This window comes from Eretmochelys imbricata, chromosome 9 (genome assembly GCF_965152235.1).
Source record: "Eretmochelys imbricata isolate rEreImb1 chromosome 9, rEreImb1.hap1, whole genome shotgun sequence".
NCBI lineage: Eukaryota > Metazoa > Chordata > Testudines > Cheloniidae > Eretmochelys > Eretmochelys imbricata.
The window spans coordinates 91,886,101-92,030,279 of NC_135580.1; the positions used below are offsets into that span (position 1 = coordinate 91,886,101).

The 144,179-nt window shown below is 42.1% G+C and overlaps 1 protein-coding gene across 1 annotated transcript; it reads right to left on the minus strand.

Moving 5' to 3' along the window:
- Nucleotides 1–638: 638 nt before the first annotated feature.
- On the minus strand, nucleotides 639–96,413 carry MAMLD1 (mastermind like domain containing 1). The gene is made up of 5 exons (XM_077826957.1): nucleotides 96,204–96,413; nucleotides 39,411–41,093; nucleotides 5,037–5,183; nucleotides 3,254–3,335; nucleotides 639–2,986 (listed from the first exon to the last, which is right to left on the minus strand). Exons 1-5 carry the CDS (start codon nucleotides 96,243–96,245, stop codon nucleotides 1,968–1,970), a joined length of 2,973 nt encoding a protein of 990 aa, XP_077683083.1. The 5' UTR covers nucleotides 96,246–96,413; the 3' UTR covers nucleotides 639–1,967.
- Nucleotides 96,414–144,179: the final 47,766 nt, after the last annotated feature.

Genomic DNA, 144,179 nt, shown 5'->3' on the forward strand with positions numbered 1-144,179 from the left:
CCCTACACTGAGAGGTTGCAAAATTCTTCCTGAACAGCATGATTTTATTTTCCCAAAAGGTTTGCAGCCTTTTCGGATTCAGCTTATATGGAGTTGATTTAACTATAGCTTCACTTGTATATTTTTAAGACCCAGATATCCTGCCCCCCAGAGCAGGCAGTAGCTTTTTATATCTAGAGCTCTCCTGTAAAGGGCTTACATCTCTATCTAAAATGAATGGAGTGACTCAACTCTGTCCCCCACACACGCACAAATATATAATATTTACCATATATATTACGAGATGATATGGCATGTCTCTAGCAACACAGCATCCGCACAATTGCCCTGAACCACTTTACACTGGGCATGGTTTTTCCTTGCAGTGGAACAGTTGCATTTTCCAGATAGGCCAACAGATATTTAGAGGTAAAAATAAAGAGTTGTCAAAGCAATAGTTCCAAAATCTAGATTAATTTATATTTCTGGATAATAAGAAGTGTCGCCTAAATAACTATGGTGATAGGTGCTATATAAAAAACAGATAGAGTTGTCTGGATTCATTTATAATTGCATTTGAAAGGATGGGTAAAGCTGGCATAGGAAATCCCATCCAAAATTGAAATTCTAGCCTGCTTAATTCAATTCTTCCTCTCCCTCATTTCTTCTAGTAATAGCACATATACATTTATACAAGGTATTCGAATGATGTTCTAACATCCTGGAAAACAGTGAAATAATTCAAATCAAATGTTTGCAGCTACAAAATGTTGCTTCTATGAAATGAAAACATAAAATATATGCAGTTTTCCCCTGGCAGTTTATTATGGTATGAAGAAAAAACATTCTGTGCTTGAAGCTGACGTTATATTACAAATGTATTGCAAAGTATGATGTGACTATTAAAATATGATTACACAAAGTATGAACATTTTAAGAAGTTTACAGTACAGTGGATCTTTTATAAACAGACTTAAATATACATATGACAATAGTAGCTGACAAAAACATCAAAAAATTAACTATTAATGTTGATAGACTTTTCCCCGTGGAAAAAAAACAAGTCTCACGTTAAAAACAGAAAATTATGAAAAGCTTGAAACCAGGAACAAATCACCTGTACACTACAAATATACATGGCAGAGGTGTGCAAACCAGAACTATTGTGTCATTGGATAATACCTCCATACAGAGGCTTTACAATGTTTGGCTGATGTTTGCTCTTCAGGTGTCACTCATTTCACACCATAATTCTTCAATTGGTTGCAATCTATAGTCACGTAGTCTGTGTTAACAGTTGTACTATGATGAGTATATACTCAGTACTAGACAGTTAATGCATTCAACGCTCTCATCAACATATGGAGGAAGTGTATCCTGACTGAAAACTTTGCTGCAATCGGGTATCTGCGGGTGGATCCCTCCACCTGCATGAAGCCCTGATGGGATCCACTCACAAGGATCGGTTTGCAGGATGGGTGCTCTGAATAGGTTGACAGTTTAAAAAAAAAAACGCAACTCCTCAATCTTCCTTCTTGACAAGGGAGATAAATTACCACATTTGCTTCCTGTTTAGCCAGTTTGCACGGATACCCCTAGATCATGTGTTAAGTTATGTCAAAAACATAAGTATTTTATGCTGTAATACACAGTATTACTGAAACTAACAATATTATTTGCATATTTATAACAAGGTATAATGAATTTCCTATAATAAAACAAAAAATGTATGCTATAGATCTATTTACAAGCAGTCCAGAAAAGAAGTATAAATACTTCTATATTTAATGTTTAGGAAAACATAATTTATAAAATATTCAAATATATACAGTCATCTGAAAAACTGCCAATATTAAACTTTGATGCAGACAAAGAATTGGCCGTGTCCGTTCATTCGGTATTGAAAGAGGAGGCAATTTTTGTTGGTTTGTTTTTACTTTGAAAAGTCATACTTAAGTTATTTACAAGTCAGTCTGCTTCCCTATGAGCTAAACATGTCCGGAGCTTTGAGCGTGCTGTCCCAAAATGTCGTCTATCATTGTCAAATTGTTCAACCAGTCTTCATCATTATTGCTACTGTTCTTCATAAGGGAGTCTATGAAGTCAGTCTCGCTGCAGTTTCCAGGCAAGATCGAATTGCTCTGTTGTGGCACAAAGTCATACTGCGGCAGCTCGGAAGCAGTATTCATTCTGTTGAATGTTCCTGACAGCTGGCCTGCGGAGGGGTAACTTGGCGGGCAGAGTCCTTGAGCAGGATTGAGCTGGTTAAAACTGGACATGCCTTGTGGCATGGATTTCATAACATTCATAGCTGGCAATGGTCCTCTGGTTAAACCGTGTCTCAAGTTCTGATTATTCAGCGTGCTCAGGCTCTGGCCGGACTGTCCCAGGTTTAGTTTTTGTATCTGTCTGACCTGGACTCCAGGCGCAATCTGATTAGGCGGTGCTACAGCCTGGTGGGAAAACTGCTGACCTGGAATATTTGGTCTCACGTTCTGTTTGGAGACGAGGGGGTTACTGGAGAATTGCTGCATGCTGGTATCCATTTGGCTTTGATTTGGCATTCTTGAAACCCCAGTCGGTGTCCACATCTGAGCAGATGCATTGGGGTAGACAGTAGAAATTCTTGGCATACTAGGCTGTCTTAAGTGTTGCTGAGTTGCTGAGTGATTTGTTAAGGAACTGGAACTAAAGCTAGACAATGTCATTCCTGGCCGGACAGTAGGATGGCTGTGAACCGTTTGGCATCCTGAGTGCATGCCCAGAGAGGTTTGGTTTGGTCGCAGAGGGATGTTAAAATCGGAATTAGGTGGGAAAATCCCTTGCTGTTTCCCAGGATTATGCGGAATCATTACCATTGTCCCACTGTTCTGGGTAACAGAGGTTGGAGTCAGTCCGGAGCCCAAGGTGTTCTGAAGTATTCCCGGGTTGGATGGCATCATGCGGTGATTCAGTGGAGGAGCTGGCATGGACTGACCGCAGTCAGTAGGAATAGGTTGTGGTACTGCTGTATACAAAAAGAGGTAATATGTTAAACATTAAGGGCGCATTTATCCCTGAAACATGGCAGATTTTTAATAGGATGCTTTGCTTTAATTCCCCTCTTTCATTAAACAGGCCTCGCCACAGCATTCCTTGTCACAGAGTTACTACTTGAGTGATAAGAAAAGAGGAGAATGCCATGTTATGTGACAAAATGTAGAATGGTTTTCTTTCAGTGCAAAGTATCATTAAGAACCCTGCATTTTTAGTAGCACACACTTTCACTCCTTACCCTGAAACTGATTCATCTGTTGGGGCACAAATGAACTCCTCTGCTCAGACGCTACGCCCAGCATGGTTTGTTTCTGCTTCTCCTGGAAAACAAGAGAAAGAGTTGTCACGTTGCAGCCTCGCAAGGAACAAAAATAACAGCAGACATCTGAAGTGTGGCCAGTTGGACACTAACAACTACACACATAAGCTCTTCAGATGTGCATCCCAGACAGTTCATTTCAGTCAGGAACTTAATTGTTCACAAGCCCCTTCTTGCAAAGGTGTCCTCTAAATAGCACAGTCCAAGCAGGGGCTGCCTTAGGCAAAAATTGTGTAAGCAGGTCCACCTCTACAGGGGAACTGGAATGACATTGGGACCACTTTGTTCACCCACATGGGGGCTAGGGGGTTCTACCCCCAGCTCTCCTTGTTTCTGCTCAACTGGTGCCTGATTCAAAGCCCACTGGAGTCACTGGGAGTCTTTCCATTGTCCTCAGTGGATCAGGTTCTGTGTGCTGCAGGAATCTTTGGGTCTTCCCAGAATCCACTGGGCCAACTGTCTGGGCACATCCTTTGAAGCACCAGATTCTTGGGGGTGGAACTGAAAGGTGCTCACAGCATGTGAACGAACAGAAATGGGGCAGCCTTCAGGGGGCAGATTGACGCAGGAGACTGCTGGCGGCTGCGAGTGTGTTGGGAAGATGGCTCTACTCTCGTGTGTAGGCCAGATCTCCGTTTTAAACCAAAACCTACTGTGGGCCCACAGGGAGAACCCATGGGGAACTCCCTCCTTACCAAGATATTGCTGGCTCTGCCTAAAGTGAGCTGACTTGTATGCCGTGCACTTTTCCTTCTGTTTCAGAGGCACCTTCTCCAGCACAGCCTGCCCTGTGCTACTGGGAGCTCTGGCCACGTCCTTCCAAATGGTGCTGTGCTGTCTGCTCTGTGACAGCACATACAGTGCAGAGAGCACAGTGTGGACTGGAATGAGTGCCCCACAACACCAGCACAGACAGGCATGGGGCAGGTCAGGAGGGGGGCCATTTTGGTAGTGAGAAGGAGGCAAAAGCAGAGAGAGGAGGCAGACAGCCAGTAACTCCAGCTACCAAGTGCAGGACAGGCCTGGTGGGGAAATCTCAGCAAGGTTCCCTCATGGAGCTCCCGCTGCACTGTCCTCTTGGGGAGAGGGGTCTGATCGCCCCAAACCTGGCAGTTTCCTCAGGATCCATGGGAAGCCAGGGCCATGCACACAGAGGTTCTGTGCCTCCTCACTGCCTCTGATCCCTGGCAGCCCCTCCCACCCTGGCTCCCTGACAGCAAGGCTCCAACACAGCCTCTGCTGCCAGGGCTTCCCCGGCTCCTGGGAGGAGTGGCAAGCTCAGTGCAAAGGGGACTACAACCTGGGACTGGACCATCTACTGGGAGGAATCCCTATGGTGCTGGAGGGGGTGGGAATGAAGAGCATCCCCCTAACCCTGCCTCACTCACTCCTTAAGCCAGACCCCTCAGCATCTACCTTCTCTCCTAGCACAGACCCTGGACTGCAGGGGATGGAAACAGCAGCGTGGAGGTGGCCATGTTCCTCTTCCACAAAAACGTATTCTTATGTGTGTACACCCACACCCCCGTCCCCCACTGCAACTGGCGCTGGCCTCTCTCAGAGACAGAAGGCTGGACTCTCTGGACCGATAGTCAGACCCAGCCTGCAACGCTCTGCAACAGCCATTTCTTACGCAGCACTTCTCACTTTAACAGTGGCCACGTATACATTACAGGAGTCACGTAGGCACAGCAAGCCGAACCTGCATTAGCTGCCGTCTTATGATTTGCTGCTTCAGCAAATGGTTCCTCATCGTGTATCCGTTCACTGTAGTTGGTGCAGGCACCGAGCCGCCGCTTGGTACGGTGCCTGGCTCCTGAAGTCTGGTAACAATTCCAGGATTTTGATCCTGCCAAGAAAGATAAAAAAGAGAAAAAAAATCAGTCTCACCAGGGAGACACAACAGAAGCCATTGTCCCATCCACTGATGCCCCCCTGCAGACCAGTTGCTGTTCCATCCTGAATTGCATCTTCTGGATTTTTACAGAGACTGCACCATTGAATGGCGCACATTGTGGCTGTTGTAATGAGTAGCAGTGGACTGCTCTGACTTCAGAGTATCAACACAGGAAGAAACTGAGGGATCAAAGGTTAATCCAAAGTTCTTTGTTCCTGGCCCACAGCTAGGGGACTGATTCACTGGGATCAATGGAGTCACATGGGTGTATAACTGGCAGAAGGGATGTGAATCAAGCCCTACATTCTCCACTAATTCCCCAATGTGATGCTAACAGACAAAGGAAGAAGAGCTGGAGTAAAGCAGGAGCTAGTAGATATCGGACAGAAAGGAGACACACACTGCGGAAAACTTAGGAAAAGGAGAGCCAAGGTGATGCAGAGAACTGGGAGTGGGGGAGACCAGCATCAGGGGGGAAAGCTCCTGGTTAGGATGATCTGGAAACAAGGCAAGAACCTGAATATGCAGAGGAGGGAAGAGCAAGATTCCCAACTGGCATCAATCAGCGTTTACTCCACTGGAATCAATGAGCCAGATACCCAGCTGGTGGGAACTGGAATCGCTCCATTGTGGTCAATAATGGATCAGTGTCAATTTATGCCACCTGAGAAACTGACCCAAGACGAACAGAGGGGAAAATTCTAAAGCCCATCATAACAGCACCCCAAAGATTCTGGGAGCAGAACCTGAAAGGAAGAGGAAGTCAGAAACATTTAAGCCAAAACATCTTACAGAGGTAGCATGTAATTAGGGGAAGAAAAATAAGTGATAAAGCCACGTCTTCAGTGAAGAAGAGGAAGAGCAGGGAAATACTCCAGCAAACTCTATACCCAGGCACAGTAGCTACCAGTATAGTCCCCATTTTAACATCCAGCTTTTACATTATTTATGATGCTTTGTTATTATTGGCAGAAAGAATTATGTACATTATATCCAGCATTCTTAACCAGGCCATGTTTCCTTTGTTTTCAGAATGGAAGCCCACATCCTTTGTCTGAGAATCAATGCTATCAGAAGATAAGCAAGAAGAAAATGGTTGTTGCCTTTTGACATCTGACAATGAGAATCATGCTAAAATGGAGCAAACAGGATACCAGCAATGGTTTGGAGTGACCAGAAGGAGACGTTGGAGGGTGTTTGTCAAAAGCCAGGCTGTCAGAGCAGGAACGCCTTTCGCGATGGTTTCACTATAAGAGATTGCCCCGGTCATTCGGAGATGTATACTTTTTTAAAAATAGGAGCGATTACCAAGAAGGTCACTGAAATTACTCACTTTTATGGTGCCTCCTTTTGTTGCAGCACTTAGGTCTATTATGCAAAACCACAATTGATGAAATGTAAATGCCTGTGAGATAATTCACCAAAAGACACAAACCTGCAACTCATCACTGAACTCATTATCATTCCTATTCATGGGCAGTCTCACAAGACCAGACATTATTACCACTGCTCTGCTTACAATCCTACTGGACACTATTCCTTTTCTCTCCTCCCTCCCACAGAAGGAGAAGGAGGGGAAGAGAAGTAAATATGATTTACTTCTGATGTAAATACAAAAGTTCATGTAAAGCTAGTGTTTTGCTTTCATGTCAGATATTATTCTGCAGCCATAGTTAAGCTTTGAATAATATGGATTGCCTCTAGGGTAATATTTGAAAGAGCAGGCATTCAGTTTGTGTACTCTGCACATGAAAGACACTGAAATGTTCATATCACTAAAATCCCTGCCATCTACCCAATTTCCTCCCAACTTGTCTTGTTGCGTGCAGAGGGTCTGTGCTTACTGAAGCAAACGAGTTTAGTGCAAGGACAATCATTCTGTTTCGCTCAGGGCTATTGCATTAACAAGTCATAACATTAAAGTCGTCTTCTTCTTCTTCTTTTGTTTTTTTTAACTAATCGTGTCCACCTCATTCTAATTTATCCAAAACCTAATTAAGAAAATAATGTTGTTTTTTTCCATATTATTAATGGTAAAGAAGGGGAAATCACATTACTAATTGCAGCTCTTCGGCTGCAGCAGAATGGCCTAACAATATGGGATTTTGCTGGAAGAAGGACAATCAGCCAAGTTCATTTGCAAATACCCAGAATAGGTTCCTACATTTGGGAGAAGTGTTGCATAACATTTAATTAGCCACTAAAGAAAAATAATATATATGCACATTTTTGCTTGGGGGAAAATTAGGCCAAAAAAAAAAGGTGGGGGGGGGGTGGAAACAAGGAAGGAATTCAAAGTCTTTCATTTTATAGTTCATGTTTAGGATGAGCAAAAAAACAAAAACAAAACACCTCTTATTTTCACCACTAGTGGGAACTACTGCATTCCCTTACAGTAGAAAATAACCATGTAAGTGTCATGACTAAGAATAGCTCTTGCATGTGGTCTAAAGGATGCTGCTATCTGTATCAAAGGTTAATGAACTTTAAACATTTTTCCTTTTCATCACTCCCCAAGAAAAATCACTTCCCATGCTAAGGCCAAGCCAAACAAGCCACAGCCTGAACTGGTCCATGCTTTGGGCTATCCCATTTTAAATTTCAGGAAGATAGCATCTCGGGTAGGATTTGAATTTCAAAGCCAGAGACCACAGCTCTGGGTGTTCACACATCTAGGGGTGCGTTTAGTTACTTGTGGGCTACATCCAAAGATATGAATGCCTGGTGTGCAGTCATTGAATTCCTCTTGTGTTTTTCGTAATACATCACAGCTTCTCTCTCTCACTCCAAAACTCAAATTAAAACATCGAATCAACAGAATTTTTAACCAAATAGCACATTATAAGGAGCCTGGAAATGTTGAAAGCATGTGGTTCTGTTGCTAGGCAAACTGTCACACAGCAGTTTCAGAGCTCTACAGTACTCAGTGGGCTTTCCAATTTGGCCATTTATGTTGGAGATGGGATTGGTGCTCTGAGTGGGTGGATAGAGACCCAGCATCAGGTGCTTGTGTTGGGAGTTAGGCAGCAAGAGTCAGAGCAGTTTTCAGGAGTGTGTATGCTTAGTATCCATGCTCAGGTTCAACCATTACACCTGTGGGAGAAAACCCTGCTCTTTGTGTACACCAGTGATGGGTCAGATGCATCACTGGCCATTCACAAGCATAAACAGCATATGCAGTGACTCACTGTTAGAAATGTACATATGCACACACAGCACAGGTGATTCCTGGGACTGAGTGTGCAGTCACAGCAATTATGGCTCTGATCCAGCAAAGCATTTACCCGTGTGCTTAACTCAAAGGCCATGAATAGTCCCACTAGAGATGACTTTCAGAGTAGCAGCCGTGTTAGTCTGTATCCGCAAAAAGAAAAGGAGGACTTGTGGCACCTTAGAGACTAACATCCGATGAAGTGAGCTGTAGCTCACGAAAGCTTCTGCTCAAATAAATTTATTAGTCTCTAAGGTGCCACAAGTCCGCCTTTTCTTTTTACTAGACACTACGCGCGTGCTGAAAGTTAAGCACATGCTTAAGTACTTGGCTGGATTTGGGCCCACGTTTACAAGCCATGCACATTCACACTTCTAAAAACCTGGCTTCCAGTTGCAGTAAGTGCACACGCAAATTCGTTGTGTCAACAACATGACCGCATTTCTGAAACTCCAGCTCTTTGTTGTTCATCCAGTAATCACACACGTGTTCACTTAGGTGAGAATCTGGAAAGTTACAGTCCTTAATTCTTCATGAGTCTTCATTAACAAACAGGACTTCCCCAATGTCATCTTGAGGGGGTTAGTCACCCTGGATGGGCAGGCAAGAATCCCATTAACCTTAATCTAAAGTAATCACTGTTTTTTTAAAAAACAGTTGAAAAGCACCAGTCTCATTCATCATTCCTATATTTTCCCATCTGCTCTTAAGGTGGAACTCTAAGGAATAGAGCATAAAGCAACTTCAATTTTAAAATGCACTAAGTTAAGACCAGAGCTATTGAAGATTTACAATATATTTTAGAAGGGGACTGCAAACTGCCGGACAAAGTCATTGAAAACATCAAGAAGACAGTGACCTGCAGAAGAGTGGCTCTCGGAAAGGCACATTTACTTTACAAGACATAAGCTGCCAGTGGAGACCACTAAGCATTATATTACAGACCCTCACAATAAAGCTAAGTCATGTGAATTTGAGCAGTTAACAGATGGACTAATCAGAACGGAATTCTTTGTGGTTAACAGATAACCAGGTCAAAGCAGGGTTATTGTGAGAAATAGACTCAGCTTTGCAAAGAACAGTGGGTATTTGCTAGTGAAAACTGTGCATCTCAAACGAAAGTAACAAGCAGTAGAAGAACTGAAGTGCATCTGATTAAAAATGCATACAGTGACTGAGCTTTAAAAGTATCTTCCTTTTTGAAAGACACTGCCAGTTTGAGAAATAGTCCCTTTACTTTAAATGGGGCTCACAGCTGAATCCAGTAATTACAGGTCTCAAAACAGAAGTAAATGTTTAAGTGCAACCACTGTACCAAAGAATAAGGACAAAATGCAAAGGTAAACAGGCAGCACACATCAGACTTCTTCACTCTTAATATGGGGGGGGAGATAAAAATGTTAGTGCCAACATCTAACAAGCTTTCTGAGCCAAGACAATTAATGCTGAAGTAGTTACAAACAAGCTATATTCTAACAAACTAGGATAGAAGAGATACTGCAACAAAACTCCTCAACAGTTCTATTTCTGGCTCTGCTACTGACTCACTGCAAAGCCTGGGCTAATCAGACAACCTCTACGGGTATGTCTACATTGCAATTATACACCCACGGCTGGCCCATGCCAGCTGACTTGGGCTCCTGGGTCTTGGGCTAAGGGGGTGTTTAACTGCAGGGTCCTAGAGCCCAGGCTCCAGCCTAAGCCTGAATGTCTACACCGCAATGAAACAGCCCCTGAGCCCAAGCCCTGCGAGCCTGAGTCAGCTGGCATGGGCCAGCAGTGGGTGTTTAACTGCAGTGTAGACATACCCTATGTGCCCAGTTCACATGTCTGTAAAATGGGAAGAATGAGGCTTTCCTACCTTGCAGGGTATCGTGAAGCTTCATTAAGTCATTTATGGACAGCATTTGGAGGGGTGAGCTCACAGACTTTAAGATCAGAAGGGACCATCATGGCATCTAGCCTGACCTACACAGGTAAGAGTTTTCTTCTGTACAGGGAACATGTAGATGTGTGCTGGCCTCAGACAGCAGCCTCACTGTATCCTTGTGCTCCCACATCTGTCTGTCTGTCTGTCTTGTAAGTTCTCTGAGGCAGTGACTGTCTTTTTGTTCTGTGGCTGTACAGCTCCTACAAAGGGCCCAGATCTGTGACTTGGGCTCCTAGGCACTCTGGCAATATTACTATATTAGAAAGATCCCGCTGTTCCATGCATCAAACTATACTGCAATGAGAGTTGCCTGTTCGGCTCAGTTGCAGGATCCAGAAAGAATCCACACATGGTGTTCCCTCCGCCTGGCATTCTTGAGAGGCTGCATAACAGGAGGAGGGTGGAGACATGCACATGGTTAAAAAAGGAAAATCCCTGGTGCAAGCCTTTACTAAGCAGCTGCTATCAATGCATCCGTAAGTTTTAATCTAAATGGATATTAAAAGGTGAAAATATTTGGGTTGAGATGTGGCTACCTTAGTACAAACAACCTCCTTTCTCCCCCCGCCTCCCCAAAGCCCCCCATGCATTGACAGAATTTTCATGTTACATGACTTAAAGCTGATGTTATAACAGGCCATGACTGTTTACATTAAATCAGCATGCACAGATTATAGACCCTATTTGTTGTCTTTAATATGACTTTACATTTGCTCTTTGGGGAAAGATTTCTTCCTTTCCTTCCCCTTCTTCTTCTCCACCCCCACTCCCACCCTGATTCTACCTCCACTTCTAAGATGCACTTCAAGATAAAACTGATCCTTTTAGTTCAGACCTCTTCTGAAGCTCCCCCCCCCCATCCTCTTTCTGGTTTGTTTGTTTTAACACAATATACAAGCATTGATAAAACAAACTGTGTAGCTCAGTGGGTCTTTTCTTTTTTCATCTTCCAGCCGTTTAGTTGATATACAACCATGTGAAATACTATCAGACTCAAGTTTCTAGGCTTATCTCAGGGGCTGTCAGTCAGGAATAAGCTTTGTTTGAAGACTGTAAGTGATCCACTGGTATACAGTTTTGTAAAAAAAGAGGGGGAAATTTTCTTTTAAGGTCTTTCTTCTGTTCTTATGGCACTGGCATGCTCAGCATCACACAAAGTTAACCCTCCTTGTTTGATGGAAGCAATGACAAGATCACTAAACCTGGTTGGCAACTACACCCGGGACTGTTTTGGCCAAGTAAAATAGAAAATACGCTCATCTCCTTATAGCTGCTCTTACGTTGCATGCTGCTCAAAAGAGAAATATCCATAATTCTGTTTCTAAATGCATCCAGGCTTTTAACAGGATGGAAATTCAGCCCAACTCCCACTTCCAAAAACAATTAATCAAATGAGTGAAAACTTTAATGCAAGGATTTTGCCACATTTTTTTCCCCAGCTGGTTTTATTCAGCTGAACAAAGCAAAAAAGATATCTAAAACCTACGGTAAGTTACTGCATTGGTTGTTTTACTTCATACAAAGCAAAATGCATGCTTTATCAGGCCTACCTTAGAACATGCTAATAGGGGTTTTTAATGAACATGATATTGGTAGTAGGAAGGAGCACAGGAGACTGGTTCAGGAGTACGATCAGCTTTCCACTTACTAGACAGGTGGAATACGCAATGTAAGTGGGGATGCATAAACCCCAGGACAGTGCAGTGCACTACAGTGTAAGCAAGCCTTAGAGTAGGAGTGGCCCCGGTACCATCAAAAGTGACTCCCTGCCTTCCAGGAGGGGCTGGAGTAGACTGCAAATCACACCCTTGGTACAGGCATCCCCTACTGGCAGACTGCAAGAGCATCATTAATGGCAACCATGGAAGAGGATCTTCTGCACTCCACCTCCCCAAGTGAAGGGCAGCAGCAGGATCGGAGATGCACTCTTATGGAAGCACCCAGGAAATCAGAATGGTAGGAAAGGCTCTGCCGCAGTCCCGATCCCAGGGCGTCCTTAGCACACGAACATTGTTCCACGCTGGCTGCTCCATTCAAGGCCAGAATTCTAAGAGTCTTACTCATTTTGAGCAGGGTCTTTTGGTCACTACACTTTCTAATACATTCACCTGCCTTAGTTACACACATACACTTCCTGCACGTCTCTATTCCATACAGGCAAAGTCCAAAACGGAATTCTCTGCAAAGAATAAAATATTTATATTTGGCTTGTTTCAGCTGTCATGAGTCTCCAACCCTTGACAATGCACTCTGTTTCCCACTGCGGGCAGCTTGCCTAGCAATTCAGTGAGATAATCTAAAACTGTATTTATCTCGCCCAATTTTGGCTAGTAGTCCCTTTCTGACCGCCTCTACAAGCTTGCGCTAGCCCCAATGACAAACTGCAATGGCTCGCGTCTATAAAATACAGTCTGAGTCAAGGAATCTGTGTGTGATGTCAAGGCGCTCTCTCTAACAGAGGTGTTGATGAGGTTCACAGGAGTCAGTGTAGGTGAATGCACAAGAGGAGCAGCCACAGAAGAAAGCGGCAGCTAGATGCTGAATATATATATTAAATAGTTGGGGGAGGGGGTGGGAAGGATCAGATGAAATAACCATGCGAGGTTTGGCTCAAACATGGCAAAAGTCAGGAAATTCAGTGTTAAGGGGGCAATTTAGCCCTTTACCTGCCCAATTCTGGAGATCTCTGCCATTTTTATATACTTGGACCAAATCAAGATGGAGTGGGTTAAAACAGGGGTTCTTTTTCTTTCTGAGGCCCCCCCACCACCAACATGCTATAAAAACTCCACGGCCCACCTGTGTCACAAAAACTGTTTTTTGCATATAAAAGCCAGGGCCGACATTAGGGGGTAGCAAGCAGGGCAATTGCCCAAGGCCCCACACTACAGGGGCCCCTGGGAAGCTACATTGCTCAGGCTTCAGCTTCAGCCCCAGGTGGGTTTTCTGCCCTGGGCCCCAGTGAGTCTAATGCTGGTCCTGATTCGTAGACCCCCTGAAACCTGCTCGTGGCCCCCCAAGGGGCCCCGATCCCTAGTTGAGAACCACTGGGTTAGAAGAAAGAGTTTTTGAATTGCTCCATTTTTTAAGTTAATGTTTTTTTAAATATATAATATAGATTATGCACATGAGCAGCAATCACTTTTTCACTGTTAAATCTCTTACGTGCTTTCATCCCTTCCTGCCAAACCAGAGTACCTAAAACTCCCAGATCAAGTCATCGGTCCAATCAAGTTCCAAATGCTCCTCAACTTAAAAAAACCACAACAATAAATGTTGGGCTAAAACAATTGATAATGCAAAGTCACAGCCAAGGTGCTAACATCTAAAAATAGAAAAAAATATGTTAAGGCACCCTTGACTATTAGTGTACACAGTGCCACTAATTAAAAAAAATCAAGAGAAATATGTATTTAGACACCCAGAGCTGAAATGCTATAACCAAGTCAACGCAATCTCCCCTTCAAAATTCCTTTCCCCCTTCCGTTCAGATTGTATTTGCAAACTGGAGAGGGCTCATTTTTTTCTTGTGTCATTTCATTATTACAGAGTTGAGATCACTAGCCATCTGCAGCTTCATTTCATCAAGCTCTGATTTGTCCTTGGAGCAAGGTCATTTGGGACAAGAACATAAAATGCCGCTTTCCACTACTGACAGTTCTTTATGCCTTCCTGTAAATATCCCCACTAATTTTAAATAATTTCACCACTTCAGACTTTTCCCCCACCTCCAAACAGGCTGATGTACAAATACATGAACAAGGATCTCATTATTTAACCACTGCATGACACACTCTAAAAGCAATTAATGGTGTTTATTTGTAGATAACTGAAGCATTTCAAGCTATAGCTCAGGAATCCTTGGTAGCTTCACGTGACTTGTAGGATATTATCTATGGGTCAGGAATTGGGACCCCCCATTCAGCATTAGCATATGCTTGGAGCACCTCCATATTCCATCAAGTAGACCCTCCCATTCCACAAATACACAACTCCCCTTCTCCCCCCCAGTCAATGCACAAAAATTACCAGATGCATAATATATCCCTATGGTGGGTGCAGTGCTAACAAAGCATCACTGGGTGAATATAGGTTAGTTTATTGAAATAAAGAGACTGAGAAGGAAGATTTTCAGATTCATAACAGAAAATTCCAAGCTAAAAATTAATAGGAAATTAACATGGATTTTTTTCTCAAATCAGATCTGATTTGCCACCAGTTCTGGGGCACCTTCTCATGAACAGAGACCACAGCTCTAAATCGCAAAACCACACAGGGCAAATTAATGTAACAGTCCTGATCAGTACAAGTCATAAAGCAACAGAGAGTAATTAAATAATGGGGGAATCAGCACTAGCTCTTGGGGTCTTAATTCCTAGCTCCCGATAGCATACACTGGCATCAGCACACCGACGGGTGCAGATTGTGATCTCACACTCGCAGTGAGTATCGCTGTGTATCTGGGAATTTCTGCCATCGGGCCTGTGTACTGGATTCTGAGATATGTTCTGATGTGCATGACAATCTGGCTCAAAAAGACTATTTTGATCCCTTACCTGTCTGGCTTTCTGTAACCAGTAAGTCTGCCAGTAAATACATGCATACTATGCAGGCTTGGTTTGAAACTTTGGCCTGCAATTACACATGTGTGCAAATACCACGATTATGTGCACAAGTGTCTAACTGCTTTATTTGCATATGCAAATACCTTCTGGATCTACAAGTGGAGGATCTGCTCATGCAAATATATGCATGCATAATGTCAGAGGCAAGGTTTGAAAATCTGTTCAACTACACACTGGCTGCAATTTTTCAGCAATACCTAAGGGAATTAGACACTCAGTTGCCATTATAATTCAATGGGTGTCAGATCCTTGACTGCTTTACTTAACTTTGAAAATTCTACCCCAAACCATTTTTTCCTTTATTTTACAAGTCTAAACAAAGCTTCTCCTTATGCAAAGCCCCCCTTCACACTGTCCCTGTGGTGGAGTCCCGAGTTGTTGTAGCTGGCACACAGAGGGCATGGCAGCGGGCATGCTAGGTGTGTGGCCCGGACACGCTGCACTCCAGTGATCTGCTGGAGCTGGCATAAAGGCTACTAGGCCATTACAAGTTGGAAGACAATTATCCTATTTGGGGACACTGAAGAATGGACAGATTAAGTGATTTGTCCAAGGTCACACAAGGAATCTGTGCCATAGTTGGGAACTCCTGAGTCCTGGTCCAGTTACTTAACCACGAGGCCAGCCTGGCTACAGAAAAGAATGTGCCATGGACCAGACACTGAGCAAACCAGCCTTTGAAGATGCTTTATGGCGGAGCAAACCTGCCTAAGTTGAGACATTTGGCCTGAAACTCAAGCTTCCGTTGGTCTACGCCCCTTCCTGCTCAACCTCCAAAGTCTCAGGTCTTATGGCAGTGCTGCTGTCATGGCTTCCAACCACCAATGAAAATTGGACTTGAGGGCTTAAGAGACGTAGGTGTCTTTATATATTTAAAAAACCCAAAGGGTCAAATTTTCCAAGTGATACAGAAAACTCAAGGGTCTTGGGAAGGCTGTTGAGATTTCCATCTTCCATTTGAGGCATGGACATTGCTGAGCCACTGCAAGTGCTTTTTTCACAAAAGGACCTCGCACTCAACAGTTAACTTTCCTTTGTTCGCATACAAATGATTAAGGTTAGACGCTTGCCTGGTGACATCACCATAGCTTAAACATGCTGGATATGGTCCAGGGAACCAAAGTTATTGCTGACCCCATAGTTACTGATCCGCTTTGCAAGTATCTGATGTCTGCTCTCACTTTATGAATTATTTAATGGGTTAAAGATTGATCAGATCTTCTTTATGCAATGTACGGCTATGCAGTGGGCAGAAGGACGTAAACATGCATTAACAAGGTTAAAGTCATATACTGTAACTACCCTGTCTGTTTTCAGCTTGCAGCTTTATTGACTTAATCGTACTGCCACTGCAGCCAACAAATCATTAAATCCATTCCATTCTTTTGCTGGTTACCAGCCACAAAAACAGAGGCAGGCAAAGGCTAAGCAAATCTCGAGAGGGGGTGGAAGGGAGAGGTGGGTGGAGGCCGAGTGGGAAAGAGAGAGAGAGAGAGAACAGTGGGATCACTATGGAATTCTGGCCTGTCCCTGGAAGCACAAAGAAGCCAAATCTGTCTTTATGGACTAAGTGGTCTCATGGTTTAAAGTGACACACTCATTTGTTCCTGTTTTGCAATGATTAAAAAAAAAAAAAAAGCAAACTGAGCTTCCGTGCCGCTGTAACGTTTTAGCTGTGCATGCATATGTGACAGAGAGCGAGCGAGCACGCACACGCAGTATACACTTCTGTAAACAAATGAAAGGGTCAGAAAAGATCATATCTGTGCACATGCCGTACCTCAAGAGGTCTCAGAGTCCTGCGTCACACATACTGCTAATCTGCAGTGAAATGCAGGCCTGATTAAGAGTTCAGCATGCAAGAAAAATATCATGTGCATTTAAATAAGTCCCAAGCTCCCCCTGTCCCCCAGCTGCCTTCTGTGAGTAACGATGACCACTGCGGGAAAAGAAGAAATATCTTGATTTCAGGCTTTAGTAAGAACTGTAACCCTTAAATCTGCAGTCAAAAGCCTGAATTTTCAAATCAGTGTTTCTAATGGTAAACTAGATAAGCCAAACCCACATTTAGGTGCCTAAATGTAAGTGCCTTGATTTTCATGAGTGCTAAACACCACAGAAGCCAATGGGAGGAGCAGGTGCTCAGCACCTGTGCAAAATCAGGCCACTTTTTAGGAACTTAATGGTAGGTACCCAGAAGTAAAAATATAGGCCTTACACTCTAACTTGTGTTTTTAAGTCCCAAGACATTTATTTGCTATTACTGCCTTCCCATTCACCTCTGGGTAATGGCAAGTGTTTTCTCCATCAGCCCAAGGGACAGGTGTCTGTTCTGAAAAATAGGAAGTTTGTGCCCGCTGTAGATTATAGATTCTTCCCAATGTCTTCCAAACATTACAGGGAGGCTATGTCTGATGGAGTTCAGTGTGAAACTCCTGTGGGCCTTAGGGCAGCAGGATGAGTTTGTGTCTTCTCTCTTTTAGAGAAGGCTACTTCTCTTTTTTTGTGGGCTTTCCCCTCACTGAAAGAGCCTACAAAGGAGATTCCCCTAAAGTAGAATGACTCACCCACAAGATTATATCCAAATAGATTCTGACTGTCCCTGTTCAGCTGCATGAGGAGGGAGAGGCCAATGAGTTTCCCTCTCTTACGCCCTGCATACAGGCTGGCCATCATCTCCCTAGAAGAATAAACCTGTTCCTATTAAGTGCCATTCCCTCCTCCTGCCCCACCTCACTCATGTATACTGACTGCACTGTTCTGACGTGTGCACCCTGTCAGGAGATATAGAATCACAGAACTTTTTAAAGAGCAGTCCCTTTTTAAAGACCAAAGGTAGTTAAAGTTATTTTCTTTAGACACAAACAGGCTTCATCACAGTTTGCGTTCCAGCTTCGTTTCCTTGTTTACCATGGCATGTGTGGAATCCTATAATGTGCAAAGAGACATCTAGTGGCTAAACTGTATACTGCAAATAAACAGATTATTACACTACCCACCAGTCAGCCAGCATTCCTTCTGGGAACACCAGCTATATGATGGTCCCAACCTGTGCCCCAGTAACTAGTCTGTGGGTATCTAGGGAAGAATTTTGCCCTGAGAGAGAAGCAGAATATGATGCATATAATCAGTGAGACAGGATACTCCTTTGATTCTTGACTATGACACCTAGACACTACAATGATGCATGCACTAGAAATATGGACATAATCTCCTTATTCCTCACAACAACACTGTGTGGTCGATACTGGGTCTATGTTGCTGAGGGAGAGAGGTGAAGTGACTTTCCCAAGGCTATGAAAGAAGGCAGGAGAGCCACAGCTGTCTATCTATCTAAGATACTTATGTGCCCGCCCCCATCACCACAGTATCTGAACGCCTCACTATCTTTAATGCGTTTGACCTCACATCACTCCTGTGAGGTAGGAAAGTGCTATCCATCCCCATTTTACAGATGGGGAACTGAGGCACAGAAAAGCTAAATGACTCACCCAAGAAGTCTGTGGCAGAACAGGGAATTGAACTCAGGTTGCTAAAGTCCTAGCCTAGTGCCCTAACCACAGAACCATCCTGCCCCTGAAATGGAACTCAGCAGTCCCTGGCTCCCAGTCTAGTAATCAGTGCTGTAGATCACGCTACTCTCTAAAATTTACTTTGGGTTTATCTTGCATACGAGAGTCCGGGTTTGTGGCTATGGTTTCGTGACTACAGACTCCACAGCTTCGACATGACTGTTTTTGCTAGCTGACGGCAGGATTTCAGCTCTCTTGGTCCAGCGTGTACTGTTACTCAAACAGTGGACGCTTGTGGGTCGGAGCGCTCAAAGTAAGTGCAACTGTGCTGAATGCTTGTATCTTCGGGCACCTTTTCACTCAACTGCAAACATCATCACAAGATACAAATGCAGGCGACGCTTCTGTTTGCCACATTCATTAAGCAGACAGACTGTTCCAAGGGTAAATGATGAACACGGTGATGTCTTAGGAACACACAGCCAGGAGTAACACACCAGGAGGGCTATTTATAATCCCCAATTCCAAAGCACTAAAATTTTATTTTTAAAATTTAGGCAGACTCGTGTTTGTAGATTTAAGCAACTCAGCTGGTGGGCTTAACCTGGTGCAGGCTTTTCATTCCACTGGGGTGGTCATTGGTGTGGGCTGGGAAGTTCATAGAAAGGGCTCAGCACACAGGGTCTTTTATCCAGCATGTTCCTGTGACCACAGTTACACTACTTAGTCAAGCTCCTGGGATGAAGTGAGGGATGGGGGTGGGGGACACACTGATCCCCCTCTTCTCTGCAATGAGCAGAGAGGAGATCCCCTTCTTCCCCACGGCTCCTCCCAGACTGCTGTGGTCAGTGCTCTCCTATCTGTTTCCCTTTACTTTAACCAATGGACAAGCTATTCCAAGGAATGCTAGTTGCCCTGAAATAGAATACAAGGGACAAACTCTGCCTGCGGATGCACACATGCTGAAATGCAGTGGAAGATGTGGGGTGGGGGAGGTGAGAGAGACACAGAAGGGGCAGAGTAGTTGAATTCCTTAAAATTACTCTGTCTTAGTCTCTCAACAACTAAGAACGCCCATACTGGGTCAGACCACAGGTCCATCTAGCCCAGTATCCACAGTGGCCAATGCCAGGTGCCCCAGAGGGAATGAACAGAACAAGGAATCATCAAGTGATTTATTCCCTGTCGCCCATTCCCAGCTCCTGGCAAACAGAGGCTAGGGACACTAGAGAGAAGGGGAGAGAGAGAGATGGCACAGGCATCAGAAGGAGTTAAAATGGGCCGTACAGTAAAGAGATCCTTTTTGTTTGTATATATCTTTAAGCAATGCACAGAAGTAGTCATTATACAGAAGGAGTCAAACTAGTTTAGAACTCCTGAAGTAAGGGCTTTTCCCAGCCTCAAAGGGCTAACCCTTTGCACAACTCTTTTGTCACTATCTGCATTTCATTCGGCTGCTCCCGTCAGTTATACCTCTTGTAAAGCAATTAGGAAACATTCAGAGCAGGAGTGACCCAACGCCAAGGAAGACTGGTTGTGCTGCAGTGTCACATCCTAAATCGTTAGGCATTTTGTTTTAATTGCAGGGTTGTTTTTAAACGAGGAACTGGTTATTAACTCAGGACAAAACAGAACCTACCACTCCCCATCATTAAAAGGGCTATGATGGGATTCAAGAAACTCCTCATAGCTGGCCAAATTCAGGCTCCCTTCATTCTGGTTGTGCAGACTGGCATGCAAAGGCAGCACTGATGTGGGGCCCTATGCTAGCTTCACACAGCTAGGGGCTGGAGGAATCTCACAAGATGCTGGAGGTCAGGTCTGGGAGTATCTATGCTAGATTGTCCTGAGGCCAAACACTGACCTGGATTCCTGCCTCCTCCCACTGAGGATATGGGAGAGCAAGAACTCAGTGGTTTTTGGAGATGCCATTGCGGGGATGCAGTGATAGCCTCTCTTCTCACAAAGAGGTGACAGCTCCTGGATCTGGCCTGCAGGTACGTAACCCGCTCTCATTAAAATTCAGGTTATACTTTCATTCACAAGATTTTTATCTGTACTGAAAAAGATTTCTGATTTCACCAGATTTCACCACAACAGTTTTCCCCTCTGAGACACGAGGCTCAGCGCCTTTGTAGGGCTCACGTGGAGCAGGTTTTCGTTCCCCTCTCTCCCTGCCAGAGCCACTACAAAGGTACATGTTGAACAGATTAAAAAAAAAAAATCCCAGATCCACCTTACTTCTTAATAAACGTTCCCACAGACACAAATCCTCCCACCCACCACAGTACTTGCTCCCAGAACCGCCCGACCCTACGAAGGCCTCCCTTGCCCCACTACACTCTTGTGGAGTAAGAGAAATGTGTCAAAACACAGAACTGGTGCCCACTTCAAGCTCTGGTTTATATTAATGCAGACATCATAAAAATAAACTCCAAGCAAGTATTTCCTATATAAACAGATTAGCATACCTTAAACTCTTGATTGCTCCCACATCACATGGCCATAGATTCACTGCATGCTGGTTCAATTCACTAGGGTGTTTTCACTCCCTTACGCTGTCACTAAGGCACTGAAGATCCAGTGACCTGAAGGAAGATATCTAGGACACCCTAGGGAACATACCTGTGGATACCATAATAAGTTGGGAGGCCCAATATGCTACTGGGACAAAAGATCTGGGCTGAGAGGGGGAAAAAGCACATCCACAACTGGCTTTACCAGAGGAATGAACCAGCCCTGGGTTATAGCCTCCTTTCTCTTCTCCCACTTCCACCCCCAAGGACCATGTGAATCACTGGAATGGAGGAAAAATATATACTAAATTCTACGAGCACAGGAATTAAAGAGACATCCAGAAAAGTTCCCTCTGGCACTTGACACAAGCTGCAAAACTGGGTTAGCTTGACATTGCTGCTGGAGATGAACGGACCCAGAAAAGCAGACTGCCACTTGGATACCAGCAGAGCTAAAACCCTATCTGCAAGGCAGGATCCATCCATCTGGGTGAATTGATAGATAACTCGAGTCCCACCAGCAGGGCTGAGTGGCAGGCCCTTAAAACCAGAAGCACCAAGGAAGTAAGGAAACAAAAAAAGTGCTTCCTCACCAAAACAAGATGTTTTGGCACCTTAGTGTGATGAGGCAAATGCCATTTCAGAGGCTTTGTCCAAGCAGATCATGATGGCTTGGTCCTACAGGAATTCTCTAATGGATCAGACAGTTTTTCTGATGATCCTCAACTCAAGAATAGTGAGGTGATAAACATTTTTCAGGAAAAAGAAACCCAAGAACTTTTGGACTGTGTACCCCCCAATCCTGAAGACATTGCAAACCATGTTGGTTCTGGAAGAGGAATCCCTCAAGGTCTCTCCCAGATACTAGTTCAGGTAGCACGTCACTGCAGTGCAAATAATTTAGAGATTGTCTAAACTACAGCATCCAGCATATGAGCTCTTGAGTAAAGAACAGTCAGAGATGCCCAGATCCGGAGTAGAACTGGGCCGCTTCACAAGACGAATAATTACGCTGGAGTTGACAAATGCTCTGCTGCATCTTCCAGAGTCTTTCCTCTGGTATGTATCAAATTGTTGTTTTTTCCAACGGGCCAGCTTCTGTGACATGAGCGATTTTGGCATGGTAACCTCAAACCCTGACTCAGAGGATACTGTAAGAAGCCATGGGGCTTGTAGATGGACTTACAGAAGTGAAGGTGCATGGATCAAAAAGAAAGGGGGATTGATACTCATCTCCTCTTTCTGAAGAAGCCACCATGACAGTCAGAATTCTAAAGAAGAGCTGGCACCCAACTTCTAAGATCATTAGAGAAGAGCATCATATTAAAGTGAAGTTTCCTCTTGGGTGAACCTCAGTCCCACGTGGGTGCAGTTTGTAAAGGTAGACCCCAGGAAGTCAGAGAATGCAATGGGATCGAGAGAATATGAGGCAAACAGTGCCTGTCATTTCTGCCTGGGAAAGATCACAATCCCATCATCTTCAATACAGCTTGGAGAATGTAAACTGTGCAAAAATTAAACTAAACCAGGGATGTGTAAAATTTCCATTGCATCCTCCCATCCTGAACATACACAACCTGAGAATTAGGATTGAAGGCCAAGATTTTCAGAACTGACCAGTGATTTTAGGGGCCCAACTTGAGACACTCTAACTTGGCCTATTTTCCAGAGGGCTGTTGTTTCGCACTTTCTGAAAGTGAAACCCTTTTAAAAGGTCTCTGTCAACAGCACCCAAAAATCACTGGTCACTTGGCCGCAGCTTGCAACAGCTAAAGGACAGTGAGGAAAGACTGGCCTTCAGCCACTCAGCAACAACAAAACACCGCAACATCATCACCTGCACCAAATACACACCAAAAAAATAAATAAAAATACAGTGCAACTAAAATTACTTGGTTTTGCTGAAGGGTTTGTTTGTTTGTTTGTTGCTTAAAAGGCTTTACTTTCCTTCCTCTTTGCCGCTGCTCTTTAGGGAAGGGTATAAAAGCTGCTAAAAATTAGTCAGACAATTCAGATACTTCTTCCCAGCTTGGCGAGGTTTCCGTTCTGCTAGAGTGATGGTGGGTGTGGGGGTCAGATAGGAGGAGGGGGAAAGGACACAGGGGAGAGGGGGAAGGGAAAAATGAACAGCTGCAAACCAATTAAGCCTGACTCTCTGACTGCCTGCTTTGGACAGTGAGGCAATCTAATTCAGCCTGGTGCCTCTCTTCCTTCAGCCGCCTGGTGCCTGCCTGCCTGGGATTCAGGAAAGGGGCTGTCTGCCCGCCCGCTTCGTCTTGCAAGCCAAAGGGGCCCTGCTCAGCCGCAGGTTCCAAAGGAAAGAGCCCTTGGCTGGCGGCGCCTCTTCTTTTCTGAGAAAAACACGCACTGGATGCAGGGGCAGCAGCTTTCTAACCCTCTCCTGCCCTTCCTCAGCAACTAAACCAAAGTGGAGTTTGAGTAAGAAGACAACCCGCCTGGCTCCTCCGCCTCACAGCACAATGAATCAGTTAGCATTCAATCATTATGGTGGTAACCGTATCTTTCACGAGCAAGATTTCAGAGAGAGATAGAATATGATGTTTCCTGCTCATTTCCTTCCCGTCATCCCAATCATGAATTGCTGTTACAAATACGCGTTCAAGCCTGTAACGTATTCGCAAACATGCGTGCCAGTTTCCCAGACGAGTAGCTGTTTGTTTTCTGAGCAGCAAAGGCGTGGAGGAACAGTGTTACAGGAGAGGAAATAGTGTCACTGGGGTAGAAATGCACACAGAGAATTTACAGAAGGTCACTTGAGTTTTCATGCCTCTGTTACTATGAATTACTTTAATTCCTTCTTATTTGCTAAAGCTCTTAGGTTACACCATGGGCACGCAAAGGCACTCTATATTTCCCTCGGAGTCCAGATTTTCAGACACAAAGGTCTGGTTTGGAAAGGGTTATTATAGTGGTCACGGTTTTAAAAATATCTGCTCCCAGTTAGAATGCGAAAAACAACTTTGTGAGAGGGTACAAAACAACTTGACCGTTTCGTTACACTTTGCAGTAATCTAGAAAGCAATTATGTAACTGCCCCTAAAACGTTTAATTAAGAGAGAGATGGGGCAAGGATTAGTACTCTAGAGAAAAGATCTTCTTTACAGTGGCATCTGGACATCATCATTCTTTCAGAAGCCCCTAGGTAACCCTCAGTATTGTTCACACTTGTACATAAACAAAACAAGACGTCCTGGAGAGAGCTAAATTACTGCCCCATAGTGTAACAACATTTCTTGCTTAAAGAGAGTCCATGCAGAATCTGGGAAGACTCCAGCATGTTAAAACTGACACAGTTCCACACCATGGAAAGCTAGAATGGGTAAAGCAGGTACAATCTGGACCTTCCCTCTGACTTCATTTCACACAGGAACTCTAATTCAGGACAGTTGCTCATTTTTAAATTAAAACCCCAGCCTGTCCGCGTGTGCATCAGAAGAAAGCTCACACGCAGAGCTGGTTGTGCAAAGAATTTACCCTGTTCCACCCCTCCACAAATAATTTTGATGAAAACAAAATTCAAGTTTTTCTTGCAATAGCTGGGATTTTCCAGAAAAACCAAAAGTGGAAAATTTTCAGGTTTTGGGGGGAAAAAAAAAAAAGACAACTTTAAATGAAAGCAGAAATTTCCCTTTTTTAAAAAACAAAACAAAATGAAAATTAAACAAACAAACAAAACATGTACAGAAAATTGTTGACTGGCTCTACTCACATCTTTTCAGAACGGCCAGTCAGTACATAATGATAACATCACTCTCTCTCTCTGCTCATGCTAATCTTAAGTACTCTTAAACCATTCAATACACAATATTCTCCGATAACGGAGTGCCATTCACATTTCAGCAACAATAGGTCAGTTCAATGATATGTGAGTCTCTGTTGAGGGCAGGGAATGTATCTATCTCTGTTGTCTGTGAAGCATCTAGCACACTTTTGGGAGCAGTTTAATCATAAAACAATTATCACATCAAGGGCCCCACACCGCATTCCTTGTGCACTCAGAACTCACAGTGACATCAGTGGAAATTTGGGGTGCATGAAGAAGACAAGATCAGGTACCAAACTGCCAAGGACATTATATATTTTACACACACACACACACTTCAGAAATCCAGAAGCACTTCATGGTACCAAGACCTGATCTTAGAATACGGAGACATTAAAGTCAATTGCATCTTTTAACTAAGCCATTATATGGTAAAGTAAGACTTTCACCAGAGACTTCAAGAGGTTTGCAATTTTTTTCCTTACGTATTTTAAAATGATGTCTTCTTCACTTGAAGCATAGGTAATGATCCAGGTATAGCTGAAGAAGATGAAAACACGGTGCTTAAATAAAACACACAAACTTAATTACAGACGCTCCCTGGGTTACGCAAGACCCAACTTACGCAAATTTGAACTTACAGAAAAAGTTCCATAAACCAGAAATAGGATTTTCGAGTTGAGGAAATTTTTGCATAACGTAAGGGAATACGTTTCCGACTTACGCAAAATTCGAGTTACGCAAGGCTTTCCGGAATGGAATGATTACATAAGGCGGGGGAGGGGGGTGTCCTGTATTTACTTCAGTTTCTCCTGAGGTTCTGTTCAGTTAGCAGGTTCTATACTGAAATACATAATCAGATCAAAAGACAGACACTGAAAATTCACAAGCAGATTATATAGCCTCACTAGTACCGTGGCAGGACTTTGGTTCTACAGATCCTAGAGAAATTCTGTTCTGAATCTCAGTCAAAGTAATCTGAATGGTCAGTCAGCCCATGGTTATTGCTCTTCCTTCAGCGCTGTGCCCCCCATGAGGACGGGGCTGGAAAGAGTACTATTGTCAATAAACTGAAGAGCAAAAATACAGCAGGAAAAATACAGCAGGAACAGCTTAATTCCAGATGTAAATGAGCTCAGCAGGGAATCTAAACAGTCAAGTCAATTGCCAGAATCTGCACTTTTCAACCTCATTCTGCTCCTTTGATCAGAATGAATTTTGAGCTATAGCGATTAATGGAGTAATAGAGGAAGTAACGGGACATCTCTTGGGAAAAGGGGGCAAAAAAAGTAACTCATCCTTGTTATGCAATTTTTCTGTTAAACACCACATTTCCCAACAGAAAACTGAATAAAGCTATTTAAAAAAGGAACGTATGCTGATTTAACAAAGAAAGGATCACAAAAACAGCCGTGTGAAATAAAAAGAATAGATTTAAGATCATTCACTGTTTAAAACAAACCCCACTATAGTCATGGTAGGGGAAAATAACCTATCCAAATGTAAGTGCCTTGTAAATCAGAGAGCAAGAGCATATACTTAATATTGTGTTAGCCAACAGGAAATATTAGAATTCAACACACTCAGTATTCAAGGCGAGGCTCCCAAAAGTCCTCAGTCTTTAAGTACCAACTAAAATTGATTTGTTTATGTTGGGGATATTAATGCTGTCCCCCGATAGTACATCCTAACCTTTCTGGAAATGGAAGAAAAGTATTAACATTAGGGGGCTGCGATTCCAAAAAGAGCCTTTTAAGGGTTTCTTCTCATTTGCTGTTGTCACTGTTGTAGATGAAATGGCAGATGAGGGTCAGCCCCCCTGCCACCCTTCGCCACCTTTGCAAAGGGAAGGTTTTATCTCCTTTATGCCTGATTCTCCCTGAAACCCAACCCCCTATGGAATGAAATTAATCAGTGAAACAAACTACACTGTGAACGTGCTCAAAGTCACAGAAATTTAAAGAATAATTATTAAACTTGCATAAAAAAGGCTATTAAAAGCCACGTTAGAACTGATGTGAAACACTACATCAAAGTTCATACCATTAAAAAAAAATCATTGGACTAATATGACATTTGCCAATCATCACTCTGCTGCATCCCTTTTCTCTACCCTTTCGTCAGTTTAGACCTTGATCCTGTGAAGACTTACACATGTAATTAACTTTACACATCTGAGTAGTCCTGTCGAAGTCATGGGACTACTCCCAGTATGTGAAGTTAAGCATGTTCTCAAGTCTTTGCAGGATCACGGCCTTCAACAGTAAAGCCTTCAGGCAGGGACCATCTCAGATACATTTGTACAAGTGGGGGGCTCCTGATCCTGACTAGGACCTCTCAGTGAATACTGCAATGTAAACAGTAAAAATAACTACCTACCCTCTATTCATCAGGTTTTTTTCTGTCTTTAGTGTCTCTTTTCATCCCTGGTAATCATTGGCATCAGAAATGTTAACGCATGGCACTGGATTTTATAGATAATACTAGCTATGCTAAAGAAATTCAACCCACTTTTTTTTTTTTAATGTTCTGCACTTGGACCTCAAACAGTTAAATGGTAGGACAGGCCTAATATTTTTTAAATGGCCAAGAGACATTGTTAGAATGACATAGCAATATGGTCATATGTTCCCCCTGAATACAGCATAAAAAATTAAACTTCAGCATGTACATGTCCTAGAGTGATTAGCCTTCAGAGTCCTAAGAGGCTGCTACATTTTGATTGTGAATTTCTATCAGTGATTAGTGTATGATACTTGAAACAGACCTAAGTACTTGAAACAGAAATATTGCAAAGCCACTAAGAGAGCAGGCTGATTTGCTTCCTAAATGGGCAGAATTATTGAAGGCAGCTCGTAATAGTGTCTCGCTTTCTCACATTAACGTTAACAGCTTTGAAGCGACTGCGCCTAATTTGTATTTAAGACCCTTTACCTTTTTCTCTAAGCCATTTTCATAGAGGAGCATTTGTTCCAGGGGCATATTTGCCACACAGAGCAGATCTGTAATGGCAGTTAATTCGCACCATTTTGCTTGCTCCTGTATTAATCAGCAAACTCTGAATCATCCCAGTGTTTCCAGATACACAGATGTACGACAGAAACCAATGAAGCCAGTTCAGTTCTCTTCCCATTCAGAAGCAGAGACAATATCAGTTCCTGTTTACAGCCACTTGTCTGTTTTCCCCCACCCACGCACTGAAATTTCTCCAAAATGCCCAGAGAAAAAGAGAAAGAAAGAAACTGAGTTCATTTTACCAGGAAAGTTATTTCTAGGTATTGCATCTGAAACAGAACAGGTTTGCACTTTTGTTGTTGTTGTTGTTCAGTACTTCTTTCACCGAGGCCAAAAACTACCGAAGTGGCATAACCAGATTGACCAAGTAGCTGATTGTATTTCCCCCACCCTCCAAACCTGCCTTCATATTTCAGTCACACAGTTTACCAACCCTCAAAATGATTTTTTTCCCCCCTGTTTATGTGACATCAGCTTTTGGTTCTTTCTTTAAATATTTTTGCCTTGTAAAACAGACACATAGCAGAGGGTGGGGTCTGAGTAATCACTATGACCATATAAATCATGTTTTCAAAATACTTTGGCAAAGGATTTTCAAAAGTGACTCATGATTTTGGGTGCCTAAGGTGAGACACATTGAAGTTTTCTGACAATCAGGCCCCTTTAGGGCTCCCCAAAAATTACTAGTCACTTTTGGAAATCCTTTACCTGTATTTAAAAAAAAAAATCTTCCTCAAATATGGCAAGAATCGGAGGTTAGAGGTAGTGAAGTCAATGAGAGTTTTCAGTATGGGAGGAAAATGGGATCAGGCCCACATTAGGGTAATGGAAAATACTTCTTGGCATTCATGAGTACAACACACACATACGCACCTTTTTAATATGGGAGTTATGGTTGTATGAACTTACAAGTGAAAACACAAGTAGCATCCCTTGGCCATCAGCTAAATCACTATTCATGGTCTTTTTATAAATGAGACGCAGGCAGACTGCATTCAGATAACTTCATTGTGATGCCCTCTAGGCACTAACTAATAAGAAAGGGTCCCTCTGTATTCCCATTTGAAACTCCAATGTTCAGAGTGTTTAAGTCCCTTTGAAGATAAGGGCACAGTCAAGAAAAAGTTACCAACCTTTGTTCAGTTGTTTATAAATTAAACTGGTCTCAAAATGTAATTGTAAGATGAGAAATTATTATTGAACAGGCATGTTTCTAGTGGGAGCCCATACAGATCTGTCTCTGGCTGTATGCTAGTTAACATTTTTATCAATGACCCAGAAGAATAAAATGTAAAGTTTGCAGATGACAAAAATTGTGAGAGCGGTAAATAATGAAGGGGACAGGTCATTGATACAGAATGACCTGGATCACTTGGTAAGCTGGATGCAAGCGAAAAATGTGTGTTTTAATATAGCAAAATAGAAATGTATACATCTAGGAACAATTCAGGTCATACTTACAGGTGCGGGGGACTCTACCCTGGGAATCAGGGACTTTGAAAAAGATTTGGGGGTCATGGTGGAAAATCAGCTGAATGTGAGTTCCCAGTGTGATGCTGCAGCCAAAAGAGCTAATGTGATGCTAGGATGCATAAACAGGGGAATCTTTCTTGAGTACAAGCAGAGACCTTTTTTACCTCTGTATTTGGCACTGGTGCAACTGTTGAAGGAATACTGTGTCCAGTTTTGGTGTCCACAATTCAAGAAGGGTGTTGTAAAATTGGAGAGGGTTCAGGGAAGAGCCATAAGTATGATTAAAGGATTAGAAAACCTGTCTTGGAGTGATAGACTCAATCTATTTAGCTTAACAAAGGGAAGGTTTAAAGGGTGACTAGATGGCAGTTTATAAGTACCTACATGGGGAACAAATATTCAAACATGGGCTTTTAAATTTAGCAGAGAAAGGTATAAAAGACAATTCAATGGCTGGAAGTAGAAAACAAATTCATACCGGAAATAAGGTGTACATTTTTATCAGAAAGGGCAATTAACCATTGGAACAATTTACAAGGGTCGTAGTACATGCTCCATCACTGGCAATTTTAAAATGAAGATTGGATGTTTTTCTTAAAGATCCGTTCTAGGAATTATTGTGGGGAAGTTCTCCTGTAGAGCACAGGCCATAGGTCAGACTAGACCACCACAATGGTCCCTTCTGGCTTGGGAATCTATGAACCTATGAAAGGTTTCTATGGTCAGATGCTTTTTGTGCCAATAAAGGCTTAAAAATGTTTTCAGTGAAAATCTGTAGTTCGGGCCCAGTCCTGTAACTGCACTTGCAAGTACTGCTGTTTTACTCAATGGGGTTCATGGAAGGAAAAGTTACTCATCAAGGTTTACAGGATGGGCTCTTGCTCCGAAAGTCTTTTTGGTAAGAAACTAAAAAATACAACAACCCACCCACATGCACACTCCGTGGGCAAGAGTCTGATACCGTTACTGGAGGTGCATCCCCACTGAAGTCAATGGGGAGTCCTGGAAAGTAGGGTATTACTACGTGCGAGAAAGGGTGGCAGAATCTGGCTCCACTTAAAGCTAATGAGACACTTTTTAACATGATCATGTCACTTTCCTTACACATTTGAGGGAGGGTTTCCCCCCGCTTCCCCTTCGACTACTGTTAAACAAAGAGAAACAACAGTGCATTTGTTGCTTAAAGCAACACGAAGGGACTGACTTAAAACCACAAAAGCAAGCTTTATTTCAGTGCTAAGGCAGAGAACTTTGCATGATGTGCAATGTCCTCTGCTCACCATGCAAGTACTGTAGTATTGCGGGGTCTATGAACATTTGTGATACAAAGCTGTAGCACATCCCATGTGCTTCAATTCCTAGGTACAAGGAAGTTAATTAAAGACAGAGTGTTAGGGTAAAATTCCAGGCTTGTTTCTGAATCTCTTTCAATTACTGGCTTACGCTCCCCCTCGGACAGATGCAGCCCACACCTCCAACAGCAATTTTAAAATACTACGTGTATGAATGTGCACACATTTTATACATCCTCATCTTGTCATGTGGGGAAGAGGCAAGAAAGATATTTTGCGTAATATCCCCCCAGGCACCCCTCTTTACTATAAACCCTAAGATTCTTTTCTATTTCTGCAGCTTGAGTGAACACACTCATTTATTTTTGCAGGATTGCTCATGCCATAAGTGCTGAACGAACTGTGCTGCTGGCATGGACTTGTTCTGTATTGTTAAGGGGAAAATAAATTTAGGAAGGTGAGAGCGTGATGGATCAAGGAAAGAGTTTCCGCTTTGACAGAGTTTCCTAGCAATTTTCAGAAAAAAATAAGGGGGTGATGACGGGATGGGGTGGTAAAGTTAATTTAGTTTCTGGTCTTCCATTTACAGCAGGAGACGGTTTATTGGTAACTACTGTCCTGCATGGATTGTTCCTCTGAGGCTGATGCACTATGAAGAGTTTTTAAGATATTGTCAGATCCACAAACCAAAGAAGTTTAAAGATTTGACTACAAAGGCTCATTTTACAATGCAGACATACCCCGAAATCCAGAAAACTCTGGTACAAGAGAAGGGTGCCCACAATTTAAACACATAAAGGAAAATAATTATATAAAAATAAATCTGATTTAAATTAAAACTAGTCTTTGCAATTAAATTTCTAACTCTTGCATTTCGAATTGTTGCATTAACTGCGGGACCCTCTCCCTGGACATTAAGTGGCCAAGTCCACCACAGGTTTTGAAGAGTTTATCTCTGAGTTTCTAAAATGTTTTTAACATTTGCCTTGGGGGAAATTAAAGACCAATCTATAACAGTTTCGTGAGGGCTCCTTTGAGACTGCTGAAAGGAGGGGAAAAAAGCACCCTACAAGATTGAGAAAAACAATTCCAATTGCACAAATAAATGTAAAAGCAGAAATGACCATTCAAGCAGATATTTTCACATCTGTGAGGAAAGTATGTGGCGAGGTCAAACTCCAGGCTCAGACTTATTGCTTTCTGTAATCCTGATTCATCACCGGCATCCTTTATTCACCATTCAAAGGCACTTAATTAGCTGAAGGGCTTGTTGCTTTGCCTTTAGAAGCTCTCCACACCCTCAAAGGCCTGGGCTCCGCATTGTACCATCACTAGTAATACCCTTTGAAATCAAATCCGTTCTTCTTCTCCACCGTACTAGTAAAGAAGTAACATGAAAAAACAGAAACACTTTTCTAACCATCAAAAAAAAAAAAACAACCCCCCAAACAAACCCAAAACAAAACCCAATTGGAATTTCTTTCTAAGTGGCACTGAAGAAACTAAATCTGACACTTTTCAAAAATGTTCCCAGAAGACACAGATGAAATCTGGCCAGCAGTTTTTGGTCTGATCAACTAAAGGTTTATTCATGCAGGACAGCTTGGATGCTAGACACGTCTCCATGCAACATCTGGGCGTTTAAAACACTGGGTATTTTCCCCTAAAGTCACAACAAGATTTGGACGTACTTAGATTCAAGGAGCCTGATTCTCCATTGCTTTTCAGAATGCTTGTCCATTTACATCAGAGCAGCTACCCAGCCAGCATATTAGCATTTTGTACCCACTATAGGCTGACTTTCCACTGGTGTAAATGACCACCATGGTGCATGGCACTGGGAGACTCAGTCCCAGGGTATTCAAATGTTTATGCCTATATAGATAAAAGGTAAATGAATATAATGCGATGGAGAATATAACAGGGCACCTTTAACACCAAAGCACTGGGTTAGTGTACTCTTAGAACTGCAAATTTCTTCTTCAGGTTTGTTTCTAAATGCAAGAGCTTAGGCTCAGAAACAAAACATTAGCTCAAATGCAAAAAGGAAAAACACCTTAAATAATCTAGTTGACGGGTTTTCATTCTGCTTTGCTACCTATAATTTATGCTGCCAACTCAGACACCGTATTACTAGCTTTCCCCTCAGCTAAAGAAATACAGTCAAGCCCCTTTAGTATTTTCGCACTCTTCATTTCAGTCTGCTTCATCACTTTCTTACTCTTCTCCATGCACCACTCAATAGCAAGATGTAAGTCTGACCATTCATCCTATAAATAGAATTGTTTTCCGGCTGATTTTTGCTCCTCTCCATTCTTCCCTCCCATGGTTTTGGCAACAGAGCTGAAGCCAACATACCTTTTGTTGACTCCTCTCTGTACAGATATCCCACATGTCAGCAGGAATGCACAGAGCTCTAGGAATAGCATGTTTGGCTGCCGCAGAGCAAGGGGAGCTCAGGAATGTGCAGTGTGTCACACCCAAAGGATGGCGATTTATTATTTATATCCTCTGCAAAACAATCAGTAAAATGGTATTTTGTTTTTAAGATACTTACACAGTCTAGATGCCAGTCTCTTACCATGTTCTACACAGTTTTACTACATGTCAAATTTGGGCCCAAGAAGACTGGAAGTGTCCCAACCTGCTCCTTTCAAAGCAACCTGAACTCAGCCACTAACATTGCAGTGTGCTCATTTGCCCACCTTTAACCTTCTGGGGACCTTCATTTCCTCATTCAAGGACGCAGTTCTCTTCTCACGCCAATAGGAATCAAGAGTAATTCCACTGAAGGCAATATTACATCAGAGGAGAATCAGGCACTACATTTTTGACATGCAAGAATGCAGATCTGCAAGTGCAAACTGCACTGCATGCAAATCAGAGCGATGCACAGCTATCCGGTCTATCTGGGCAAATGCAGTTTGTGCTCTCCTTTCCAACCTGCCACGTGTCCAAAACCTGACAAACCTTTGAGACCACAGAATCTCCTAAGTGTGGAAAAGTGTGCATGATATTTTTGGAGATCACTTTTGACAATTTGGCCTTTCATGTCCTTCTCTGTAGTGTAAATTTATGAATCCAAATTGGTGTGCGTAATTTCACTCTGCATGGATCTATACTACATGAGCAAAATGAAAACTTGAATATAATCTACACGACCAATGCTAGCAGTACCAGGCTTTCCAATATCACAAAATGCAAACTGTCAGTGACTAAATCAATATCTGTCAATGCTCAACAATGAAGACACAGCACTTCAGATGAGAGAAGATTAGACATTATCAGATTTACCAATTGTCCAGGCACTATGCGATTTTGAAAACAGTCTGACTAAGCTACATGATATATTTTAATCTCTGAAGTACAAAAAAAACCATATAGCTGCGAAACATCAGTAGGTTACTCCAGCTTTTGGAATGCAGAGTCTTCTCTTTAACGTGTAACAACAACAACAACGCAGCTCACACTTTGAGTCTATGTCACAGCAGCTGCTCCATTCCCCATGCTGCTCTGCCCGCTGCAAAGATCCAGTTTCATGCTTTATTGTTCTTCCTCCAACTGGCCACCAGCCATTCTCTCCTCCTTTTTCTGTACAAAGCCGCATCTCTTGCTCAAAAGAAGAAAGCACTATGCCTTCTCTTTATAAATTTTAGTCACATATACAAACACACGCATGCACAGAGTAGGGGGATGATTTCAAAACACCAAACAACATTCCAGGGTACTATGTTAATTTCCTCTTAACATATTTCTCCATATTGTTCTCCATTAACAGTTACTACTTTTAAAGATGGAGAAGCTATTTGCCTCCCCTTCCTGATCTTTTACTTGTTGTCCTTTAATGCAATGATCGATTTGTGTTTGAATAGTTCTATTCGTTTCTGGTTGTGATGGAGAGGTGGTGGTAATAAACTATAAAGGGCCCGATTCTGCTCTCAGGTACATCGGTGTATTGGAATAACTCCACTGAAATCCACTGAATTACACAGGCATAAACCTAGTGTGAAATCGGGATTGTGAATAAAAGCTCAACGTCAGTGCTTTTGACCCAATTGAAAAAATAACTGTATACAAAACAGCAAAAGTTAAGTACTAATAGTCAAAGAAATTTAAGTATACTGGAATTCTGATGTTTCATGTGTCTAGAATATGCTCTCTCTATGGTATTTTTTATAATTTTGCATACAGGGCCATTTTTTTTATTACAAATTGTCAAAGTTATTAAAACCTAGGGCAAATATCCTGATCTTCAACACTCACCATTGATCACAAGCAGCTTAACAAGCTATAAAACCTGGAGAAGCAGTGTAGTTTAGAAATAATTAATGTAATAAGTCTTACCTTATAAAATCAGTAAGGCACTGTGACCTTCCCTAACTGACGTGGACATGTGAAATAATCACCACCTGTAATCACTGTCTCAACTGTCCTTGATCTTTACTAATAGCCCCCAAATTATACGCTCACCCGCTGTAGGTGGGCAGGGGCTAGAAATGCAGCACAGGCCAAGCATGAAGAAAGATGCCTGACGAGGAGCCACTGACCAGTTAAAGACAATCTCCAAAGCACATCTTTTCCAGGTTTTTTTGGCTAAAAAGCATAAATCAGTGATTCATAGATTCATAGATATTAAGGTCAGAAGGGACGATTATGATCATCTAGTCTGATCTCCTGCACAACGCAGGCCATAGAATCTCACCCACCCACTCCTGAAAAACCTCACCTATGTCTGAGCTATTGAAGTCCTCAACTCGTGGTTTAAAGACTTCAAGGAGCAGAGAATCCTCCAGCAAGTGACCCATGCCCCATGCTACAGAGGAAGGTGAAAAGCCTCCAGGGCCTCTTCCAATTTGCCCCGGAGGAAAATTCCTTCCCAACCCCAAATATGGCGATCAGCTATACCCTGAGCATATGGGCAAGATTCACCAGCCAGATACTGCAGAAAATTCTTTCCTGGGTAACTCAGATCCCACCCCATCTAACATCCCATCACAGGCCATTAGGCCTATTTACCATGAATATTTAAAGCTCAATTAATTACCAAAATCATGTTATTCCATCATACCATCTCCTCCATAAACTTATCGAGTTTAATCTTAAAGCCAGATAGATCTTTTGCCCCCACTGCTTCCCTTGGAAGGCTATTCCAAAACTTCACCCCTCTGATGGTTAGAAACCTTTATCTAATTTCAAGTCTAAACTTCCTGATGATGAGTTTATATCCATTTGTTCTTGTGTCCACATTGGTATTGAGCTTAAATAATTCCTCTCACTCTCGGGTATTTATCCCTTTGATATATTTATAGAGAGTAATCATATCTCCCCTCAACCTTCTTTTAGTTAGGCTAAACAAGCCAAGCTCCTTGAGTCTCCTTTCATAAGACATGTTTTCCATTCCTCGGATCACCCTAGTAGCCCTTCTCTGTACCTGTTCCAATTTGAATTCATCCTTCTTAAAAATGGGAGACCAGAACTGCACACAGTATTCCAGGTGAGGTCTCACCAGTGCCTTGTATAACGGTACTAAAACTTCCTTATCCCTACTGGAAATACCTCTCCTGATGCATCCCAAGACCACATTAGCTTTTTGCAAAAAGAAAAGGAGTACTTGTGGCACCTTAGAGACTAACCAATTTATTTGAGCATGAGCTTTCGTGAGCTACAGCTCACTTCATCAGATGCATACCGTGGAAACTGCAGCAGACTTTATATATACACAGAGAATATGAAACAATACCTCCTCCCACCCCACTGTCCTGCTGGTAATAGCTTATCTAAAGTAATCTTCAGGTTAGGCCATTTCCAGCACAAATCCAGGTTTTCTCACCCTCCACCCCCCCACACAAATTCACTCTCCTGCTGGTGATAGCCCATCCAAAGTGACAACTCTTTACACAATGTGCATGATAATCAAGTTAGGCCATTTCCTGCACAAATCCAGGTTCTCTCACTCCCTCACCCCCCTCCAAAAACCCACCCCCATACACACACAAACTCACTCTCCTGCTGGTAATAGCTCATCCAAACTGACCACTCTCCAAGTTTAAATCCAAGTTAAACCAGAACATCTGGGGGGAGGGGGGGAGGAAAAAACAAGAGGAAATAGGCTACCTTGCATAATGACTTAGCCACTCCCAGTCTCTATTTAAGCCTAAATTAATAGTATCCAATTTGCAAATGAATTCCAATTCAGCAGTTTCTCGCTGGAGTCTGGATTTGAAGTTTTTTTGTTTTAAGATAGCGACCTTCATGTCTGTGATTGCGTGACCAGAGAGATTGAAGTGTTCTCCGACTGGTTTATGAATGTTATAATTCTTGACATCTGATTTGTGTCCATTTATTCTTTTACGTAGAGACTGTCCAGTTTGACCAATGTACATGGCAGAGGGGCATTACTGGCACATGATGGCATAAATCACATTGGTGGATGTGCAGGTGAACGAGCCTCTGATAGTGTGGCTGATGTTATTAGGCCCTGTGATGGTGTGATTTGTGCAGGAAATGGCCTAACTTGATTATCATGCACATTGTGTAAAGAGTTGTCACTTTGGATGGGCTATCACCAGCAGGAGAGTGAATTTGTGTGGGGGGTGGAGGGTGAGAAAACCTGGATTTGTGCTGGAAATGGCCTAACCTGAAGATTACTTTAGATAAGCTATTACCAGCAGGACAGTGGGGTGGGAGGAGGTATTGTTTCATATTCTCTGTGTATATATAAAGTCTGCTGCAGTTTCCACGGTATGCATCTGATGAAGTGAGCTGTAGCTCACGAAAGCTCATGCTCAAATAAATTGGTTAGTCTCTAAGGTGCCACAAGTACTCCTTTTCTTTTTGCGAATACAGACTAACACGGCTGTTACTCTGAAACCTGTCATTAGCTTTTTGCACAGCCATATCACATCGGAGGCTCACAGTCATCCTGTGATCAACCAATACTCCAAGGTCCCTCTCCTCCTCTGTTACTTCTAATTGATGCGTACCCAACGAAAATTCTTATTAATCCCTAAATGCATAACCTTACACTTCTCACTATTAAATTTCATCCTATTACTATTACTCCAGTGATGTCGGAGCTCAAAACGTGTGTGACAGAATGCAAAGCAGGGAAAATTGGGGCACCAGGGTCCTCAGGAGCAGGGGAAAAAACACACTTAGCCCATGATACAGCAAACAACTTCACTGTATGCTTAACTTTTAAGAGGACGACTCGTCTCACTGAAGACGACGGGATTTAGACGTGGGGTGAACAGACAGCAAATGTGAAAAATCGGGACGGGGGTGGAGGGTAATAGGTGCCTACATAAGACAAAGCCCCAAATAACGGGACTGTCCCTATAAAACCGGGACATCTGGTCACCCTACTCACATTCTTAAATTATGCATGTGCCTAAGTGCTTTGCTGGATCAGGGCCTTACATCTGTAGCCTGTTTTTTTTGTTTTAATGCCTAATCAATCCCTGAAGTGCCCGGTGGTATATGATACATATGTTTGGATAAGCAGCATCAGTGAGTTTCAGTCCTTCCCACCAGCCTGTTTGAAGCAGATTCATCATAATAAGGGGCTATCAAGAGCACACTTATTTGGAAAAGGGTGAGTCAGTCCTAGAATGGCCACTGTGGAAAGGAGCTACATTTAGTTACCATTAAGAAGCTGACATTTACCAACAGCTACCTTATTTCTTATTCTTAGTACAGGAAAAAGCTATGGTAGCTAAGATACTATTGTGTGGGAACTGCTGGCACATGCTGGATGTTTGAAAGCTGACCATGGTAGAGTGAAGAACAAAGAAACCCTCAATTTTGTCTGTCATTCCTCAGCTAAACTCAACAGCACCTCAGAGACCATCCTCCGCTCTTCTGAGTGCAGGTCAATGATAAGTGATTAGATTCCAAGCCAGTTGGTGTCTGGTCAGAGTCCACTGTGCTCAATAACGCAGCCCGACAGATTCTACTGCCAGAGTTTTGCTTCTGGTTAGCAACATAGTTAATTGTGGCTGTGAGGTTGCATTTTTATTTTAACCACTTTGTTTCCCTTGAGCCTGCACCCACAGAACGAACCCCATTCCTTTAGCTCTCCCTTTGTCAAAGGCTCTTGGTCACAACGAACATCTCTCAGGTCACGTAGGATATGGACAGACGTCACTCAGCAGCAAGGGTTACTCGAGAGGAATGAATGGCGTTTCTTACCCCTAACAGCTGCTGTCCTTTGTCCACTCAACACATAGTCCAGATCTACCTAGGGAAGGGTAGGCCTCACCAAAAGGAGGTCATTTTTTGGTGAGTTTTGGTAACAGGTATTTCAAGTCTCTCCCGGATACTCAAGTGCTGCATTGTTAAACATACAAGGGCCATATTCTGGCACCACTTTCCATCCCACCTGAGCCTACCTGGCTTCAGAGGTGTAACTTGGGGTGGAATCTGGTTCAGAGTATTAAAAATTCTTTTAACAAAGAGTGAAAGATGATGGCAAATCCATCATGTGAATATCTTCACAGTTACCAAAATAAGCTAACTAGAAGAGCAAAACTATTCTCTTAAAAAGTGATGTAAATGGTCTGAGACATTCGTTGTACAATAGTGTGGAACTATCCACTCAGCTAGGGGAAACAGCTAGGATGTGCGTGATGGAACTACAGAGTGAAGAAATAAATACAATTACTCCCAAGAACCCCAGAATGTTGTTACCATTATGTCTATGCACATAGCCAAAGGGCTTAGTGATGCTATATTTGAAGCAGAGAGGTAGGGGGGAAAAAACCTCAACAAAAACATCAGTGTTTTAATGTAACCTGTTTAATATAGAAGAAAATGTTCTAACCTGTCTGGGTTGAGATGGCAAAGCAGCAGGCTGCATATGTCTCTGCATCCGAGGTGGCTGCATCAGTTGTCGAAGATGTTGCTCGATAAACGGGGAATTATTAGTCTGTGGAGACTGTTGTGTGGCTGGAGCTTGCTGCTGTTGCTGGAGATAGTGAATAAGGGATTGCTGCCCTGGAGTGGCAGTCATGGGTGACATCTTTGGAGTAGTTGACTCTGATGCAAAATGAGACAGTGGTTTGGTGTTATTGAAAGAAAACTGGTCTTGGGGAACAGGACTCTCATTCTGCAAGCCATTAGATGGCTGCTGCATAATTATGTTCATGTTTTTGGACTGGTTTGTAGTCATCAATTTAAAAAGAGAGCTTTGCATACTGGTGGGATTGCTGGTGGGAGTGATGTTAGGAATTAATGTATTTTGAGGACTAAATGGCTGCTGGTGCAGAGCTGGGCTTGACAGTTTTTCTGGCCTGTAAGGTGGGGAGGGTCCAGTATTCGTGGAGGCCATGCTGGAAACCAAATTGTTCTGTGGACTTTTAATATTGTTGGTTGGGAGGCTGGTTGAAGTCATATTGGATAGTATGGAATTCTGGGGGCTGAAAGGCTGCTGGTTAAGCGCTGGACTGGAAAGCTTCTCTGACCCATATGGTGGGGAGGGCCCGCTGGACGGGTTGTTACTGGAAGCCATGCTTGAAAGCAGAGCGTTTTGAGGACTTTGAATATTGTTTCCTGGTAAACTATTAGAAGCCATGCCAGACACCATGACATTTTGAGGGCTGAAAGGTTGATGGAGGGGGGATGATCCCGGCCTGTAAGGCGGAGAAAGACCTGGAGTGGACATGGTTGGCCAGTTGGGAGCCTGTACTTGCTGTTTAGTAGTAGACACTTGTTTGCTTGCTGCCAGCTGCTTTAGTTGCTGTGCATGCCAGTTAGATGTAGGCATGTTGGGCAAGGGTACTGGCAGAATAGACTGTGCCTGGTTCTTATTCTGTGCTGCCGAAGAGATGGGTGATACAACAGCTTTGTTTGGGGGAGGAACCGGATAATTAGCCCCAGCAGATGAAGGCCTCATTTGGGGTGATCCTCCACTTGTTGGATTGCAACCTGGAGAAAAATCTTTGTTTGCAATGTGGTTCTCCAAGTGAGATGTCTGCGGAGAGGACTTTGGTGTGGTGCTTATGCTTGACTGTGGGTGGCTCAGACCAAGTGGCTCTTCGGTCTTGCTTCCCAAGATCTTCTCAAGATCCAGCTCATTAGGAGAAGGATCAGGCATTTTTGTCAGCTCTTCTAACAGATCTTGCAATTCCTGGTCCACAGACTGCATGTTGTTTCCTTTCTCATCATAGTGAGCAACATTATTCTGTCCACCTATTGTCCCTTTCTGTCCTATTTCTGTGTTGGGTGGTACCGAAAATGGAGAACCAATGCCACTGCCATTCATGTGATTGTTTTCAAGCAGCACTGAATGACCAGCTACTCCCATGGAAGAAGTGCTGTGATTGGTAGAGAATGGCGAGTTCTGCATATCTGGACATGACACATTGGGATTGGTCTCTTGGCCCATAGATAGAGTTACATCATCAAGACAGAGTCTCTTATTGTCGCTTGGGAAAATGACATCGGGCATGCCACTGGAAGCAGGGGAGCTGTCATCTTCCAGTTTTCTCTTAATGGATCCCTGTAACTGCAAGAAAAGGACATGTTATTGGCCTTATACCACATTCGAAAGTTGCAAGGTGAAATACTGAGACAGAGCAATATTGAAAATTAAAAACTTACAATGGAAAAACAGACCTACTGGGACAAAGTCAGCCAGGATTTAAGTGGACGCAACTGTACTGAAGTCAACAGAGTTGCATCCAGTCAGACAAGTGCTAAATTTGACATGTTAGTCTTAAACTGGATGTTAAAAGTGTAAAATATTGTCTGTCTTGTGAATAATAGAATTTTAAAAAATACTTTCTGGTACCATTTCAATGAAGACATTATGCTCCCTGCATAACACACATGCCAACATTTTTATGGAAACTATTTTTTTGTCTAAACAATGGTAGAGTTGAATAGAATCATGGATTAAAGTTGGTGACCCACTGCCAACAATGGGTATTAAGTTCAGACCTGAGACAGCTAAACTATTTTACATTCTTTAAAGACACGACATGTGACTTTTCTAAACAAAGCAAAACAACCCTCAAATATCTAAACAAATTTTGATCTTTCAAGCTCCCCAGCCACAGATGTTTCAGACTTCAAACACCAAACAGCAGCTAAAATCTTAATTTCGGTTTCTTATAAATGCACTCTAGCCCCAACTTTGCTTAAGATCAGGCTTGACAAAGCCCTAGCTGGGATGATTTAGTTGTGGATTGGTCCTGCTTTGAACAGGGGGTTGGACTAGATGACCTCCTGAGGTCCCTTCCAACCCTGATATTCAATGATTCTATGATATGAAGGACTGCCGCTCCTTCACAAAACCTACAGGATTTGTAAAATACAAAAAGGCACATGAAAAACTCGATACTCACTAAATGTTGAATTAAAAATCCAGTAACCTTGACAAATATGATCACACTTCATACTTTATGTAAAGAAAGTGAAGCTGAAAACAATAGCTCTTTAATGCTCCATTGACATGACACGCCAGTCTTTTCTAAATGTAATTATCTGTGGTCCTCACTTTAATATCCAGGGCCTGTGGGTCATAAGATTAATCAGTCATTAACACTGCTGCTTCAATTTAAAGGCATTACAAGTACGTTATTTATCAAGAGAGAGATACTGCATTTCGAAGTTACCTAAATACCAACAGGTAAATAATAAAAAAGCCATAGTTTCCTCTTAAATTTTTTAAAGATAATACAAAAATTGCAAGCCTCTTCCAGGCCTGGTCTACACGTGAATGTATGTCAACACTGTGCTGCAGTGTGGACTACAGGGTCGGGCACTGCAGAGCGCAGCAAAGTGTTGCAATGGCTGCTGCTTGCGCAAACTAAAAGGTAGCTAGTTGGCGCCATCGTTGACCACACAGGGCAGTGAGATCGCAACACTCTGATGCGCTCTGCAGTTCCCACCCACATATTCCACAATGCAGCACACTTTGCCGGCCTAGCTATGCTGGTTAGGGGCGTAGGGGGGAAATAAATAGATACATAAATAAAATAAAAATCAAACCACTAACCAATGTAGCTATGCCAGCAAAAGCCCTACTGTAGACACAGTTATACGAGGCAAAGAGTCCTCTTGCCTGGTTAGTTTGTTTGTTTGGAGAACTGATATAAGCTATGCTGGCAAGAACTTCCATGTTTCAGCTATGTCTCCACTTGGAGGGTTTGCTAATAGAGCGATTTGCAGATTTTTCTAGTGCAGACAAGGTCGTAGAAGCATGCAGTGGTGTAGTGTTAGAAGCGAATGTAACTGTACAGTTTCTACAGCTCTGTTATTCAGTTGGTAACGTGTGCAGGGCACTCAGACAGAAATAAAACAAATCTTTCAAACAGGCATCTCTTCTTCTGAGGGAGCTCTAAAACAATCAGGTCCTCTCAATCATTCATGGTTATTAAAGCAACCTCACAGCACTTTTGCAAGAATATAAGCATTAACCCCAATCTCATGACCAAACTGCACCCAGGTTTATCAACAAAAACTCCCACTCTAGTTTACTTTATTGTTATGTCTTATTTATATTATGGTGGCACCTAAAGGCCCCAGCCAACCCCACTATGGTGGGCACTGTACCTCCATCTAGTAAAAGACAATCACTCCCCAAAGAGCTTAAAATCCAAAAGGACAAACAAAAGTGAGTCTTCTCTTCCCCACTGGTGCAGATCCCTGCATGTCAGCAGTAGACGAATATTCCCCATTATGCAGTATTAAGCACACACATCAGTGCTCTACAAATGTAGACGGTCATCCACTGCAGCATGCCATGGCCCCTTTCAGAAGCATGGCCCCAATTAAAGAGTTGGTCCTGCTTCCTGAGAATTATATTTTCTCCCCTTAGAAGCCATGTCAAGGAGACTGCCAACTTTGAAATGACCCTTGTAAGCATATCCCCAATTTTAACCTCAGCACTGAGTCCTAACATAGAGAAGCAACAGACAAAGTTCAGGTCTCCCTGAAGAATCTCTTAAATCCTTCAGCACCTTTTGCTCACTCTGACCATAATGCATGTTAACATGCATTGGGTCCCAGGTTAAGTGAATAGCTTTACATTGGCTGTTTTTTTCTCTCAGGGAGGAGCTAGAGGGTAGGTTTTGTGCAAGTCCACATCTGCTCCCAAGCGATTGCTCATGCTGGGTTCCAGAGACTTTATTTTGTCATCTCTCCATTTCAATGGCTGGGGAGGAAGGTGCTTGTTAATGGGGCCTGTAGTATCGTTCATTTGTGAACAAGGCTTATGATTATCATCAAATATAGATGGTGCGATACCTCCACTTTCTCAGTGTGCAGCTCAGAGAGATTTGGAGGAAAGTGAGATGGCAGAGGATCAATCAGGTGGTGATGCTCCAGGGTTTGGGGGTAAAGGGGAATATCAGGGAGTATGGTAGGGGTAGTTCCTGCCCATGTTTTGGATGGAGTTGGTCTACCCTTTGCCTATAAAAGCAACATTTGGGGCCTAGGGCCAAGAAAGCCTTTTTCATTCTCTCAGATATGGGCCTTATTACAGTGATCCATGACTTTGTGACCTCCCAACTGCATTACTTCAATGGGCTCTACATGGGCTTCACCTGAAAACCACTTGGAAGTTAGAGTTGGTGCAGAATATGAGCACCTGCTTGTTAAACGTGTTAATTAAAAGGAACACACACCAGTTATTCGACAACTATACTGGATTCCTGTTGTCTTCTGACTTTGGTCTATAGAAACCTATGAAGTTTGATTCCTGACTGTGAGAGAGACAACTTCTCTCCTTGCCACACCCAGTGACAGCTATAGCACTTTAAAGTGTATAGATGCAAGCATCTGGGGGTTTCTGGCAGAGCATGCGCAACGAAGGATTATAGATTGTCATTTGCTTATTCCACTGACCTGACACAGCCTAAGTCTGGTGATCATTAGAAAACGGCACAAGCCCTAGGTCTGATGATGGATGGGCTGCTGGGTGAGAAATCAGGTGTTTGTTTTTTGTTTATCTGAAGCGCCCCCTTTCTTGCTCTGATAAAAATGGGCTGAAGTAGTATGTTTGAATAGACGTTGCCCAAGCTCTCCGAGACATGTCAGTAAGGCACAGCTATGTAAATCTAAAGACACACATTTAGAGAACTTTCCATTACTTCCTTCCCAGCCTCCAAAATAAACACATTGTGATCCCAAGCAGCACCCCAGGAAACCTTGGGCAGGAAAACTGAGGGGTGTCTCCCATACATGGCCAACTGAATTACTGGCATGTCTGTCCCGGCTCTTGAGTTTACTGCGCAGAATTTTGGCTTTCAGAACACTTAGAAAAGCCACTTAATTGTTGCACTGGGGAGCAAGTGTGAAGAGAATAGGAAAACCCCATTACCCCCTTGAATTACTAGAAACAGGACTCCATAGACTAAGGCCAGAATTTTCAGAAGGGCTCAGCATCCACAGGGAATTTTTAAAACCTTTCAGCATGCTGGGTGCTGAACTCTTGTGGCAAATCCAGCCATAAGTGTCCCAACGGAATTTGCTGGGTGCAGAGTTCTGTTGATAAGCAAGACCTTATATAGATTCCTAAATCAGAGCTAAGATCATTTGAAAATCCACCCCCAACTGAGTTCTGACCCCTTGCAAATCTGCCTCTAAGTCTCAAGGTACCCAGTATTACTTAAGCTTTTAAAAACTGCTTTTTAGTATAATAAAATGTCTACAGGATTTTTTTTTTAATATGCAAAAGATCTTGGCATTTCACTTTCATGGTGAGTATTTGCAGCTAGTGCCCATAAAACACACAGGGCCAAATTCACTACTGGTGTAAGTGGGTGTAATTCCACTGAATTCAGCAGAGTTGTATTCGCTTATGACAGGTCTGAATACTGCCCCATATCTGCAAGGTTAAAATACCACCTTTGAAGCATCCCAAGCAAATAAAAGATGGCAATATTATACCGGGCACTTCTTTATTCGTTATCAGCAAGGTGTGGAAATCGCTCATTGGATTTGATATTATATTATATAAAGGTATGCTTAAGTATTCCATGCTCAAGCACACATGATTCATTACTCATTTACAGTACACACTATGCCGCCTTGGTATCTCTGCTATGAGCCTGCTAGATTTTTCTCCCCAACTCCCTAAATCCCATTTGAATGCTTTCACAGGAAAATACAGTACAATAACATGCTGCTGTGGCAGTTCTGACAAGTACAGGGGAGAGAAATTCAGTTTCACGTTACAGAGACACTTGCTAGTTTAGCTAATCTGATTGCAGTGGCAGCAGATCATCACGGCTGTGCTAGGACGTCCATATCCAGGAGCCCCTGGGTGAACCAATTCAATCAGCTGCTCATTGCAGGCCCTTATCAATCAAGTTATGATGGGGCATCTCCAGACCAAGACTTCTTGGGGGTGCATACATGTCCTTCTCATACTCTTTCTTCCCTTGCCTTACTGCCAGCTTCCCTTGCCTGGTATTGGCTCCTCCTAGGGGAAAGGGTTGTTTTACTACAACTCGCTCCCCGTTTCCTTTGAGATCATTTTGAGATTGCTTTTCATTATCTGGCAACAAATAAATCAGAATAGCAATCAAAACGTGTTCTGCCCCATTCTGTGCTGGCTATTATGCAGGCAAGCTCTATTTGGCAATGAATGCATGTATATAAATAATTGCGCTGATTGACTACTGTACACGGCTAATTCTGTAAAAGCTTCATTCATACACACAAACGAGGACTAAACAGACAAGCGACCAATGTGCTCTCATGTGACCTTGTGAAAATTCATTAAAATGCATTAGAGTGGACATGATGGCCTCTTAAGAAACATTTGGGAAGCAAAGGCAGCCCTTCTGATTTTTGCCAAATTAAACCATGAAGCCTCCATTATCTCTGGCCTGCTTTTAAAAACGAGACTATGACACTGTCCCAGTTTTACTTTTATCTCAGAATGAGAAGGCTGCATTTCTGGGAAAGGCTGAAAGTTACAAACAAGTAGCACTGCTAGCTCATAATGGTAGTATAACGAGAATAAATAACTGTTTACACTGCTCCTTCCAAGTAAGCTTTTCAGCTGTGGTTATAAGTATCTAATCTGCCACACACAACCTGCGAGTAGAGAAACAATCCTCTGTCTGTGTGTCCGGGTGCACGCACACGCTTCAGTCTCAGTGGCGCAAGGAATGAAAGGCAGATTCAGTGAGACACGGCCAGACTTTCCCTGCACCAGCCCAAGATCAGGGCACCCATCTTAAACCAACTGAGGGCTGCACTGGCCTTTTATCGGGAGCCCGGTGGGCTACACCTAGTTTAAATGGATGTGGGGCAGATCGAAGCGATGGATAATGGAGGCCGCTCACACCAAGGTGGAGTGTCACCATAGTGGGATCTGCAGTCTCTTTGCACGGCACTTTCATATATTTAGTGATGCCAACCCTCCAGGTTTGTCCTGGAGTTTCCAGGAATTAAAGATTAATCTTTAATTAAATATTATGTCACGTGATGAAACCTCCAGGAATATGTCTGACCAGAATTGGCAACCTTACATAGTTCATTAGTATTTTGATTATGGTAATTCCCACCCTGTGCCAGACACTTTCCAAAACACAGAGAGGAAGGCCCTGAAGAGCTTTGTCTAAAGCAGAGAGAGCTGAAAGGTGCAAGCGGTAAACACTGAAGCAGAGAAATCAGATTGAGAAGAGAGACAGGTAGCATGATTCCATTTGTTAAAATGTCTAATTGAATAAGCCTCCCTGCCTGTCTGCCTAGTCATTCAGCTTCATTTCTTTCTTTAAAAATAGGAGCTATCCATGTAAGCCAACCTTCCCCGCCCCTACTGCAGCCTACATTAATTCCCTACCACTTGTTCCTCTGCACCCCCAGACCCTGAAAGAAAAGCGCCAACTGGGTTGAAATGCAGGACTCCGTGGGGCTTCATTTCTTCCAACCTGGCTGCCATCAGACCCCTCCTTCCATTAGAAACACACTGAAGCTATAGCAACGACGGAGACATTCTTAATTTAGGTCAACGCTATGCAGAGATAATCATTAGGGAGGAAAAAATGGAACTACTAAACCTACTGTTGAGTAAGACAGTTCTGACTGGCTTTTACAGCACATTGCAGATTCAGGCCCTGATTTATGGCAACCACAAGACACGGATTGCGGATCCCTGATCCTTGGCTCCAGTGGGGCCTTATCCAACTTCCACATTGGTATTCGCCTCTTCCCCTGATGCCCCTGCCAAAAAATTTTGGTTACTATATAAAAACCACCCCCGCCCCCTTCCCCCAAACAGACAGGCATAAAAACACAAAGGAAAGACGTGAAATGTCAATACTGTTGCATTTTTACTGGAGGGACTATGGGAAGAGCAGATGCATGGAGCATAAGGAAGTGGTCCTGTGTATGTAAGGAAATAGTAAACACACTTCTACTGAGATCACTTGGGATACATTAGAAATGTCCTATCAAATGCACTGCCATTTCTTACCTTTTGCTAGTGAATGATTAACACGTGGTCACATTCGTATTTGACTCTGGGCAGGTCTATGCTTAAAAAGCTACAGCAGCACAGGTTTCAGAGTAACAGCCGTGTTAGTCTGTATTCGCAAAAAGAAAAGGAGGACTTGTCGAGCTGCTCTGCTGTAGTGCTTTAGCAAAGACGCTATTTTGCCGACGGGAGAGCTCCTCCCATCAGCGTCGTTAACCCACCTCCCCAAGAGGAGGTAGCCCTGCCGAAGGGAGAAACTCTCCCATTGACATAATGCTATCTACACCAGCGGTTAGGTCGGTATAACTGCGTCGCTCAGGGGGGTGGATTTTTCACACCCCTGAACGACGTAGTTACACCAGTATAATTTTGTAGAGTAGGCCTGGCCTCAGTCCTTACAAAAGTCTCCGTTGGGATAGCCAGAAGAGCTGCTTCTTTAGCCCAGCTAGTGCAGCCCTCACCTTCGAATGCTGGGGATCCCCCAGGTGGGCACTTAAAGCCGTGTTAGAGGCTCTCCAAAATACCAAGGACATTCGCTCTCCAAATTTTTTACAAACATATTTTCTTCCTCTCGGGCACCTGACCATGGCAAGGAATTTAATTATGCCACAGACTGTGCATGTATACCATTACCCCTACTGGGTGGAATCAGAACTGCTCGTGTGTATGGTCCTTACACTGCTAACAGCTACAGGTAATTTTCCTTTCGCCGAAAACTGTAAGAGACTTGTGCTTTGGGAGGAAAATCTGGGTTCTACCCCTGCTTCTACGAGGAAGCTGGGCAGTCATGGCCTGCATCACAACGACAAACGTGATCTCCTAGCCGGCCACAGATTTGATACTTTTTGCAAATAAACACAACTCAGTAGAAACAAAAGCTTCCACCGATTACCACTGGGTGCGATTCAACCTATGCTAGCAGTTCAACATCCACACAGCCTGCTTTGAGGGGGAGAGCAGTTTGAGAGGAGGCCACCATTTTGAACTGTAGCCTTGACACAGCCCACACTGGACTCCTCTTTTGCAACCATTTCACTTTCTTTTGCCTTCACTCCCTCTGCTCTCACCCTGAACAGTAGTACAGGGAGATTCCTTCCTCTCTCGGTTTGATAGCACCAATTGAACACACCCGTTGGGTCTTTCAAAGGGGCTGAAGAGAGTCAGTCACCCAGCTCTCACTGAAACTCAATGAGAGTTGGGTCCCTCTTTGAAAAATCCCTCTTTCTAGGACATTTATGTTCCTTTGGTTAAAGTCAGGAGACAGCCCGGCTGTTAAAATACAGCCGACCATCAGGAAGGAAGTTAGACTCTCTAAGTAGCCATCAGCATTCTCCAGTATTCTGAGAGCTTTACACAAAAAGCTCTCTAGGCAGCACAAGGGTGCTTCAGAAAACTAGGGAATTCAGGTCACCAACTAGCTGCCAAAGACATAACGTGTCTGAATAATGGTGAGAGGGAGCGTGCTTAACTTTTGAGAAGAAGGGACAGGTCATGTAACCCCCACTCAGGCTAAGCAGAATGGAAGAGCTACACTTTGATACACTGAATTGCGAATTTTAAGCTAAAAGCACAGGTTTTCTTTGAAGAACCACTGCAAACCATGATTGTGGGATTGGTTGGTTTGGTTTTGAATGTAAAATCAGAATCAATGATTTGCTTAACTGAACTGACTGGAGTGCATCTCTCTTCTCTTTTTTTTTTAAATGCTAGACACTGTCAAAACTAGATGTGGTATGCATTTGCCAGTGGCAAACTGTTTGCAGCACTCAGCCATCAAAACTTCAGTCTCTGTGGCTTCAACAAACTTTGACGAGAGCTATCTGCACATCAGCCCAAAATGTTTCTATCTGTTCAGACAAAAGCAGCAGTGTAATGTGAAAACGAGGCTGCCAATTTTCCATTTACACAGATAAACTTCACTGAATTCTTTACCGTGTTGTAAACGTACAGATTGGAAGGATTTTCACCTCTGCAATGACTCAAAATTCCACAATCCAGATGTAGATTTATGATCTACTAATCCATGAAAACTCTCAATTAAAAATAAAGATAAGAATTCCACTGGGCATTTTATGACAAAGAACAGTTACCATGAAGTGGTTAGGATATGCATTCACATTTTTTAAAATGGCAGTGGTTACTTAGTACTCTGCCCAAACGAAAAGATGCACAGCCTGCAGGTGAAAGGTTGGCTGCCTTAGGGCACATGGACAATGAAAAAACCAGACAAGATGCTCAGTTGCAGATATGTTCAAGGAGTAGGGGCCCATGACAGTCAGCTAGGTAAGAACCTGCCACCATGTTAAGAGGTATGCCGGCTTAGCATATCCCTGAATATCATTCCTGTGGGCCCATTTGCATTCTGGTGGCCAAAGTTGACATTACAGGGGTTCATCCAAGAAGAAATACCAACTTCTGAATAGAGAGTAATCTGAGAAGCCACGGGGGCCATATCTACACTAGGAAAAAATGTCTGTTTTTACTGTGTGCTAGAATCCTACTATAGACAACGGTAGTTGTAGGTTTTCTGTTTTGTTTTTATTAAGGTAGAGTTACAATAAAACATTAACATATTATTGTGACGCTGTATAAAAGATGGGTGACAATTTATTATTGATACCATTATTATATAATTACTACAAAACTTGTACAAAGTAGAAATCATGTAAGGTACAAAGGGAAAAGTTACAGTCTGTCAAGTATGATTATTCAGGTTAAATCTACGTATCAGCCAATATTTGTAACTTTAGATACAAAGCTATGTATTTGTATCTCAAATATGTTTGTTCTTGGGGTAACATCCACAAGGTAGTTTACATCCAGTCTCAACAGCCCATTGTGAATGGACTAGTCAAAGCTTGACAGGTCATTCAGAAAAATTAACTCTCCAGATAGCTCTTCTTGAGGACACCCTTGTGATTCAACAAGGCCTGTAAGGGCATGTGATGTGGACATGTGACCTTGGACTACACCTTTTTTAGTAACTTTCCATACATGGTGGCCTTGTTTGGGACAGTAAATTTCAATGCACATGGCAGAAGATATAAAAGACACTCAAGATATCTCTATTTTCCTCATTTCTGCTCCATTTCTCTGGACTGTGGATTTACAACTAAACGGAGTATTTTGAACAATGGACTGAGGACTGGCCAATCTTTTGGAAGTTATCAGAGAGACTTTTGCAAGCCAGAATGATCACTGCTATGATCCTGATCTATGAACACTGAAAATCATTTGTATGTATAGGATTCTTTAACCATTCAATACACCTCTTCTTTTCTTTTATTAATAAAATCTTTAGTTAGCTTACTAAATTGGCTGACAGCGTGATATTTCAGTAAGATCTGAAATACATATTGACCAAGATGGGGGGAGGTAAGTGTCTGATCCTTTGGGATTGGAAGAACCTTAAGTCTGGTGAATAGGGTTTTCAGTAACCTCTCATTATATTAGATCTGTGTGTCTGGATGAGAGCCAAGGGACTGGAATGCCTAAAGGAGACTGTCTTTGGCTTCTGGTTAACCAGTATGGTGCTACAGAAGCTCCTTTGTTATTGGTTTGGTGAATCTAAGTATAGAATAAACCACCAGTTTTGGGGGATTGTCTGCCCTGTTTCTTACAGTCTGCCTGAGTGTGGCATTCTCAGTGTGGTCCATCCCAGTTTGCCAGTCAAAACTACACTGTACATTACTTATTCAGGATCAGGCTAAAGATTCTGGCTTGCTGGCTGTGGAGCCCTGTTTCTCTGAATGCACTAGAAAGGGTGACCAAATTTCTAAATACCTATCTTCTTATTGGCACTTCTCTTGTGTATGTACTTGCTGTAAAAGCTTTTCAATTACAAGGACAGTCCATATTTTACTATACCAAAATTCCCTAGAAGGAGGGGTTCATATGTTTCTAATAATGTGCAATACACAAAGTCCAGCTGCTAACACGAAAGAAATGAATTTGTTCTGCTTATAAAGGTGATCTTTTACTGAAGCAATAGGTAAGCAGGATCAGGGGATCTCTAGGAAGCTGGCATTTTGTCATCAGATGACTCTAATAATTTCCTCCCCAAACCATCTCATTCCTGGACACTACAATCACATGTGCAAGTATTTTTGTTTCAGTACATCCCTGTTGACATGACATTAAAAACATGGCAGGATGAATTATTAAAATTCATATGGAAATATAGAAAGGAGAAGGGGTGAGTTCTAAAGTTTTGTATAAGCCTAGCAACTGAGGTGGACTAGCTTTCCCTAATTTGGTTAGTCATAGTTTTAACCTGTCCTAGCTAGGCCAAGTAAACTTAAGGGGAGGGTTTACCCTGCCCACCTAGCATGTGTTAAAAACTACAAATTGCCTTGTCTACACTAGGATTATAACAAATGTTAAAAACACACCATTTCTCCTAATGTAGGCAAGCCACAGAGACAACTTTGGGATAGAGAAAGCCTTGAACTTCTTCAAGAAAATTCAGTGTGGACAACTTACTGTTCATGTTTTGTACTGTCATGGATTCATCATGAACGTGGAAGTACTCATGTGGAGGGGAGAGTTGCTGAGGATGTAACTATAATTTTTACAGTGAAAGAATGTTAGTTATTAACTAGTAAGTGTACATTACACGGAGTTTTGCTTATTTGGACACACAATGTGTTCCCACTTTTTAGTTTACCATGGAAATGTGAACTCTATCATTTTCCAAACAAATATATATATATAAGTTATAGACACACAAAATAATTCCTCAATTCAGTTTTTATATTCTCAGAGTCCAACTTTGCACCCACTGAAGTCAACGGCAAAGATCCCATTGACTTCAGGGGCACGTCTCTCCCCACTTTTAGCATCAGTCATTATATCCAGATTACTCACTCTGTAAATCAATCTTTGTCTGATCACGTGTCAAATCAGAGGGACCCATAACAGTATTAAAAAAATCTGTTCTCTCTAAACTATTTTATCATCCACTAGCGTGTGGTCACTTTTGTTGTTTTAAGTTTGTATTACAAAAACACAGTGTCTATTAACGCACACTAAAAAAAAAAAAAAAAGTGCCTAATCAGAGTTACCTTTCCAGCTCACAATCTGCTTGTGTTGCATAGCTTCAGTCTGGGCTGATGTGACAGACAGATGAAGGTTACATTGTAAAAGCCTACAACAGGAGGGCTGCCTGTACGAAACACCTGGGATGATCGCAGCCTGCCTTCCTACCTCAAGTTGTAACAATTCAGAGCACACCGCCTCTTTTCCTGTTAATTATAGATGCATTCTTAAATTATCACTCCTTCTGTCACTTCCTGTACTCTAATTAATCTTCTGCCCTGAGTAACCCTGCAACACAACATGTAATCCCTACTGAAACTACTTAGAACTACAGGGTTCAGCCGGTAAATGCAAAAATCCAGCACATCCTGGTTGCTGGAAACAAAGATGTAATCTCAGCGCATGCTCACCTACCCCAACCGGAAACTCAGAATGGATTGCCAAGAAGTATCTTCTTTAGTAAAATGAGCTTTACATTTTACCTTTAATAAGCTTTTGTATATAAAGCTTGAAATCTTTACCAAAAATTAAAGAGAAAAAATACTAAGATCCCTGGGGAAGTGACTTGATTTTTTTCATGTTGACATTTGGATGCAGCTAAGTCTCAGGAAGATGGATGTATAGTTATGCTACACTCTTGCTTTCATTCTAGAGTTCTAATATGGGCCACTTGGAAAAGAGTCAATGGCTAGATTCTCTTCTCATTTACACCGGTGTAATATCACGAACATCACCGCTGAGATCAGTGCAATTATGCCAGTGTACAATCAATGCAAGTTAGAAGAAATCTCAGCCACTACATATCTACTTCTCCATCATACTCTCTGAGATACTAACAACCCTTATGTTTCTTTCCATGTGTGACCTGACGTTACACTGGAGGAAAGAAAAAAGGGAGTTAACCAATGCTGGCTCTGCTACTATTTCGTCTGAATTACCAGTCTCATGTTAAAGGGCACCGCCACTCCCACACAGTGAAACAACTCTGCTCCATCACAGGTCGAGCTAGTGCATCCTTCTCTAACAGATCAGCTGCTTTCTGCACTAATTGCATCCGTTGTTAAACCGAATTTTCTGTGGAAAAATTTGCATTTGACAAATGTATCTGGAAGAGCAGGACACTGCCACTTACTCCTGTGTTGTTCTGCTAGCAGGAGATTTCTGTACAGATGCCTCTTAATTAGTCATGTGAAGACTTAAGCAATCACATCGTGCATATTGTTTAGCTGTAACGTTCACGTTTCATTTAATGACAAGTGTCTGCCTGTAAATCAAACCAATCTCAGAATCAATACTGTTCCATCACTATTACATCATCGGGCCCCGCTTTTAATACTTATAGTACCATTTCTATGTATTTGTATAGTCCATTAATGTCAAAGTCCTATGGTGCCTTTTGCAGTAATTTCTTAGCCTACATTAATTTCTTGTGGTGATAGCCAGGATGGTGAAGTGTAGATACGCTCCACTGAACAAAAAGGGATGAATTTGCTATTTAAGCCAACTGAGATTTTAAACATACTCTTTATTTCCTCTCTTCTAGATGCTAATGCTGGCACAGTGGTACAATGATCATAAGCTAACAAGAACTAGTGATGAAATGCACAAGTCCTTGAATCATGATCTAGGCAGATCCTTCACCATATGACCAGCTGCCTCCTCCATAGTTTTGCACTTGTTTCTGCTTCAGGTTATTTTTCTCTATTAAATCCTGATGGTCAGACAGACAGACAGACTCCTGTTGTTTCATCAGGGTTGCATTTTGTCAAGGAGATATGGTTAGGGATTAAGCAGCCTGGAATCAAAGCCTTTGATTGTGTCAAACTGGTAACTTGACTCTCCCCAAATGCTCAGCGCCCATCAGATTTCAGGGCTAGGAAATAGAGAGAATGAGGCATTTTTGGCTCAATGCCCAAAAATATTTACACTTCCCTACAGAAAAGAATAATGGCTCTAACCTTACCTACTTGGTTGCTCTTGAACGTTAATGTTATGTGGCCTAATACTGAGCCAGTCTGTGGTTTTATACTTGCTCGCTATATTGAGAAACTAACGTGGTAATGTAATGTGAAAGCCTTGCTAGGGTTAGCAAGGAGCAAAAGGTTCAGAGGTGCAATTTGAAGGTCTCTCCCCATTTCGACTGCAAGTTTTCTAAAGAGAATCCCAACTCTCTAGACCCCCACTCGAGAAATTAAACCCACAATACAATCTCTTAGGCGGTCTGTATTGCTACTTCTAGCCTGACCAGAAGTGAAGTACAGAAGCCTGAGGAAAATGGGGTGAACGGGAAAATTAAGAAATTTGTGAAACTTCCTCCTCTCCCACACACTCCCTCACCATCTAATATTTATTCTGTGGGTTGGTGCCCTGACAGTCACTTGGGAGTTTCAAAGTAGAAACAACCCCAGAAACTTGAAGTAGGGTGACCAGATGTCCTGATTTTATAGGGAAAGTACCGATTTTGGGGTCTTTTTCTTATATAGGCTCCTTTTATCCCCCACCCCATGCCAATTTTTCATATTTGTTGTCTGGTCATCCTAATTTGAAGTGAAACTATGAATTCTGTCCAGTTTTAACATACAACCATAAAACCAGTCCAGGTTAGAGCAAAAGGCTCATGAGCCTTAGTAGATTCCTTGCTGAACCCGGGCTGAGTGGAGAATTTATAACAAGACAGGAAGCAGTCATATTTTATGTGGTTTCGGGTCTGGTTGTGAACATGTCACTCAACTCTAACTACCTCTTTTCATCCTACCAGTTTCATGCTTCCCCACAGAGCAGAGCTACTGGTCTCCCAGTGTATTAACTAGAATTGAAACAGAGATTGGTTGATTGTCTTTATTTGTAACCTTCCACCTTTAACATCTGGCCCTGGACCAATAGATACTTGCACATGCTCTCTCTCTCTCTCTCCCTCTCTCTCTCTCACACACACACACACACACACACCCCCCTCTCCTTGAGCAGTGGTTGTTACTAACAGCTGGTGTAGGCTAGTAGGAAATTCAAGGTACAATTTATTATAGGGCTCCCAAAACATAGTGTCATTAAAAAAAAACAAAACTCCACCCTGTGATTGAAATCCTGGCCCCAGCTAAATAAACAGGAGTTTTTAACATGGACTTCAATGGGGAGAGGATTTCATCCTATATTTCATTACTATGGACTAATGGAGCAAAACAAAAAAGTTTGGGACCTGGAGAATTATCCCCACCAAATCATAACAATGTTAGAGGAACTCAGTGGAGAAAGATGCTGTGATTAAAATCTCTTCACAGACAGATTCCACTCTGTCCTATAGGCTCAGTGTTAATCACACATTCATCACTGTAAATTGACAACATAAATGATGATTTGTGCAAATGACGTTAGAGAAAATGGTGTTCTAGCTATAGAAATGAATTCAACATCCTTTCAACCTTTCTACACTTCTAGGTTTTATGTAAACCCTCATTTTTAAAGCCTTTGTTCTGCATTTAGAAGGCCACCCAGTGAAAGCTGTGAAGTGTAGCATGTGTTTCCACTGATATTAAAATACTCTTTATTAAATCTCACATATAAGTGCATACAAGAAGCTGTTTGCAACGTACTGTGTTAAAAGATGATTTATCAGATAACGCAGTAAAAGTTTCAATATGCGGAATTAAAAAAAAATCTGACTTTAATCCACTCAAAAAGTGATATTTTTATCTTTTAAAGCAAAATCTCTCTACCACTGAGATAATACCAACCTTCAATCACACGTCGCCGTGGTACCTGTTTGAACAATTAAGCCCATGATCTTGCAAACACTTAATTTTAAGCACAGGAGTGGTCTCTTCGGATTTAAGCATGGGTTCAAGCGTTTGCAGAATCAGAATTTAATTTATATGTCCAGATTGCAAGTCTCTTTGTCTGCATAGTACCAAATATAGCACTAAAAATGCTAAATAACTCCATAGTTAAGACAATTTTTTAGCATCACTGTGGTGCACTTTTATCCTTAGATATTCATGTTAAAAAACACTCCCACACAGTACAGCATAGCCAGAGTAGCTCAGTCTCATCACCACGTTTTTTCCCCTCTCCAAACATGGCAAGGGAAAGCAGACTAAATAACGGACCATTTTAGGGGTAACTGCAGTGTGCTTTGGATATTACAGATCCCAGCTTCGTCTTGAGCAGAGCAGAAGGCTACCAAAGGACTGAGATGGCACGGGCACATATCTGTATTACAGATGGCAGCAGCAGAATTTCATCCAGATTATAGTCAAAACAGACTCCAGTGGAAGAGTTTTTCACATAGGACCAAAGCAGGATGTGACCCTTGGCTCATGGTAAGTTTTGAACGGCAATTTACCCCTTTCCCCACTTACACTTGTCAACTTATTATTCTTAAATCCAACTGCATCTTGTTTTCACACAGATACATCTTAACCAGCGAGCTATTTAACTGCTCTTATGCTCACGTAAGAAAAACATGTGTTAGCTCTTGAGTGCCAAGCATCAAGCTGGAGAGACAGCCATCTAGTTACTGGTTTTGCAGCCAGACTGGAGTTACCAGTCATAATAGCAAAAGTAGTTTAGAATACCCAGAATAAAGCATGTGGCTCTGTTCAGGATTACGCCAGATGGTCCAGTTCCTCTTCTGAAATCCCCATAAAAGGAGCTGGACAGGGAGGAGAAAGGAGGGCTTGAAACTTAAAGCTGACTTTATACTCAGCAACGTAAATCAAATCAAGGAGCATCAGGGGATCGCTCTGAATGTACTGTGCGTGGCTGCCCGCTAGTTTCCATTCCTTCCTCGCATGGGGGTGGCTTTGAAAATGACTCTAGCATTACTAACCTCAGTCCATAGCAATAGCAGCCAGTGCAAGTCTCAGTGTGTGAAAAGCATCTCATTATCTGGTGTCTCAAGTGTTTGAAAACTACAGGTTTACCACAAAAGGAAAATGAATTAGCCACGTGAGTGGCTGTGTTAATCAAACAACTGATCTCTGCACCTTCAAAACCAAGATGCAATCCTCTCAGGACTGGACTGCATATGGAGACAATAGTGTGATACCTTGATTTACTGAAGTAGTACTCCCGGAATCCACACATCATGTTAATGGGTCAGGGGGAAAGGAATTATGGAAAGGAAACATTTTTATTCATTAAGATTCTTGGTGGGGATTTTCAAAAGAGCCTATGGGACTTAGGTGCTCAACTATTGAATTTCAATGGGGTTTGGAACCTAATGCCCTTAGACCCCTTAGGAAATCCCAACCCAGGTGAATTTTACAAATGGAATTCTAGTCTCCCCATTGACAGGAGTTAAAAAACTGAGTTAAGCATTCCACTTGTCTTCGCTCCAATAACTAAATACTATTAATTACCCTGTTTAAATTTTGAAAGGTTAATGCTTTGGAGACGGTCTTTCCAAATATATGAACTTCTTCTGTTCATCAGGTTTCTCTTCCCTGACAACTTCCAGCTGCACAGTGATGTAATCTGACCACCACACAACATGGAAAATCCGAACATCTGCAACTTGTAGGTGGGGCATAGGGACAGGGGAAAGATGAGAACGCTTCTACAGTGAGATCACCAATTTGGAAAAAAAGAAAAGAAGGTGTCAGAACTGCATCGAGATGCATGTCAGTACGATGCATAAGTAGTTACACCTACTGTGGATTAGGTGTACAATGTGTTCGAGGTTTTCTGGTTTACTGCCAGAGTTATTTTCCTTTTTAAATACAGCAAAGGATCTATCAAGGATCTTACTGTTATTAATTTGGTGTATTCAGAGTACATAACAGCATTGCCTGGGCTGGGGTAGGGGGAAAAGAAAAATGACACGTGGTTTGGGCTTTCCATAGCCCTTCTTTCTACAAGACTTAGGTTTCACTAAATGAGAGGTTTCTTCCAAACCTAAGATAGAATACGGTGAATTACCAGGACAAGGCTGTGGTCCTCACTTCACACAAGAGCTCCTTCAATGGGTCTCAAGATTGAACCCTTGTTTAGAAGCACTGAAAAGACACAGGTACTGCAGAAACTTGTGGACTTCTTTTTGAGTATCCCTAGTAAGTTACCCTTCCCTTTCCTAATACTGTACAGAGATTATGCTGAGAGCTAAGCACATAGACTGCAGAAAGGTGAGAACATTTAAGCTGTACATACTTCATTTAGGATGAAAAAACAAAAACAAAACTGCTGTTGTCTCTTAGTTAAGATATTTCCGTTTACTCACTGGAATTGTTCCGCTCTCCATAAAAGCTTTCCAGTCCAAGAACACATTTCACTCCCGATGGTGGAAAGCCACAAAGGTAAGATACTAAAACATTTTTTTCTACATTAACTTATCTCGGCTGTCAACAGATCTGCCAATTCGTCACAAATGCAGTCATTTCTTCATAAGGGTCTTAACCTGCTGCCAGATATACATGTTGGGAACTGCCCTGTATCTTACGGAGGGGTGGGGGAAGGAGGGAGAAAGGGGGAGGAAATCAAACAAGTCTGTGTAGTAGCTGACTTTCAGAGATTCACAGCCCATGCATGCCACATGTTGGAGGACAGGACTGAACCTGAAGGCATGGAAGAAGTGCAATGCCATATAACAGAGAGCTGAAGCATGTATGAGGGAAATTTCCCCTGTATGGTCATGATTAGGTGGACAGGCAAAAATATTATAAAATCGGAGCGAGATTGTTTAATTCTGATTGCTCAGCTACAAGATCTTAGAAAATTTCACGCAAAAGTTTGAATTTCTCTGATATTTATTCAAAATGCTTTAATCTAGAAGGTAGGCCAGGCATAGTAAGCCAATTCTGTTTTTTCTGTTTCCAAGTGAATCCAGAATCCAGTAGAGGAATGACAGCTATTTAGCACTCCCCCAACTCAGCTGAAAAGCATGCGATTCCACTTCCAGTTGAATGTTTGACCTGGTTACTTCACCTGGTACTCTCATCATTAGTTCAGACAAGATACTTAGCCTCCCACCTGCAATGTGAGGCACTTACACCTCCTTAGCTTAGGTCCCTGATGAAGTTTCCCTGCTGGGCTAGTGGGCCTCAAAAATTCCAACATTTAAAAAGTCTCCTGAACTCCTGAGTTCCTAACTTGGGACCAAGGTCTGCTCTCAGGGGCACCAATGTAACCCAGAAGTAAGTATTTAATGGAGTTACTCCAGATTCTCATCAGTATCACTGAGATCAGAATCTGGCCCTTGGTGCATCCAAGCCAACAGCGTCTCATCTGGTTGGCATGATTGCCTGGGAAGGGAATGTTCAGCAACTCTTTTAAAAACAAAGTGGTTGCAGTTGAAGCATCTCACAGTGGCTGGACATAAACTGTAGCTGACTCCCTCTGGTTCAGGCATGGATTAGCCAGACATGATGTATCGTGATAGGAAGAGGGAGGAAAACCTCACCCTGGCTAAAACTTGAAATTTCCTCCCTCACCCCACTCTAGGTCAGAGAAACTTATTAGGCTTGAGCCTTGTACTTTTTGGTAGCAAGGGATGTTTAGCACAGCCTATCGGATTGATATTTAATGGGGCTAAGTAAGAGCCATGCACCAAGTTTATTTCCTAAACATTTGGGATGGAGTAGTGTGAAAAACAAAACCGATTCACACATAAAACAAGTATTTCAATATTCCATTCCCTTTTTTAAAAATACATAATTTTGCAGGACCTACCAAAAAACCAACACATTTTGTGCTCCCCTATTACCTGTGCAGAAATACATAACGATCTACTGTTCCCAGAGCGCTGTATAAATATCAAAGGTATTCTGGCATGATTAAGCATGAGTGAAAAGGTTGGAAGTGTTCTGCTCGTTTCCATTTTTAAAAGCCATCTTAATTTTGCCTCTATTCAAAACCCATTTTTCTCCTCCTCTGCAGGCCTGATTCTTCACTTTCTTGTACCTTGCGCCACCATTTGGACTTGCGTAAAGCGAGAGTAGGAAGCGGGGGTACAATGATGCTTTTCTGATCTGGGAGCATTTTAGAGCCACTTTGCACAGGTGTAAATTACTCCACGTTAGGATAAAAAAATAAATAAAAAGTACTTTTTTTATTTCCATTCATTTAAAACAAGTGAAGAAAAAAATGAAAAACAAACAAAAGAGATGTATCAAATCAGTCCTTTGCATTTAAAGCACACAAACATTTGATTTAAAGGGGGCAGGGGAGTAAAAACATCTTGTTGCTGGGTTAAGAAGTGTATAGTTTATTACCAGACAAATGTATCCAGTAGTATTATTGTATTTAACTTGCATTTAAGAATGTATTAGTTCATAGTATTGAACCCATCTGGAAATATTTTGTAGTTGCACATTTAGACAGATGTAAAAAGGAATGCATGGGAAAAATGTGATGACCTCATGGATGGACTCTTCCATTTCAGAAGCTCCCTCTTTTGGCATCTCATTTTGTATTCCTTTATAAGGCATTTCCTTATTTTTGCATAGCTGCAACGATATAACCATTACGCAATAGGAAAGAGACTAAGTTTGAAGTGTCAGTATGAGTAAACCCCAAAAATAACCTCCTTGCTCATTTACAATAAAATATTCTAATCCGGATAATCAAAACTGAACTACTGGGAAAAGAGAGGAGATTTCAAATAAACGCATTTAGCATTCGCCCAAAGTAGCGCCAACCCCACATAAAGCATTGTCATACAATATAGCTGCACCAAAAGCAAATCACAGAGGGTCACTTTCAAGACTGATCCAAAACCCATTGAAGTCACTCGGAGTCTTTGTGTGGACTTCAATGGGTATCGCATCAGGCCCCAAGTGTCTGGGCCATTATGTAGTTCGATAAGGAAGTGGTTTGGTGGGGTCTGATCCGGTCAGATGTTAAGAACCTTTCACTTCCATTGAAGCTGAGGGCACTCAGCACTTTGAAGGACCAGGTTTCTGGTTTGTGCATAACAATGTACAGGCATGTTCAAGATTCACACTCTGGTTTTAGAGGTTCTTTTATGAATTTTTGACAAAGTTCATTATTCCAGGCATAGCACTAAAAAAACCAAACAATCTGGATTGCTTATTAATTATGCCAAAGTGGAATAGTAAAAGAGGGCAGCATCTGCTCTAACGCTGCCTGTGAGTGTGATGTTGGAATTGCGTCTCTCTGAAAAAAAGATTTAACTCTTTCCTGAAATCTCTGAGCTCTTTGACTGGGGGCAGGGAGGGGGGAAATTAACCCCTCTGCTGCTACACATTTCCTTTACGACAGCATTGTTTACAGCTAAATCTGTGGATACTAATCAATGAACACACAGGGGTTTTTGCTACCTCTTAAAAAAAATTTAAGCTCATCTCCACATGAGAAAGTGACAGCAACCGTAACCAGTATGCAGTACATTCAAAGCCACTGCAGAACACCACTATTACACATCTAAATGCTGAACAGAAATGCACAAGCCATCAGCAGTGTTAACCATAAAAGCAATTTTTCCTGTGACAATGGTGACCACAGGAGTGTCACTTTCTTCCAGTGGTGAATAAAACTCTAGTGGGAGTTTTGCTATAGATGTCAATGGGAGCCCTAAAAGGTGTGACTTGCATCTATCACTTCAGCCTTTAACTAATCCCATAGGTGAGAAAATAAGTAACTGATCAGAAAGGAATAGGATGAAACTGAAGCAATGGTCCAGACCTCCTGCCTTACCTCTGAAGTGCCACGCTTGTATGACTTTACATACTTTCTCCTGCATTGAGTTCCCGTTGCTATTTTTAAAAAATCTTCTTGAAAGATGAAAAAATGAATACCAATTTTAGAAATTCACTAATTAACATAGCTAAAAGTAAATTCTGTAAGGAAATCTTTGGGTGAAAAGCTTTTTTCAGTTCTGTGCTTTTCCACACATGGGACAGTTAGCTTGCAGCCGAAGCACAAGGCTAAAAAAAAAAAAAAAAAAGAAACCACCATTGATTTCCCTCTGATTTACAATTAAAGTGTTTTTAAGTAAGCGATCTAACTGTTGACTTGATAGTCCATAAACATCAACACCATCAGCAGGATTTCCAAAATGCAAAATATTGACAGGATTGGATAAACATATAAATGAGGGAGTTATTAAAATGCAAATTACCTGCCTTGCAGAACTGCTCTGTGCTGCTACACAGGACGCCAGAGTCTGAATCCAGGCCTTAGCCTCCTGCTCACTGTGTCAGTGGGGGGTGAGCAGGAGGGATGGAGTGCAACAGAAGACAATAATTGGGTACAGCACTGACTGGCTGCAGAGAGAGCCCTTGTCTAACCATCTGAGCCAAAGGACACTTGCATTAACATGGGGCCCACGAGGGATAAGGAAGGAGTGGGATTTTTTTGGTTTTGTTTGTTTTTTGTGGGGGAATTAAGTGGGTATAAAACAGGCCTTCAACAAGGTGTATACATAGGCATTAGACTCTCCCTGGATTTCAGGTCTTACCAGAAAGGCTCCTCCTGTGGAGACAAGCCACAATTAATAAGCCAGACAACAGCTGCGCACGGCCTGGGGGGGCCTTGCTCTACAGAAGAATGGCCAGAAATTGAAATTTTTAAAGAATTGCTGACTTCTGAGGTGGAGACTCACAGTAAATGCCAGAGAGCCGTTGAATTAAGACTTACTCAAAATGGAGCTCTGAAGAAGGGGGAGGGAAATCCTCCACATCCTTTGTGGGGATCTCAGCATCCTCATTGTCTTCTCTCACCACGCAACAAAGATACCGTCCTTCCAAAGGACAGGACAGGAGTCCAGCAAGAGCTTGTTAATGGTATTTGGGTTAGAGGAATCCTGGTTGTGAGATAGAATGAGGCACATCCCCCCCCCCCCAAAAAAAAACAACAAAAAAACAATTTAATGTTTTCCCCTTCTCTTTTGGAATTCCATGTAATAGGCTAACATTTGGGAATAATGTGTTATTCTTTTACTTTTAATACACATTCTTATAATGAAAATATGTTGGCTATCGTGTGTGTGTGTCTGTCTGTGTACACATGTACACATGTGTGCATACAAGACAGGGAGCAAAATAAATCCCACCCCTGGCTCATGTTGCATAACGTAAGTGTCAGCTAGGAGAAAATGTTTACAGTCAAATTATAATTTCCATTTTAACTCCAAGTCTCCAGGAAATGCTGACAAGCCCATGAGTGCATTTCAGTCCTGTGAATGCTGCTGCTACAATATCTAAAAATTACACCAATTTAGAGGTAACATCCACTTAACAGGCAAATTCTAACAGGGAGGTTTGTCTAATGGTATAATTAGGCAAACAATGCAAAATTATAAAACTGTCCATTGTGCCATTTTACATCTTAAACTGCATCAATTCCACCTTTTGCTGCCATTCCTCATTATCATTGTTTATTATTTCCGTTATCAGAGTGCCTACGAACCCCAAACATGGACCAGCACCCCTTGTGCTAGGACCCATACAAACACAGAACAAAAAGATGGTCCATGCCCCAAAGAGCTTACAATATCTCAGTGGCTGAGATGGATTAGTACTTGGATGGGAGATCTTTGAGGAACACCAAGGTAGTGCAAGATGTGGACCTGGTGATTTAGAGGGGCACTCTTTCCTCTGAGTCAGTATGCCCGACCATGCTGTTCAAGGGCACTGGGCTGCCAGATACACATCTCATCTGAAAGACAGTTGGAGGTCATGGAATCATAGAATTGTAAGACTGGAAGGGACCTCGAGAGGTCTTCTAGTCCAGTCCTCTGCACTCAAGGCAGGACTAAATGTTATCACTGAAAGCTATGATTATGATCACCTATAGCTATTAGGGATCTCACAGTGTGCAGGAGTGTAATTATCTGTTCTGTTCATTCCCTCTGAAGCACCTGGCATTGGCCACCTGGGCTAGATGGACCTTTGGTCTGACCCAGTATGGCCGTTCTTAAATCTGGTGTTCTGGCCAAATTCCAATACAGGTAATTAAAAATCCCTTTGACATTTCAACTGCATCCATAGTTTTTCCTCTTTCACTTCCCATCCTAAATTGTTGGGTAGCGTTGTTGCATGCTGCTGCTCCATTTCACCTCAAAGGCAGCTGCATTTTGGTGGTAAGTAGTGTGACCCGTACACATCGCTTACCCACCTTGCCAGGAATTGGACATAACTAGTCGTACGGTCTAAAATGCTTTACAGTTTCCATTGAACAGTCACCTGTATTCAATATCTGTTTTGTAACATGCACAGTCAGTCAATGTGAAATTAGGCAGGCAAAAGGTTGCCAAACCTCACAGACTATCATTGAGCCATACTGATACAAAGCTAAATCCAGTTCTTCATACTGTCTTAAAAAAAAATGTGAAATAGATTGAGCTTCACACACAGAGATAACAGCAGAGATATGGAAACAAATTGAAAAATACCAAAGTGCACTTGAATCTGCCAGGCAGGATGGTAGTAATGCTGTATTGAATTTGTACAGAAATTAGATGCCTCGTTAACTGTGGATAGATGCACAACTGCTAGAAATTTAAACTTCCTCTTTTCCCCAGATCACAACAGTCATTACAAATCATGCAGATGAATGAATGCTGAAAAGACACTCACAGTTCTGCAATTTTGGTATGATGAATCCAATAATAAGGGAGGGAGGAGGGGCAGCAGCAGTAGTAATCTTTATAATCAAAAACACATTTTCTGCAAAGCATCTTGCTATTGTTCATATGTAAAGTACATCATGCTGCTGTTTGGTAACAAACCGTCCTGCACTTTGTAGATAGAGAGTTGTTTTATTACACATTCCCTGATTTGTGACTCAGAAAACAAATAAAAAACCCACGAAATGGATCTTTTGAATGACTACTCAAGAGATACAGCATGGCTGGATAATAGTATATTGCCCTGGTAGTTCAAGATGTAGCACTTGCAGTAGGACATTTCTACCAGCTAGTATTACCCATGGAAGTTACTAACAAGAAGTTAGAGGAACTGAAAGCTACACTACCTGTGTCAAAAGCACAACCAGAGTGTGATCTTGAAACATGCTGAGCATCTTAGTTTGTCAATGGGAGTTGAGGGAGTACAACACAGGCTCCTTTAGCTGGATCAGGGATATAAAATTCTACTGTACCTCCTCCCAGATCTCGCCTTCTTCCTCCCCGAGAGGATTTCACAAAACCGAAGGTTTCTTGGCAAGCCAGGCTTTTCTATTCTCTCACTCAATTTGTCTTTCTTACCAACAATAGTTAGGTGTGGTGCAAATCTTTGCTTTACTGTTTTAAGCAAACGGTCTTCTTCCTAACACTAAAAAAAGTTACCAATGGATACTAGTAGCCTTGACCACATGCAGGAAAACTCAGCCTGTTGCTTATCAGTTGTTTTGGCCCAATTCCAAGAGTAACACTGCTATAAAAGGCCATCGCAGTGTGAAAAAGGAGTAGTTCTATTAGAATACACTCAGTTAATTGTGGCTGAACTAACATTTTCCTAGGATAACAGTTCAAACTGAATTTATACCATTGTATGAAGTGTAATAGGAAGCAGGACTGCAGACCCGTTTCCAGCTCATGACAGTGGTACAACAACGTTCAGAAAAAAATTAAAATCTCTCAAATATAAAACCGGTGACAATCTCTGACTGGTCACAGTAATGTTTACCAAAACAATGTGTAAGATTTCAAATAAAATTCCCCACCACCATAGCAAGAAAAAATATTTAAAAGTCAAAAATTCCAGGCTCGCTACATTTACTGTAATTGTCCTTTATAAGAAGAGCCCTCTAGTTATGTGAAATGACATTACCTCACAGCCCCAGGCTCCCAATTCTATGAACAGGAAGGAAGCAGACACACATCTCTTTAAGAGCTGTTTCCTCTCTGCTCTATTAATTTCAGAGATTAAGCAAGCCACTCCTTTGTGGCATAATAGAGCAAGATAGAGCCATTGTGTTTGCAGATCCTCCTGCTAACTCTTTTTCTGAATTTGGCAAGTGGGGAGAATGCCATAGCATTTTATTCTCAGATGAAAAGATCTAAAACTTCTGGCAGCTTTAACTCCCCCCTCCTTTTAGTTACAATTACAGCACTTTTGGAAAAAAACCATATCCAACCCTCACTCCCCCAATGAGAATTTCAGTGCCTCACGGATACAGTTCAGGAAAAAGAAAGAGCAGTCATGTCAAAAATGAGGATTTTTTTTTTTAAAAGGGCCCTTGGATCGACAGAACTTTTTTCAGTCAGGAAACCTTTCTGGACATACACATCTTGCCGTCCCATCTTCAGTCACATTGATAAAGTGGAGACACTAAATTTACTGCTTGCAATTCTGATGGTCATATTCTCACTTTAAAAGAAAAACAGTATATTGCTCTGTCTCCTTCATGGCACAAAATTCCTCCAGCTTGTAACAGACGCCTGATAACCTTTGATAATACGGAAGCCACTGCTTCTCCTTTTCAAAAGCCACAACACATTTATGTTCTAGACAGGATTATAAGCACTACAGTCTCCCACCACTCCAGCAGGGGCCAACCGATTCCTGACGTTTTTTGAGGGGGTGACTGGGGGGAAACAGAGGAAGCTTCACACAACACAAACACATGTAGGAATCCCTGTTCTGAGTCTGGGTTTTCAGATTTCCTTTTATACAGTCAAGCAGATGATTGATCCTTATTCTTAACATTCCAGTGTTCTTTCCAAACTGTTAGGCGAACTAGCTTGGAAACACAAGAGTTTTTGGAGTCAACCGACAGAGGAAATACCACTTTGTGGGGGCGCACAAAGCAGCAAAATACTTTAGACCAGTTCACATTTTTCAGCAGCCTATAAACATGGCTGCTACTAAATAGAAATGTCATCAGCAGTGAATGGATTTCTTTACAGAAGGGAGGAGTAAAAGAAATACATGCAAGTGGTTTTCAATTTCTTCTAAAAAATATATTTTAAGCATTAGAATTAAATAGACAGAGATCTTCTGGCTGGGACAGAAATATATGAGCCAGAACACTGTTTTTACAGCACCTTTCTTGGAATACAGACGATAGAATACAAAACCCATCAGGATAAAACACTTTGCCTATTCAGCAGCTTTCTTTTCATGAGCTGTTTCATCTTTTTACAGGTTGCTCCCCCGCCCCCATCCACTCCGCATCCTCCACCTTTCCAGGCCTCCAGTAGAAAACTTGAGAAAAAAGAAATGGGTTCTTTAAACAAAGACCCGATTCTCTGGAGCAGGAGTGCACACGTACTAGTAAACATAAGAATGGTATTTTGGGCATGGTGGTGATGAGTTAATCTGCCACTAGCTTTAAAACTCTATTGCACAGGTTTGGCTCAAAGGCTTCCAGTCCTTGTAATAATCTGAAGGAAAGAATTCTAGACTGTGACTCTTCAAGGACAGTGACCCTTTTTCACCAACTATTTTTTTCCCTTTGACTTTCAAGCATGTTCCCTGCCGCTAAAAGATACCAGCTGGACATGTGTGTTTACACAGAGGACTCAGAACGGGTACAGCAGGGGCAGCTTCCATGCAAAGGGTCCCATACTGATTCACCAGTGTGCCTTAACTCTGTTCTAATGCATTTAATTTGTGATCTCTGCTGAGGATGCCAGTTGTGAGAGTGAGAAATGTGGTTACCTGTCTACAAGTCAACGGACTGAGCTCACAGTTAATTTCACATAGGCCACTGAATAGCTGATGGAGAGCAACAACTTTTGGTTACCATTCATCTGGGTAGGATTTGAATCAGCAACCTAGAGCCAAATAACTCTGTATTCCACTACCAGTCTGCTTGTTCTCTAACTACATTAAAACTAAAGTCAGTTGTTTTTTCTTGCAGTCTATCCTAACTTAGCACACTACCCCTCCCCTCTGCTGCAGTGTCTTGACTAGCCTTGCATCTTTTAAATGTATATATGACTCAGAAGGCATGTCTCAGGTGTCTTGATAGTTCCATGAGTGAACGGTACTCATGCACACCTGGCATTCAGCATCACGTCTTGACCCTTGCCTTTGAATTAGCTCTCTCACCCACATCCCCAGAATTTCACTTGATTATAGAGCTCATGATGTTTCTTTTATACCAACACCTGACAGTTGCTCCCCTCACTTTCTCTGGTTTGGGAAGACATCCACAGAATCTACTGCAAGTGGCGACTTGAGTGTATTTTGTTGGCAGGAACACCACCAATCTAACTTCTGGGAATATGAAACAGATTACTAAATATAAGTGGAACTATGAAAAAAGACGTTTGAGCTTATTCCGTATTGTGTGTCTGCTGTGGGGTACCAAAAGTAACAATTGTGTGCACCTGAAAATATAAACCTTTGAAGCTGGGCAAGCCAGTTGGCCAATACTGGTGCAGTGAGGTCTGAATCTGAGATAAGAGCTCAGTCCTACGAACCTTGTTATATTTGCTGCGAGGCAGCATGTTTGGCTCCTGAAAAGACCTCCAATGTATCACCCCCCACTGGAGCAGTTTGGGAGTGGCGCTAAAGGAGATGTGTTCAGACCTCCTTGGTCAGATCTCATGTTTATCTTTACATGAGGCTTTATGCGGAGGATGGAAACAATAAAGAAAGCCACCTGTACAGTCGTGGGAAAAAGACTATCCAGTGAACAGGCAGGATTTATTATTTTTAATATAAAAAAAGATGTCCATATCTACTCTGCTCATAAACTCAGAGCAAACTGGCTTCAAAGTCAATGAAGAAAAAGACATAACGGTTTAAAAAAAAAAAGAGTTTAATTTTGGGGCTCACAAAATCTGAATAAGTGGCAATATTAAAATGATCAGTCAAAACAACCCACCCCCAGCATACAAACCTTTGTTCCTTTCCCCTATTAGGGCACATTTTTGCTCTCAGATCCACCTTTCAGAACACTGGCAAAGGGAACCAGTGTGCCCTCAGTGTCTGACACAGATGGCCAATGTCAGCTTAACACACACACAATATTGTGGGTGATTTTCACCGCAGTGAAAAAAGCGTGGATGAGGCTCTATTCATCACTTAAGTACAGCCTCACAATATGGGCTTAAGCAGAGTGGAGCAGACCCTGTGCACTGGGAGAAGTTTCACACTCCTGAATTTGGGAGCTTTTATGCAGAATGAAAGCCCAAAAATATGTGCTTAAAGCCCTTGTCTCTATGAGAAAGTTGACCCAGTTTAATGAAAGGTGTAAGTTTAAGCTTTTTTCATTAAACAGGTGCAGACTCCGTGTAGATGCTCTTATTTGGGTTTAAGAGTCCCTTATTATGGTTTAGCTTAAACTGATTCCTAACTGACTTAACCAAATAAACATGTCCACACAGCCTTCTGCACTGGTTTAACTAAACTGTTTAAAAAAAAATAAATCACACATTTAGTTAAACCAGTATAACTTTCTCATTTAGACAACTCCTTTGATCGGACTTAAAATGGTGTTTGGGATAAGGATTCTTTCCTTACTTGGGGTTAAATGCAGGATCAGATACCTTGAGAGTGTATTTCAGATGCTTCATACAGGTTAAAAACAATTCCAGTAAATATGAAATTTCAGAACATTTGTACATATCCTTATAAGCTGTACAGTCCTTTTAAACAAAAATTGCAAAATAAATGCAGACAAATTGGGTAGATCACAGCATGTTCAGGGTTCAGTAATTCATAATAAATTGCCAATCCTGTCATGCATAAAGAAATCTTTTGCAGTGTTTTGCCATACACAGAAATGTAGATAAATAATTACAGCAAAGGGCAAATAAATATTTCAGCTTTAAAAACAGCTTATTAAATTGAAGGGGGAGCGGGAAGAAACACAGTGAAAGCATTCGCTATAAATGAAGCTTCTTAACCTAATTGTCAAGAGTTGAAAATGTGTAGGCTGAAAGCTGTACAGCCTTTTCTGAGAAAATAAAGGTTTGAAATGTTCCTCCTTTAGCGTGACTGAATTCCTTTAGAATGTGACCTCAACATGCCTTTCCTCTATCTTTATCTGCCGACACAGCAGAGCTGTTGACCTTTCACCAATGACCTGCGCAATCAATAAACAACCTACAAACTGTCTCAACAGAAATGGTCCAAGCAATGGTTTGTCTTACATCTCCGTGGCACCAATCACTATTACTGAACCTTTTCCTTGGATCCATGATTGTATCTCAGTGTGAATCAGCTGACAATACTGGAGTCAGACATTGTTTTCTTGTGCGCCCCAGACAAGTTTAAGCTGGTTGGGCATCTGATTTTGCTGTTAGATACAGTCAAAAAAACGGCTTTGCATGTTATAAACACTATATACAAATTTTTCCTATCTTACTGATTATTTAAAGTTATTTCCTAAAAAGAGAATCCAGGTTCATGTAAATAAACCCTGAATAAACTGGTCAAGTCAATGTTAAATAAATAAATAAATAAATAAATCCAAGATCTATCAAACTAGGCAAGATTTACCAAAATATGGTTTGAGCATCACCTGACTACACTAAATTATAAATAAAAAGTAACACTTTCAGTCACTCACAACTGCCAGCAATGAAAATGAAGTGACAATAGGACGCAAAAGAAAATAAAGCTGGAACCATTCATCTGACACAGATATTACCCTGTAAATACCACCCCATATTATAATAGTTGAAAAACAATTAATGTAAAGTTTGTGTGTTGCATAACGTAAGACAAAAATTACTTGGATTGTCAAGGCTATTTTTAAAAAAAGAGGGGGCTATTTGGACTCAAATTTGACCTATATTTTTAAAAAAATGGTTTTACAACACTCAAGACTAATAAAAAAGGTTTTCATGTATTTTAAAAAGCCACAGAAAGAGAGACGTGTTCTTTGTCATGCTTACAGCACAAATATTGCAGCACTGAACTAGTGTATAAGAAACTAAACCAGTGAAAATTATTAGAGACCAACTATAAAAAGAAGTGAAACACATTAGTCCATGTTCATTGCCAAACTGAGTAAATACAAAAGAGAAACCACCAGCATAAGCAGTGAAAAGTAACAGATTATCAAACACGAAAGAATGTTATTCATCTAAGGTGCCTACTTGCATGACAAATAACATCAGATGCAACAGAGGTGAGGATGATTTTTTTTAAATACATTTTTAAACGGACAGCGTCACTTAAAATGTTAAGGGATTTTCAATGCAAAGTGTTCCTTCCCTCTAGCCCCACAAAAAAACATCCCCAAAAACACCCTGCTGAAATCTGTTCCAAATACCACTTATGATATGCTACCTATAATTCATGGACCTAGGATACCAATTTATCATTTAATATCTTCCCCCCTTCTCCAATAATTTATAGCACTGTGCTGAGTTTTTCCAATTGTGTGCAGAGTAGCTCTAGAAAGAGCTCTAGAAAGTTCTAAAACAAACTCAAACATGGGTACACTCTGAAGTTTTAAATATTTTCAATCACTACAATTTACATACATGATTAAACGTGCATGTTAGCGATCAAGCTCCTTCAAAGAACAGCTAATAATAGCAGTTATTGTTTGGAAAGAACGTAAGCAAACATGGTCAGTGACCAACAATGGTTGTTAAAAAATAAAAGTAATTGTACTGCTGTCACTTCACCAGTACAGAACTGAACCATTTGGAAGTATTTTTGAAAAACAAGCCAAGAAGAACAGGAGGACTTGTGGCACCTTACAGACTAACAAATTTATTTGAGCGTAAGCTTTCTTGAGCTACAGCTCACTTCATAATACCAGGGGATTGATACAATAGTCCACTAAAGCTAAACTTGGAGTAGATAGGCAAGAATGTGAATCAAGATCCCAGTCACTGCCATTTTAGGACCAGATCCTGCAAGCTGATCCTGTTGGGCAGATCTCTGAACTCAGGAGCCCCATTGATTTCAACAGTTCTGTGCAGGCACAAATGTCTACCAGTATAGAGCATCCTGAAGTCAATGGGGCTCTAGGTGGGCGCAAAGGTTAAACCCACATGGATCAGCATGCCGGATCAGAGTCTTGCGTTCGACTTACTTGGGGGCTGCCTCATACATCAAGCACTGGTATTTCTGAGGCATCTGTTAATGATTTAGGAGAACAGAAAGATTACATATTCCTCCTACATGTTACAGTTATTTCTCAGAGTAAGACTAGAAGTCAGTTTCCTGTTTGGGATTGTTTCAGTAAATATAAGCTGGTACAAACATCCAGTCATGGGCTTGTGCAGCTTGAGGACAAAAATAAATTTTAAAGAAATCTTGAACACTACCGCTTCTCTGATCTCTAGTATGGCATCAACCACTAGGATGCTGGCGCCTACAGAGAGGACGCATGGCTAAGTGGAATGAGAGAGAGTTGGGAATGGGTACAGCTTGGCCTTGATTGGAAATGAGTGAGAAGCTCTTGAACTCTTATCCACCTCCTCTGCTGTTTCATAGGCTCTCAAATTGACTTGTGAAGTAGACATCATAACCAGCACAAAAACCAGGTAACAAACTTGCATCCTTCTCCTACCCCCTGGAACTTACTGAAGCCTCTTTGCGGTTCTAAGGCTCCACAAGAGTACACGAGGGATGTTTGTTCCACTCTGGGTAAGGGAATCCATCAGACTAGAGAGATTAAAAAAAAAAAAAAAAAAGAAGCAGCAGCTTGTCTAGATAGAAAATCTTAAGTGCTGTTTAAAAAGAAAATAAGAACAAACGTAAAGCTTAGAAGCTCCATAAAGAGGAAAATTTATAGATGTGACTGAAATACCAAATTTCCCTTTTCTGTTCTTATTTAGTACTTTAAAAAAAAACCCCAAAAAACCTCTCACAGCTCTCTCAAAAGAACCAGAAACGTTTAGAACGATATATATATATAAAACCCTTGATGAAGCCACTTACTGATAAATTGCATCTGAAGTAAGTGCATCTCTCAGGACATTGTTTTTATGGCTAGAATAAATTCTACCCTTTCTAGGAACACAATGCTTTTTGCAGATATTTTACATATTATTCTTAAACTAAAGAGAGTTGGTTTAGCTGCTTCTAGCAGCTTAACAGGAAACAATTAAAATTTCCAAGCTATTTGTATATCGACAGTTGGCAACGATGGTTCCAGTGTATAAAGAAAATGGGAAAATAGCAATGCATTTCTGAAATGCTTCCAGAAAATTTCCTTTGAGAACACATACAGTGAAAAGTATAGAAACAGGCAGTAAACATGAATGTAATTTAATAAACATCCAGTAAGCTATGTGGTGTGATAAATAGGTAATAAGGTTGTAATATGGGTATTTAGCTATCAGCTTCCAAAGGATCTGGAAGCTAAAACTAACAATAATGCTTTCATTAGACTCTCTTGCCTAGCATCAAGAGCCAATTTCCACCTATTAATATGGATTTCTATTACCTGCCTTGTGAATACTGTTAACCTATTTATCAAGCAACAAACCATACTTTTGTGACTTATTACAAGCAGAGAGAAAGCAGAAGGGTGGCTAAACCCGTAACATTAGAGCATCAGACTAAATTATTTGACCTAGAAGCTAAGAACACTCCACTTAAATTTAAAATGATAAAATTGCTCACATTAAGGCTAATAAGACCTCTTTCAGGATCAAATCTTTCCTGGCTGCATCACATGGAAAAAAAACCTGTCACTGGCTGCAGACTAATTGTAAACTTAGTGCATGCGTAATTAAACATGCCTCATTGGTTCTCTTGATATGTCAATAGCGGTAGGAGGAGGTTGATTTAAGCTAAATGACTGAAGTCTCAGCGAACATGGTCCCTTTCTGTGTCCTCTAAGCAAAGCTTCACTTAATGAAATAGCCCCAGCCAAATATGAGAAGCCCACAATTAACTACTCATTATTCTGATGGCAGCAGTGCTCAACGTATTTGTGGCACTTTCCAAGAGCAAAGGAGACACAGGGCCAGATGATGATGTTGATGGAATTACATTGAGAGCAAAGATTGTCCCAGAAAGCGTATAAAAAAAAATACAAGACATTTCAGGGGGAAGGGATGTAGCATATGAATCAAGTAATCAGGGTAATGAACATTTTTTTTTACTTTTGACTCAGCACGGAAATATCCGATCCTGCAATAAGTCTTATTAGCCTTAATGTGGCGGGCGATTTAAATTAAAAAAAAAACCCATCTGTTGCAATACATCTTTTTGTTTGAATTACATATGATTGCCAACCTTCACATACCTTGGCAGTTTCCCTGTATCTTGCACACACAGCTCAGTGGGGCCAAAAGGGCTCCAAAACATAAACACCCAAGTAACGGCATCTCTCCTTCCCATTTTGTTTTAGACCATGCAGTGTGTCAGTGAACTGTATAAAATGTCATAAAGCAAATAAGCTGTTCATTATGTTCCTCAGTGAAGTTAAGATACCATAAATACATCTCAGTAGGGTAGGTGGTTGAATCTCACTTGGTTGAACAACATTTCATTCTTTTCAGAGATGAAGGGAGTCCTGCTGCTTTGTGAAACAGATTTAATACACAGAGAGACAAGGTGGGTGAGGTAATATCTTTTATTGGACTGACTTCTGTTGGTGCGAGAGACAAGCTTTTGAGCTACACAGAGCTCCTCTTCTGGTATTCTTCTACTGCCAACAACAATGGAAGGTATCAAAGTAATTTCTCTGTTGTGTTTTAACTTTTGGTGCACAGCGGCAAGTTTTATTCTTTTGAACATGCTCTTTTTTATGGATTATTTGTCTCAGCCCTTAGTCCATTTCTGTTAATGTTTTGGTTCAGTGCAAGGATGGGATCTGTGTAACAGATGTAGTCTTAGAAAGCATTTGTTTATGTGGGTATGGCTGTACATTCACAATGTAAAGGGGGGGAAAACCCCAAGAATGTGAAAACAATGTTTCTGATGAGGCAAGAAGAAGGGTCTTTATTTGGAACATTTACATTACAGGCCAGATCGTGATACCACTGAAATCACAGAACTTTTGTCAATAACTTCAACAGAAGAGGGGTTGAGATCCTATGTTGATAGAGCCCTAGCGTATCAATTCTCAAAATTAATACAGTATGGTATCTGAAAAACTGGATCCCAAAATCCACTCTGATAAAAGCACTACAGGTCTTTGTCTTGCATTAAAAATTAGCCCAATGAAGCCTTGCCAACCTAGTTCTGTATTTGTCTAGCACAGCCCAATTACAAAATGACTTCAGTGGCCAACACGCAAAAGGACACAGCACTGCAGAATGGAGGCATATTTTAAACTATGTCCTGTTAAAGCAGTGGGAATTCAACCTACACATGCTGTATTGATGCTTAGCTCACAGGAGAGCGAGAAAAGAAGAGGCTCTAAAACTTTACCCTGTGAACTTGCTCTACTTGATATAAAGATCCATGTCTCAATTATCAAATTCAATCAAAAGTCCAAAGACGTTAACGTTGCAATAATAAACTGCTCTTCAGAAGAAGTATCCTTAATTCTTCTTCCCAAAAAACTGCAGGCACACTGCATACGTCATAACTTTTTCTGCTGAACTTCTAAAGCCCTTGACTTTAATGAGGTCATGCACCATTTGATTTTAATTACAGATATTTTTACACCCTAAATTTGCCTAAAAATGATGCGATTTACAAAGCAAACAAGCCAGTTAAACAAAGCTAATTACATTCACTGGAGACAGACTTGCTTTTCCCCTCAGTGAGTGTTTATTTCAGCTCCCAATGCTCTGATAGCTCCTGACAGCTTGCTGGGACACAAGAAAGAAGTAGGTCAGGGTAAGCCGGAATCAGCAACAGAGGCTCCCATTAGACAGGCTTGTAGAGTAATACTGAGATCGAGGAAGTGTGCGATGTAGTGACAGTGTTAGAGACACATAACAAACAGCCTGAGGACAGCCTCCAGCAGAACCGGTACATTTATCTTCTCTGTGTTATACTGACCCCTCACGTAGCTGATCCAGTTTGTGATTCCTAATACAGGGGGTGCTGCAGAAACCTCTCGACAAAAATGGACTTGCAGTTTGCAATATTATGCAAAGCCAGAGGCAACAGTAGCACAGCTTCGCTTCCCACAGAGCCCTTACTTACCCTTCAGGGTACAAGGCATGCCAGTTTCTATAGGCATTCATCTATTAATATAAGCAGAATATGTCCACCCTCACTCTAACTTGCAACACAGCTAGGGATCCTACTCTGTACACAGATCAAACAATAATAGACACATTTCTCTTAACCAGCTTTTAAAATACTGTATATATGATTATGCTTGAAGTGACTATACTGTACCAGAAACTATCAAACAGTCAGTAGCAAGAAAACCTGTTATGGCAGCCAGTCGGTGTGATGAAATTGTGCTATGATGTATAAAATGATGCCACTTCCTTCTGAAGTAGGGATAAAAAGGACTATTGATTTCCTGGCTTCTAAAAAAATTCCTAAATGGGATCTACATTGGGCAATACAGATCACAGCACATACAATGGCTTGGAAAGTGCATTCTTTCACCACAGCACTGCTGGATTTGGGAGCAGTTATTGGCAGATAGGACAAGCAAAGAAGCCTGTGGTTTTTACTCAGTTTCTCAGCAGGAATTGCTATGTTATGAAGAAACATCAGCAGGACTGGGGAAGAGAACAATTTTTGTTTAAAATCTCAAACTTAAAATATTATCTCCCTTAAGTCTCTCATGATGTTAGACTTCTTTATGGAAGGAGATTTTTTTTTATTAGATACTCCCATATATCTGGACATTTGTTTATGCAACTCTCCCCTCCTCCAAAGAGTGACCTGGCAATGAGAGCAGAAAACACAGTATCATAAAATCCGCAGTGTAATATTAAAGTTGGAGGTAAGTGGAATAGCAGAGTCCTAACTCCTCTGGTTCTCATTACTACTGCTCACACCACTAAAAGTTCAAAGTCTATCATACAGTATCTGACAGCCCTCTGCACAGACCAAACCATTTCAATTATATGAGTCAATTTCTCCGGCTTACTTATAAAAGGATATACATTTTCTTGAACTCAAAGCTGTGTACTTTTTTTTTTTTAAAGGAGAGTGATATCTTGGAAAATAGGTAAGTTTGACAGAAACAATTTAAACTGCCATAGGCATAAACAAACGCAAATGGAAAATGTTGTTTTATGTTGTTCTGAGCTCCATACATTTCCTGTGCTTAGAGAGGTCTCAGACAACTACTTTGTTCTAAGGGCATGAGCTACTCAAGTTGCAGAAATGGAGGAGTTTGTCCATCCCAAGCAGCTTGCATTATTTTAAAAGTTTAATTTGTACCACCCTGACTTCATATTCATATCTATTTATTAATAATATAGCTGAGTCAGTATTAGTCTATCCTTAGTCTCTATTTATCTAAACTTGAGTACAGCACAATTAATGTACCTGCCCCCTGCTGTTTGGGGTAAGGTCACGCTATATGGAATTTTCTATCCATCCCGTATTATTAGTCAATAGGAGGGCCCATCCCTACAATTTTTACTCAAGTAAAAACAGTCCCACTAAGCTAGGGAGTTCATGCTTGAGTGAGATCTGTTTGATCGGACCCTAAACAGACCCTAAACATCTACATATAATCCCTAATCAATTAAAGGTCTAAATAAACAGTAATCTAAAGAAAATATGCAGCAAAATCAGAGCATTAAAAATGAGACAATTAAAATGATCAGGGCACTAATGCCTATAAGGAAGGAAGGAAGCTTTCAACAGCACTAAAACATAAAATTGATTTGTACACATATTTGATAAAAATCAATACAATTAGCAGTAACTGAATACTAGAAAGGGAAATTGATTGCTCAAAGACCCAGAGGAATATCAGTCCATTGTTCTAGATCCTCCACTCTTAATAAAAATTTTTGTTCATAATCCTGCCTAAATTCTTTCCCCATTGATAACACCATTAAACAGCTATTCTTTTATTCCTATTATCTGCAGTTCTGCTTGAATTACATTTAAAAATCATTTTAGAGTGGCATATTCTGGTCATTTTGCTATCTGATGTACAATCCTCCAATCGGTAGCACAGAAGAATACTGGCTAATGAGCGGGAGCAAAGAAATTCAAGAGAAGAGCTTATCAAATTAAATACCAAAGTTTAAATAAATGGACTTCCAGATAACTGATTTGCTTCATTAACTTAGTCCGTTTCTGCTGATCCCTCATTTCTTTCTCAAAAGGAGAATAAAAAGCTTGGTCCAAACAAATAAACATTTTGAACCAAGACCTAACAATGAGAGAGCAAGGCTGCACAGGTCAACTCCCCTGTCCTGCCTCTGTTTCTTGAATGATACCTCATCATAGAATGTTACGGCTAGAAGTAGTGATTCCAAGAACAGCAGGATACGAATTTATAGTCAAATCTAGACTAGACAAAGCGGTTTCCGCTAGTTTCTTTCCAAAAGCTCAAGCCGGCAAGAGAGGAGAGGATTCTCAGCAAGTCAAAGGAGATACTCTCTGCCCTGCAGGATTAGGCCCCCAGCAGAAGGTGCAGGCAGATAGAAGGCTCAGGGTTGAATCAGTGGAAGGCATTTCTTCCTTATTCTGGATCTTGCATAGCAATAACTTGGGCATAAGAAACTAACTTGAAACAAATAATATTTTCTTTCAGTTATAGATTAATGCTCCAGCCACTGTCCTGGGACCAAAGCAAGGTGCCTAAGTAGTGCAGGTTTCAGGCTAGCTCAAATTTCCCTTTCTGCACCAATGTAGGTCTGGTGGGACCAAGAACAAATAGTTCTACCAAATGCAGTGAGACACTTCAGGCTTCATCTTGGAAGGTTCTGCATCCCAAAGAGAGGTTTCATGTTACAACCAACCAAGCTGAACAGTCTGACAAAAGCTGGACATCACATTGTCACTTTATACAGGTCTGCAAAGGAGGTTTCTCCCTTGATACTTGGATACGAATTGCCTCAGCTGTTAAGCTTTCTGAATTGACTCCTATTGATATGAAGTTCTCAAAAGCCACAAACTGCCGACTGGCTTTAACTGTTCATGAAATGTCCTGATTCAGCAATTTACTTTAAGCACATGTTTAACTTCCAGCATGTCAGTAGTTCCACTGAAGTCAATGGGTACTGAATGGCCTTTCCATAGTCAATGAGATTACTCACATGCTTAAAGTTCACGCAAAGCACTTAAGCATATACTAATCAGGAACCAAAGGAATAACACAAAGAAATCACAGGCCAAAATAAAAAGGCAGCCCTACTTCAGGATCACCATGTTTGCTTCTGTGGGAATTCCTGAATCATACCTCTCTCCATGCACTGACACCTCAAGTCCTATCATTCCTCGAGACAGTACATCTGGCTGAGAAGAGGCCTATAGAGAAAGTGTTCAATACCCGAGCAAAAGAAATCCTGAGGAGAGAAGCTCAGTTGAGTCAGAGATTGCAATGTCAATGGAGGAGAACACAGAATCTCAATTTGAAAAGATGAAATTGAACTCAAGGTACCTGTAGAAACACCAATGGAACAATTTGAATCTTTTGCCAATAACCTCAATTAAGATCTCTAGGACCTCCTCAAGACTTTACTCCAAAGCCTCTCACAGTTTTCTTCTTTCAGGGAAGAAATATTACCTCGCTACAGGAGTAGAAACCAGGAACTCTTGAATTCTAAGGGCTTGTCTTCACGTACAGCACGGCAGCTGTGCCGCTGTAGCACTTTAGTGAAGACACTACTATGCCAACAGCAGAGTTTCTCCCATCAGCATAGTTAATCTACCTCACCAAGAGGTGGTAGCCATGTTGACAGGAGAAGTTCTCCAGTCAACACAGCGCTATCTACTCCAGGAGTTAGGCTGCTATAGCTACGTTGCTCCAGGGCATGGATTTTGCCCACTCTAGAGTGATGTCATTATATGGATACGTTTGTACCATAGACCTGGCCTAATTCTAGCTTTCTTTGCAGTCTTGGACGAATCTCTACCGTCTCTTTGCCTTACTTTCCCCACCTTCATCTGTAAAATGGGAAGACCAATACTTAATTTTACCTCACTCACAAGCATATGTGAGGATTAACTGGTGGATATCTGTAAAGTGTTCTGGAGATAAAAAGTATCACAGGAGCATTAAATCTAGTCACCTCGTCCCTACAAAAGAAGACCTCTAGTATGTCAATTGGACCAATGAATGAGGACTCCACAAGGAACTACAAGTCCCTCTAGACAGCGAATTTATGAACCATTCCTTCCTGGATCAGTTACAGCTAAATGAATACTAATCAAGAATGTTCAAGCTTCCTGTAGATAGGAAAGAGAATATTCCCATTCCAGAAACACTATAGTCTCAGACTGAATGCCACCTAAAGCTTGGTATTCTTGGTCATGTAGGAAACCAGAGTTCATCCACACATTCATTTTGGAGTGTTCAAATGTATAGATCAGCCCTTATTTTCTAGTGAAATCAAGGGAGACTCATTTTCTTCTAGGTATGGAGCAAGTTTGTAGGAAGAACCATAGAAATCTTTCTTACATTCCCTTCTGCTTTTTTACACTAAATTAATTACAGTTCCTTCTTTTAAGGAGCTACACAAGCCTCCAGTCCCCTGATATCAGGATGTACTGCTACATAATCAATCTTTAAAAAAAGCCTACAGTTAATGATGGAGAGCATCACTTCTCTGATCCCCAGGATGATGGAGCCTCAAGACAGCCTGTAACTCCCAAACCTTGGGCAGGAGGACTGGCATCTGTGGCTCCTCATAAACCTCTTCAGGAGAAGGAGTTTTAGGCAGCAGTCTCATTTGCAGCTCACATAATCTTCAGAGCCATCTCAGTGGGCCTGCTTTCTAGTGAGACCTATAGTCCACAATGAGCACCGGCTCAAAGCCAAACACTGCATATTGCAGTTCTGCACTAATGTCTAAATTCACAGATGCCTGCTTTGGTCAGTCATCTAATAGGTGGGGCTTTAGATCAGTGGGAGAGTCGACTTGCTTGCAGAAAAACCCTCCTAACAAAGAAAGAGATGGTTACAGGGCAATCTAAGACTATTTTGCCAACTTAGCCAGATGGAAAAAAAGGTGCAAGCCACCCTGCACTTTATCCCCCAGTTTAATACCTGTCTCCACCCGTGGGGCAGAGAAAAAAGTCACACTGCACACAGATAGACAGAGGGTGCACGTCGTCTCTTCTGCTGAAAAAAGAGTCTAATTGCTCTTAAAGAACAAAGATAAAATAAAAGGAGGAAAAGAATAATTGTAAACTGAAGAAAGGACAAAGAAAACCTTTATCTGTGGGTCCACCTGGAGAAACAGTATAGCAAGTTTCCACACAAAAAGTGTTTATAGGTTAATTAGAAACCACCGGGAATAAAGCTTACAAGGGAAATCATAGCAGAAGCTTAAGCCCAGCTGACATACTGGGTATGGAAGTTATATACAAACTCTACCTGCACACACTCATCAGGCTTTTTAAAGAAAATAGAGAGTAATGTTTTCAGACCATTCTAGCTAGTCTTGGTTAGCTGCATTTTCTTAATAATGCACACGCACACCGAGAACACGTTTCCTTTGTAATCGTGTGAACGTTATAAACTCATGTAACACTAGGGTAATTTAACTTAACTGAGCTCTTGGTTTCATAAAAAGTGTAACAGTTTCCTCCACTGTACTCTGTGGAGTAAGCCATTCAGTGGTACAATTTTCCACAATCCCAGCGTATAACTATTTCTATTCACAGTGTGAATACTAACAAAGGGACTTTCTGTGGATTAGTCTGAAGCTGTAAGTGGGTGCTGGGCTACTATGGAGACCATTTTAAATGATGAAATATTAGAAATGCAGTTACAGATATAAGACACTTAGAAGGACTGGCCAGCCGCCAGTATCAGTCATTTACCCTCCAGTCTGCCATTGCTGCCATCCTTAGATATGATAAAATTAAAGCTACTGGCTTATGTTAGACTTCCGATAATTAATTCACGCCTTATCGTCACAAAGTAGCAACATACAAAAAAATCAGTTCCATACAGGCGAGTGCTTTGGGTTTCCTCACACAACAGTACTTGACAGTCTACATTACCGCAGCTCGCAAGATTTCTATGCATGATGTCTTTACAAAGTGAATCCTGACTGTATGTGGTTTGGGCACATGAGCATCAGAAACAATTTAGAGTGGCTAATTTTGACTTCAAACGCTCTCTATGGAGAGCCATTCAAAAGCTGTGTATCTCGTCAACTTTGGAGAGGAGGGGAGAAGAAAAAAAGAGTTGGTAGATGTTCAGAGCCAGAAGGACTAAAGGCAAACAAGACTGCCTAAGTCAAACTCTTTCCAGATGTAACGCACATATGTAGAGAGAGACCGAGAAGCAAAGTGGGGTGCTTTCTACTTCTGTCTGTGACGTTCAAAAACTTAATAAATCTATTGCTAATAGAAGCCAAACACTCCCCCTTCAAAACACAGAGCAGTCACAGCATCAATTAATGGCACAATGTATAATAAACATAATTATACGAATAGACTGTCCCAAAGTCATAGCTGTCTCTGCACTCTTCTAGAAGTAGCATTTCTCCAGCAACTTGGTGCAGAAATGCTTCACATTTATTAACTTAAAAAGAAAAGGACGACTTGTGCCACCTTAGAGACTAACAAATTTATTTGAACATAAGCTTTTGTGAGCTACAGCTCACTTCATCACTTCATACAGCTCACTTCAAGCTTATGCTCAAATAAATTTGTTAGTCTCTAAGGTGCCACAAGTACTCCTTTTCTTTTTGTGAATACAGACTAACACGGCTGCTACTCTGAAACCATTTATTAACTTGTTTGCTTTCTGATTGTTGGATCTGTTTCCCACTCCCAAGGCACTTAGATTTATCCTTTTAGTTTAACACTACAAAGTAATCAAATCACTCCATTACAGTGGACAGACTTTAGGGGCCCTGAGGGAGTAAGGAAAAGCATCCCAATTTTCACTTATATCCTTCATGCTTGCCCTAAACTTTATATTTCACTCATCTACACCCATGGATTTTGAGAATACTGAATTTTAACTGACATGAGAAGTTATTTGAGGACATAGGACTTTCACTTGAAATTAAGGCTGATCTACCTTCTGGGATCTGTGACCACGATTCACTTCTGATAAAGACTAAAAGCCATTAATGCACTCACTTCTGCTTCAAGTCAAAGGCAAGTGTTGTTGCAACCACAAAAACATCCATCCAGAGCTATGTAAGGTTCAAGCCAACCAAGCCCATGAATAAGAAGAATAGGAGATGAGACAGGGAGGATTTCAAACTTTACCTATTCTACAGATTTGATGGGGGAGCGTAAGGGAAGGAGAGAGAAAAGAAAAAGTTCAGAGAGCCAACAACAATATGGATATTGAGCGAAGGACACTTCTTTGGGTGGATTTGGGGTGTCACTCTTGAGTACAGCTCACTGACAGTTCTATGTGATGAAATATTAGAAAAGATGCAGGTATATCATCCTCGGCGGCGAAAGGCAGAAAGAATCTTCCACATCACACAAATGCCAATGTCCCGCTGTTACCCAATGCAAATTTTTTTGTTTAAAATTAACCAGAGATTAAATAGTCCCATGTGTTTAAAAATAGCTTAAATGATCCACAATTAAAATACTTGGATGACCCCCAACATTATTAAAATGCAATATAGTTTATTTAAATTAGATTTTATTATTTAGACTCAAACCGAGGTGCTAAAAAGGTAGTCAGGTTTTTTAATCCCTCGTTGTGAAACAAATCTGAATGCAGCCTGTGATCAAATAATCTTAAAGAATTATGTTTTAGTGCATCAGCAATGTCAGGCATTTCAGAGCAGTAGCATCAACACCAGATATTTGCTGCTTGTAGTGAGTAACTTTGAAAAGGGAGGAACAAACATTCTTTTCTAATGAGTCACCATTTGGCAGCCACGGAACAAAACCTTCTGCCTGTGTTACTGACTACAGTACTGTACATAATTGTTTTTGCAGCCTGTGTGATTTTTTTTTTAAATCAACAGAGTTAATTAAGAAAATAAGTATCCTTAGAGAAGCAGACAAAACCCAAGTCCTTAACTGTGATCTACTAGGTTACTGAAATACCAGAAAAGTTCTGAGATTATTTCCATGCATAAATTCTGAGTTCTGAAAACTAGTAAAAGCAGAAGCAGCTGGTCATAGCAAAATGAAATTACCTTCAGTATGTATTCTGTATCTTTCTGTTAACCATACCAGATGGATATTTGATAGTTATTTTGAAACTATTATCTGACTGTATTGGGAAAAGGCTTCTAGGGTCTGAGTGGAACAGTACAAACTACAATATCCATTTAGCATGTTCACATAATCAAGTGTGGCAAATAGAACCTTGTGAAAACCTCAGCTGGTGAACAAACTATTATGATGTATTCCTGAAAGCGTGTCTCATTTCCCCACCCTTAGAGAGCTTTTTCTTCATTACTGCCTCCACCAAAGAGGAAGATACCAGTAAGCAACGTCCATTTAAAAAGAGTTCAACTTCGTTTATTTGGATCACTGGAGCCAAAGCATGGGTGTAACTGGAACACTCTGTTTGAAGGCTTCAGCTGTCACACTTTCTCTGAATGTTAAGTTTGCAACAAAGCTGACTTTACATAATGTTCGTATTTAGTAGGGTCCTGGTAATATCCTAGCAGACTTTATTTTTAAATATAAGTTTCAGACACGTGGAAGGTGCCAGACTTAAGGCATTGGAAAATGAAGACCTCAATTAATCATAAGCACTTTAATTAGTTAACCGTCACATCACACCCTTCAAGAATAGCATTAGCCCCATTTCACAGATGGGAAAGTGAATACGTCTGCACAGCATTTTAGAGCAAGCCTACAGCCTCGGCTGACAGACTTTGGCCCGTGGGACTTGCGCTAGCAGTCTAAAAATGGTTGTGTAGACAGAGCTTTGAAAATGCAGCTCGGTCTGGAGCTCGGGCTTTGAAGCCTAGCAAGGGGGTGGGTTTCAGAGCCAAGCCGCAACTTCAATGCGTTGTCTATACAGCTAATTTTTAGAGCACTAGAGCAAGCCAAAGTCCACCAACTGTGCCTGGGAAGCCTGTTCCAAAAATGCTGTGTAGATAGATATACCTTGAGAGGCTAATGCCTACTCTCCCAAACTGCGTCCACTAATTTTAGTTGCTTCCATTTTTTGGAGGTGTGACTTGAGACACCTACAGATAGATTTTCAGTGGTAGAGCACATGTGCAGCTCACCACCTCTGAAAAATCAGGTCCTAGGGGTCTCAAAGCTGAGAGCCCAGAACCTGAGGCAACCAAAATTAGTGGACACTTGAAAAAGGTAGTGAGAGCATTAGTCAGTCTCCTTGCTCATTCAGTCCTTGGCCTCTTTAAGACTGCAAACACAGGTGCCAAATGTCACAGGAACATCTGTGGCCACTAAGAACTGGAGTGGGACCTACAACTTGTTTCACATTAGCTATCAAACAGCCATGAAATATAACTTTTGGTTACTAGAAGACTCCGTATCTCATTACCAGTCTATTGAACCATCCAGTCCCTTACATTGATTGATTTTAATTTAGGTTCAATTTACCCTCAAATTAGGGGTTATGAGAGTAAATGTTTACAGTAACTGATTACACTTTGGGCTGGGGCTGGAGAATATAGGAAGAAGGGATTCCTGGAAATAATCCAATTTCTCTTCAGGACAAAGAGAATGATCCATCTCTTTCTATTATTTCTTTTGGCAATCCTGTCACTCCTGCCCCAACCCCGTGTGATGATACCATGTTACTTCACATCTTCAGTAGGGCCAGTTTCAGAGTCAAACCCTGCTGTCTTTACTCTGTCCTTATTTAGGGAAAGCGTCCTATCAACTTCAGTGAGAGAGTTTTGCCTGAGCAAGGACTGCGGGACTGGGCAGTCACTGGGTGTCACTGCACAACTCACATACATGACCCCAAAGCAAACAGTAACCTTTTGTTTCTGCTAGAAGTCAAACAGCAATATGTGAGCAATTATTTTCCAGCCATATGTAATAAATTACACTTTCAAAGTAACTTCACTAGGCCTGCTCAGAGGTGGTCAACATTAGGATGAGGAGATGCATAAAAAAGATCCAGCAGACAATACAGTTCTTGTCATACAATACTGCCAAGGTTAGAGAAGGCTATGTTTCTGCTGGGATAGCTAGACCCTCTCAATCTAAATGGGAAAACAAACAAACAAACAAACAAACAAAACCCTTCACTGTAAACATTACGGAGCACAATACATGAAAAGAAGAGATTCATAAATATGATTCATCACAAAAATCAGACTCATCACCTTCCTTCAGGACCATACCCTGTTCTCAAAGCACCTTTTTTGATGCCAATGTGAGTTTCACATACAGACTGAGGAAACTATACAGCCTTGTGTGTTGTTCCTCAGATTCTCTATTTAAAAAAAAAAAAAAAAATCCCATCTGGAAGAAACCCAAGCCATATTAAATGCTTGTTTGTTGCAATTAAGAAGACCTTTAAACGTCACCCTTATAAAAGCCTGAAATTCACCCAAAATTACTGAACGCATTAAAGCAGGACCATGCAGTACTTCTGGGGAAATATTTGCTGAAACGGTAAGTATAATTTTTCCCTAGCTATAAATCATTTCTATAACTCTGGCTACAAGGAGTTAACACCACCATTTACACTAGTGCCGTTGTATCATTAGAAGCAATAAGATTATGTACTATAATTCTAATGCCAGCACAATTATTTTAACACCGAGTGTGTCAGGTTTGACTCTATACCCCCTAAATTAATTTCAGAGTAGTGGCTAAATAAAATGGCATACTTCTTTGTGCTTTTGTTATAACATGCTCATGTGCAGCAAACTGTGAAGAAAATGTAGTAATTAGAGGTTAAATTAATCCCTGACAGACAAGCAGTTTAGTAAAACTGGGCTCTCTTCACAAAACATAGCATAAAGCTTGCCAGTCTTTCAGAATATGCACAAAAAACATGTGAGATTGGCAAGTACGTTACAACTGCAATCCAACCAAAGGGAGTAACATTCAAAAGTCAGAGTAAGTCTTCAAATAGCCCGTATTAACACCTAAATCTCATTTAAAACATGTGATATAGAAATCAATGCTATTGTTATTGTAGACACCCTGACTGCCTGATCAAGATCAACAACTTGAAACTAAAGAGCCTTACATGGCTTTATAATCACAGTATGATCAACCTCTAATATTAACAACTAGAAAGCTACCTTTCTGGTTCTGATTTTAATGTAGATCTTAAATACCAAAGCTCTACCTACTCCCTGCAAAATAAAACGTGTTGCATAATTCTGACAAATTAAATGGGTGTGGTTTGGGAGAGTTTAATTTTAAAAAATTCATAGGTATTTAATTCAAAGATGAGATGAACCTTCCCTGGAACGGAGTAAGGAAAAACCAATGCAAAATATAAGACACTTGGCCATACAATGTTGATACTCTTCACTAATGTGTGTGTGTGTGTGTGTCAAGTTCAAGTAAATATTTCTCTGACCGTCAGGACTGATATAAAACTGTCTTATTTTCAAGTCCCTCAAAATAAGGTTTCTACTTAGAGAGGGAAAGGCTGAGAAGCATTTATATTGCAAAAAGATCCACTGCTTTTACACAGCCATTCATCTCTCCCCAGTGCCTTCCATCCCACTTGGTTTACACATTACCTATGAAGGTGGAAGGTGCAAAAAAATAAAAAAACCTGCCTTTCCCCAGGGCTATCACACCGATGCCACTCAATAGATTGCCTGACATGGGGTGAAACAGTAAGACAGTTAACACCCTCCCCTGCAGAGGTAATCCATATCATGTCTGCAACAGACTGAACCTCCAGCTGTCTGTTCCTGAACTGGAGAGCACAACAGGCCGCTGTGGCTACATCATCACCAGGTAGATTCAAAAGAAAACATCTTACAATCAAAGCGAAGGAGAACTGTAGTCTCTCCGAGGTTCTTGGATCTACTTGGGAGTGCATTCGTATCACTGGACAGTCCTGAAATATCAGCTCATCAATGATTAATGAACTAGGACATGCTCCAGGAGGTACTTGGCAACTTTATCAACAAGGCAGCTCTGTACAAGTTCTTTGCCTGAGACAGGGAGACAAGAGAGAAGCAAGAGTTTGAAATGGTCCACCAGAAGGACCAGGTGTGTCATTGCTAGGGACACAATTTAACTAGTTCATAACAATATTTTTAGAGCTTGGACAGCTTGCGAAATAAATACATGATTTTTTGCTCACCAGCCTCCTGTCAGTAGCAGCCCTTTAATGGGTCAATACTCATCACTGGCTCATTGCACTGATTAAGAGGTAGTAGGAAGTCTCACCGCCCCAAGAGGAGCCAACGGGAGATGCAGAGGCTGCATCATGCCCTCTTGCTACATCCCTTTGTGAGCGTAGGCCTAGGGACAGCACCTAGCACAATGGGCTCCTGGTCCATGACAGGGACTCTGAGGTGCTACGGTCATACAAATAACCATAATAAGAAGTAATCCCATCTATAGCCAGAGCTAACCAGTTCTCTCAGAGCACAGGGGGTACAATTCAGTCTGGCCTTATGCAAGCTTACACCTCCTTCACAACTGCTCTCCCATACAAGGGCCAGCCAAAAATTTGACCCAAACGATGGTCTCCTCCAGCTTTCTCAGCCTTTTTCCCTTTCCTTTCCTCCAACAAGCAGCCATGAGAAGTGGGAATATGGCATTTCACACTCCCCTTCCTCAAGGACACAGGGCCTGATCTGTGAACCTTTACTCATGGGAGAAAATCACGGTCCTTAACATGCCGAAGTGTTACCAGAACAGGCCCACCAAGAGACAAAAGAACATTAGTCTCTCTGACAAAATACATTACCGAACGCAACTCATTTCATCCAAGAAGCACAATAATGTCACATGCTTTTTAGAAGAGTTGATGCGACCGCCTGGAAAATTCCAAACAAAATAAACCATCTTTTCCTCTGCTTTGTTTCCTTTCCCTCCATTTTTAATTTATTAATTATTATTATTATTAAGGAGATTTACATGGGGGATAAAGAACTTTAATTTTTAAGACCTTTCTAGTTAACCCCATCTGAATGCATTACTCTCTGTGACAATGCAACTGGTTGCTTTGAAAATGATGAGGTCATACATAGAGAACTATGATGCCAATTCTGCTACCTTTACTCACATCGAGAGATACCTTCATCCTGAATTAAGGTGGCACAATCTGGCTCTCAGGGAACTGCAGGTGACAAATATCCAGCAGGAAAGAGGGAGATACGGTGAAACCGTTAAATAACAAAGCATTTGGTACTCCATGAAAAGTGCTCCCAATGATAAAAAGCAAGAGAAATACAAAAAGGGATGTAAATGCTGATTGTTTTGCAAAGTTTTCCTGAAGCTGTCAGTAGCTTGAAGCAAGGCAAAGAAAGCCAGAGCAGTTTTACTGATTACCAGCAATGTAATCAATAAAATATTATGTACATTTGCTACCTCCACTCAAAATAAAGAAATATTTCAATTTAACATACAAGGAACTCAGATACCACAGTGATAAGTGCAGTATAAGTTGCCTAGTTAATTTGAAGCAATGACCTTTTTGACCATGCAAATCTTATGTGTTTAACCAAGATAAAACTCTTAATGACCATACCAAAGTATCTTCTACATTTGGCATTCTAAGGCAATTTTCTGAAGTTCCCCCTCCAAAGTATCTGGCAAGAAATGAAGTGCTGCATAATTTTAGGGCTCAACATCTGAAAAAATTAGAACAGTCTCAACTATTCTTTGAGATGTATAAAAGAACAGTTGAAAAACTTACAGTTGACTGGTGCTACCTAGGTTACTCGTCAATAGCACTGAAACTGGTATATTATTAAGAGAGGTGTATGATGGGAATTGGTTTATTGTGCTGATCCATAGTAACCAGCTCCTGTTCGTCCATCATTTATCTCTCTCACCAGCGACATATGGGTTTGTCTATTCACACTCTCAGCATTCTATCTGCTCCAACAAACAGTCAGCCTTTTTTGCTTGGATGAAGAGATTTTTTTTTAGTTACATCCATTCTGTGCGTATCAACATTTATGGCAGCCAGATAATTGCCAAAGAGCTCAAGGGGATAAAAGCTACCTCTTTATAACAAACACCCCCTTAAAGAAATCAATATTGATATAAAACATTTTAATGCAAAGCTTTGGTGTATCTTCTGCGTCCTTCAGTGTGAAATACATTTTTCTAAATGGCAAGTCAGAGAACATTGGACAGAAAGCCTTACTAATGAGTTAAAATACTGCTCTCCCCACAGAGGCTGAAAATTAGCAGCATACAATATTAATCATTCCTTAAATAAGAGAGTGGCAAATCTGTCAGATATAAAGAGGTTTCTTTGGAAATGTGCCATCGTTATTTCAATTGATTTAACTATCTTTATCTGAAAATCATACCAATTACTAATGAATCGTAACTTACCAGCACCTTCATCTAAAGGTTTCATGTTGCTGACAACTCACAAATGGCCAGCAGATAGGAACAATGAAAACTTTGGGATTTTCCATTTCCTTTCGATTTAAAAGCCTCAGCCAGCTTCCTACTTCTCCACGGCTCTGCTCCCCGAGGTTGCATAAATCTAATTACCCCACTCTTTGCAAGATTTAAATGATCCTTCTACGGCTATTTTTTTTGAAGTTATTTTTAAAGGTAACTTTTCAAGGAACGTGGAACATTTATCGATCAAATGATTGGGAACTCTCAAGTTGTAAAATATTTAGCCTTCTTAATTTACTGTTCCCACTGTCCTTCACCTCTCCCTCCAATTGTTTGTTACAGTCATTGCAGCTAGTTTCCAGTTAGGTCCCAATCCTGCAATTAATATCCCCATGGGTTGACCCTTGTTCCTGCAGAGCTCTGATTGCAGGACTGGGATCTTTGATTATAAACCCTCTAAGGCAGTAACTGCGTCTTCCTGTGTGTTCAGACAGTGCTTAGCACAATGGCTCTCTTACCCTGACTGGGATCTCTGGGTGCTACCACAATATAAGTATTAAGTACAGTGGTCACAATGGAATATTAAGAACATTTCACTGAAAGATACCCAATGCAATGTATTTATAAGGCACCTCTTATATCTGTGCACCGAGAAGCCATAAGAGGAGTGATATTTTAACTGGTGCCAGTAATGACTCTTCCAAGAAACAGTAATAGCTACCTTCACTCTTCAAAGTCTAAAGAATTACTCAGTTTCAAGGATTTAAAAGTGGCGTCGTGTAAATATTTGCCCTTCTGAGTTTGAATTATTTGTTGCAAGGATTTTTACATTTTATTTTTTGTAATCAGAAACCCAGTTAGAAAAGAACAAGATTTGCTTTGGGCTGCTCAGCGATAAACATTAAACAGCTTTTCACTCACTGGAGAGAGGAGCTGTTAACTGCATATCACCTGCTTTACGATACATAGTATTTGTTTTTCATCCCTCAGCAACAGACTATTTCCTGGTTGAGTTTAAAAACTCAGTGACGTTCCTGTTTCAACCCACACATCTGTGTCACTGTCAACGTCAGTGGCAGGAAAACATTAGAAGTCACCCTTTGCTAATGGTTTCCTAACATGGAATTTCCTTCTATCTCCCTCAACCCACCTCCTCCCTCCAGCCAGACACATCTTTCCCAAATTGCTTTCTTTTGCCCTTCCAAACATATGGCACAAAGAGACAACTGAAAATGGTCACTGCCAGAACAGGGAGATTATGATTATTTAAGACGATAGAGTAACTTATTCAAACTACTCTTGCCTGCCTTTGACTTAGAAGCGTGTATGTATGTGTGTTCAACCAGCCTTTCATCTGCGCTTCTCTTATACAAAACACATATGTTTGTCTTGCAAGCATCTGGCATCCCCCATCACAGTATTAGTGCCTCCCACCCCTAATATTATACTTGTAATCAGCTTTCTTACATAAATGTATAGGAAAATATATTCTCATGCTCAGTGTGTGGGCGTGTTGGGCTGGGGAGCATGCCAATAACTAGTAAAGCAATATGTGAGCCCATTACTTTTCCCCCTGTTGAGAATATGCTATTTAGTATGCAAACTATGAGCACCTAGAAAAAAAAGAGAGAGATGTTTCTTTAAGGGGAAGAGCTGATTAGCTGCTCTTGCTGGCAGCAAACAGCTGGTCAGTCGGGCAGGTTCAAGGCCATTTCAGCTCCCTCTCTTTTGGAGGCACCATATGCTCCATCTCTCACATCAGCAGCTTTATTTTCCAATAATCTTGCTCCAGAAGGGAAGCAACAAAGGAGGCGAAGGAGGGGAGAGCCCACGTTCTACACTTGGCTTATTATTTGCCAGTGTCAGTTTTGTGTGTGGACACGCTAGCCTTCCTCTCAGCCTGGGCTAAAACCAGGGAAGGGGAAAGGCACCTGCAAATGCTTTTTGCCTCCATTTCCTACTAGCAAGCCGATTGCAAGGGGAAGGGAGGAAGAATTCCCACATTAAGGTAAAATGATTTCGGTGGGCTGGGGGAAGGGGGTGTCTCACTTCTGGCTGCAATAGATAATGCACTCATTCAGGTCCCCCCAGGCCTTCAGGGGCAGTTTTTCTCCTTTCTCCAAGCCCTCTACCTGGGAGACAGGCATTAGGAATTAACCAGGGATTAGGGGCTAACCAAAGCAACAGGAACATTATATAATAGGTGACATATTTCCTCCACCTTGCTCAGTTTAACCCCCAGCTTTCTCCAGGGTGTTGGAAAGCTCTGTGGGGGGGTTTTTCAGCCAACAGCTCAGAGGGGGAGAGAATCCTAGAATATCAGGGTTGGAAGGGACCTCAGGAGCCATCCAGTCCAACCCCCTGCTCAAAGCAGGACCAATCGCCAACTAAATCATCCCCGGCCGTGCTGTCGCAACCGGCAGCAGGAAGGAAGGAGGCGAGGGGTCCACACCAGCGCGTGACACGAAGCTTTGGAGTCGCCGCTGGTTTGCACGGATCCTGGGCTGCTCCGCGTGCCAGCGAGCGAGCGCGCCCCTGCAGCGGCAGGAGCGGGGAAGGCGCCCCCTGTCCCGCGCACGCTCTGGCTTGCACAGCGGGGATTGCTCCAGACGCAGCGGGGAAGGGACCAGACACACTTAATCTCCACATTTGCAGCTCGCAGGCTGGGGAGGCACGACAGAGAGGAGGAAAGGAGGGGTGGGGGGGTTATTATAGAGGTCACCCCCCGCCCCGCCCCGTGGTAGAGAGGGAGGCTCCTCGTCCAGCAGCGATGCAGAAACTCCCTGCAGAGCCACGCGGGTGCCTGAAGGGCTAATCTGTTTGAGACGGGAAGATGCAAAGTGGCGACGGGAGCCTGCAAATTGCAAAGAGGGAATTAGAGCCCTGATCATGTTAGACAGCGACTGGGCGTCCCAGGCTTCCCTGCAACCTATAAATCTCCAGTTACAAACGCTAGGCTCGCTGCAGAAGCGGCTCTGTCTGCCCTAGTCCCCCTCCCTTCGCTCTGCTGCTAGGCTCGTGGAACACAAAAGCCGCTTTTTAATGTATTGTTCCAGGAACGGGGGCGGGAGGGGGGGAGGACGGCCTGAAAGCAACCGAAAGCCCGATTCCTTCCCCGGGAACTGCCGTTCCCCCTCCCGGGAAACCTCCCAGTCACCCCTGGTTACAAACTCGCCCGCCCCCCCTAACGCAAAGAGGCTGCAAATTGCAATATCCCCAGCCCTGCCCCGCGGCACCCCGGGGCCAGGAGACCAGGCAACGAGCAGGAGCCAAATAGCACCCAGACCAACCCCCCCCCCCGCAGCAACTTCCAAGGGGGTCCGGACAACGGGACGTGGGGAGATAATTGCTGGGGAGGGGGGTCAAAGGAAAGCGAAGGGAGGAAGGATACCACATCGAGACTGCAGGTTACAGGGGAGACAGGGAAGCGAGACAGGGAGCTGCTTGTTTACCCTGCGACTGCCTTAAACGCGGCTCTTAATCAGAGGCTGAGAAACCAAAACAGTTTAAAAACGTGAGTCAGCATGCATTTTATTTTAAAAACAGCCCCCGTCTCTCAGAGAGTCACACACTCCGTTTGCACCATCTCGCCTCACTCTGGGGCCACTCCTGTTTACACACACACACACACCGCGCTTTATATTGAAGGGGGTTCGATTTTGTGCTGCAAACTCTCGGAAGGAATAACTCGAGGGCTCCTGATGCTCTCAGTTGGGTCTTTTGTTCAAATCCTGCCGGCAAAGTGTGCACTTTGCACTCCAGAAATAACCACAGACTTTTCTGCCAGCAGAACAGACACACGCACGCACCCCTCAGCCTGTGTGTGACACCTTGCGGGGGGAGTCCCCTTAAAAGGATGGGTTTTATTCGTCCATGTCTGTTTGATCTAAGTTTAAACCGAAAGCCCCCAGTAATTAGACTAAAACAAGCCTTCCTGTACTGCTCTGTTTACACGGGGATACTACAGCTCTGAGGGCTGAGTGTATTGGCAGTTTTCTAATCCTATTAGTCTCTGTGCAGTCAGCATTTAATCTAGGATAAAAATCAGACAGCAGCTACTTCCTTTCCGGACGGATTTCGAGACACATTTCATGATGAAATAAAATAATAATAATAAAGTCCCCTTTGCATTAATCGTCTCAGCCCGGTGCCAGGGTGCAGGCAGCCGCCAGAGGCATTCCTATCTGCATTTGTACTCTCGCTGCTGGTGTTAGCAGGGAGCAGGATCTCAGATCATGAACAAACCAACACGGCGCATTTGTCTAAGAAATAAAACTATTCCGGGACCTTGGACACATTCTCGGACTGAACCGACCGATCAGAGAGAGAGGAAGGGGAGGAAAGTGTTGGAGGCTCCTCGCTCTTTTGCCAGGCAGCTGCTTCCCAGCCAGACACAGGAGCAAATCTCCCGGAGTTTCAAATCTCTCTCCTGCCACACACCAGCCTGTCCCACTTTCTTTTTTTAAAACCAGACAATCGCAGGGATCACCTCGGTTCAGCACCATTTTAGACACCCACAGACCCCAAGCAGCAGCTGCCCTTCCAGACTGACACCCGCTTACCAGCAAGGAGCGGGTCCAGTCTTCTCACCAAGTTCCCTGGTTTCTTTTAAATTTTGAAAATCCCAGCCGTGGTTTTACAAAGATAAACTAGCAGAATAAAGCCAGCACAAGGTGGGCACTTCCAGGGACCACGCCTGAGAACTTTACAATGCCAGGCTCAGAGGCGCTCACATTATAAACTGCACTAAACCTGGGCAGGCAACTATTTGGATGCGAATTAAGCCCTTTTAAATCAACTACAACTTCTCCGGTTCATATCAATTCCACATGCTACTTACTGGAATATGTGGCTCCATGACCCGCTGGGAAACCAGAAGCATCTTGGGACTGGTGATCAACCAGCTGTTAGATCCACTTTGGCTGTATTTAACGAAACCACGCAAAGCAAAACACTCTAAGATTGTTTTCTCCTTTTAGGTTCCAGGCAAGTTCATCCTGGCGTTGCAGTTTGCTAATGATTCACTGTCTGTCTCAATCTGCTCACTACATTTCCATCAACCCACAGCTTCCTCACTTAGAAGGTGGAGTTTGTGGGGTTTAAGTTACTGATAGGCATATCTAACTGCTGTGTCACTCAAAGAGGAGGAGACACACACACACACTCTCTCTCTCTCGCACACACACACACAAACCACTCTAGCCTTAAAGGGGAAGTGTCACTTTCTTTTCCCTTTTAGAAACTGGATCCAAGGAATTATTTGTTCAGTGCATGGAGGCAAATAATGATACAGTCTCTATGCACCGTACTTTTACATGCAAAGATCTGCTTAGCATTTTTATCACCTTCTCCTGGATGTGCAATTTCATTTTGGGTAAAAAGGTAGGGTAATTTACAGATATACAGGGAGTGACTGGAGCTTTATTTTTTTCTTCAAATCGAAGGATACAAATCAGTTAAAGGAGAGCATAACGCATGATTTGTAAAGATTTTTAATCCTAAAAATGGCGATTTCCTGGCTCTTTCTGCTATTCTGGCTAAGATATTTAATAGGAGAATGTTCAAATAAGGGTTAAACTCACCTCCCATAGGTGAACCCAGGTTAGTAGTAAAGGAATGGTACAGGTGCCTCCTATGGTGCCACCTGGGTGTACATTTATTTAGATAGATACAGATCCAGAGCTGCCCAAAATCAGGACGCTTCTCTTATGGTTGTAAACGTGCTAGTCGCAAAGTGTGATTTCTGAATATTAGCGTTGACAGAATAGCCACTGCAGCTGAGGGGCTGAGATTTTCTTCTGATCTCCTCCTGGAATGTGCATAAATTACTCGGCATAGCAAGTTGCAGGCAGTCAGGACAGCATACTGAGTTCACAAATAATTGTGAATATAATCTCATTCCATTACCTTCCTAAATCACCATAATGTTCACTCCTGTACTGATACCTCGGAGACGCTAAAAAAACCTCTTTTCTTGATCCATTGGCCTAATGGGTGAGATGTGGAAATACAGTAGCACCATGTGAGAAGCACCCAGAGGTATTCCAGTTAGTTACTTTACAGAGCGCTGTCCCCAGGTTGTGTGTGTTGATTTAAAAATGTTAAAAAAACTATATTGAGGACCATCACTCGATGACAGTCCTTTTTCTTCATGCCTTTTGAATGTGAATATTAAGATTTTAATCTAAATTTTTTACAGACCATGTTAATTTTTAATTTCTAATAAAATGTCTTTTTTTTTAAGAGTGAGACAAGAAGAAGAGCTCTGTGTAAATGGAAAACTTGGCTCCCTCACCAACAGAAATTGGTCCAATAAAAGATATTACCTCACCCACTTTGTCTCTCTAATATCCTGGGACCAACACAGCTACGACACTACAAACAACATTGGAGGATATCTTTTTTTTTTTTTTTATCGCTTCTACTGGAAATTGGAATAGCAGTAAATTATACCCATCAAGAGAGGTCTGCCCTTAAAATTAAGAAGAAAATAGAGAAAGTGTTATTAATAAAACCCAAGAACTACTTTGGCCAAATAAATATGAGGAGCCAGACTCTGGCCTAGACCCTATGATAGTTCTAACACTGGGCATCCTCAGTTCCCATTTACCTCATGTCCCAGTGAAATTATCCTGGCTTCACTGAGGATGAAATTGCCCTTATTTGTTTACATTTATAGTTGGAAGTTTCTAAAACAAAATAATAATGAATACCTTCAAAAGTTTGATCATGGCACCTGAATGAAGCAGGCTCTCACTCTCCTTAGGTGAAACCCCCAGTTTTATGGGCTGGATGCATCAACAGACTTCATGATGATCCCACATTCCTGAGCATTATTTGTGTTATTTTAATTGCTTTTTGTTTGACAGTGTCCTACTTGTTTGATAGAATTTGTTGACTTGTCTTGTGGATCTTTGAGAGTTACCATGGCATTATGTAGTATTTTGTATATTGTACAAGAAGTAAAATAATTTAATAACAAACTGTAGCACTGTAAAAGGTCCTAGATCGGGGTGGCCAAACGTACTGACCCCCCAAGCCACACATGATAATCTTCAGAAGTTTGAGAGCCTGGGCACCTTTCGGGACTCGAGGCTTCTGCATTGCGGGAGGCGCCTGCCCCACTTCTGTTGAAGCTTCCCCATAGGTGCCATCTTCCTCCGGGCCTGGAGGGTGCTCAACCCCTGCTCTGGCCCAAGCCCCCACCCCATCCCACCTCTTCCTGCCACCACTCTGCCCCAGGCCACGCCCCAACTACCACTTCCTCCAAGTCCCCACCCCCACCCTGCCTCTTCCCACCCCCGCCCTGCCCCCGCTCGTCCCCCTTCCTCCCAGAGCCTCCTTCACACCACAAAACAGCTGATTGTGGTGGGTGGGAGGCACTGGGAGGGAGAGGGAGGAGTTGATCAGCGGGGCTGCTGGCGGGCAGGAAGCACTGGGGGGAAGAGGGGAGCTGGCTGCCAATGGGTGCTAAGCACACGCTAATTTTTTCCCTTGGGTGGAGCATCCACAGAGTCAGCGCATATGGCCCTCCCCACTGGGCAGAAGCCCCAAGCCCCACCACCCCACCTCAGGGCAGAAGCCCCAAGCTTCCCCCCCACACTCCCAGTCTGGTAGGTGGAGAATGCAGGGCGGGGGGACAGACAAGAGGGGCTCTGCAAGCCACATTTGAACTGTAAAAGAGCCACATGTGGCTCGCAAGCCATGGTTTGGCCACCCCTGTCCTAGAGTCATAGTTTTCATAACTGTGAAAACTAAAGACTGGTGAAAACCTGGCCATGCTGAAGTCAATAGCAAAACTTTCTCTCTGGGTGTGTCTGCACTGCAATAAAAAACCTGCGGCACCAAATCTCAGAGCCCAGGTCATTGGACTCAGTCTAAAAATTGCAGTATTGACATTTGGGTGGGGGGGAGTCTCAGAGCCCTGGCTCCAACCTGAGCCCTAACATCTAAACTGCAATTTTTAGCCCTGCAGCCAGAGCCTCATGAGTCTGAGTCAGCTGACCCAGGCCAGCTGCACCCATGCCATGGGTCTTTTATTGCAGTGCAGACGTACCCTCAGTGGTGCAGGATTCCAGCCTCCCATTATGCATTGATTGGGTCCACCATAGGCAACCTGCTGACAGTCCTAGCAAGGTGCCTCAATCTCATTCTGGAAAACGGTGGTGGTTTTGTTTCTGATAGGAAATTCTAGAGGCATCAAGATTGTTGCTATGGGCCATTAAGTCCTTGGTCTTTTTGCTGAGATTGCCAACAAATGTGCCAATTGCACAGATGGTTTTCCTGAGGTGGGCACCAAACACAGTTCTGATCAGCAGGGATTCTCCCTTTCTTACACAGTTTTACAATTGTTCGTCATATTTCCTTTAGCATATTTATCCCAGATATTCTGGAGAATGTGTGACTTATTCAGTCTGTTTTACAAAACCAAAGTCCTTTCCACAGTGACAGACTGAGATGTCAGACTCAAAACCTGGAGTCTGGGAAATGTGCAGTTAGGATAAATATATTTTGAAAAAAATAATGGTAATCAAATAGAAGAAAGAGGAAGTGCACAGAAATGTGCTACATATTACTCATCATTTTGAAATAACTGAACCCAGCCGTCTTTATCCTGGAGATTTTGAAAAGCTGATATCCTCTCACATTGCCTTAAAGGCAAACTGTTCATAACCATACATTACAATATTGTGCTAAATAAGTGCCTGGCTTATTCAACTGAAGACAGGTCTAGAGATTGTATAGTGGAGTTGTGTGAGTATCAGGCATTGTCAAATGAGGGATCCAAGTGCTGTAGAGACTAAAAACGCTAACATCTCAAGTAGGTGCAAACTGAGCATATTAAAGAAGGTGAAAGCCAGGTCAGCACTACTGATAATGCTGTGCACTGCCACTGGGGAGAATCATATTCAGTTCCCAGCCTGGTTCTGCTGTTCCTGAGGTCATTAAGGGCAGCGGAGGTCCCAGCAGGTGGGGATCCCTCCACAGCATGGTGCGGGGAAGTGTCTTGAAAAGCAACTGCCCCAAAGTGTTCTCAGCAGTATGGATGGACCGAAGGGAACTCTTGCCAGTCCGTGGTTGGAAGGTTGTTTGCCATAGCTAGAGCAGTATGAAGATTTTACTAGGCAAAATACACCTGGCTTATTTACAAACCGGAAGCTTAGGTGAGGTTCGCTGACAGACTCACAGACTTCTGTGCTCCAAAGTCACACAGGAGGAAAACGTGAAGTTTGGCGGTTCTGCATGGTCTTGACCTGGAATCTGGAGAAACTCAGTGGTTTCAGCTGAATTTCCCATTGAGGTTGTGTGTTTGCTGGAACCTGAAACTCAAAGCTAAATTCAAGGGGAGTGAAACCACATGAAGTGAAAAAAAATTTTGCATGAGTCCCTGCAAACCAAACCTCCTGAGTTTCCCCCAACCCTAGCTACAAAGCAGTGCCTTATCGGGTGGGAGTGAGGAATAATGTGTGGGGGGAGGGGAATTAGGCAGGATGCCTTGGTGCTCACCCCAGGATGGTGACAAGGTCTGGTTACAAGGTCTGGCATGAACGGAGGCTTAAAGGAAGGAGAATGGGGTTGTGGTACAAAAACTGTTCCTATGATGAAAGATGAAAGGAGAACACAAAAGAAGAGAACTAGGATTGGTTTTGAAGCAACAAAGATGGCTTGGTTTTACAGGAACATAGGAATTGCCATATACTAGGTCCGACCACCAGTGGTCCATCTAATCTGGGATCTTGTTCCTGACAGTGGGCAGTGGCAGATGCTTCAGAAGAAGGTGCAATGACCACTGTAATGAACAACTATGGAATAACCTGCTCTTAGAGGAAGCTTAGGAAGCTTTTTTCCTAAACCGAGGCAGTTAGTAACTGGCTTTTGTCCTGAAGCATGAGGGCTAATACCCCATGTCCATTGTTTTACCTTAACATAACTGGCTGGGTTTTCTTATGCATACAAAATTTTAATCCCCATCTGGAACCTGCTAAGCTCTTAGCCTCAACAATATTTGGTGGCAGTGAGTTCCACATGTTAATGAGGCATTGAGTTGTATTTTCTTAGCTCAGATTTAAGTTTATTTAATTAGGTGTCCCTTTCCCTAGTTAAATCACATAGAAGATATTTAAAAATTAGCTGAATTATTTTTCTGAACTGCATCCATAAACAGTTTTAATTTTCTCCGTAATGCTTGTTGCAGTAAGCAATTTTTTCAAAGTACTCTGGAAAAGAATGTGACATTGTTAATATACTGATTCTAATTTTCCTGAGAATCCCTAAATTTGGAAAAATAGAAGGCTTTAAGAAAAAAAAACCTGTGTTAGTGAGCAGTTAATTAAAGGGCTTCAGAATGGTCTTCATTGATTTGGACATGAAACAAGAACACAGTTGATGCAAGTTAATTTTTCCTCAGTAGATCATTATTTAACATGAATGTCAGCACAACAATGGCATAGGTAAAGTCACCAAAGAAAGGAGTGACATGTTATCTGTTTAAATGGATGTGCAAACTGGTTTAGGGAATTACATAAATCAAAGTGAATGCCATTTTGTCTTCTGCACAGAATAAATAGTCAAAGGTCTAACCAGAGCTTCTGTGCTTTTGAGTAAAAGGAGATGCTGATACAACTGACCATTAGTACTGTTCTTACAAAAGGCACATTTTCAGTGAAATGATACAGGATATAAGTATGTTACTTTTAACTGTGTATAGATTTAATTCAAGTTGTTAATTACTGGGTGATTGCCAAAGACTTGTTCCAAATGAAGCTATTTTAATCTTAAGTTTTTTAAAAAAAGATCAATCTATTGTTGTTCATAGTTAGGGATCTGACCTTGCAGACACTTATGCATGTGCTTAATATCAAGCACATGAATATTCCCACGGAAGTTAGCAGGACTATTAAAGTGCTTAAAGTTAAGTATGTGCATATGTGTTTTCAGGGTCAGCGTCCTAGTGATCAAAGGCTTGCTTACGTAGAGGGAAATCCTGGCTCCATTTAAATCAATGGAAGTTTTGCCCATGTGAAGCGACAATCAAAACTTGAGAAATCTGCCCAGAATTATTCACCACAAGCAAAATCGTGCTGCCGTCACGCAGGCAAAAGCTCTTTATGATGTCCATGGAATTTTGCCTGAGTAAAGGCTGCCAGGTTTGGCCCAACATTGTTTCCTCCCTTCTTACCTGCAATTATGTCACATACAGGGCTCCGACTGAAGTCACTGGAGTTTTGGGTTCAGATCAGTGGCATGCGCTGTAAATAGCAGTGCTGTAAAGGACAGTAAATCCTTTATGTGCCTTCTTCAAAGGCAAAATATTCCACAGAAAGACTGAATTATGACTGACAGATGATAGAAATGTCTTTGTAAAGGAGATATTGCCATCCCAATTCCAATGCTCTTGCAGCTCGTAAGATTTTCCATTAAAAAAATAAAATGTTACAAGTGAATGGTGGCATCATGTTTCATGGCTGTGTTGTTAGCAACAAAAATACATTGAAAACATTGACTAATTAATGGCCTTTCTCCAGTTTTGACTTATGCGCGCACACCTTCTCTCTTGACTTGTGATATGTGCGTCATACACGGCTGCTGTGCATAGTGCACACTGGATCTTGGACTTTGTTATGCAGGATGTACAGGCATAGGTCAGCATGTCGGAAGGGTTTCACATTATTATTATTTATTATATGTATTACTGTAGGACCTAGGAGTTCCAGTCATGGACCAGGCCCCCATTGTGCTCGGGGCTATATGAACACAGACCAAAAAGGCCCTGCATTTTCCCATTGGCTTCATTTAGAGGCCCAGAATAAAACCTTCTTTTCCCCTGATACACACAAGTGGCAATGTACACAGAAATACACAGGCACAATTTCCACAAGCCTGGATGTCTGTCCACATAAGATGCCTCTTCTACAAGCATTACACTCTGAAGAAGTCCTGCATTTCTCAGTAGCTGTAGTTTACAGGAACCAAATGGGCAGAAATGCACTTTCCAGCCCAAGAAAACGGGCATCAGGACAGCAGGTGACGTTGTAACTGTTGTCAACTGCCAGCTTTCCATGTTAATGATGTATCCTGTGTAATGTGATGCCTTGATCTGAATCATATATTTACATATCATTCAGATCAGGGCACATGGATGCCACAATGCAAAAGGATTTAGTGAAAAAAGTAACATGCCATATTCACAGCTACACAGTGCTGTATGTATATATGTGCAATGATCATGGATTCTGAGGCCTGATTCAGAGCCGACCAAAGTCAATTTAAAGACACCTATTTTCTTCGATGAGTTTTGGCCAGGCTCTACCTGAGGATAACTGCATCAGTCAAAACATAAGTTCAGCTTTAATTTTATACTGACTATTTTTGGAAGAAAGGAATATGCATGGTTTCTGCCTTTTGGGGACGGGCAGCCTTTTCTGGGCATTTTCAGTTCCATTTCTAGTATGTTCATCTACTTAATGTAGCTGGCACCACCTTTAGGGTATGCCTTGTTTCTTTAGTATGCCTCTACTATTTTCACACAAGTTACAAGGCAAAGTTGCATTCTGCATCCCAGGGTAAATGACATGAACATCCATAAACTACATGATGGTAGAATTGTCCCTAAGCTTTAAAGTCATAAAACAAACATGACATTTATTTCCCTTTTTTGGGAGAGTCTTTGAATTAAATGTAGAAATTACACTTTGCACACTTATCAAGAAAATCCAAAATTGTGCACAAAACCTCAACTTTTCTGTTTATTAAAGGAGAGCACCTTTTGGGTTGATCTCTAATAACACAGATATTTTGCCAGCATTGGTTAGTGATTTACTAGAAATTATTGATTTCAAACCTTAGTTTCCCAGGGCTGCTAAACATATCCTGTCATCTGGGATATGCATCCATCTACTAAAGGCCGCAGCCAGTCTAGTATGAAAAGCGTATGTTTTCTCCACTAGTGTCAGCTCTGTGGCAATGAACGTACAGCTCTACTTGCTTTCAATACATGACTTTCGAGTCATGGTCATATGCCTAGCACAATATCAATATGGTTTAATTGTGGGATACTGAAAGAATTGCCACATTTTTGTTGTGAAACAAATTAATAGGAAATCACTGTTATGAGAAATCCTCAAATAAAGAAAACCACACTAAAATATTTCACAGAGCATCTCAAACTTTTAAAAAAAGTTTTCGCTTCTTTATATCTCAAACTCATTCAGATTCTTCCATCCTTAGAATAAATTTAATGCATGGTGCAGCCATCTATAATCCTGTCAGCACAACAGGAGCCAGGTATTTCAATACCTGGTACAGATGAGATGCTTAAACAGGATTATTTGTGCTCAATAGGTGGAATTTAAGCACCTCTGTCATATGGATCAATTATTTTTAAGTTATGCATCGTACAAAAGAAAATATATGCCAGGGATAAGAACTTTTTGTTCCTGAGAGCCAAGGAGTAATATCTGATTGGGCATTCCTTGGCTAATGGTCTTAAATATCTCCTGCATTCTCCTCTCTCCTTGCTCTTGGTCTCTACTGTGTCCACTCAGCCAGTGTTCACCTCTGTCACTGCCCTTCCCTCACTTACTCCTTGTTCTCCCCCTCTAAACATTCATTCACATGATCTTCCTTTTGTCCACCTAACTCCCCTTCCCCAATATCTCTCCCCCTCCCCCCCACATCCATCTCTCTGTCATCTTTACACTTCCAGATCCAGGCTGCCCACTCTTCTAACCTCAACTCCAAAACAGGAACTTGAGAGTGGATATACGTTACACCAGGACCCATGTCTCACACCTCTCTGCCCCCTTCTCCCAGACCATAGATTGTCCAATGAGGCACTCTGTGTTGCTTGACCTCACTGCTACCTACCTATCTCTTCTAGTGTCTGATCGTGGGCTCTGGGCACATCCAACAGAATAAGTCTTTTGTGCCATTCTGGGCATTCATGCCTAAAGTTTCCCATCACTGGTCGATTATGACCAAGACTATTGGACTTCTATAGCAGTTAAGGTTTAAATTCAATGGCAAGGTTCCTGGGATTGTATGGTACCATCTAATGATTCTGCTGTACGTCTTCTGTTTGGTGAATTTCTCGTCTCAGTATTGGGCAGCCTCGAAAGGAATATACACTTTATACTCACTTTTCCTAAGTCACTTACACATCATAATAAGTTCTGTGTTTACCAGACTGCAGACCCTTCGGGGCTGGCGGTAACAGGAAATGACAGAACTAAGAGGGTTGCATTTTCTTTTCCTTATATTTTGTCATTTCACCTTTACTTTTCTTGTACAGCACTTAGAGCAAAATAAGGTTAATTTAGGGATCCTGGAAAAGGACACAGTTTGTGGGAGAGGATGTGAAGAATCTCTCCCCTTTACATGGCTTTGAAGGGACTGGCCAGATTTCTAGTTTTGTGGGTAGCATCTCTGCCTGTGCTAGATTCCTGTAAGGGGCTGGGTGAAGGCAGCACCGGCCCTGTCCCACTTCCAAAATGAGCAGGAGAGATGAGAACAAGACAAGTAACATGCTTCACTCAGGCTGAGAGTTTTCTTGGGTGTGCTCCACCAGGATACCAGATGGCTCTGGGGACTCCTGCTGCTGTGCAGAGTCTCCTGGCCCTGTCTCAGCACAGGCTGTGGCTTAAAGCCACAACGTAGTGTGTAGTGTTTTCCTACACATTTGAATTGAGAAAAGCTATCTATATGCATTGAAGCTAAGGATCACTGGTAAAGGATAGGAGTACTTGTGGCACCTTAGAGACTAACCAATTTATTTGAGCATGAGCTTTCGTGAGCTACAGCTCACTTCATCGGTGAGCTGTAGCTCACGAAAGCTCATGCTCAAATAAATTGGTTAATCTCTAAGGTGCCACAAGTACTCCTTTTCTTTTTGCAAAGACAGACTAACACGGCTGTTACTCTGAAACCTGGTAAAGGATAGGTGACTTCCAAGCCCTAGAGATATTGGACCAGGTCCTCAGCTGGTATAAAACAACATAGCTACCCTGATTTCAAAGGAGCTAGGCTAAGTTACACCAGTTGGGGAGCTGGTTTGGAAATGAACCTGTAAGCTCCCAGTGAGGGCTTTTGCTCTTTCTACGGGTTGGGAGCAAATTGTTCCCCAGCCTCCAACAAGATCTTCTTGCTCTCACAGGATGGTTGAGGGACTGCAGCTTCCCAAGCCACTTCAACACTAATAGTTGTATGATCCTGAATCAAAGCAGAGGGGTCTGCCAGCCACAGTAAGTGTTAACTGCTGCAGTGAAAGGGGCTATTTAAGCTGGCTACTAAAAGTTATGTCTGCCACCGCTATTTCAACAAAACATTTTGGTCATTAAATTAATTCAGGCACATCCTCTCTTTCCATGGGGAAAATACTAGGAGCATCCAGGCAAAGAGAATGGCATCTAGACTCATGGAGTATGACACAAAAGGAGAAAAATAACCATTTTCTAACATATATTAGTGAGTGTATTTTGCAGTAACATCATAGGCAAACTTTCTAAATGTAGAATTGCTGGTAATGGCTGAGAAGAGAATAAGGTGCCCCTGATGCATTCTTTGTAAAAGCAAGAGTTTTAGCCATAATGGCCTGGCTTAATACCAATGGGGGAGTTACACGAAGCTAAATTCTGCCTATGTAGATACAGGGAATGGAACGTCTGTTACATTCAGTGGGTGTTGCAAACCCAGATCTAAAAGCAGAATTTGGCCTTTCTGACTGCTTAATGTTACTCTTGTAGTTTCAGTTTATAACAAAGCTAGCTTTTATATAGTAATAATGATACTTAAAGTAATGATGTCCTTGGTCAGGCCATATGCAGTGACAGAACCTGGGAGCTCTAGATCTAAAAGCATGAGCCTTGACTGCTTGGACTAAAGGACCAGGGCCATTAGCTTAGAGGCAATAGCAGCCTACAAACCTCTTATATGTGCCACCCAGCAGAGGGGGACAAAGAACCACAGTGTATTTGTGTAGGTTACAGTAACATTTATTTAGGCCCAAATAGTTATTTCTTGCAATAAAATTCTACGATTTTAGAGATGATAAATTGCATTTATCTCAACATTGTACAAATATTAACTAATTAGTCCTAGCAATTCCCTTGTGAGGCAGGTATTGTTTCTATTTGGCAAAACAGAGATAAAAGCTATGTCTACACTAGAGAAAGGACCCACAGTTAGCTTGAACCAGTGGGGCTGCACTAGGGTAAATTTCAATAGCTCAGTTGTCCTACTAGCAAGGTTGTCTCATCCACATTTATGCTGCACCACACTATTGCAATGTGTACCCTCCCACAGAGTTATTCCCCTGAAGCAGTGTTTCATGGGAAATTTTGAAAGGCGTTTTGGGAGATAGAACTATGGTGGGAGAAATCTGATTTTCAGGAGTCCCCTGGAATTTGCACTTTTTCTCAAGATGAGTCAAGAGTCAAAGATGATTGTCCAGCTCTCACTCCTTGTGCAGCAAGAAAGGTTTCTGCTGGAACTCTGGAAAGGTAATTGTAAGGTCGCTGAAGTAAGGGCAATCACAGTGGAATGTGATTGCAGATCGAGAAGAGCAACATTCTAATTAGATGCTTGGCTTCTGTATATGGGCTGACAAATATAAGGTGGTGTAAATGCTATGGCTGTGAGGCCCAAATAGTTATTTCTTGCAATAAAATTCTACGATTTTAGAGATGATAAATTGCATTTTCTGTGTTACTTAAAAAAAAAAATCTCTCCTTATCTGCCATTTTGTATCTGACCACATGACATGGTTCGGCCAATCACTTTGCATTCTGAGCTGAGCACGTCTACTCCTACTTGGGGATAGAAGCCCATGCAAACTAAAAGGGGAGCCAAGCGGCATGCTGAGATTTGGGAACTATGGGGGAACTGATGCATCCTGTGTTACAGACATGCTAGCAGAACCAAACAGCGAATTGCATACATTTCTCTAGTTAGAGAGGTTAAAAGATTAGTCTAATCGGTGAATCAGTAGCAGATCTGGGACCAGAACTCTAGAGTTCCTGTCTGTCTGTCTAGCTGTTCGTACCGTGCTCATTGGCATGGGATCTGGTTCCTTGTCCTCTAGACCAGTGCTACTCAAAGTGGTGGTCCGTGGACTGGTGCCGGTCCGCGAGCCATCGGCTGCTGGTCTGTGCGCACATTGGAAAAAAAAATGGCCAGTCCCCCACATCAGATAGCTTGAGAAGCACAGCACTGCTCTAGACCACACGGCCTCTCAGTGCAGCCTTGCAACGACAGCTGGGGATAGGTTTGGCGACTTCCCAGTGTTACTCTAGAAACCAGGAATACGAGTCCTGGAGGCAATGGCATCTTTTACAATTGGCAGGGTCAACAGGAGATCGGCCTCACACAGAGGGTAAGCTCCTTCTCAGTGCGGGTGGGGAAAAGATTTTGTGTGAGAAGAACTTGGACTACCTCGGAAGCCTCTAGCAAAGGTGGGAGGTGTAATCTCAGGTGGCACAGAACCTCCTTTGAGAGCACCAGAAAGGAATTTATCATGCCTGAAGAATGATCACTGGGGTGCCCAGGTCCCCCTTGAAATCAAACTGGAGAAGGACATCAGGAGGGATGGAGAGTTTGAGAGATTCTGTTTGGGCTTCTGTGTTAGGGGGGCTGGAACAATTTGTATAGTGCTGAGAGCCACTGAACCAAACTGTAAACCCTGGATATGATGAAAATCACTTCAAGCCAGAGGGTGCAGCAGCACCCCAGCATGCCTAGTTCCAACACCTCTGTCTGTGTGTAGCTTTCGATAAGGGTCACTGCAACATCTGTAAAGCACCTTCAAGATGTGTTCAGAGGTAGAAATAATAAACTTAGCTTTTTATCCCTCCCCATCCTGTGACTGATTTTTTCATAATAAAGGGATTCATTAAACAGGAGGGCTTAGCCTAACAGCGATCGGACCTCAAAAACTATTCAGTTACATCCAATGAAGGCGGATCAGGGAGACGACTCTTCGCCCTGAACACCTTAAACAGAAAAAAGAGTGCGAAGAGATAAAAATGACTCTCTGATCCCCAGACATGTGTCAAGGTTTGGTCTTGGCTAGGAGCCGAGTGGCTGTACCAACACATAAGACACTGAATGGTTGTAGAGTGTTGCTCTTCAGAGCTTACTGTCTCCCAGTCCAGAGGTGGCTTCTGTTGAGTGATGAGTGAAGTGATTCATATATATGAGAGATTTTGAGCACCTGCAACTCCCATGGATGTCAATGGGAATTTAGGGAGCTTAGTACCTCTCAGGATTGGGTCATTAAGATCTGATCCTGCCTGGTGCTAAGGACTTCCCATGCCAACCACCTTCATCTCCCACTGGGCTCGTAGTCTGTAATCAGCCAGTGGAGCTCTTTGTGTGGCAGATTCTGTAAATGCCAGTTATTTCACACTTGCACATGTGACAAGAGGAGACTTGTGACCCAGGTGGCCAATAATTAAGCGCAGTGCATATGTTTTGGGAGGAATTCCATTTGTAGGGGAAAAAAAGGTAGCAATCCTAGTAAAAAGAGACGCAGCAAGGCATCGGATCCTGCTTCTGAGTTAGCTTCATGGGCCTGGTTCTCCTCTCTATTATGCCAACGTAATGCTGTACAAATGGCTGGCTTGTTATTGCAGCACAGAGCAATGAATGAGCCCAAAAGAGTGTGAAGGAGAGAGAAGTTACAACCCCTCTGGGAAGAGCTGCTCCTCTTCTTTAAAGTTAAGTTTTGGTTAACATTCTACTGGAGTCCTCAAGAGCAAGTCTCCATCCCATGCTTAAAACATGGACAATAATTTGAAGCATAAGCTCTGCACCTGCCCATAGCTGTCTAGAGACGTTTTGTGTGCCTGCATTTTTGAAAGTATCTCACGGTTTTGTTTCCTGTGAATGTGCATTCAGCCCTGCACACTCATGAAATGCTTAGCTGAGTTTGGGAGCCTGTACATAGTGGGCTGGGGGGGGATGGGGGAAGAGGAAAGAAAGAGGAGGTTGTAAAGCTGCTTGAGAATTGACACAATTTTGCTGTGAAACTGTGTTTCAGAGAACAACATTCTCAGGCTTTTGCAGCTTGTTTAATGAACCTCCAGCACCATTAACAGCTTTAAAAACTCAAACATATTTTGTAGTCTCAGCATCGCAACAAGGAATCCCTAAACTGAGGGCCTGATCCTGAGAAGTAATGAGTGCTCCCAACTCCATGGGAGCTTCAGGATCGGACTGTAAAATAAACACGTCACCAGTTGGCCCAACAGAGCCAGCAAATGTGAATAAGATCAGAGCTTGTCCGTACAGCATATTTCCAAACTTGTGTTCCTAAACTGCAAAAACATTAAATATTTTGGTGGCCATATGCAAATAATTGAAAATCTGTTTATAAGAAGCATACCACATCACGCAGACATTCTTTGTATTGAGATCCTGTTTCCAACCCTTCTTCAACTCTTTATTTTTAAACAACTTAATTAATAGTGAGCTAATTTTTTCGTGTGTGTGTGTGTGAGAGAGAGAGAGAGAGAGAGAGAGATGTGGACATACTTGGAATATTGTCAAATCATGCAGCTAATATAGAAGAAAACAAATTTATTCATGTACCAAAGAAAACCCCAGGATTTCACACATAATTTCAACCCTCTCGGTGAGTATCAGTTTGATAACTCAACAAATAAACACCTGTTTATTTAGGAATTTTCTTGTGGACAATCTAAACCCTTTGGAGACGAGGGCCCCGCATCTTCTTTTCTTAATGTCACTGTGAATTTGCTTGTGGAAGTATATGACACCACGCATGGAGCCTGAACAGCTGAGCTCATGCTTTAGGCATTCTCCTAGGACTGGATGGGGGAGGGGGACTCCTGGCTTGTATCCGTCCGCCTCTCTCATTGCATTTACACACACACAAATCATGTTATCATAGTGAAAAAATGTAAGAATTCCAGGAAACAGAGGAAGTTTGTGTGTTGACCTTAATACATTTTTTTCAGAGGGAGATCAGTCCAAACGTTAGAGGATGATAGACACTAGCTTAACTCATTTACAAATACTTTAATTCTCATTCCAATAATTACCTCTTTTTTTTCCCTTTCAGCAATAATGTTGTTTGTATTCTATACCGCATGGTTACTTTGGCTGAGAAAGGGAGCTTGAAAGCATCTGGTAAAAAGCTCTGTGGGACCCATTTTGACATTAAATGGATTCTTATAGGAGGGCCAAATGCATTTAGTTCTTATTTTCATTAAAACTGGATGGGGGGAGGGGGGAAGGAAAGGGTGGGTAATGGACAGGGTTAATTATTAAGCGCCTTCACTTGGAGGCCTGGGCTTAAGTCTGCCTTGGAACTCTGGTCATGATCCTGTGAGGTGCTGAAGTGAGCACTCTGCTCCCAGATCCAGCGGTTAACCACGTGCTTAATTTTAATCATGTGAGCAGTCTCCTTGAAGTCAATGGGACTTTAAAGTTAAGCAAGTGCTTTGCTGGATCAGGGCTAGAGTGCTCAGCACCTTGCAGAATCAAACCGTAGCTACACTATGCCTAGCAGTGGCCTTCCCTTTTCTTCAGTGCTTATGTTTACAAGATTCTACACACACACACACAAAGCCAGGAAAAATGTAGTTGAATCCTTAATACTTGTTTTTATTCAGACTGTCTCCTAATCCTGTGTATGGTGAACAACATGGTCATACATAGACTTATACTTGTAAAATGGCAAGTAAAAAAACATGCTTCTTGACTGGCTGGTGAGAATTCCAATCAGTGAAAACATTTCAGTTTAATTGCATGGGTCCGACCTTCCTTAGCCTCGTAACCCCAGTTATGAGCACAGCCGATGCCTTGTGCTTCACAATACACCTGAACCTGGCCGTTATTTCACCCTCGTGTGTGCTGTGGCTTATATAACAAATCATAGACTCTTCTGACTTTTATAAAATATGTTATGGCTCCGAGTCGGTGTGTTTAGTGAGCGAGATGGCTGGGTATTAGGCCTGCGTGAACCTCACAGAGGTTTGAGAGTTCTGTGAATCAGTTGGATTGAGTTTGCAAAACCATTTCAGTCTTTGAACTCCTTCTGTCTTGAAATTTAAACCCCTGGGCTTGTCCAAGGGTGACTCAATGGAAAACAAACAAGCCTGTTTTTCTCGCTAAAGTGCTGTATGTTAGGGACAGACACCCTCCCCCACAGAAAAGCCAGGTTGACATAAGTGGGGCCCTTTATACAGTATGTACAATGGCGTAGATCCTCAGCTGGTGCCAGAACTCCATTGACATCATTTGCCAAGGATCAGCCCCACTGAATTTATTTCTCCAAATTTTTCTCTGCTCCCTTCTTCAGTCTCTCTGCATTTGGTTGGGTTTATTTTATCCTTCTGCTGTCTGCTCCATTTATTTTCACAGTTTTTTTCAGTGTGTCTTTCTGCTCTCTCTCTCTGCCCCCTTTCTGATCCGTCTGTCAGGCTCATCTAAGTGGACCGCAGACCCAATAATCTTTGAATTAGGGTTGAACTTTCAGACTGTTCAAATGGATTTAGCATTAAGTAACATAAGCTCACCCTTCCCTACTGCTTACGGATTTGAATGTTGCAGTGTTAATGAGACTGTGTTAAGTTTATAGCATTTTACAAGTCAAATTCTGCCTAGATTTACCCCATATGGGTGAACCCAATGAACAAACCTCATGAGGTATAAATCAAAACAGATTCTGGCCCTAAGGTTCAAGTATTCTGGAGTTTTAAAAGTGAGGGCTTTGATCTGGTAGCAAATGTTGGAACAAAACCCTATAGCTTTCCCAAAGATCCAACAGAAAGAAAATTGACACATATTAAAGAGTTCTGGTAACTCTAGGCCATTGTGCTGAGTCCAGGGATATAAGCTATAAAATTGGTGCTTCTGATTCTTTTCCAGAAGCTGCTTACAGCAGCGGAATACTGCGAGTGTTTCTAGCCTGCACCTCTCAGCTGCATTGGCAGGGTTCTATCTTTCCTGGCTCCCACATACATTACAAGTGTGTATGGAAGGTCTGCGGTGTCTCCTTTTCAAGCCGAAGCTGATTATAGAACCATATTTGCCTACCTTCCCTACCACCAAACAGGTCAATTTTCCAGAAGGTTTGATGTCACATAACCACGCTACTCAGGGGAGAGCCAAAAAACACCTGGAATCTTTTCTACATAAAAATCCTTTCTATCCATCCATTCCCCATTCTAAATTATACAGCATGTGAATTAAAAAATAATACCTATAAATATAATAACCATGAATTATAAATAATCCTGAAACGTAATTGTATTCTTAGGCTTTTAGGATAAGGGAGTTGGAGGAAGGGAAATGTTCAGAGTGAACATGTAATGCATATTTTCTGGCTAGCAATTGATAAAGGACATAGGGGTGTCCAAGTAAGAGAGAGAGAGTTTTCAGTAAGGAAATCTAGTGTTCATAACACTTAAATAAACTCAGATGGGGCAAATCATCCTCAGTATACCTCCAGTGAAGTCAACAGGGCTATGCTCATTACATCAGCTGAGGACCTGGCTCCTTATATCTAATGAGAAAAGATCGTTGCCATCAATATTTTGGGAAAGATTTTCTGAACAGATAACAATTTACACTATTTTACTGCCACATGAGAATTAAGAAGAGACTAGAACCAGGGAAGAGTCTACCAGGAACTATTTCTAGTGCAATTCTGTGCTGCTAGCTTTGCCTGTCCATATTAGATATTAAAAGGATGAGCAGCGTCTTTAAAAAAAAAATTGGGCATTAGAGAAAGACAAGGGAGAACTGAATGGTGTGTGCAATCGTGGCCTATTTTACAGAGTGAGGCCCTGATTCAGCAAAACAACTTAAGCACTTGCTTTATTTATGGGCCCAAATAGTCCCACTGAAGTCAATGACATTTAAGTGCTTTGCTGAATCAGCGCCTAAATTATTTGGGGCAGGGGGACTTTAATATCTCCCAAGGAATTACACTTTTTAATATCTCTCAAGGAATTACACTTATTAAAGGGGACAGCCTATAAATTAGTGTTCAAGGTAAAATCAATTTCTAGATAATACATATCCATAAAAGACAGATTGTTGGTTTGTATGAGCATTGTATGAAAACTTTAATTAAACCCTTTTTAAATAAAACCTGTCGTACATTATACTGCTAATTGACTTGACCTGGTACAAAGAGGACTCTGCCAGCCAGAGGAGACTAAAGGAGATTATTCTGTCTGGTGCTGCAGCAGTTGTGTGTTAATAAAATTTATTTCTGCAGTCTTGCCCAACTCCCTATTGTGTATTCAAGAAATGTGTGGGCTCGAAGCCAGTCATCACAAAGCAAAAAGTAATAAAACCTCAAAAGACGACTTTTTGTACCTCACATTCTGCTGGCTTGCTGTGGCACAAAATGCACAGCCCAGTCTGCTCAGATGCATGCCCCAGCTGGGTTTAGATTTCACTGCAGAACATTTTTTTTTTTAATTTTATTTTGCAGCAGGAATTTTAAAAACCTGTATCTAATTAAACCTGTTGACAGTAATGAGGGAAGGACAGTGAAGGAGTCCAAAATGCTCAGAAATGAACTATTCTAGGCCAGGAGACTATATTTTATTGCCACAGTATTAGCTATCTCCAACATCACCCACCAAAGCAACAAGATCCTGATTTTCCTCTCGCTTGCACCTGTTTTGCACAAAGCTAACTTCTGCTCTCGTCTGTACGGGTGTAAATCTGGAGTAACTCTGTGGAAGTGAGTGGAATTACTCTGGATTGACACTCAGGCAAATGAGAAAAGACTCTGGACATGACTGGAGTTACTCCTAATTTCTATTGGTGTAACAGAGAGGAGAATTAGGCCCATGAAGTTTTAACCATCCCCTTGACAGCGGTTGTCTGCCTGCCTACTGACAAAGGATTTTGCAATGTAAAGGTCTAACAGAGTCATCCCTGCTTCTACACTCTACACTCTCACATTAATTTTCCGATTCAGCAGCGCATTTATGCATGTGCTTAACTTTAAGCATATGAATAGTTTCACGGACTTCTGTGGACTACTCATGCTTAAAGTTTAGTATGTGCTTAAGGGCTTTGCTGAATTCGAGAGTAAACCAGCAGCCTTTTCCTCTATCACAGATGCACATCTCAGGACAACTGTCCACCTTTTTATTATCGCTAGGGTTGACTTTTGCAATTTGCTCAATCTGGCACTGATTTTGAAATTGATTTTGAAACCAATTGGAAGCTTCATTTGCTGCAGAATGTAGCTGCCCCCACTTTGGAGTAGGTATAACTGATGGCAGCATATTTTGCCTGTACTCCACATGCTGCATTAGCTGCCAATTCATTTCAGAGTAAAACTGAAGGTGCGGGTGGTCTCTATTGATGAAGCCTTAAACGATCTAGATCCAAGTTAGCTCAAAGACAGTCATGTCCCTCTCTAACCCTCCACACCACCTGCGCTTGTTGAGAATAATTAAATTATCGGTGGGCAAAGCTCTTTAAAAGTGGGGGCGGGGCATTAACAGTAGCCAGCCAGGAATTAATTTCTGCCCAAATACATTTAAACCCAAACCTGCCCATATTAGAACACACTGAAAGACACATCTCTGTGTCCATGTTTTCAACTAAGATTGGACCCTGGAATCCCAAACAATTAGCTTATGGACCAAGTTTGCTCCATCTTGCATCCTATGAAGCTGCATGGCTGCAGAAAATCCATATACCTGGGAAAGTTAGTGGTTCCCACTTTATACAGAGTAACTGGACATCACTGTAATAATAATAATTAATAAAAATTAATAATCTTCTGGGCTCATACTCAGGCTTAGCCTGTCTGGAGTAGCTGCAAGACAAATGTACAGAGTCCTTAGCACACCCCTATTGCTACTCTTCATTTGGAAGGAAATGTTCAGAAGAGAGAGGCATTTTGTCAGAGCCCTTTCCCCTTCCCCTGCAACAGACTTGCACTCAAAGTGGGTCTGGACTGCATTTAAGAGGTGGAGAGGATGCAGGCGAAATTTTGTAGTGGGAGTAAATGATTTGCTGGCATATCTGGCTCAGTTTCTCAAATTCACTGCAGTAAAATAAATAAATAAAAATAAAATAAAAAACGCCCGATCCAGCCTGGAAGAACGAGCTGACAGAGCCACTGGCAGGATGTGTCTGCTCGTGATTTCACAGTGCCACCCATCCCTTTGCTGTGTTCCAGTGCTCCCCCCTACACCCAGCCCCTATTGTTATTTTATGTTCCAACGCCAGCACTGATTGTGGTGATTGATTGACTTAGCTGGTGCAGCAGGATTCAAAAACAACAGCAACCGGGGTAGCAGTGGCTGCTCGTGGAAACACTGAGATAGCTGCCTAGATTAATCCAAGGAGAGGCAAAGCAGTGCCCATGAGCTGCCAGCTCCAAGGACCTTACCATAAATTAAAAATACCTATATTATTTTTAAAAAATGAAAGATGTGAGTGAAATCCAGCAGGTGTTCCGAATGATCTGCATCAACTTCAGCTTTCTGGACCACACAAAAAGCCCCTTTCTCCCACTGCTGAGCAGTTCCTCACACAAGTAGTCCCATTGACTTCAATGAAACCATTCATGCAAGTCACTGCTCACCAGGAGAAAGGGGTTCACAGTTTGGTTCCTCCTAGTTAATTATGACACTGCCAGAAACACAGAGGAAGGTATTTTAAAATAAAATACCAGTACCCCACTGCAATGTGTCCCCTCCACTCTGGCAGCCACGTCCCTTGCACTAGAGCAGTGGTTCTCAACCAGAGGTACATGTACTCCAGGGGGTACACAGAGGTCTTCCAGAGGGTACCATCAACTCATCTAAATATTTGCCTAGTTTTACAACAGGATCTGAAAAAAGCTCTAGCAAAGTCAGTACAAACTAAAATTTCATACAGATAATGACTTGTTTATACTGCTCTATATACTATACACTGAAAGTTAAGTACAATATTTATATTCCAATTGATTTATTTTATAATTATACGGTAAGAAAGAGAAAGTCAGCAATTTTTCAGTACTAGTGTGCTGTGACACTTCTGTATTTTTATGTCGATTTTGTAGGCAGGTGGTTTTTAAGTGAGGCGAAACTTGGGGGTATGCAAGACAAATTAGATTCCTGAAAGCGGTACAGTAGCCTGGAAAGCTTGAGAACCACTGCACGATAGCTTCCCAAAGCAGGGACCACTCCTCCAGAGAAAGATCGTTTCATGGACACGCCCTCTAACAGCTCCTCTCCTGTCAGAGAGGTAGGCATTCCACAATGGCCATTAGAACATTGCACTCACCTTTGCCAACCTTTCTTTGTTTAAAAACAATGACTCCCCTACTTTCTGTCTGCTCCTGCTCCCTTCTCAGTCCCCTGCTCTCTCTTCCCCTCCTATTTGCTCCTGCTGCCTCTTCCCTAGTGAACCCATTTTCTGTAGTCCAGATGCCCCCTCACTCATAAACTAGGAGGCCAGGGGACCCACTCCCATTTCTCTTGCTTATCCCGCTCAGCTCATGGTATCCGCTGCTAGGCCCCCTGTTGGCTGCTTTATGAAGCTACGTTCCTTCCATTATTGGCAACAGAGAAGTGGAGGTGGCTCATTTCTCATCCTGGTGGCAGCAGCTGCTTTTCTATCAGCAGCTCTTCTCCAAGCCCATGTGACTCACTAGCGCTCCTTAAAAAATACATCGCATTTATGATGGAGGGCATGTTTACAAGGTTACTAGGTAGCTTCTGACAAAACTAACTAAATAGCCTCCATATACATAGGCTCCCTCCAGTTAAAGTCAATGAGATATTTGTCATTGGACTTATTGACACCAGGATTGGTCCAGTGTGTGTGTGAATAAAACACAGAAAGAAAATAGTTACTTGTTTGCCAATACAGAGAAGTACAAAGTTAAATTCATCTGGAGGCTCAGCAGATGTTGATGTATGAATGGCCTGATTGATTTCAGTGTTATCTGGGAGCTAATAAAGATTTAATATGGCATCTTGGAAGGACCATGAGATAATCCTGAGTTTGGAACAAAAATGATTCAACATGATCTCATTCCTTGTTACAATTTCTTTTAAACGCTGACTCTGTTTTGTGCATTTGGTTGTTTTTGCAACAGTATCTGAATGAAGCGACTGGTCATCTTAGTATTTGAATGTCTGTTGTTGAATATATAGTAGTATTTTAGACTTAGGTATTCCAGATTCAAATGTGTGCGTCATTCTTCTTGTTTTTCCAAATATATATTGAGAAAGCTGTGAAAGAGGACAAATTACTGGATAGCCAATCAAGTCAAAGAATATTGCAGAGATCAATATTTTATCATTAAATATGATTAAATGTTTTAAATCTTGAAGCTTAAAAAATCTTGCTACAATTTTCTTGTGAAAAATGTAGCAACCTCAAGAGCAGAAATAAATCAAGACGTGAGTGAATTTTTCTGATTAAGAAATAATACAAACAAATCCAATTTTCATTTCAGTTTTATGCTTATAATCTGATGGCCTCCTTGGAAAGCATGTTAGAGGATTTATACTTCCTGGGATGTTTAATTTCAGTCAGTGGTTTTTCAGAAACTGTGGTTTACTAAAAAGGTGAAAAAAAGACAGTTACAATACAGAAAGGAGGAAACCAAGACACTGGGGACTAGGGCCCACCACCTACTTAGGTTGCAGCAGCTTGTATCAAGTTTCCTGAAAATGCAGAAATGAATCACTATTCAGCATTAGTTGAAGTGTCAGATGACTATCCAACTGTGTCAATGAGAAAGCTCCCTGCTCCTCTGATTTCATGAATTCCTAAGGTTTAAAGAAAGTGGAAGCCCAGCAGACATGACTTTCTACTTTTACGTTTTAAGCTACAATACTTATAGGACTGCCAGGAGCTTACCTTTGCCCATTGACTAACTCACCGAGCTTAATGTCTCTTCTTGTTTCAAAATACTAGAAGTTCACTCAGGGTGTGATCTATGGCCTACTGAAATCAATGGAAAGACATTAATTGGCTTTAGACCTGGCCCTAAGGCTCTTGATCCTTCGAGTACTTATGCACATGCTTAACTTTACTCACATGAGCCGTTCCATTGAAGTCAATGGGTTTGTCTTGCCCAGGAAAAGTGGCTGAGTTTAGATTGGGTTTAGCTAATATATACTAGCTAAGCCTGATCTAAAGTCCACCTATTTTCTATTCAGGACAAACCCAACAGGACTAATAATATGTGCCAAATGACTCATGCATGAAAGTTTGCAGGATCAGAGCCTCAGATCACTTCAGTGCAGACCTGGTACCATTCAGAATGAGCTGTTTATCTGTCCATAAACACAAGGATTTAGTACTATGGCTGTTTCAAACAGCTTTGGGTTGAAATGCAATAAACGATATTCCATCCCACACACACCCCAAAAAAAGATTTTTAAGATGTTTCTGTTGTCTTTAATTTTGGAGAGTCGAACAAGCATCATTTGGAACCAGTTCTGAACGGTTCCGCCAACTGCTGATTAAAACATAATTTACCTTCTAAGTGAAATTTTTCCAGGCAGTTTCATACAAATTAAACATTTGGTCCGTTATGAGTAAAAATGTGAAAAATCTGAAATGTTTAAGTTGAAAAAATAGCTCCTTGGTATACTCCAAAAGTATCCTTCCTGGTTTGTTGGGGACTCCCCTGCACACCTGTTGGGACTGAACATCACTACTGTCTCACTAATTTCAGTGCAAGTTTATGAAAATGATACATTGAGGCAAGACACTAGGTAATGCCAGAGCATGGGGACCACAGCGCTTTAATGGCTTATATTGAGATGATGGCAAAATAATGTCACTGCAGTCACTAGAGACTACATTACTATGTCAAGATGATGGAAAAATGATTTTGATGCAAGTCTATTGAAACCATGTTAAAAGATCAAGATGATTGCAATATGATATTAGGGAAAGACCCCAGAGACAATGCCTGGTAAGTTTATGGTAAAGTATTTCAATACAGAGCTATGTAAACATGATACATTGCCAAGGTGCTGGCATATTGATGTCAATCCCTCAGTTAGGGGTGCCCATTCTTCAGTCATTGGAGGCCCTTGCCTTTTATGTGCAAACTCCTGATTTTGTAGTCCAGGCCACTGGGCACTCAGGTGGGTTGCACTGAACTGGTTTCCCACATGTCCAGTGCAGTGCTGCATCCAGAGGCAAACCCAGGTATCCCAATCCACTTGCAAGGATTCAGTCTCATCTCAGTGTGCCTGGGTTTAAGCATCTATCTCATGAAGAGCCAGACTGTGCCCTGTTGTTCAAACGGTGTGTGATGTGGAGAGGGAGCCACTGCTGCATCCAGATACTCCTACAGCCTCTGCTCTCTCTGGAGCACAAGGGCTAGTCCCTCTGTGAGTCCTCTGCAGTGTAAAACACCCCAAAGGGAGCAGAGAGGAAAGGGGTACATAGTTCACTGGGTGGTGTCTGAGGGAGAGCTAACGGGTTACAAAGAGGCACATACTGAAACTCTTGAAGGCACAGAGCAGTAGATATGCTTCCCTTGCACACACGGGAGCCCCCTGGGGGCAGCGTGGGAAAGGTTGTTCCTCAGAGTTACAGCTGAGCTCATGAACATTAATGGGAGCTCGGTGTATAAATCCCTATGGGGGTGCTCACAGGTTTACCTATGGAGATCTGGATTAAAACTGTATCAGATCACAAATGGCAATGATTTTGGTGGCCTCACCTTAGTCCCGAGTGAACCCGGGGGAAGAGAGGGAACCTTGCAGAACATCTGCCAGCACTGTGCCCAGCTGTAGCCAGTGCTCTGAGCGGCATGGTAACGGGGTGGGGGAGGGGGTTGGATAAGGGGCAGGAGGTCCTGGGGGGCAGTTAGGGGCAGGGGGTCCCGGGGAGCAGTCAGAGGACAGGGAGCAGGGGATGGTTGGATGGGGCGGAGGTTCTGGTGGTCAGGGGATGGGGAACAGGGGGGTTGGATAGGTGTGGGACTCCCGGGGGGCCTGCCAGGGGGCAGGGCTGTGGATAGGGGTTTGGGCAGTCAGGGGACAGGGAGCAGTGTGGGTTGGATGGGGGTGAGGTCCCGGGGGGTGGCGGTTAGAGGCGGGGGGTCCCAGGAGGGGGCGGTCAGGGGACAAGAAGCAGGGAGGGGTTGGATGGATGGGAGGTTCTGAGGGGGGGAGTCAGGGAGCGGGAAGTGGGAGGGGGTGGGAAGTGGGAGCGGGCAGATAGGGGGCGGGGGCCAGGCTGTTTGGGGAGGTACAGCCTTCCCTACCAGACCCTCCATACAGTTTTGCAACCTCGATGTGGCCCTCAGGCCAAAAAGTTTGCCCACCCCTGCCTTAGTCCCTTCCTTTTACAGACAGAATGTTCAGGGGGAATTGTTATACACACAATGACTGCAGGCCTGGGCCTAAGAAGATTGTCAGAGTAATTAGTGCAGAAGCAGCAACATCCCTGTTATCAGAACTAACAAGAAGCTGCAAGAGCTGTTTCAATAGCAGGAGCTTTGGCTGCTCTAATTATATGCTCTACAAACAACGACGAGGATGGTGATTTTTGGAATCTGGATTTTCAGACTTCTGAGGCTACAGATGCTGCTGTGCCAGCTCCACCCACGAAGTAAAAGGTTGTGAGCTGCTCTCAGCTCACTTGGTTTGTACAACCTTGCCACCACCGTCAGCACAACACTTACCTCAGAGGGTGAAAAAAGAAGGCTTTTGGGAGGACACAACAGTCACATTCAGGTCAGGGGCAAGCTGGACTCTTTGCTGCTTTGGATACATTGCAACTCCGGTGAGGAGCACTTCCTGTCATCTCCCGCTGGCCAGGAGATCGCACCCCTTTCTCTCAGACAAAGATCTTGCCACTGATCCAAGCATTTCTCAACTCCACATTACATACGGCAACTAGTTCACCCTGGATTGACCATCACCTCATATAGAAGCTACCACTCCTGTGGCATACTTCCTGATCCACAAAGGCCAACGGAAACATATCACATCAAACATCAGTGCTCTGCAATCTCAGTTGGTTCCTGGATCCTTTTTGGATCAGATTTAAAATCCTAATCCCAATCTATAGGTCCCTTAATGGGCCAGGATTGGATTATCTCAGAGACTTCCTACCCCTGTATGACATAACACAACAACTGCACTCCCCAGAAATGCTCCCGTTAAACAAGACTAATCCTGTTCACTTTCCCAGGCAAGGGGGCAGAGGATTCTCTGATGCAGCCAGCTCTGCAGAACACCATCCCAGAGGAAACCAAACTGAACTGGAGCCTGATCTTATTCAGATTTACATATCAGACCTCCCTTTTCCGTAAGGTTTTGCACCAGTTAGGCATTTTCTCCCATGGAGTTACAGAAGAAGAGTTAAAAAAAAGACAGGAGTGAAAAAGCAAACCCTGTCAGGAACATAGAGAGAATGGAGTTCACTTTGTGCTCAGTTCTGCTAACTTTAATTGTTGTTCGATGTTTAGATATTGCAGATGACTTACAAACACCTAAGACAGAGGGCCATATTTTCATTTCTGCTCAGGTGGTGCAAAGAGGCAGGAGTTTAGCTGTAAGTGGCCAGCAGAGAATTCTCCTGGTGGGGGGAAACTCGCTGCTGGTATAAGGACCACACCCTGATGTAGGGGATGGTTGGGGAAGGAACAGGTATTTTACGGTGGAGCAGATCAGGACTCTGCTACATAAATTCTCTATCCCAGTCCCATAACTTAGAGCAGTCTCATAGCTGTTTCTAACTTACCCTAGGGCTAGAGTCAGTGTAGACAGACCCAAAGAATTAGGGACCAGTAACTGGCTCATCTTCTCCATTTAATTGCCCTGAGCAGTGTTCAGACAAAGGCGAGAATGTGGCCAGAATATCAAATTTATTGCTCCTTCTGCAACGAAGGTGAAATTCTGCCCTCCGTTACACACTGGTGTGAATACAAGAAACAAATAACTTCACCGAATTCCACAGAGTTACTCCAGCTTTTGTAACAACTGAACTAAAAGCAAAATCTGGGCCTCCATGTTCAATGAGGCAGGTCACTAATCAAATGGGGGTGTCACTTAATACAACTCACCCAGAAACCGACTTGGAGCAAATAGCTATAGCAGTATGACACCACTTCTGAGCATGAAACTAGCTGAAGCTGCCCAGCTATCTCTTTGATTTTTCTGCTTTCACTTGTATAAATCTATAGTTTCTCAGCAGCTGCCATTTCTAGATTTTAGTCATGAATTTGAACTGTGTTCGGCCTTTCCAACAATTACGCAACCTCTTGACAAAAACCCACTATAAACTTCCAATTTATTCTGCAGCAGGCTCTGTTAGTAATATTTGCATCTATACATAAACATCTAGTGTTCTTTTCTTTCCTGAAACCAACTCTATTGCATCACAGCTTCATACTGTACTCACTTTAGCCTCTAGCCAAGGAAAATAAGGACAAAAGTACACTTCTTGAACATAGTTCTATTTTAACTGCAGACTTCAGTATTTCCAGTGTAAGGCTCAGAAAGATCTGTCAACAGAAAAAGGAGTAGATTTTAAGTTTTAATGCCATCATTATGCAGGAGTCTTGTTTGGATCATGTTACTGCTCTGGATGTTGATCTGTTTAAGTCAGAGTTTATTACACCAGCTCGTTAGATGTATAAAATGTATACCCCCCTGCTCATTGTTTATCAGAAACTCCTTGCTCTTTCCAGGGACTCCATCATTTATCCACAAATGTATCTGTGCATTAGCCTAGTGGCATAGAGGAAACAGTCCTGTTATGCTAAAGCAGTGGTTCTCAAACTTTTGTACTGGTGACCCCTTTCACACAGCCAGCCTCAGAGTGCGACCTCCCTTATAAATTAAACACACTTTTTAAAATATTTAGCACTTCTATAAATGCTGGAGGCAAAGCGGGGTTTGGGGGTGGAAGCTGACAGCTTGCGACCCCCCATGTAATAACCTTGCAACCCCCTGAGGGGTCCCAAGCCCCAGTTTGAGAACCACTACACTGAAGGATGACAGAGGATTTCTCTCCCTCTTTGGGCTAACTCATATGGCATGTGAACTCAAGGTGCCATGTTTCATCTCCGATCTTATGGGGATCTACTAGTTTAATTTCACACCTGCACCGCTGGTAGCCCCACCTGCAATCTCTTGCCTCTCTTCTGAAGTCTTGCAAGAGGTTACAGTGGAGGCAGATGATAAAGGCCCTGTGTGCCACAGACCATGAACCCCACGAACTACAACCATTTCCCATCACAGCCGAGACACTGTTTCTCTGTCCAATGAGGAACACCCCTTGAAGTCATGTGATTGACAGCACCATCCTGTTGTGTATGTTGTCTATTGCATGGTGTCTAATAAACCTGGCTGTAACCTGGTACCTGACCCTACAACCATAATGCACACGAATAGTCCTCACTCACATGAGTCAGTAGGGCTGGAACCTTTGTGTGTAACCATGATGGAACCCAGCACAAACCATGTAATACCAAGTTGGGCTGTAACTCTGAGAAGAGTTTCCAACATGGTTACAAGCCCTGGTGTGGGCCGGAGCCCTAGCATCACAGCTAGGCATGTCTGAGGGAATAAAGATTATATAAGGTTGCTCTGGTTCTACAGGAACATGGAAACTGCCATTCTGGACCAGACCAGCTGTCCATCTAGTCTGGCATCCTGGATCTGGTCCTGGACCACGTGCGTCAAAGGAAGTGACCCTGTAATGATCAATCATGGAAAAGCCTGCCCTTAGGTGTTTTCCTCACCCCCATCAGACTGTGGTTGATTATGCCCTGAAGCAGGAGGCTTTAAATCTCTTATAGTTTTTATCTTATCTAATATCATGGTGGATAATCTCATTATCTGTCTTTCAGTATCTCCTGGTCCTATTTTGAATGCTACCCAATCCTCAATAGTAATGTGTGGCAAGGAGTTCCACAGGTTAATAGGATAAGTTCCATAGGTTAACTCCATAGGAGTTGCACAGGTAAATGGGCTAAAGAGTACTTCCCCTTGACATGGGCACACCGTGTGTTAGGGGAAGGAAAAAGCAAGAAGCTGCCCCTGGCCCTGTGCTTGACTTGTGCAAGGGGGCCCAGAGTTGCACTTGGGAGGGCAGATGCTACTCCTGACACTGGGAACACCTTGCCACAAAGGGGGCAATGTGGGGCTGGGAGTAGGTGCAGTGATGGGTTGGCTCTGCCCCTTTATTTGCTAGGAGAAGTATTCTGTGCCCCCTACGGTTTGTCACAGGTCATGGTCTCTGATGTAGAATGCAATGCTCCCCTGGACTGGTCATGTCTCCTCTCCCCCATGGGACAGGCTCTGCAATATTAGGATGATATAATCCTATGTGTTATGGAGAGAAAAATTCCTTTGATCAGCTTAAAATTTGTTGCTTTTCAGCATCATTGGATGGCTCTTATGAAGAAGGGGGAATGGGAGCTCCTGATGTGCCTTCTCTATGCCAGCTATTATTGTATATATCTCTATCTGTCGTGTCTGATCTGCCCATTCTCTAAACCACCCTACTCACAGCAATCTCTTCTCACATCTTTCCAGCTGTTTTTAAAGCACTAGGGAGTTCTGCTTAAAAATGGAATGCACAGTCTAGCTCATTGTAGTCCCTGTTACTTAGTGGTTCAACAATAGTTACATCTTCAACCAACTTCTGTGCGTTACATAGGACCTACCCCAGAGTAGCCTCTCCTCTTGGGCACTCTATACCTTGTTTCAACAATAATTGATTGTCAAAGGACTTGAGAAATTGCTTCTCTGTGTCCCAGTGTGACATTTGACCAGATTATAATTGAATTGAATTCACCCATTGCTACTGTTTTTTTTAATTTTGTTGCAGCTTTGATCTCCCACAATATTGTGCTCTCAATAATGTTTTCCTTATTCACAGGCCGGTAGTATAACCTTGTTAGTACAGTGGTATTCTTATGACTTGGGACTTGTATCTATATAGATTCTACTGCACAGTTCTGTCCACAAAGACATGTTATCTTATTGGGACACAGAGAATCTTTTCGCTATAGTGCTACTCTTCATCTCAATGACAGCTTATGCACTGTTGTTACAATATCACACCGATTCTGGTCATCCCACCATGTTTCAGAACTGCGTGCAAAAAGGGGTATGACTGCATATAAAAGAGGTATAACTCACATGCTAGCATTTGTAAGGATAAGGTATCCAGTTACAAGCTTGGGTGTGACTAGTAAAGGAGATGATATAATTTTACTAGTGGGATGACTATGTTAAGCCTCTGAGCCTGTGCAGGGTGAAATCCTGGCTCCACTAAAGTCAATAGCAAAACTCTCATTGACTTCAAAGGGGCTAGGATTTCTCCAGATGTTTCCCTATGCCTCAGTAAACTCAGGCTGAGCTAACTGCTGTTCATGAAAGATCTTATGCCTTCTCTCCAGACAGACCTGCCTTTTGAATACTCATGTAACACTACAAGACATCAGAAGTGGTACGGAGCAAATGGAACAATTACTTCCTCCAAGTCCACTGGATTTATGAGGGAACTCTGAAGAAAAATGGTGCCAGTGTAGCAACATTGTGAAATATTCTCCATTGCCATTGGGGCAGCAAAGAAATCACCTGAAGGCTATGACATTCTTCCATGTGGTAGGTTCAGCAACATTGAAAGTAAATACTCTGTCTGCAAGGGAGGTGGAAAAAGATAAAAAGGATTTGGCACAGTGATAGGTGCTAAGTAAAAGCCTTCAGCTATGTCTATACCTGGATAAAAAACCCACGGCTGGCCTGGGTCAGCTGTCTTGGTCTTGTGGGGCTTGGGCTCCGGGGCAGAAAAATCACTGTGTAGACTCTCAGATTCAAGCTGGAGCCTGAGTGCTGGGACCCTGTGAAGGTAGAGGGTCCCTGAACGTCTACATGGAGATTTTTAGCCCTGCAGCCCAAGCCCGAATCAGCTGACCCGGGCCAGCCACAGCCACGCCAGGGTTTTTTTTTTACCCTGCGTAGATGCACCCAGAGAGATTAGATTGAGCAGCCAATTGTATTTGCATAGAAAACCCAAAGCAGAAAGAAAGCAGGCCGAGACTGAACAGGAGACATTGGTAAATTCCACCAGTACCTATACACATGGGAGAGAAAGGACACCTGGAGAAACAGATCACAACCACATGAAAGTTCCTTACAATAATCTTTATCTTGAACAGCAGATGTAAGCTAAAAAGTGGTGCTAAGGCTGCACAGGTACAAGGCCAGATCCTCAACCCTGCTCCTTCCTCTTTGTGCCAAAGCACTGGGACAAAGGAGCAGAAGAGTTGGTGTAACCAAGCAGCCACAGATGCTATCAAACCCTGCCCTGGGGAGAACTGGTGTATCCGGGTCTGTGCCCCCACTTCACACTTCTCTGGTGTAGGAGGCATGGCCAAAGCATACTGTGTTTCAGCAATCCCTGACAGCATATTGGCCCTTCTTCAAAATCTGCCAAATTTCAAAATGACACAAACAGTGATACCCTGATTTGCATAGACTAAAATTAACAGCTATACAAAGATAGCGCAAAGAAAGAGTAGTGAAAATCCAAGCTGAGATCATACTCATCTTTAAGGGCAATGTCTCTCAACCAGGGATATGCGTACCACTTTGGGGGTAAGCAGAGGTCTTCCAGGCAGGGTACATCAACTCATTTAGATATTTGCCTAGTTTTACAACAGGCTACATACAAAGCACTAGCAAAGTCAGTGCAAACTAAAATTTTATAGAGACAATGACTTGTTTGTAGTGGTCTATACACTATACACTGAAATATAAGGACTATATGTATATTCCAGTTGATTTATTTTATAATTACATGGTAAAATGAGAAAGTCAGCAATTTTTCAATAAGAGTGTGCTGTGACACTTTTGTATTTTTATGTCTGATTTTATAAGCCTGTAGTTTTAAAGTGAGGTGAAACTTGGGGGGGGGGGGTTCGCAAGACAAATCAGACTCCTGAAACGAGTAAATAGTCTGGAAAGGTTGAGAGCCACTGTTTTAGGGAAGCAATTACCGAGGAAGAGAATGTTTTTACTAGACGAATGTCTGACTGGTTTCCGCAGCACCGAAGAAAGAAATGCTCACTTAGATCCCAATTCAGCAAGGCACCTAAGTACGGGGATAACTTTAAGCACACGAGTAGTCCCTTTCTCTTCAAGTACTCTGCTGAACTGGGGCCCCATACACGTAACAATCTAGTGACTGAAAATGTAAGCAGCAGGCAGGAGATCTGAGAGTTGTGGCCGGGGATGAATACTCAGATAACATGCATGATTGCTCATTAAGATACATGTGATCACGTCTGTGGAACAAATTACAACATTTGCAAGAGTACAGTTCAGCCTATACATTCTTATTGTATACTTATGATAGTATTGTCTGTTTAGGCAATTGTCGATTTCAACTATTGCCCAATACAAATTTCTAAGAATGCAAAACCTGAAGAGGGAAAAATTAAAAGCATGTTCTATGACTGATTAAATATTCTGGTTTATATTCAAGAAAGCGTGCTGCCAGAAATGAAGTGAGAGAGCTTGCATTTACAACTACTTCCAGGCACTTAAAAAATATGGCACATAGTTTTCTACCATGTAGTTCAAACCATGATGTTATATAATTGCTACATTTCAAATGATTATGCGTATGAAACTGAAAACTTGATTAAAAATTAGGAAGTGGAGTGTTCAGCTTTTAAGAGACATAAAATAAAACCTCACTTTCCAATTTGGCTCCACCTCGCTCGTCTGCAATTAAATGACTAGTTGCATACAGAAATATGACTTATTATTAGTCAGAAGCTAGGAAAAAGCAAGCACACACTTTAGTTTAAGAGACTGTCCCATCTGTAATATTACCAAGCCTTCCTGTTAACATATGCAGCTTCCAGAAGTTTAGACCATTCAGGAAAACAGGACAATTAATGAAAACTATGCCTGCATGAAGAGAGGTCAAATAATGGGCCACAACAGTGTTAGACTGATTACATTAACTTAGGATCTGGCCCACTGATCCATATAAGGCCTTACATTTTGGTCACATTTTTATCATGCAAACCTAGTAAGTGAAAGCAAAAATCAAAATAAAGAAACATGATAACAAGGTGAAAACATCATGGATTCATATATGCAGAAAGTAATGCTACAGGGTGAGATTGTGGCTTGTGCCAGTCACCCATGTTTAAGGTAACTCCTCATTCCCCATGAGGACTACTGGCCTCACAGGCTACAGCGTGGGAGGACAGTAACCTCCATGTGTCTACTACTCTCAGTTCCATGCAGGTAAGCATAGAGTGGACACTGGACAGGCAGCAGTGGTGAGTGGGAGGAACTTTGACATCAGTCCCTCCCCCACAAACACCAACCAGTGCAGAGGGGGAAATAATCTGTGTTAGGTAATGGGCCAGTGTAAATTACTTACCCCCTGGAGCCAATGGAGTGAACTGTGACTCAAAGAGTCCCTGGGCTGGTCCTTGGACAGTGGAACTATGCATTGCCCCTTACTCAGGGCTCACAGCAACTGCACAATCAAACCCTTAATGTGCATAGGAAGTACTTAGCAAGTGAAATATTATTCATTAAGAAGTCTGATTAAACTGCTAATGCAAGGAGCACCAGCACAAGTTCAGAAAGACAAATAGGCTTGGCCGTGCAGTGATTGTGTAGAACGTTCCTTGTAAAAGGATTTTCACCATTTAAATTGGTTCCTGTTCCGCGGCCATGGAAAGACACACACGACAGTGTGTTGAACACTTCATTTAATTTACCGTGTTCAACCTGACAGATTATAATACCTGTAGTTTCAGACTCAGTGAGAATAATAGTATTAATAATGCAGTAAAGATCGCTATCTGTTTCACTCTCAGCTTATTAAAAAACATAGCAAAACCCCTCTATTTTTTCAGCAGCACTGCACTGGTTACTGCTACAGCTCTGTTGATAGCTGATATTTCATGGCATGTGCTGAGCATTTCAAACTCAGTCCATGTAAACCGAGCCATGTTTAAATCCCAGATCACAAACAGAACCTCGAAATTCACTGTAGCACTGATAAACCTGATATGTTTCCTTCTTTTTACAAGAGTTGGGATATTTGGTGATGTTCTGAAAGCCTCAGATTGTGGAGGCCAGTTGTTATGGGAGGATCTCAGCTTTTTTTTTTTAGAGGTAAGTTTTTTGCCCTTATGGCTTCACAGAAAAGCCTGACACTGTGAACCAAGTGCCTAAAAGCTCAGAAGTGAAAAGACTCATCAAAACAACCCAGCGCATGATCATTTTTAAAATCTCATGATTTTAAGCCACTCTCATGATTATTTGAACTCATGATTTTTGAATGCTTGAAGTTGGCAATATTAAGTGTGGATTTTAAAAAGTCTTAGTCAAAGACAGCACTCTACTTTGTGGGGCCAATCTGCAAACATGCACCCATGTAATTTCATACCTAGGGCTAGATCCTGCACCTGGATCTGCCCCCTGGGTGCCTCCCTGTTTGGGGTCCTGCTAACTTCAGTGGGCAGCAGCGTACCATGTAGATCCAGCTGCAGGATCTAGCCACTGATTTGTGAGCACAATTGCATGTACACATCAAGTATTTCTGCTCTCAGCTGTCCATGATGTTTCTAGCTGGACTCTACTGACCTTTGCTAGTCAGGCATTCCCAGCTCCCAGTGACTTCTCAGCTCTGCTTCACTGCCCCTTTCTGTCATGGCAAGCTCCCGCTGACTTTCTCTTTCAGCATATCACTACTGCTTTTCTTCCTATGCTTCCAGCTCTGCTGAAGTTTGCTGGGGGTTTCTGGTACACCCCTCAGAAGGCTTAAATTAGAGCCAGCTACTAGCTAATTCAATGGTTCACACAGGGTCCCTTATACAAATGAACCAGACTTCTCCTCAAACTATTGAGTGCCACTGCAGGTCAATCCATGTGGAGAACAGTGTCCCTCCTTGGTCAGAGAATCATTTACCGCCAACAGTTCTAGCCCATAGCAAACAGCTGAGGTGGGGAGGAGAAAGGGCTTGGTGACCCCCGGACAGATTACTGGCACTGCAGTTCATTGCTTTTTCTCTGCTCCATTTGTATGGTAGACGGTGGAAAGCTTGACCCACTGAGCTGAGTTATGTTAATATGCCTGGAATATTTTTGTAATTATTTCACTGTATGACTGAGAGGTTCTTTTATGACTCAGAGCTCGGATTGCTTCTCTGCGATGTCAGCTCATTGAAATGCAAGTTCTTATATAACCTGAAAAACGAACTGTTTAAAAACCTCTAGGTTTTTTTTCCCCCTGCCCTTTAATCTTATTATTTTTTCTTTTCAGAATTCCTTTTTTAGTCCATGTGGGCCCAAATCCTAAAGTCCTAGAGTCAATGGGAGTTTTGCTGAAACGCAAGCTTCAAGATTTGACCCACTGTTTGTTAATAACACATGTAAACACAAGGAATGTAACACATGATCTCATAAGAACCCATTCAATTAAATCCCAAACTGTTCTTTTAGACTGAGATTACCTGTCAAATCCCCCACATACAATGAGTTAGCTGCATTAACCTACTGTTTTCAGCATCTTGATGCAATAGCTCCAACATAATTCAGTATAAACCTATTTCAGACATTAATTTTATTTGCTGGCAGTCAAGGACACAAGCTTTTCAGGATTTCTGAAACACCCAGGAAGATGCAATCAAATGATGGTCTAGTTTCAGAATCGTTCGCTTGCAGTGTCAAGCTGTTTTGTTAAGTGAAAGAGTACTGCTGCAAGCACAGATGGCTACAGACTGTCACTTTACAGCAGCATATCAGAGGGAGTCGTATTACAGGATCTAATAGAGAGGGCAGCGTACGTCAGTGCTTCCCATTACCTGACAGTCCGCGAAAACTCCCATAGAAATCAATGGGAATTTTCCCAAGTAAGGAGTGCAGGATTGGGACTGTGCCACTGTAGACAGATATCACAAAAGCCGATCTGCTTATGTTCAGTTTTCCAGAGCGAGGACTTGATCTGAAGCCCATTGAATTTAATGGAAAGCCTCCCATTGATTTCAGTGGGCTTTGGCTCAGGCCCATAGTCACCGTGTCCCACTGGTTTAGGATCAAACATCAGCAAGAGAATGAGATGGGAAGGAAACATATGACACTATGCCCCAGATTCTTCACAGAAATATGCTTATGGTATGAATATGGCATAACTAAGATACGTTCTATGCAAGATGGGTCATGTGAGGTGTCATTGGAAAGGTTATGATTTATTGAATATGATTATCCTATTTGTATGCATGTATCATTTCAGTATCTAATGTTAGGAATATTGCCTATGTAACAATTACAACTGTATTTACACCTGGGAATGCCCACCAGACTGTAGGCAATCAGCCTGGATGGGCCATTAGGGTGAACAATCGGACTTTGAAGTTGCTAATCTCCCACCTTCCTGAGGAACTTCCTGGGATGCTTCAAAAGGCCTTTTACCCATGGCTGCTTTGACACTACAGGGTCATGTGATCATGTCACCTGGTACTGGATTCCATCTTGGACTACTAGTATTTTTCCACTGGGAGGAGGGGGGAGAAGAATCACACTGAGAGACAAAGGATTCTCATCATATGTAAATCCTATTTAAGACAGGGAAGTGAGGTAATCAGGGTCGGTTCTTCACTGAACTGCCATACAGGATATCTGCCAAGAACATCTAAGAAACAAGGACTGGGCAGGACGGGGAGAAGAGCTGAGCCCAGCCCAGGCTGGAAAAGGTATCTGGTCTCTGAAAAAAATACCTGGAGTTTTAACCGGCAAGCAAGAGAAGCCTGTCTTCAAGAACCTCTTTCAGAGTAGCAGCCGTGTTAGTCTGTATTCGCAAAACGAAAAGGAGTACTTGAGGCACCTTAGAGACTAATAAATAAATAAATTTGTTAGTCTCTAAGGTGCCACAAGTACTCCTTTTATTTTTTCAAGAACCTCTGCAATCTGCCATTAAGCAACATTTTGGCTGAGAAAATACTACTTGTAGCCAGTTTCTTTAGTGTATTAAGCTTAGTACTCGTGTTTGCTTTATTTGCTCAGTAATCTACTTTGATCTGTTTGCTATCCCTTATAATCACTTAAAATCTACCTTTGTAGTTAATACATTTATTTTGTTTATTCTAAAACCCAGTTTGTGGAATTCATAATGGGAGTGGGGGGAAGGGAAGCTGTGCAGATCTCCCTCCACATTGAGGGAGGGAGTGAATTTCATGAGCTTATGCTGTACCATCTTCTGTGCAGTGCAAGACAATACAATTTTGGGTTTGCACCCCAGAGGGGGTGTGCATTTGAACACTGGGCAATCCCCTAGCTGATTCTTCCAATGCAGCGCTGATTTCAGTGTCTGTGACTTTCTGCAGCTGGCTGTGTCCCTATCTGTGTATGTGTGCTGGGGGAGGCTTGAGGGCCCGGGTGAGGGAGCTCAGGCTGGTGCAACAGGTGGGCTCAATGGTACCCCAGTATATCAGGTGGCACCCCGGAGTGGGAGGTAACCCATCACAAAACATCCTTGCAGCTGTTGAACAGGTTCTGTTCATTTATGAGACAGAGCACTAAGCACTGAAGGAGATACAGGGTTAGGTGCACTGGCTTGGAGGGGAAAGCATAGGTTGCAATCACCCACAATGGGCTATGTGGATTTGGGTTGATTTGATATTTCAGAGAAGAATTTAATGTTCTTTTCAATGGAAAAGAATTATGATAGCAAGGTTGAAAGCCAACACCTGCACTCCTGAGTGGCTTTGCACATGTGAGTAGTACCAAGGAAGTCAGTGAGATGACTTACATGCATGTGGTGGGTCATTTGCAGGATCAGAGAGACTGTTTGTAACATCCCACAGTGTCTTGTCATATAGCTGGGCTCCAATCCTTCAATTAATTCCACATACACCTCTGTGCCTGGGTGAAGCCCCGCTAAAATTAATGAAGATCTGTATGGGCATGAGGATTTGCCTGCATCCAACTAGTTGCAGGATGGGGCCTTGGTTTGTAAGCTACTTGGGACAGGGAATGTCTTTTATTCTATGTTTGTACAAATCCATGGGAGATTTGCTTGAGAAAAGAATTCAGGATCACAGTTTATTTTAGGAAACAGAATAGCTCAAAGTGCCATCCCACTCTCTACCTTAATTTTGATTTAAATAAATAATCAAGACTAAACAGGTTATTGCATTGAAACTTGCTTCAGTGTTTTTCCCTGTTAGCTCTCCTCCTTTCAAGTTTCCATGTTTACTAGAATATCTGTGCCAACCGCCTTCCAATCAGTAGAGCTTTGTGTGGGGGTTGTTTTTCATGCTATCCCAGAGGACTCTAGTAGCACCCTTGGGAGAAAAGGAAGAAAGATACCTAGAAAGAAAGAAAGAAAGAAAGAAAGAAAGAAAGAAAGAAAGAAAGAAAGAAAGAAAGAAAGCCAGGAAGACAGATGTGCACTAGAGAAGCTCCGTGCGCATTACACCGGAGTATTTCAGTTTACTGGATGTGAAATTTTAAAAGTATATATGTTAAATAATTAATCTGGTCCACACCTCCTAAGTAAATCAGACAGCAAAGTCAGAATTTGCTAACGTTCCCTTTTAATGCAGAGTTTTGATGCTTAATAGTAAGGTGAAAAGATGCATAATTCAGATGCACAACCAACTATTGTTTGTTTGAAAAGGCAATACTGTTTGATCTTCAAAAGCTTGCATTAGCTTCCTTGCCACCCTGGCAGGGATTACTGCCAGTTGTCACATCATTCAGACAGGTACCAGCAGTCAATATGTGACTGCACTGAGGAGTCCCTCCTCCCCTCAGATGCAGCCTGTCCCCATGTTTTTGCCCAGCTCTCAGACTTTCTCTTGGAGATGGAAGAAGAGCATGCCTTTGGGGCCTTCTTTACTTTCAACCCTGACTCCCTTCCAGCCTGATGGTGGCTCAGCTGTGGAAGACCTCAGGGAGACTACTGATTTGGAATCAAGACCTTGCTAAGTTTAAGCTATTGTTAAGACCTTGGACAAGTCACTGTGCCTCTCAGTTTCCCCATTTATAAAATGGGCATAATAACACTGATCTCCCTCAGAGGCTTAATTCAGTAAAGTCTGTAAGGTGCTTGGAGATCATTGTGTGGAAGGTATTAGAGATGCATGTTAGTATTGGTGTCAGTATAACTCTTTGGGGCATCCCACGCTGAAATGAGAATGTACCTTGCATGTGGGGATAATGATGCCCCTGGACAGGTCGTCTGTGAGGACTGAACATAGCATCTCTGGATCTAAAGGTATGACCCTCCATCGCTTGAGCTAGAGGCCCAAGTCTGTCAGCTCAGAAGTAGCAGCAGACTCATAAACCTCTCTCCATTTGTCACGTGGGACACAGAGCCACGCAGTACTAGTATGTGCATATGTAATATGTGAACTTTGAGTCGTAACTACAGACAGAGCATTGCCCATCTGTATCTATACTAGTCACGGTATATGCGTGCAAAGAATTTATACTTCATTGATGAACAGGAGTGGAACAGCCATCTCTTTTTTTTTTTTTCGAAGTCAGGGTGACACAAGAAGCATATGCTAAGGTGTGATGGTCAGCTGCCATAATGGACTGTCGTGTCAAAATAACTGCTTTGCTAAGTCACTAACGTAATGAGCGGGATTCCAGGCGCTCTCTGCAACTTTGATTGTGTATCCTTCCATCAGTCTTATCACATCTAAAATGCTGTATTTTTGATGCCTTCTTGGGCATATATATAGCAAAACCACTTAGCAAGGGCACTTCAAACAGGCAACAATAGCAACGTCTCTGTGTATTAAATGTGATGCAAAGGTTGCTATGGTAAATTTGAGCATGTGAATGTTGCAGAGTAAAATTCCATGCTGGTGGTTAGACTCCAGTTTAGTCCTGCCTCGAGGTCCTTTAGGTACACTTGGAGAGTAGAGGGAAAAAGTTGAGAGTAATGGTAAAAGGTGTCATGTTGATGGGGCAAATGCATCTTTCTCTGTATACTTCTGATCCTTTGTGTGGTGATCCCTTAGTCTTTAGAGAAATTAAAAGGGTTGTAGTTTAGGTTCTCTTCAGGTTTGAAATAAGGGGTCTCGTCTCTCAGAACCCTACTGGAAGTAAGGGTGACCATATATATGTATTATTCTTTCTCCTCTCCTTTTTTCCCACCGCTTGGCTGTCACAGTGACATTCTGCTGCCATTTGTAATCACAGCTCAATGGTGGGGTTTTTTGGTTTTTTTTTTTTGTTTTTAATTTGTCTTTCAACTATATTCATGGTTTCTTTATACAAGTTTTCAAAACTCACTTTTATAAATTCTTTAATCTCTTAGTCTTTTTTTAACTCCCTTCCAAATAACTGGTTTATTGGCTGTTTGTGCAGCAAGCTTTTCGCTGTCATCTTCTGTACTATTATCATCATCACTGTCACTGCCATCCTCTTCACCAGATTCTTCATCATGTTGTGCCATTCCTATGGAGCTGGTTGGTCTGTTAAGATTTGAAAATTCTTTTCCTGAGTCAACATCAAATGGATCTATATCTTCAGTTTCTCTTTCTTTTACTCTAGCTAAAAATTCCTTTTCAACTCTCAGCACCTCCTCCTGGCAAAGGCAGGCCGCATATTTCTCCAAGAGATTTTTGTTCAATTCAAGAAACACTTTTCCCCATTTAAACTTTCTCAGAAGAACGGTGGCTAGATCAGAGAATCCAACAATACAGGCAGCTTGGTTTAGCTTTCTTTCTTGAACTGAAAATAGTCTTCTATGTGTTGATTATCTGCCCCAGAGTCACGATGGCCACAGCTTTAACTATTGGCCTTTCCTTTATTACCAGTGTGCTGACTTCCCATCCCGCTTGCTAAGCCTATACAACACAGAGTCCCTTCAACTGCGAACTACTCCCAAGCAATTGTGGATTAATTGCTAGCTGCACCCTAGGGCACTGAAGTGGAGGGGAATTGAACTGCATATCAGAGAGTAAGGTTTAGTGAATAAACATGCATTAGAATTTACTGTTCTTTGGCTCATTTCATGTTTTCCTTCTAGAATAAGTTCCCTGGGAAGCCTACCAGCTCACAGCAGCATTTCACAGATAGACTTTGCTCCAATTTTGCTGTTGATACTAATTTCTGATCCCAAAGCCATTGAAAGTGACTTCTGTAATATGAACTGGCTACCTAACCCTCTGCCAACCTACATCCCCTCTTCAGTGCTTTTTTTAAACTTGTCAGCATCCTTCCCATTATATACCTAAGCTTCCATAGTTGTGGCTGGTAGTTCAGCTGGGGTCTCGGCAGCTCTTTATTCGGGTCTATGGTGATCTTTTCTATTGTTTTCTGTTTCTCCAATGATACATCTGTGTTTTCCTTTTGCTTTTCTAGGTGAATGGTTGGTTTAAAATCTCTGTCCATTAGTCCTCCTTCCCCCACTTCTGACTCTTTCCTTGGTTGGTACCATGCACCATGTGTCCTTCTAAAGCACAATCTCTTTTAACATCATTGATCATATTGTCCTTACTTTGCATCGTGCATGTTAAATACTTTGAACCATCTGGCAGCCTAAGTCCCAGGTCTTTCAGACTGAGCATTTGTGCTAATCAGCCCTCACTGTTTGATAAGATCCTCAGATTTAAACAGCTTCCTTTCCTCCAGGTCACTGATGTACAGTGTGATCCCAGCACCTCTCTCTGTAGCACTCCACTCATCGCCTGCCTCCCATAGTACCTGACTTGTCTCCATTTACATTACCTCAAAGCTTTGTCCTTAGCTACTTACTAAGCCAATTTTTTAAATCCAGTTTAGAATTTCACCAGCAATAACACACTTACTAACCATATATAGTAGTTGTTTGTGTGATACTGTGTCAAAAGGCTCCTCAAAGCCCAAGCAGATTACATCTATCTCTTCTCATTGTCAACACCACAAAGACCTTAATCACCTTTATTAAGCATGGCCTCCTCTTTGTAACTTTTTGCTTACTGTCTTTGAGCTATCTGTAGCTGCACGTGTGTCCTGTGCTCCTTTTTGTTCCTTATCAATTATTCTAAATATTTTTCCTCTAAGGAAGGAAGACTATAAGGCCTACAATTTACTGGTTCTGCCTTTGAAATACCGAGGTCATATTATTTCCTTATAAGACTATAGGAACGTTTCTTTATTGAGAGAGAGAGGGAGAGAGGGGGGGGGAGAGAGAGAGTGTGAGTGTGTGAGTGAGCACATTCTCTGACACTGGTTCTTTTAGAATTCTGGAACACTAGCCATCCCACCCTGGAGCCTTCCCTGATTTTAGTTGCACTACATTTTGTTCAAATCTTTTTTTATGGGGCTCTCAGTTTCAATAACTTTTCATTCCTGCCACCAGGAAACATTTTCCAAAGGCTCCTCAATGACTCAAAAACCTGAATCCTTCACGGTTATGCCAGTTCTTCAGCAATATTAACATTCTTAATCTGTTTTGTGGTGCCAGGCCCTGCAAAGTTTTGCAAGGGATTTAGCCATGATGGACCAAATTCATTCCCAGTGTGTGAAGTTAGTGGAATTATTCCAAGGATGAATTTGGCCTGATGAGTTTAATGGGAGATTGTGGTTAAATCCTATGTAAATATTTGAACGGTATAGGGACAGAGTGGTGGATCCGGTGAATGTTTCTGAGAATACCACCTCTCCTGCTCATGTTGCTGAGCTGCCTAACTTAAAATCTGGGAGGCAAAATCTTCATTTTGCTTCTGCCTGCTGTAATCTCTAGTATCAGCATGGACCAGATCTGTTGGTTCCTCAGCAGTTCTGACAAAATATTCTCCAGTTTTTCTCCATATATTTTTCAGGGCTGTTTGACCACACTCCCACTAAAGTCATAGCTACAAGTATATGAACATTGAGGGATATATAGCTAGTCAACAAACCCCTGTGCTCTGCAGGTACTAAATGACTCCCCAAAGTCCTGAATCTTGCTCTAAAAAGTCTCAACTAGAACAGCAATCTTGTATGTCTTATTTATACTCTGCAAGTACAGCAAACACAACATGGTATTTGCAGAAGTGTTTTGGGGGGAGGGTTAGTCATGTGATTAAGGCACTGGTCTGGGACTCAGGAAATACGGCTTCAAATCCTGGCTCTGCTACAGACTTGCTCGATGACTCTGGACAAATTGCTTATTTCCCTGTGACTCAGTTTCCCATCTGTGAAATGTGGATAATAATACTTCCCTACTTCACAGGGGCATTGTGAAGATAAATGCATACATTCATTTGGGGCCATATTAACTAGCAAGTAGGTAGATCGGTAAATAGACCTTTTCCTTTAATTTGAGAGGTGGCTCCCCCTTAGGAGTACTTGAAAATGTTAGGTATGTCTGTCTTATTGGTGAGTGACTCTGTTGCAGAGAGTAATTTTTCTTTGAAGTATTCCTATGTTATATTTTCCATTATCATTTTTCGCTTTTGTAGACATCCTACTCTCAGTTTTGTTATCCTGCACTTATAGCATAAATCTAGCTCCATTATTCACTGTTCAGATATTCTGTGTTTAAATACTCCAGACAGTCAGCATTTAGAAAGATATAAAATGGAATTTAAAATACAGGTAGATAACTGATGCTTTGAGATTCCCAAAATGGTTCCCAGTGTGGAACATCTCCTGGATATGTCCCCTATCTGTAGCAATTGCGCTGATTACCTCCCCTCTCACTTGCAACCCCATGGCATCCCTTTGGCAACTGCCTGGAATAGACGGAAAACATTTGACGTATTTTTAATTTCTTTTAGTGCAGTCTAGCATCTGGAGGAAGGGAGGAGGAGCCAGCCCTATGTGACCAACCAGCTCTCCACAGATCATCAGCAAGTGCTCTGTAGACCATCAGTCGTCTGCAGATCACAGCTTGGGAACCTCTGTTTTAAAAGACAGAATATCAAGAACAACTTGACCACCACAAATACTGACTATAAATTATCCATAGTTCTCATATTGTCACATATTGCATGAGATTAAAAAAAACATCATGGCTACAGGCCCCAATAAGCCAATGGAATTTATACAACTAAATTGAATATAAGACTAAAAAGCCAGGATACAGTGGCCAGTGTTTGAGGTCTTATCAAAGACTGGTATGGTTAGTACAACAGAAGGTTGCAGATATAGTCGTGAGTACATTATACCATCATTTGATATTTCTGACCAACTCCTGTTTAAGGTGGGATACATTTTACTAGATTTAAGGTCCTTTCAGTTACAGTAACATTAAGGGTTTTCAATAAAACATTTTAAATGCCAGTTATATAACTGCTTTTAAAACATTTAACAACCACATGGGTTACATGACCTGAGACGAGAGATTTTTCTCAACATATTGATATATTGTGGGTAGTTTGTCTTCATAGGAACGTTTAGTTACATAATGGCCTTGGGTCATCTTGTAATATGTGGTGCAGGCCTTTTTTTTTTTTTTTTTAACACCAAAACCATAATTGCTAATGAATCCAATGGTCACAAAAGTTCAATGGTATGGCAAAAGACAGAGACTGTACTTAATAGCAGAAACAGAAACGGGGCAGTACAGCAAGTAAGAACAACAATCTGGAGTTCATCCAGTGAAATAAGAACTGGTCAAAGATATGGCGATAAGGAAAACATACCCCCAGATCTATGTCTGAGAACTGTACTGGATTTAAAATAAAATATCTGGGGTAAAGTAAAGTTGGTCAGTGAAAGGGAAATTCACCCCACGTAGAAGGCCTTCTCAAGGCTTCTTCACCACTGCATTCTTTGATAGAAGGGTAAAACATGGTTTCTAGGCTTGATCTCCAAGTGCACCAGAGCTGTGCTCGGCACACATGGTTGGGGAAGCAGGGGAAGTAATAAGGGGCGTGATGCAATACTTTCACTCCTCACCCCCTCCCCAGTCCTGGGGGCTATCAGGGGAGGAACAGGCTCCAAGTTAATTTAGAAGATCCTCAAACCTGCTCCTAGTTATGCTGGTAGATAGCACCTCCCAAGGAGTCACTTGGTCAACCAGCAGCACTGGAACATAGTGCGCTCCAGCCCTTCTCCTTTGTACCAGCAGCATGCTTCAAACACTCGCAAACTCTGAGAAAATTTGGATCTGATTCTGGTTCCGTCCTTTCGGCTGTATTCTGCCACCCTTATTTACGTTAAGTAGTACTGAACTCCCTGAGTACACCCAGTGAGTTTAATGGGACTACTTGAGGAGTAAGGGAATACTCAGTATGAGCAAGGGGGGCAGAATCTACCATTTGTGACTGGAGGATCAAAAATTGCTTTGTAGGCCTAAGAAACTGTTATACAAGGATTGCTTCATTCACACCTGAAGCTATCCACATCTGGGGTGAAAGCTGGTATCAACACAGCACCAGTATCCAACAGGCTAGAACAGGAAGGAAGGAAGTCCTTTATACTTCTGTCCAAGTGAAACTGCTAAATCCTTTTGGAAACAAGAACCATTTTTTGGAGAGACATTATGTTGCATGCTCATCAAAAGCACAGTCTAGGTATTGCAAACTATTGTAAAATCAGGAACAACATATTAACAAACACAGTGCTGTTGCTTCCTGGACCAAACTGACTGATGCTAGATGGTTTCCTGATTTTAATGTTTGCTTCATATTTTTTACGGTTCAATTTTTAATAGGTTTCTTGCTCTTGGACCGTGATCCTGCAAAGGAATCTTCACAGGCAGATGGGATACTATCTGGACTTAAGGTGCTACATGGCAGACCCCTTTGCAGGACTGGAGCTGTAGGTCTGATCTACATTTCAGCCACTAAAACGTACTTAATGTAAATATGCTTTACACCAGTACAGTGTGAATTGCACTGGTGCAGATTGCTCTGGTTTTATATTAAGTTGCTAGGCAGTGTGGTCCAGTGGCTATAGGGCACTTGTCTAACATGCAGCAGATGTGGGTTCTGGGTCTGGCTATGCCACAGACCTGATGTTTGACAATAGACAAATCACTTCCCCTCCACCCTTTGTCTCTTTTGTCTATCTAGACTGCGGGCTTTTAGGGGGAGGGACTCTCTCATCCTGTATGCTTCTATAGCACAACCGAGGCCATAGGTGTCCTGTAATAATAATCACTATTCCACTTGTAGGAGAATTTTGATGCCTAAAAGTAAAATGAGCAGAATTTGGCATGTCTCTTGACTGGTGGATTATTATCAAAAAGAAAAAAAGGCCACTTTCTTCAGCAAAAGCTCCTTATTGTTTGTCATAAAAGAAACATTTTGTACAAAAATATAAATTACAAACAGGATGGCATTTTTTTGAAAAATTATATCTATTTCTTTATAACCAATATAAATACGATAGAGCTGAATCCCACAACCAAAAGCCTTTGACCACCAGCTCCTAGGATTCCTGCCTTTCCTAACGATTTCAGATTATAATGAAATTAAGAAGTTGCTGTGTTTCAGGATAATTTCTTTCACAGTCAGTTTTATCCTGAGCCTGTGAAATAAATGTTTCCAAACCGAACAGCTGGCATCTCTTTTCATAAAAGATTCCCTTTTAGAGCACGATTTCCAAACAATATTACAGTGGCTACATTCACACAGCTATAGTTAAGACTGTGTCAATACCTCTCTTATAAACCTTGTTTTTCAGGGGTTTATAACTTTATAACTGAGCCATAATTGGCTTGGATTTAAGTTACTGTGAGTTCAGTCTGGCTGCAAATACATTTTTTTACTAATATTAGTAAAATCAGCTCTACATCACAGACGAGTAAAACACAGCAGTTTATTATACATGCATGAAAAGGTTCTTGAACTTTAAAACAGCTTTGATTTAAAAAATGAAATTTGGCAAGTGATTAGGGCATAATACGATCTTGCTGCTTTTGGTTATTTAGAAGTAATAGACCCCCAAAAAATTTACATCTGGAACTCAAACTGAGAAACATGCGGGAATTCAAAGTTAAGGCTCACAGTCTCTCCTTAATTTATGTTATGGTGAACAAAAGGCCTGGTTAAAGACACAGCATCAGCCACAGCTCAGAATTCCCTGGATTTTGTCAATTCTTATCTCAATCTTGCTGTTGTGTAAACATAGTTTTTAGTATTTAATATTTTTGAGTCTTTTATGACAGCATCATTTTGCATCCTGCCTGCTGTTTTATGGTCACTTCTTCAATCTTAGCTATTAGCCTTCCAGTCGCTTTCTTAATTACAATGCAAAACAAGTATCTATTGCTTGTCAGCCCAGACATGCTACACTGTCTTCTATTGTGAGCCCAGCTCACAATTTCAGCCACATTCAGCTCTCAGTTACATCCATGAAACCCCATTCCCTTCATCAGGGTTTCATGAGTGTAAAGGAAAGCTGAATTAAGCTCCTTCATTGTATATTTTAATCTCAAAGTCTCCTGGAGCCCCCAAAAGAGGTTTCTGAATATTCTAGGAGAGTGCTATGAAACAAGAAAAGCATGTAATTGCTTTTCTTGCACAGAAACTAATTTGTCCATGGAAACTAGCACTTTATATCATCAATTAAAGCACTCTGAAGAAATACATGTAAGCTGAATAAGAAAATGGTTAGTCACGTTAAGTGCACAGTTCCTGGTAGGTATGTACTGAAACAGAAATAGGAAATATGGCAGGAACGGAAACTGAATAGCGCAAAAAATCACGTAGCACTTGGGTTCCCACAGATGCACTTCACCTTCATCTGATACCACACAATCTCCAGCACTCTGCAATCTCACCTTGGAGTTCCCCTTTCCCATGACATGAGTTCCAGAAATTGTGTCCCAACAAGGCTCTGATGCTTACATCTGCCTCACCCGTAAGGATCCAACAACTGGACAGAACATTTCCAGACTGTGCTCAACCAGCCAGAACCAGTAA

What these genes read in the sequence shown, in the direction of transcription:
- MAMLD1 (XM_077826957.1), bottom strand. Translation starts at nt 96,245, where the DNA reads ATGCTTCTGGTTTCCCAGCGGGTCATGGAGCCACATATTCCA. An exon ending in TCATGGAGCCACATATTCCA is followed by an intron (nt 41,094 to 96,203) that starts GTAAGTAGCATG and finishes CTTTTCTTGCAG; the next exon opens with TTACAGGGATCCATTAAGAG. An exon ending in TGCCATCTCAACCCAGACAG is followed by an intron (nt 5,184 to 39,410) that starts GTTAGAACATTT and finishes CTTTCTTGGCAG; the next exon opens with GATCAAAATCCTGGAATTGT.